The 109,458-nt window shown below is 46.0% G+C and overlaps 1 protein-coding gene across 1 annotated transcript; it reads left to right on the forward strand.

Annotated features, from left to right (window-relative positions):
* Nucleotides 1-8,114: 8,114 nt before the first annotated feature.
* On the forward strand, nt 8,115-70,100 carry PRRG4 (proline rich and Gla domain 4). The gene is made up of 6 exons (XM_063944476.1): nt 8,115-8,322; nt 25,611-25,720; nt 26,861-27,024; nt 39,623-39,668; nt 62,260-62,386; nt 68,209-70,100. Exons 1-6 carry the CDS (start codon nt 8,282-8,284, stop codon nt 68,438-68,440), a joined length of 720 nt encoding a protein of 239 aa, XP_063800546.1. The 5' UTR covers nt 8,115-8,281; the 3' UTR covers nt 68,441-70,100.
* The last annotated feature ends 39,358 nt before the right edge of the window (nt 70,101-109,458 follow it).

Here is a 109,458-nt window from a genome sequence, read left to right on the forward strand (position 1 = left end):
CTGGACAGTGGCGGATCTTGCCACGGGCAAGCAGTACTTTTGCCCGGGGCGCCGCCTTCCGGAGGGCGCCGGCGCCATCCAGAGGGCACCGCACCATGGCAAGATCCGCCACTGTGCCCCCCGCTGTGCCCGCCGCTGGTCCCCCGCTTTGAAGGGAACCAGACGCTACGCGTCTAGTTTCCCTTCATGGAGAGGACCTGTGCTGTGCTGTGCGGTGCGCGATGACGTCATCGCGCACCGCACAGCAAAGGTCCTCTCCATGAAGGGAAACTAGACGCTATGTTTCTCTTCATGGAGAGGACCTTTGCTGTGCGGTGCGCGATGACGTCATCGCGCAATGCACAGCATAGTGGCACAGACACTAGGGGTCATAATTGACCTCTAGTGTCTATGCTGTGCTATGGGAGAGACGTAATGACGTCTCTCCCATAGATCCGAGGACTGGAGAAGAGCGGCGCCGGCGGAGGAGGAGGTCTGGAATCAGGAGCGGGGGTTGTAAGTATACTTTTATTTTATTTTTATTTTTATTCCAGCTGCGCTACAGGGGCACAAATGGGGGCGTAACTGACCACGCCCCCATATGAAGCCACGCCCCTATTTTTGCCCGGGCCGCCACAAGGGCAAGAACCGGCCCTGTGTCTGGACTGTTGTGCCTGCATTGGGACAGTTGAGTGGTACGTGGCGCGAAACAGCTCACAGCATACATACTTAAATCTCATACCTACCATCCATGAGCAGGGCTGCCATCAGAAATGATGGGGCCCGGGACTAACAAAATATACAGGGCCCCTCCCTCCCCAAAAAAAGATTCTGCAGCACAGTTTCAACGCTATGTGATGTCATACATTGTGACGTTACGTATAGGTGGAGTGTTGCGGTCCTACAGGAATAGTTTACAGAGAGCTGATGCACAGAAAAGGCTTGTTTTAAGAAGTCCTCCCTGCGCATCAGACTGCTGTTGATTCACAGACTGGTGCAGGTCTACAGGTATTTTTGATAGTAGCCAAGGGTGGGCCCCCCTCTCTGTAAGGGCCTGGGACACCAGTCCCCACAGTCCCCTCCTGGTGGCTGCCCTGTCCATAAGACACAGAATAGAGGTATAACAAAATAGAGTTGGGTGGGACATGATAGAGACATACATGAAATAGATGGGCAAGGCATAGGATGGTAATTTAGTGATTTCAACCAAGCCTATACAAGGAGTTGCTTAATGATACCATATGCATTGTATCAGCAGCTTGTGAGCAGGGAAGTGCTCTTCTCTGTCTGTTAAATCTCACCCTAATCTGAGACTAGACAACGATGCTATAAAAGTCATCCTGTACCACAATATCTAGTCCCGTCATATAAAATGCAGAAAAAAGAAAAATGCAGGTGCGCACTAAGCACTAAGAATACTGATAATCAAAACAAATCAATACAATTTAACATGGAGTACAATGGCGGTTCTTAGACATAGGATACAAATGAAGTGAGGGAAAACACAGCGCTTCTTTGAGGAAAGAATACACTAACACTACACAAATGAAGTGAAAATGAATTAATATGTATTTATTTGAACCTATTGTATAAAAAGACACACATGTATAATATATAATAAAAGCATCAATTGAAATGTGTATCATGAATTAATTGCACACAAGTGGCAAAAATAAATGGTAAAAAATGTAAATATATGCAGCATGAAAAAAGTGGCAAAAAAGTATAGTCACCCCTTATGCAGGATTCCAAATCCACAGTGCTGTGACAAAGTAAAGGTGACCTGTTCTTTATTATGATCTTAATGTATATGTTCCAATAGAAGGTTGTAGGTGATGGGTCCTGGTAGGTGAAATGGGTCCCAATTATGGACCTGGGGTCCTGTGTCCAGCAGGTTTTACAGAACTGTGTTCAGAGGAGTCCCCAAACAGTGATGTAATTGTAGCTGCACCAAAGGAGGCCCTTAGAGTTCAACATTTGTATTCAACATGCTTTCGAAGGTCTGGTCCAGGTCACACAAAAGCATAGGATTTGGGTGGAAGTCCAAGTGGTATCTGTGCACTCCAGATATCACTTGGACTTCCACCCAAATCCTATGCTTTTGTGTGACTTGGATCAGGGGTGTCAGAACATTTTTAGGTTGGGGGGTAGGCGGAGCCTCTGGCAAGGGGGAGGCAGTACTACGATGACGAAAAAGGAGGTAGCACCATGGTGGGGGAGATATCTCTGGGCAACCACCCCACTTCGACCCCCGCATCCACACATCCCCCCCTGCCACTATCACTACAATTCCTCTTATGGGAGTAGGAAAGAGAGTGAGGGGAGTGAGAGAGAAACAAAGAGGGTGTCAGGTTAAGATAGAGAGGAGAATGAGAGAGAAAGGTATCAGGGAGAAAGAGAGGAATGAGAGAGAAAGGGTTTCATGATAAGAGAGGAGAGAGAAAGAAAGGGAGAGAGAGACAGGGGTGGGTCAGGGAGAGAGAGAGAGGGGGTGTTGGAGCACGAGTGAGAGGGTGTTGGAGCAAGAGAGAGAGAGGGTGTCATGTCAAAAGAGGGAATGATAGAGGAGAGAGAGAGAGGGTGTCAGGGAGAAAGAGAGATAAAGAGATGAGAGAGGGCATCAGGGAGAGAGCAAAAGAGAGAGAAAGTATCAGAGGGAGGGAGGGAGAGAGAAAGATAGAGACAGAGAGGGAAGCAAGAGAGAGTGTCAGGAAAAGAAAGACCAGTGGTGCAAGTAGAAAAAAAAGGCTTAGTGATACTGTGTGCGCATGTCAAAAAATGGGTGTGGCCACATGCCACACAGGGTGTGGTCAATGGAAATAGGGGCGTGATACACATATGGGGGGCCAGATACACATATGACCCAACAGACAAAATAACATAACAGTCTGTATGGTAGTAAAGATAGGGTACATGATATGGGCAAAGAGGTTCTGAAGCTATAACATACGTCACACATTAAGGAGAGAAAACATCAAACTACCATGTTTTTATTGTTTTAAATTAAGATGTATTAACCAGTAACATCTAGTAAGTGCAACAACAGAGAGAAATAAGAAAAAAACTGGGTTGGGTTGAGGAAAAGCAGGGGGAAGAGGGGTGCAGCAGGGACGTGCAGCGCTCCAGCTGTACAGAGTTTGTGATTAGGGGGCTTGTCTCAGCAAGCCTCAGGATTGGCCCTTCCTCCCTTTATCTCACTGACACTCCTGCATCACTTTGCCGATTATAGTCCTCTGTTACTGCAGGAGCCCTTGTCGCTCTGTGTTGTATCCGGATCTTTATCTTATCCAGTAAACCTGGTCTGTCAGTTGTACCCCGCAATACACATTTCGGTTATCCTACAAATTTACATCATAGTCAGTCCTGCAAACTTAATCCGTCAGTCATACCCTGCAATCCATGTTACAGTTATCCTGCAAGTTCACGTCACAGTAAATCCTGCAGACTTGGTCCGTCAGTCATACCCAGTAATCCACGTTACAATTTATCCTGTAAATTTGAGTTACAGTCAATCCTGCAAATTTGGTCCGTCAGTCATACCGAGCAATCCACATTACAGTTTAACCTGCAAGTTCACATTACAGTCAATCCAGCTAACCTGTCCGTCAGTCATACCCTGCAATCCACGTTACAGTTTAGACTGTGAGTACACGTTACAGTCAATTCTGCAAATCTGGTCTATCATTCACACCCTGCAATCCATGCTACAGGTTATCCTGTAAGTCCACATGTTAGTTTATCCTGCAAACCTGGTCTATCATCAAAGCACTCCACAAGATATAATTTTTGTCAGTCCTGTATATCAAGTCAGTTTGCAAACATCCCTCTAGGCCTTGTTCCATCCAGTACACCTGACCTGCCAAGTGACGACCTGCGAGGCCAAGCAACTTCGGCCCTTTATTTCTGGCTAGACTGTTGCTATCCAGTGCTATCCGGGATCACTGGTCTATTGGGTGAGCTCCTACTCCTGGAGGAATTAAGTCCAGGTGGTCCCCTAAGTACCGGTATGCGCAACCAGCACTAAGGGAACAACTGGTGGTAGATAATGGTGAAACGTCACTTGAGGGCTCTAGGAGTTTCACCCTAATAGAGCTGGTGCTTCCCTCAATTAGGGCCAAGGCAGCTACTTTTCCAATTAGTACTGGAGCTCTCTACAGAACCTTTGCAAGTCCAATGATTCATCACTGGAGTTCTCTTCAGCATCTTGCGAGTCCAAAAATCTATTTGTTCATAGCAGTACTATTTACTATTACTTTATCGAAGATGAACAAATTTTAGAGAAGTGATAATTGGGTGGAATAGCCTAGGGGTGAAAGACGATGGTTTGAGAATTTGATGAACACGTCAACATGTTTACTGTTATATGCTGACCATATGATGTCGTTAACAGAGGAGGAGACCTGTGGGCAGCCTCCTGCGTCCGGTGTCTTTCTCTCTAGCTGACAGCCGGGCAGTGCAGTGAAGTCTGACACTAGGGGGCACAAACTCTATTGTGCTTGCGCAGTTCTCTGGGGAAATGGCATGGCAGTTATTTTCCTAGAGATTTCCTTACTGCATATGTGCAAAATGCTAGGAAAATGGCAGCCGCGCCATTTTTCTGGTGATTTGTAGAGAGATGCTGCCATTGGCGTGGAACTCTGGAGAGGTGAGTATTAAAAAAAAATGGGTGCAGGGTGCAGAGAGGTAAGTAGAGATCATGAGGAGGTTGGTGGCCTGTAATGACAAGGTGTGTTTGCAATGGTTGTTTTGCCAATTATTCATTACGGCCCGGTGGCTCCAATAGGGATGGGGGGGTCACAAATTACCTGGGCCCGCGGGCTGCTGTAGGAGCCCGGATCCCCCCACCGCCCCCGCCAAGGAAACCTGTTGCTGACATCGGCGGTGCCATCTTCCCAGTGATCTTTTCGGGAAGATGGTGCTGCACATAGAAAGCAAAGACTCTGGTACTGTGCCAGAGTCCTTATCTAGTGGCCAGCGTCATCTTCCCAAATATCACTGGAAAGATGGTGCTGGCTGTGGCAGAGGGACCCACTTCCCGTTCAGGTAAGGTGGAAAGCAAGTGCCCTCCACCGTGCCCCCCTGCATTAAAATTGCACCCCCCCTATGGAGTGTAAAGTGGCCCCACAATTACTGTATATTTTTATATTAATTAGTATAGTATAGGGCATCACCACGCCCTTTTTAAGCCATGCCCCTTTACCGGGGCTCGGCGTGTGGTTCTCTACGTCCAAGCTAACACCCATAAAACAGTCAAATCATCCAATAATTTGGCAAAAGAAGACCCATTCCCTTCTGAAATAATAAACTTACCCAAAAGGAATTTTCCTAGTTAGTTTTATAGATAAATGAAATGGGTGGTCTTCAGGTTGCCGGCGGCCGGCCTTCCAGCGACCACCATACCGGCGCCGGAATCCCGACCGCTGGCATACCGACATCTTTTCCATGACCCCCCTTGAGGGAGAATAGATAGCGCGCCACCGTGCCCGCAGCGTGGCGAGCACAGCGAGCCTGCAAGGGACTCCTTTGCGCTCATCCAGCTGTCAGTATGCCAGCAGTCGGGATTCCGGCACCGGTATGCTGGTCGCCGGGACCCCGACCACCGGCAATCCATACTACACCCAATGAAAGGGTTAGTTAGCAAAGCCAAACAGAAAAAAATGATTTCTCCATTAAGGTACAAATTCCCTCCAGTTGAGAAGGGGTTAAGGTGGATGCGATTCCATAGTGTACAAAACATAATGATGATTGACAGCTCTCCTCCCAGGACATTCTCAAGGAGTTAAATGTTACTGATAAATCACCTTTCATGTTTACACAAAACTCCGATTTCATAATAGCTATTGCTCAACTTTACTTATATGTACAGTATATACTTTCTACATTTGTTACCAGTTATTTATAGAGGGCACACATATTCCACGGCACTTTAATTACTGTCATGACACATTTATGGGGAAAATATGTTACCTCTAACTTAGAAAATTTTGGGATAGATTTATAAAAGCTTACAGACAGCTAAAGTAGGAGAGATAAAGAATCAACCAATCAGCTTCTAACTGTCATTTTTCAAACACAGCCTTTAAAATGACAGTAACTGATTGGTTGATACTTTAGCTCTCTCCACCTTTCTCCAAGCTTTGATAAATCACCACCTAATTTTGAATACGCAGTGCTTCTTTATTTACACAATATAAATAATGATGGATTCCCAATAGGTGGCGCAATAAGCTGCCCTAAGCCGTGTCCCGCCCAGAAACGTCACCACATTTCAAAATTCAGGTATAGAAATATAAAAAGGGATAGACTGAGTCTAAGGTGCTAAATACAAGACAATAATCATTAAAATAATAATTATGCAATACGTTCCTTCTTTGAAGACCTGATTCAAAAGAAACCTTTACATGCACTGTACTGCACATTAGAGTGTGAGCAGCGTATACTTTCCTTTCCATCACCACTCCACCACACCATTGATATCATGGGGTGGAAATTTGCACTTTTTTCATATGGAAAGATATCACTACACACATTGGTACTTTCTCTTGTCTCTTCCCATATTATATACTGCGAGGAAAAGAACACTGGGATATACTGATACCCCTTTCAGACCGCATTAGCCGGTCACACCCAGGACTTGTACTTAGGGGGTCATTCCAACCCGATCGCACGCTGCAGTTGCTCGCAGCGCAGCGTTCGGGTCGGAACTGCGCATGCGCCGGCGCCGCAGTGCGCCGGTGCATGCCAGACGACCGATATCATGCCTGATTGACAGGCAGAGGCGGTCGCTGGGTGGGAGGGGGCGGCACGGCGGCGTTTGGCCGCCGTTTTTGGGGCGCGGTCCGGCCAGCGCAGGCATGGCTGGACCGTGTTGTGGAGGGCGGGCCGCAGCTGCTGCGTGACATCACACGCAGCCGCTGCGACCCGGGGCAGCGACGAGTAACTCCCGGCCAGCCGCAGGAGCTGCGCTGGTAGGGAGCTACTCTTCAAGTACAAAAGCATCGTCGCTGTGCGATGCTTTTGTACTCGTGCGGGGGGGGGGGGGGGGGGGGCAGACTGACGTGGGACGGACTAGCCCTGTGCTGTCTGAGAAGATGATCGTAGCTGTGCTAAATTTATCTCAGCTACGATCAACTTGGAATGACCCCCTTAGCTCATACTTGCCTACCTGACCCTCTCCATGAGGGAGAAAATGCTCTGTTCCTGGACTTTCCTGGTAATGTATGATTGCCATCACCTGTGGTGAGCGAGTTAATTGATAAGAAAGGTGTCTCACCACAGGTGATGGCAATCATACATTACCAGGAAAGTCCAGGAACAGAGCATTTTCTCCCTCATGGAGAGGGTCAGGTAGGCAAGTATGCCTTAGCTCCTTCCCTGGTGTAACCCGCTTGAGGCCCCTTTCAGACTGCAGCACCAACCCGGCATATTGGCGGGTTGGTGACGTCAGCGGTGACGCGTGCTGAGGAGGTGCTTGTAGATCAGATGATTTCCAAGCGCCGCCTCTTCTTATAGTGTGAACGGGTGCCAGGTCACCTCGATCCGGCTTACCCGTTCACACCGCACAGCAATCCGAGTTGTATGTGCTCAACCGTGGTCGATACCGGAGTTGAAATACCAGGTAGCTCAACTCTGATTATTTCTACTGGCCCCTTTCAGACTGCGCTGCAACCTATCGGGGAGTTCTATCGTGGAGAACTGTCTTTTGTGATACTAATTGCATTTCTTAGTACATATGTGATTACTATTAATGCAGTAAATGGCGGGATGTACCGCAAAGGCTCGGTACATCCCGCCCAATCTGTGTTCAAATCTTCAAAGTTGGACTCTTTTGTTATAACCGGAACAGCATAATAAATAAATAATTTATTAATTGGTTTTGTTTTTCCAATATTATTAGATTATTCTTAATATAGTCATCACTAGTAATAATTCCTTCAAACCAGAAGTGCCTGTCCTGATTGTATTAGATAAATAGCTTCCCTGTGACTCAGGTGTAGTTCACGTTCAAGACAAGACAGGTGCCTAGCCCTGTACTAGTTTATGTCATCCATACCCACCTATTGCAGGAGGAGCTACCTGCCTGCATTAGGACTTCCTGGTGTAAATGTAAATAGGACTCTTCCTACCCCCAATAGCACAGGCTCTATAACAGCGTTACATATACAGACTCTAACAGGCTAGCCCTGAACATACACTGCTGCTACAGTCTCATTATAGTACAGTGTTCTGCTAGGACCTCTTTACTGCTCAGGAACTGTATCATTAGAACAAACTCAGTAGACCACAAGATTCTTGGGTACTGATGAATCTATTCAACAATGGTTATCTGGCTCCAGCATTAAGGTAAGTTCTTTATATATTGTAAGATATTGGAATATCCAGCACTGGTGCCCAAACCGACTGAATCCACGTGTATCTCTATCCAAAAAGTTACTAAAAGTTTTTTATTAGTTCATTATCGTCTTTATAGAATGCATATGGGGTATTTTATGTTATTTGTTATCATGTTTTAGATAGACGGACAGACAGATAGATAGATAGATAGATAGATAGATAGATAGATAGATAGATAGATATGTTAATATCTTTGAATGTATCCACTTGTAGTATCTGTAATGGTAAGATTTCAGGCTTGATTATAGGATTTTGAACTGCTATTAATATCCTAGATGGTGAGCAGAAGATATTGTGTTACTGCTATCCCTGACGTAGGCAACCGTTAGCTCTGCCGCTTATATGGGACAACAGTTACCAGCATGCCCTCTGAATGCCTGGACATGTCTGTACCTGTGATACCACAGCTGGAGAGCAGCAGTCCAGCTACCTGTGGGAACAGACATGCCTCACCTTATCAATAAAGACACTTGCCACGTACATTGTGTGAATGCACTTATTACTACACCTCAGTGTAGTCACTTCTGTGCAGGACACCAGAGTAGAATACAGTACATGTAGCACACAGTGTTACACTAGAGTCTGTACAGTGAATGACATGGGTGTGTGGCACAATTGTTGGTTCTTTTCCAGTATGATTTGGAGTATTGCTCAATTTTCCCTTGCTTACCCATAATGCATTGCTACAAGGTGTGTTTCTTGAGTAAAAATTCCCATTAATGAGTGGTAATGTTACACGGCCTCCCTGGGCTCAGACAGAACATGTCTGTTGAGCTATGTTTGGCTTCTCTAAACTCATGTGTGTGAGAAACTAGTGATGCTGGGAAATGCAGAAAGTCACCGCCCCCCCAGACAAATAAATGTGATTTATTAATATACTGTATTCCAGTTCTGTCCTTCCGTCCTGACAGCACATGGACAGTGCATGTTAGTGAGGTGGTTGCTTGCTTTATCTAAACTCATATTAAATAGGTAATGTGGAAAACAGTGGGTGGTTATTTAGATCCGCACCTAAGGGACGGCGTCAATAATACCCTGTCTGTGTGTATATATAGTGTATACACATTCATAGTAATCGGCATATGATTAGAGAGCGCTGTTAATGCATGTAGTAGACATTAGACATATAGACAAACAAGGTACAGTGGCCACCACAGTAAGCTTTAAGAATGACAGACGGCGCTGTCAACAAAAGGAACACAATGCGATTCAGATTCAGATCAGGTATATCATTCAGAAAATGCAGCAGAAGTAACACTGGAGCAGATGTATTAAGCCTGGAGAAGTGATAAGTGCAAGGTGATAACACACCAGCCAATCAGCTCCTTACTGTCATTTTTCAAATCCGTAATGATTGGCCTATGCGTTATCACCTTGCGCTTATCACTTCTCCAGGTTAATACATCTGCCTCTGTGTTCTGAACACCACCATATGTGGGTATCAATGGATGTATCAAGGCTTGGAAAGATTTAGGGGCCTATTTATCACCATCCGTATCCAGGATGCGTAAGACAGGTGATAAAATCGCCCAAACTCGCACTGTGATAATTGATTACATCGCAGGGATGTATCAATTATCGCATGCAGGGACAGAGCTTGCGGTCAAGCTCTGTCCCTGCGACGATACTCCGCAGCATCATCAGGGTATTTTTCGTAAAAAATACCCCGATGTCTTGCTGCGCATGCTCTGCCCCGGCCAATATTGCCGCTACCGCCGCCGCCTGGTCGACTCCCCCGTCGCCACTACCCCCGCGTGCCGCGGACCACCCCTCCCTCCTAAAAAGATCAATATACTTACCAGTCCAGGGTGCCGGTCCGCGCTGCTTCTGCTGGGCTGGATCCTGTGCTCTGCGGTGACCCCCGGTGCTGTAAAGTGCGCTGCCGCTTTGCAGGATCACTTTACTGCACCGGGATCACCTCATTGCAGCACATGGGGGACCCGGCGCCCGGCAGCGCTCACCGGAGCAGCAGACACCTGCTCCCTGGACAGGTGAGCATGGTTTTTATTTTGGTCTATTTTTTACTTTTTACACTGATCAGCTTGTGTGTCGTCCATTGGACACACGTAGCTGATCACTGGAACTGGGTCCCGCTCAGCTGTCTCTGCCAGGGGCAGAGAAAGCTGGTCAAATGCCTCCCTATCGCAGTGCTGCCCTGTGATCTCGCCAGCCTGAGCTGGCCTGATTATCACAGGGCACACTGCGGTATTTTTTCACATTTATTTTTTAGTAAATTTGGCCACATCACATTTCCCATTATAGGTATGGGGAATGTGATGTGGGTTACTAAAAAAAAGTGAATCAAAGGGTTTGGAGCAGTTTTTCATGAAAGCTGCTCCAAATGCCCTTTAATACGTTCAGGTGATACTAAAATAATGTGAAAAGGGTGTGAAAACACCACCCTTTTTCACATTATTTTTGTAAAAATAATGTTAATAAATAGACCCATTAAAGAGTACTATGGTTATGCTTTGGAGAGAGATAAAGTGACCAGAGATAAAGTACCAGACAATTTGCTTCTAACTGCCATGTTACAGACTGTGTTTGAAAAAAAAAATGACTGTTAGGAGCTGATTGGCTGGTACTTTATCGCCTTCTACTATATCTTTTTCCAGGGCTAAGTACATAGACCCCTATGTACAAACCAATCAGCTTCTAACTGTCATTTTACAGTCTGTGCTTGAAAAATGACAGAAGATGAACGGTTGGTACTTTATCATCCTCCACTTTATCTCTCTCCAAGCTTAAAACGTCTCCTCGAATGTTTTAAACATGACGGCATACGATATTATGCAACAATAAGATGGTAAATCGTTGTAGCATTGGTTAAAAACAGCAGACGGAGCTGGCAGCGTGTTCAGCACACAGCACTGTCACGAATGAAAAAATTATATAGCTCAACAACAGTAGTGTGTTAAATATGCGCATCCAATCACAAAGCAGGATACAAAAATGCATGACAAAAATAAACATAATTAAATAAAGCAGCCAAGCTTGAAGTCTTCATTTCCTGGAGGAAGAGACGCACACTCCTAGCACTAAGAACATCACTGATAGTAAAAATAATTTAAATAAACCCTCACAATTAACATGGGGGGTTATTCCGAGTTGTTCGCTCGCTAGCTGATTTTAGCAGCATTGCACACGCTAGGCCACCGCCCTCTGGGAGTGTATCTTAGCTTAGCAGAATTGGGAACGAAAGATTAGCAGAATTGCGATTAAATAATTCTTAGCAGTTTCTGAGTAGCTCGAGACTTACTCCTACACTGCGATCAGCTCAGCCCGTTTCGTTCCTGGTTTGACGTCACAAACACACCCAGCGTTCGGCCGGCCACTCCCGCGTTTCTCCAGACACTCCCGCGTTTTATCCTGGCACGCCTGCGTTTTTCCGCACACTCCCAGAAAACGGTCAGTTTCCGCCCAGAAACACCCACTTCTTGTCAATCACACTCCGATCACTTCAACGATGGAAATTCTTCGTTCGGACGTGAGTAAATCTACTAAGTTTTGTGCTAAAATACTTAGCGTATGCGCACTGCGTACATTGCGCATGCGCATTTTCACCTTGATCGCTCCGTTGCGAAAATCGCCAACGAGCGAACAACTCGGAATGACCCCCATGGAGTATAATTGAAGTTCTTAGCACACATTTGTGCAAATATGCGGGCCCATGTACCGCGACCAGGTGACTTTATCACATGGGTCCCTAACATCCCTAATAATATCACATTATATAAATGTATCCAGTACTTATCTCTAAATAGTACCCTTATGATCTAGAGTGACTATATTATCCCTTTTACCTGGAATGCTCATGGATTACACATGTTCTGTGGTTGGCTGACTTCAAGCCCACATTTCAGCTGGTTTTAATCAGCCACAGAACCTGTGTAATATATGAGCGTCCCATCTGAAAGGATAATATGGTTACTCTATCTCAGGGGTAGCCAACCCTGGTCCCCGAGAGCTACCAACAGGTCATGTTTTCCATGTCTCCTCACAGAAAAACAAGTGAAATAATTAGAGATGAGCGGGTTCGGTTCCTCGGAATCCGAACCCCCCCGAACTTCACGCTTTTTACACGGGTCCGAGGCAGACTCGGATCTTCCCGCCTTGCTCGGCTAACCCGAGCGCGCCCGAACGTCATCATCCCGCTGTCGGATTCTCGCGAGGCTCGTATTCTATCGCGAGACTCGGATTCTATATAAGGAGCCGCGCGTCGCCGCCATTTTCACACGTGCATTGAGATTGATAGGGAGAGGACGTGGCTGGCGTCCTCTCCGTTTAGATAGAGAGTGAGACACTTGATTTACTGGAGCATTAGGAATTTAGGAGTACTCAGAGAGTGCAGAGTTTTGCTGATAGTTATACTAGTGGTGACCACCAGTTTTATTTATTATTTAATATAATCCGTTCTCTGCCTGAAAAAAAAACGATACACAGTCACATACCATATCTGTGCTCAGCCTCAGTGTGCTGCATGATAATATCATCTATGTATATCTGACTGTGCTGAGTAGTGCTCACTGCTCACACAGCTTAATTGTGGGGGAGACTGGGGAGCAGTTATAGCAGGAGTACATATTTAACAGTGCACACTTTTGCTGCCAGAGTGCCAGTGTGACTGACCAGCAGTGACCACCAGTATATTGTCTGCCTGAAAAAGTTAAACACTCGTGTGGTGTTTTTTTTTTTTATTCTATAAACGCATTCTGCTGACAGTGTCCAGCAGGTCCGTCATTCATTATATTTCTATCTTCTTCATACTAGTAGTTTAGGAGTCTGCAGTGCTGACAGTGTCCAGCAGGTCCGTCATTATACAATATATACCTGTCCTGCAGTAGTGATATATATATATTTTTTATATCATTATCATCCAGTCTATACTAGCAGACGCGCAGTACGGTAGTCCACGGCTGTAGCTACCTCTGTGTCGGCAGTCGCTCGTCCATAATTGTAAACCTACCTGTGGTGGGTTTTTTTTTTTCCATCTTCTTCATACTAGTAGTTTAGGAGTCTGCAGTGCTGACAGTGTCCAGCAGGTCCGTCATTATACAATATATACCTGTCCTGCAGTAGTGATATATATATATTTTTTATATCATTATCATCCAGTCTATACTAGCAGACGCGCAGTACGGTAGTCCACAGCTGTAGCTACCTCTGTGTCGGCAGTCGCTCGTCCATAATTGTATACCTACCTGTGGTGGTTTTTTTTTTTTCCATCTTCTTCATACTAGTAGTTTAGGAGTCTGCAGTGCTGACAGTGTCCAGCAGGTCCGTCATTATACAATATATACCTGTCCTGCAGTAGTGATATATATATATTTTTTATATCATTATCATCCAGTCTATACTAGCAGACGCGCAGTACGGTAGTCCACGGCTGTAGCTACCTCTGTGTCGGCAGTCGCTCGTCCATAATTGTATACCTACCTGTGGTGGTTTTTTTTTTTTTCTATCTTCTTCATACTAGTAGTTTAGGAGTCTGCAGTGCTGACAGTGTCCAGCAGGTCCGTCATTATACAATATATACCTGTCCTGCAGTAGTGATATATATATATTTTTTATATCATTATCATCCAGTCTATACTAGCAGACGCGCAGTACGGTAGTCCACGGCTGTAGCTACCTCTGTGTCGGCAGTCGCTCGTCCATAATTGTATACCTACCTGTGGTGGGTTTTTTATTTTCTATCTTATTCATACTAGTAGTTTAGGAGTCTGCAGTGCTGACAGTGTCCAGCAGGTCCGTCATTATACAATATATACCTGTCCTGCAGTAGTGATATATATATATTTTTTATATCATTATCATCCAGTCTATACTAGCAGACGCGCAGTACGGTAGTCCACGGCTGTAGCTACCTCTGTGTCGGCAGTCGCTCGTCATCCATAAGTATACTAGTATCCATCCATCTCCATTGTTTACCTGAGGTGCCTTTTAGTTGTGCCTATTAAAATATGGAGAACAAAAATGTTGAGGTTCCAAAAATAGGGAAAGATCAAGATCCACTTCCACCTCGTGCTGAAGCTGCTGCCACTAGTCATGGCCGAGACGATGAAATGCCATCAACGTCGTCTGCCAAGGCCGATGCCCAATGTCATAGTACAGAGCATGTAAAATCCAAAACACAAAATATCAGTAAAAAAAGGACTCAAAAATCTAAAATAAAATCGTTGGAGGAGCAGTGTAAACTTGCCAATATGCCATTTACCACACGGAGTGGCAAGGAACGGCTGAGGCCCTGGCCTATGTTCATGGCTAGTGGTTCAGCTTCACATGAGGATGGAAGCACTCAGCCTCTCGCTAGAAAAATGAAAAGACTTAAGCTGGCAAAAGCACAGCAAAGAACTGTGCGTTCTTCGAAATCACAAATCCACAAGGAGAGTCCAATTGTGTCGGTTGCGATGCCTGACCTTCCCAACACTGGACGGGAAGAGCATGCGCCTTCCACCATTTGCACGCCCCCTGCAAGTGCTGGAAGGAGCACCCGCAGTCCAGTTCCTGATAGTCAGATTGAAGATGTCAGTGTTGAAGTACACCAGGATGAGGAGGATATGGGTGTTGCTGGCGCTGGGGAGGAAATTGACCAGGAGGATTCTGATGGTGAGGTGGTTTGTTTAAGTCAGGCACCCGGGGAGACACCTGTTGTCCGTGGGAGGAATATGGCCATTGACATGCCTGGTGAAAATACCAAAAAAATCAGCTCTTCAGTGTGGAAGTATTTCAACAGAAATGCGGACAACATTTGTCAAGCCGTGTGTTGCCTTTGTCAAGCTGTAATAAGTAGGGGTAAGGACGTTAACCACCTCGGAACATCCTCCCTTATACGTCACCTGCAGCGCATTCATCATAAGTCAGTGACAAGTTCAAAAACTTTGGGCGACAGCAGAAGCAGTCCACTGACCAGTAAATCCCTTCCTCTTGTAACCAAGCTCACGCAAACCACCCCACCAACTCCCTCAGTGTCAATTTCCTCCTTCCCCAGGAATGCCAATAGTCCTGCAGGCCATGTCACTGGCAATTCTGACGAGTCCTCTCCTGCCTGGGATTCCTCCGATGCATCCTTGCGTGTAACGCCTACTGCTGCTGGCGCTGCTGTTGTTGCTGCTGGGAGTCGATGGTCATCCCAGAGGGGAAGTCGTAAGACCACTTTTACTACTTCCACCAAGCAATTGACTGTCCAACAGTCCTTTGCGAGGAAGATGAAATATCACAGCAGTCATCCTGCTGCAAAGCGGATAACTGAGGCCTTGGCATCCTAGGCGGTGAGAAACGTGGTTCCGGTATCCATCATTACTGCAGAGGCAACTAGAGACTTGTTGGAGGTACTGTGTCCCCGGTACCAAATACCATCTAGGTTCCATTTCTCTAGGCAGGCGATACCGAAAATGTACACAGACCTCAGAAAAAGACTCACCAGTGTCCTAAAAAATGCAGTTGTACCCAATGTCCACTTAACCACGGACATGTGGACAAGTGGAGCAGGGCAGACTCAGGACTATATGACTGTGACAGCCCACTGGGTAGATGTATGGACTCCCGCCGCAAGAACAGCAGCGGCGGCACCAGTAGCAGCATCTCGCAAACGCCAACTCTTTCCTAGGCAGGCTACGCTTTGTATCACCGCTTTCCAGAATACGCACACAGCTAAAAACCTCTTACGGCAACTGAGGAAGATCATCGCAGAATGGCTTACCCCAATTGGACTCTCCTGTGGATTTGTGGCATCGGACAACGCCAGCAATATTGTGTGTGCATTAAATATGGGCAAATTCCAGCACGTCCCATGTTTTGCACATACCTTGAATTTGGTGGTGCAGAATTATTTAAAAAACGAGAGGGGCGTGCAAGAGATGCTGTCGGTGGCCAGAAGAATTGCGGGACACTTTCGGCGTACAGGCACCACGTACAGAAGACTGGAGCAACACCAAAAACGCCTGAACCTGCCCTGCCATCATCTGAAGCAAGAAGTGGTAACGAGGTGGAATTCAACCCTCTATATGCTTCAGAGGTTGGAGGAGCAGCAAAAGGCCATTCAAGCCTATACAACTGAGCACGATATAGGAGGTGGAATGCACCTGTCTCAAGCGCAGTGGAAAATGATTTCAACGTTGTGCAAGGTTCTGCAACCTTTTGAACTTGCCACACGTGAAGTCAGTTCAGACACTGCCAGCCTGAGTCAGGTCATTCCCCTCATCAGGCTTTTGCAGAAGAAGCTGGAGACATTGAAGGAGGAGCTAACACAGAGCGATTCCGCTAGGCATGTGGGACTTGTGGATGGAGCCCTTCATTCGCTTAACAAGGATTCACGGGGGGTCAATCTGTTGAAATCAGAGCACTACATTTTGGCCACCGTGCTCGATCCTAGATTTAAAACCTACCTTGGATCTCTCTTTCCGGCAGACACAAGTCTGCAGGGGTTCAAAGACCTGCTGGTGAGAAAATTGTCAAGTCAAGCGGAACGCGACCTGTCAACATCTCCTCCTTCACATTCTCCCGCAACTGGGGGTGCGAGGAAAAGGCTCAGAATTCCGAGCCCACCCGCTGGCGGTGATGCAGGGCAGTCTGGAGCGACTGCTGATGCTGACATCTGGTCCGGACTGAAGGACCTGCCAACGATTACGGACATGTCGTCTACTGTCACTGCATATGATTCTCTCCCCATTGAAAGAATGGTTTAGGATTATATGAGTGACCGCATCCAAGTAGGCACGTCAGACAGTCCGTACGTATACTGGCAGGAAAAAGAGGCAATTTGGAGGCCCTTGCACAAATTGGCTTTATTCTACCTAAGTTGCCCTCCCACAAGTGTGTACTCCGAAAGAGTGTTTAGTGCCGCCGCTCACCTTGTCAGCAATCGGCGTACGAGGTTACTTCCAGAAAATGTGGAGAAGATGATGTTCATTAAAATGAATTATAATCAATTCCTCCATGGAGACATTCACCAGCAGCAATTGCCTCCACAAAGTACACAGGGAGCTGTGATGGTGGATTCCAGTGGGGACGAATTGATAATCTGTGAGGAGGGGGATGTACACGGTGATGAATCGGAGGATGATGATGAGGTGGACATCTTGCCTCTGTAGAGCCAGTTTGTGCAAGGAGAGATTAATTGCTTCTTTTTTGGTGGGGGTCCAAACCAACCCGTCATTTCAGTCACAGTCGTGTGGCAGACCCTGTCACTGAAATGATGGGTTGGTTAAAGTGTGCATGTCCTGTTTATACAACATAAGGGTGGGTGGGAGGGCCCAAGGACAATTCCATCTTGCACCTCTTTTTTCTTTCATTTTACTTTGCGTCATGTGCTGTTTGGGGAGTGTTTTTTGGAAGGGCCATCCTGCCTGACACTGCAGTGCCACTCCTAGATGGGCCAGGTGTTTGTGTCGGCCACTTGGGTCGCTGAGCTTAGTCACACAGCTACCTTATTGCGCCTCTTTTTTTCTTTGCGTCATGTGCTGTTTGGGGAGTGTTTTTTTGAAGGGCCATCCTGCGTGACACTGCAGTAACACTCCTAGATGGGCCAGGTGTTTGTGTCGGCCATTAGGGTCGCTTAGCTTACTCACACAGCTACCTCATTGCGCCTCTTTTTTTTCTTCTTTGCGTCATGTGCTGTTTGGGGAGTATTTTTTGGAAGGGCCATCCTGCCTGACACTGCAGTGCCACTCCTAGATGGGCCAGGTGTTTGTGTCGGCCACTTGGGTCGCTGAGCTTAGTCACACAGCTACCTCATTGCGCCTCTTTTTTTTCTTCTTTGCGTCATGTGCTGTTTGGGGAGTGTTTTTTGGAAGGGCCATCCTGCGTGACACTGCAGTGCCACTCCTAGATGGGCCAGGTGTTTGTGTCGGCCACTAGGGTCACTTATCTTAGTCACACAGCTACCTCATTGCGCCTCTTTTTTTTCTTCTTTGCGTCATGTGCTGTTTGGGGAGTGTTTTTTGGAAGGGCCATCCTGCGTGACACTGCAGTGCCACTCCTAGATGGGCCAGGTGTTTGTGTCGGCCACTAGGGTCACTTATCTTAGTCACACAGCTACCTCATTGCGCCTCTTTTTTTTCTTCTTTGCGTCATGTGCTGTTTGGGGAGTATTTTTTGGAAGGGCCATCCGGCCTGACACTGCAGTGCCACTCCTAGATGGGCCAGGTGTTTGTGTCGGCCACTAGGGTCGCTTAGCTTACTCACACAGCTACCTCATTGCGCCTCTTTTTTTCTTTGCGTCATGTGCTGTTTGGGGAGTGTTTTTTGGAAGGGCCATCCTGCGTGACACTGCAGTGCCACTCCTAGATGGGCCAGGTGTTTGTGTCGGCCACTTGGGTCGCTGAGCTTAGTCACACAGCTACCTCATTGCGCCTCTTTTTTTCTTTGCGTCATGTGCTGTTTGGGGAGTGTTTTTTGGAAGGGCCATCCTGCGTGACACTGCAGTGCCACTCCTAGATGGGCCAGGTGTTTGTGTCGGCCACTTGGGTCGCTGAGCTTAGTCATCCAGCGACCTCGGTGCAAATTTTAGGACTAAAAATAATATTGTGAGGTGTGAGGTGTTCAGAATAGACTGAAAATGAGTGTAAATTATGGTTATTGAGGTTAATAATACTTTGGGATCAAAATGACCCCCAAATTCTATGATTTAAGCAGTTTTTTAGGGTTTTTTGAAAAAAACACCCGAATCCAAAACACACCCGAATCCGCCAAAAAAAAATTCGGTGAGGTTTTGCCAAAACGCGTTCGAACCCAAAACACGGCCACGGAACCGAACCCAAAACCAAAACACAAAACCCGAAAAATTTCCGGTGCACATCTCTAGAAATAATTAGTTCCACCTGTGGATCTTTTAAAATGTGTCAGTGAGTAACGAATACACCTGTGCACCAGCTAGGTGGTCTGGAAAATGTGAACTGTTGGTAGCTCTCGAGGACCAGGGTTGGCTACCACTGCTCTACCTTATCAATGTGTGATCTGAAATGCAGGAACCTAGCTAATTCAAACACCTGAGGGTAAATGGGAGGGGTGCCAATACCAGAGGAAGTCTTCATTTTCTGCAAGGGAATTCATTTTTTTATTCCATATTACTTCAAGTTGTCAGAGTATCTTGTCTCTGTCTCCCACATGTATTAGCCAGGGGCAGGGTTGGACTGGCCTACAAGAGGAACTCCCGGTGGGCCCCACTTCTTGGGGGCCCACCTCATCTTCTAGAGATCAGGTTCCAGACTATGCACTTGAATTATACATTATACATATGTTACCTTATACTGTACAGGACTATGGTGTATTTTCTACAGTGCATTGCTGTTATTAATCTAGTACATTGTCATGCATGGACAAGCAGTATATACTATATATTTAAGAGGCCCAGACCATGCACTCTTCAATGGTTAGTCAAACCTCTGTAGTGACTGGCCACACACCCCTGTGAAGACTGGCCACACCTCTAAACATGGGCCCCTACCACTGCATTCATTCCCCAGTCCGACACTGGCCAGGGGTATATGGTAAACTATTGCACATTTCAGGTCCTGGATGGAATGTTCCTTTAACATCCTGGAGGTCTTCCCAACATAAATTAGATGACACGGACAGGATAGCACATGGACCACTGTCACAGTTTAGCTTGAATTTCATTGTGTACTTGATCTGTGTGATAAGATGAGTCTTCTGATAACATTTGTTGAGGTAATATACTGTAAGTGGTGACAACATGAATTTATCTGCATTACTTGGAGTTTCCCTGGCATTAAAGGTTCATATAGACGGGCCGATGTGGGAGAGATGTGTGCTGAGCGAACCGCTCAGCAGACATCTCTCCCGCCGCTCAGCACAGCGTGATCTGTGCTGGGGGAGACTGGGGGGCCGCTCATTTCACCCAGCGGGTGAAGTGAGCGACACGCTAGATTGGCCTGCATGCAGGCCAATCTAGCACCAGCGATAGCGATGAACGGGGCTGCGCATCGCTATCGCTGTAGGGGGTACACACGGAGAGATAATGCTCGAATTCTAAGCAATCTAGTCAGATTGCTTAGAATATCGCTTCTTGAGTACCCCCCTTAAGAGTGAAGGGGGAATACAATTGCTAATTGATACCCCAAGGACTATAGAATTAGCCCCGAAGGCAGCCCGACCCCGGAACTTATCGTGGATTTTTTTTCAGGACCCGCTGAGGCCCCAAATAAAATCCCTGATATGTGCCCTATTTTTGCGGACGCGGCCAGGAAAATGGGTACTTTTTCATGCAGAAAAAATGTTGTATTTCCCAAAAATATATATTTTTTAATTGCGGTAGGGGTGAGAGCTGTCATGTGTTCCTTTTGTTGACAGCGCCGTCTGTCATTTTTACAACTTTCTATGGCGGCCGCTGTGCCTTGTTGGTCTATATGCATACCCATGATGTCTATTGTCTACAAGTGCGCAGATGTAATCATCTGCCAATTACTATGAACGTGTCCTACATGATCCGTAACGTACTGGGGCAGATGTATTAAGCCTGGAGAAGTGATAAACCAGTGATAAGTGCAAGATGGTAATGCACCAGCCAATCACCTCCTAACTGTCATTTTTCAAATCCTTAATGATTGGCTGGTGCATTATCACCTTGCGCTTATCACTGCTTTATTACTTCTTTATCCCTTCTCCAGGTTAATACTTCTTCCCCATGCTTTATCCTCCTGTCTGTCGGTTTTAATTTTTTATGGTATATTAAGGTACTTCTATGTAGATTTCATCATATGTTGAGCTGTCAGGGATATCAATGAGCACTAAGTCTTCAGGTCTGATTTACATTGCTGCTCCTTCTCTGGGGCGTGTTATTTTGTGCATGCCAGTCACAGAGGAGTCACTTGGTTTTTTTTTCTTTTCCCTTTTTCCTAATTTGTCCATCATGACCTTTCCATATCATTGCTTTAGTTTTGTAATTTGTGTTATATCTTCCACCATGTACAACAGCTATACAATGGACATACCAGATCCAGCCAGGAACATATGGGGATTATTATTTATTTATTTATTTATTTATTAGCAGTTTCTTATATAGTGCAGCATATTCCGTTGCGCTTTACAATTAGAACAACAGTTATAGAACAAAACTGGGCAAAGACAGACAGACATAGAGGGTGGAAGGCCATGCTCGCAAGTCTACAATCTATAGGGAAATAGGCATTGATACACAAGGATAGATGCTACCTGTTACATAACCAGATTGCTAGGTTCTTAATGGGTTGTATGATATGATCACCCAGCAATGTTGAAAGACAAAATGTGAGGTTATGTGGACTGCACAGAGAGGATATAATTAGATAGGGAAGCATTGAAGGTTATGTGGGTGGGTAAAGAATTTGGTAGGTTTGTCTGAAGAGATGAGTTTTCAGGGAACGTTTAAAGGTTTAAAGACTAGAGGAGAGTCTTTTTATGCGTGGGAGGGCATTCCACAGAGTGGGTGAAGCCTGGATAAAGTCCTGTAATTTTGAGTGGGAACAAGTAATTCATGTGGATGAGAGACGCAGATCTTGTGCAGAGCGGAGAGGTCAGGTAGGGAGATATTTTGAGATGAGTGAGGAGATGTATGATGGTGCAGTTTGGTTAATAGCCTTGTATGTAAGTAAAAGTATTTTATATTGAATACGGTAGAATACCGGTAACCAATGGAAGGTCTGACAGAGCGGATCAGCAGACGAAGAACGTCTAGCGAGGAAGATTAGCCTCGCAGCTGCATTTAAAATGGATTGTAGTGGTCAGAGCCTATGTTTGGGAAGACCAGTAAGGAGACTATTACAATAATCAATGCGGGAGATGATGAGTGCATGTGTCTTGTGTAAGATAAGGGCGTATTTTGGATATGTTTTTAAGGTGCATGTAACATGATTTAGAGACAGATTGAATGTGTGGAACAAACGACAGTTCAGAGTCAAGGATGACACCTAGGCAGCGAGCTTGTGGGGTAGGGTGGATAGTCGCATTGTCAACAGTTATGGAGATATCAGTTTGGTAACTACTCTTAGCTGGTGGGAAAATAATTAATTCTGTTTTGGAAATGTTGAGTTTAAGGTGGCAAGATGACATCCAAGATGAAATGGCAGACAGGCATCCAGTGACACGAGCCAATACAGATGGTGATAAATCTGGGGAGGATAGGTAGATTTGAGTATCATCAGCGTACAAATGATACTGAAATCCGAAGGAACTGATTAGTTTACAAAGAGATGCGGTATAGATTGAGAACAGCATAGGACCCAAGACTGAGCCTTGCGGTACTCCAACTGATGGTAGAGAAGAGAAGAAGAGGTAGAATCAGAGAAGTGAACACTAAAAGAGCGATTAGATAGGTAGGATGAGAACCAAGTAAGGGCTGTGTCCTGAAGACCTAGGGATTGTACTGTTTGTATGAGAAGAGAGTGGTCAACAGTGTCAAAAGCAGCAGGGAGATCTAGAAGAATAAGTAGTGTGTAATGGCCTTTTGATCTAGCAGTGACTAGATCGTTCATTACTTTGGTCAGTGCCGTCTCTGTGGAGTGTTGGGCATGAAAGCCTGACTGAAGTGGGTCCAGTAAGTTGTGGGAGTTAAGAAAGGTGATGTGCAGACAAATGGGAGCATATACCTGTGTGTATACATACAGTGGTGGCAGTGGAGTATGCAGACACTGTCATATGTAGTGGTATAGTGGTGGTAATACAATGGAACATGCAAAGTCACTGGCCTGAGAAGGACTGTATCCCCTCAAGGGAATGTCCTTCCTCTAGGAGGACGTAGCTGAAGATGAGTAGTATGGCCGCTCATGTGTAGTGGCGCATAGGGGTCTAAAGTTGCACCGCACCTCCGGCAGTCTGGTGTCCTAGAGCTGCTGGGTAAGAAGACGATCCGGCAGTCTGGTGTCCTAGAGCTGCTGGGTAAGAAGACAGCGCATTGTGCTCTCCCTTAACAAGGAGCAGAGCAGTGAGACTAGTAAGAGAGAGACTGTTCATGACTGTGCCACTCTAAATATCCTCAAGTGCCACCATCCACTTGCACCAAGTGTGGCCTCCTTCTGGTGTTTACCACAGAGGTTTGTAGTGCCATGCAGAAAAAAGGAAAATGTACATTCTAAGACTAAGGGGCCTATTTATCACCATCCGCATCCAAGATGCAGATGACAGCTGATAAAATCGCCCAAACTCGCAGGGATGTATCAATTATCGCATGCAGGGACAGAGTTTGCGGTCAAGCTCTGTCCCTGCGATGACACTCCGCAGCATCATTGGGGTATTTTTCGGAAAAAATACCCCGATATCCTGCTGCGCATGTGCCGCCCCCGCCGTCATCGACGCTACCCGCCGCCACCCGGTCGACACCCCCTGTTGCAACTACCCCCACGCGTTCGCAGATAATATACTCACCTGTCCAGGGAGCCGGTCCGCGCTGCTCCTGCTGGGCTGACGGGCGCCGCGGTGACCCCCTGTGCTGTAAAGTGCGCTGCCGCTTTGCAGCATCACTTCACTGCATCGTGGTCACATTGCAGCACATGGGGAACCCGGCGCCCGGCAGCGCTCAGCGGAGCAGCGGACACCGGCTGCTACTGGTGAGTATGGTTTTTGGGATTTTTTTACTTTTTTTTTGTACTTTTTACACTGTGATCAGCTTGTGTGTCCATTGGACACACATAGCTGATCACTGGAGCCGTGTCCCGCTCAGCTTTCTCTGCCAGGGGCAGAGAAAGCTGGGCAAATGCCTCCCTATCGCAGTGCTGCCCTGTGATCTTGCCAGCCTGAGCTGGCGAGATTATCACAGGGCACACTGCGGTATTTTTTAACATTTGTTTTCATTAAATTTGTCCACATGGCATTTCCCATTATAAGTATGGGGAATGCAATGGGGCTTACTAAAAAAAGTGAATTAAAGGGTTTGGAGCAGTTTTTCATGAAAACTGCTCCAAATGCCCTTTAATACATTCAGGAGATACTAAAATAATGTGAAAAGGGTGTGAAAACACCCGTTTTCACATTATTTCAGTAAAAATAATGTAATAAATAGACCCCTAAGAATACGGATAAGCAGAACAAATAATAATATACTCTACAGTTCAACATGATAACCTCTACAATTTAACATGGAGTTCAAATAAGTTTCTTAGCTCATGTTTGGCCAAAAATGCATGCTCACCTACCACGTCACAGTGAACCTCATTAGGTGGGTCCCTAACATCCTCGCATTTTTTGTCTACTTATTAGAATGGGCAATATTATAGGTTAGTCCTGGATAAATTTATATAATGTGTCAGTATTATGGCTGTTAGGCACACACTGAAGAGGATCGGCACAGGGCACAGAAAAATGGGTGGTTTTCAGTATGCTGACTATCGGGATCCCGGCGCACATTATACCGGCGCCGGAATCCCGAAAGCCAGCATACCGACAGACTTTCTCCCTCGTGGTGGTCCACGACCCCCCTGGAGAGAGAATAAATAGCGTGGCGCGCGTAGCGCGCCATCGTACCCGCAGCGTGGCGAGCGCAGCGAGCCCGCAAGGGGCTCATTTGCGCTCGCCACGTTGTCGGTATGCCGGCGGTCGGGCTCCCGGCGCCGGTATGCTGGTCACCATGAGCCCGGTCGCCGGCATACCATACTACACCCCAGAAAAACTATATACTGGTTACTAAGGTACTGGAAATTACCAGATGTCTATAAAAGTATAAAAACAAATCAGTGGAAGCACAATTTTTTATTATAAGCATGTATTTGATTCTATTTTTTACTTTTTTGTGGGGTGTTGTTTTAATACTTTTTTGACTTTTTCACGTGGTAGCAAAGATTATGTATTTTTTCTAATTTATTATTATTACCACCTCAAAAAGGTCTGTATGCACCGGACCATTCTTAATTTCCATTCTTCATATGTAGTCCAGGGAAGTTAAGAAGTTCGAGGATTTGGCAAGCTGGTCTAAGAGATGTGTTTAAGGGAACGGTTAGGGGTTTGTATAAAGGTCTTGCTGAACGAGGGAGGGTATCCCACAGATTGGGTGCATTCTATCTCCCCCTTTCTTCTCCACTTAATTTGTTCTCACTTGCAGACTTTTAGTTATCTCACCTTGCTTCAGGACCTCATCCACTTAAATTGTCCTGAATTTAAAAATGACTTAACCTGTAAATTATTGTGATAATTTCCCTTTCATGAGATTTTAACACACAGGCAGAAATAAGACACTTACCCCTGTGCAGATTTACAAGTATTAACTTTAATAAAATAGCAATTAATACCCTGTAAAATGTGTTTTGCAGATACCAAACATTTGTTCCACATTTGCTCCTGGTCTGCCAGCTGATAACTGCAGTGTTTGGCTATCCACATTGTGTAAGACATTTACTGGGATCCAAGCAGCATAAAGAAGGTATTATACGGTTTTATTTGTATGTCTTTACACACACACACACACACACACACACACACACACACACACACACACACACACACACACACACACACACACACACACACACACACACACACACAGTTATGCTTATGCTATAGTATAGAACTCTGTGAAAGTGGAGTTTCCTTCTTTGGAAAGCCCATCTGGAGGTCCAGGGAAGGTCCCACCTGTGGGATATCTCCCCTTAGCCTTCAATAATTCCTGTTTGGAAGGCAAGAGTAGCCATGCATGTACTGGAGATGTGGAAAACCAGGTTGATTCAAAGGTTGTCAACAGGGAGTTTGGACTGAAAGCTACAGAGATCATTATTTTGTTCTAAGCATGCAGGTATGTGACCTGTACTCAGGTTTACACATTCCTTACAATGGGATCAGTATAAGATCTCGGCATATGGTATCCTGGCGTTCGAAATACCGACGCTGGGATAACTAATTTGAAAATACAGACAGGGGTGAGTAAAGGGTGTTCTACACTCTATCCACCCCCATAACCTTAACCCTCCCTACCCGCAGCCTAAACCTAACCACCGCTCCTTGTGCCTAACCCAAACCACCTCCCAGAGGTGCCTAAACCTAACCCCCCATCCCCGCTGCCTAAACCTAACCCTCCCACCCCTTAGCCTAACCCTAACCCTCCAACGACGCAGCCTAACCCTAACCCCCCGGGACGATGCTTAAGCCTAACCCCACCACCACCGCCTCTGCAGCGCTTCCTCATTTGGGATCCAGGGGGTCGGGATCCCGGCGCCGGGATGTTGCTCCCTTTCTGGATAGCGGTGTCGGCATTCAGACTAGTGTCGGGTTCCCGGCGTTGGTATTCTGACTGACGATTTCCCGACAGCCGGGATCCTGACTGCTTCCCCTTACAATAATAATAATAAAAATAATAATAGGAAGACATAGTCAATCTCTGCCATATAGCCAGCCGCACTGCTTATCTCCTATAATATCTAAGCAATCTGTATTAGAAAATAATGTAACCTATCTAAAAGCAAATCTGTTCACTGTAGCCAGCTTTGAGATATTTGTCATTCACAACATTACATGGCTTGCATTGAAAAAAGGGAACTCCATGCTCAAATCTAACTCTTCATTTTAGTTTTTAGGAATGGAGAAGCTGCCAGCAGCTTCTTGGGACGTCGGCTTCTGTACAACCAGTTTGATTTTGAGATGTTCGTCCCTGGGAACCTGGAGAGAGAGTGCTATGAGGAACGGTGCAACTATGAGGAAGCAAGGGAAATATTCGAAGATCATGATGCAACGGTATTATCATCATAGAGGTTTCTGTGCAGAATTCCTCTAGGAACTTTTTGTTATTCTTTATCTACTCTTGAAACTATCTATTCATGTTGCACTATGGGGGTCATTACGAGTTGATCGCTCGCTGCCGATTTTCGCACCGCAGCGATCAGGTGAAAAAACGGCTTTATGCGCATGCGTATGCCCCGCAATGCACACGCGCGACGTACGGGTACAAAGCTCTTTGTGGTTGTGCTCAGGTTCTAGCAAAGTTTTCCTTCGCACTGATGGCCGCAAGAAGATTGACAGGAAGGGTGCGTTTCTGGGTGTCAACTGACTGTTTTTAGGGAGTGTTTGCTAAAACGCAGGCGTGTCTGAAAAAACGCAGGCGTGTCTGGGCGTTCGCTGGGCGGGTGTATGACGTCAAATCCGTACAGGAATAGGCTGAAGTGATCGCAAGCACTAAGTAGGTTCAGAGCTACTCTGAAACTGCACAAACTGTTTTTGCAGAGCTCGGCTGCACATGCGTTCGCACTTCTGCTAAACTAAAATACACTCCCCAGTGGGCGGCGGCATAACATTTGCACGGCTGCTAAAAACTGCTAGCGAGCGATCAACTCGGAATGACACCCTATATGCATATAGCCTAGTGATAGTTTTCCAGTAACAAAAAAAGTTGAAAGTTATTGTATGTATGAAAGCTACAACCTAACTATGACTGCAGGCATCTCATCCTCCGGGAAAACGTATCTATTCCCCCAGTGCCGTAACTAGGCATTTTAGCGCTGTATGCAAGAAACGACAGTGGCGCCCCCCCCCCATGTAAGATAGGGGCAGTGCGCGCCGTAGGCGTGCGAACAATATATAGGGGCGTGGCTTCATGGGGAAGGGGCGTGGCCACAAAATAATAGCAATTCATACTACGGTGCACAGTAGTCTACATTATTCAAGTTACGCTGCACAGTAGCGCCACTACACCAGGTAGAGCCCCTTTTATACATTACAGCAGACAGCGTCCCCCTTTTTACACATTACAGCAGACAGTCTCCCTTTTAACACATTGCGGCAGCCAGTCCCCCTTTTTACACATTGCGGCAGACAGCGTCCCCTTTTTTACACATTACAGCAGACAGCGTCCCCTTTTTTACACATTACAGCAGACAGTGTCCCCTTTTTTAACATTACGGCAGACAGCTTCCCCTTTTTACACATTACAGCAGACAGCGTCCCCGTTTTTACACATTACGGCAGACGGTGTCCCCCTTTATACACATTGCGGCAGCCAGTCCCACTTTATACACATTGCGGCAGCCAGTCCCCCTTTTTACACATTGCGGCAGCCAGTCCCCCTTTTTACACATTGCGGCAGCCAGTCCCCCTTTTTACACATTGCGGCAGCTAGGCCCCCTTTTTACACATTGCGGCAGCCAGGCCCCCTTTTTACACATTATGGCAGACGGTGTCCCCCAGAGAGAGAGAGAGAGAGAGAGAGATACATACTTACCATCTCCCCGCTGGCAGTCAGGCTCCTCGTGCAGCTCCCTCGGTGCAGGCAGGTGAGAAGGAGGAGAAGGGAGAGGGACTGGAGCCGCAGCAGCGCTATTTCATTGGTAGTAAGCGCCGCTGCAGCATCCCCCTCTCTTTCCGTATTGGCTGCCCGGCGCTGCTGTGGATGCTGGGATGGAGGAACCGCATCCCAGCATCCACCGCAGCGCCGGGCAGCCAATACGGAAGGAGAGGGGGATGCTGCAGCGGCGCTTACTACCAATGAAATAGCGCTGCTGCGGCTCCAGTCCCCCTCCCTCCTCCTCCTCCTCCTTCTCCGCTGCCCGGTGCTGCTGACTTCTCCCTCCACAGCGAGGCGCACGGCGCAGACTTCAGAGGCGGCATGTAATGAGTCAATTTGACTCATTACATGCCGCTGGCCGTGCGCCCTCAGGGCAACTGCGCTGTGTGCCAAGCCCACTTGGCACACACGTAGTTACGGCCCTGTATTCCCCGCAGACATAGAGGGCCATAGTCAGATGGGGAAACTGCACCTGTCATAGAGCTATTGCATGTTTAGATGGCGTAGTCTAAGGACACACCAATCGGTATTACTGTGTCTACGGATGCTGAAAGCGGGCCTCTCAGTCCTTGCACATTCAGACACACGGTTGTACAAAAAGGCAGGAGTGGAGGAGTGGACCAGTGGAGAAGTTGCCCATGGCAACCAATCAGTGTTGAGGTAACATTTATAAAATGCATTCTAGAAAATTATTCGCAGCAGCTGTTTGGTTGCCATGGGCAACTTCTCCACACTTTTCACTGCTTCATGAAAAGACCTAAAAGTCACCGACGAACCACTGCCAATAGATGCTGCTGCTTGTGCTTCTGTGTCCACCTGTGAATCGGACCCTTTGTCACATGGATGCCGTCTGAGCACAAGTATTGTGGCCTGGAAAGGTCCTGAGAAGGTCAGGGGTTATATATTCTGTATATATGCGCACAGGGGGCAAGGCCAATGAAGACAAAAACACAAACAGAACCCAAGGTGCTGAGCAAATTGTTTCACTCTAGCAGGTGCTCCTTAGAAAAAGGAACTACAAAGACAGGAACTATAGCAGTGTTTGGAGCAAACCAACAAACAAACATTTGAGTCATGAATATAATTCTGATTAGGTAAAAATTTCATAAAACAACTTCCTTATTATCTTGTTTATATAGTATGACTATATACAGTGGCGTCACAAGGCGGGTGAGGGGGGTGTGGCCCGCACCTGGGGTTGACACCAAAGTGTCGGCTCCTCCGCTGTGACAGGAGCCAGGTGCTGCAGTGTGAAAGTCTCCTACAGCACCCGGCTCCTGTCATATAAGAGGAGTCGACAGCGCAGGGAGACTGTCTCCGGGGGGCAGCCCAGTACAGCCCAGCATCTCCGAAGATGTTGGGCACGCCCCCGGAGTGACAATCCCCACAAGGCTACGCCCCTTCTATATACGGCCACGCCCTTTATGCCGCGAGCGTGGCGGGAGATCTAGAATGCGCACCAGGTGTCACCGCACCCGGTGACGCCTCTGACTATATAGATGTAATAACTCGTGCATTGTATACAAATTAACCAGATAATCAAAAAAGCACTATACAGGCAATACTTCTCCAATAATATGCAATCAAACTTATGACTGTTCAATTATAAATCAATCATAGGGAAGTATATTTAGTAAAAGTTGATTTGGGTCAATTTTGAACGATTTTTGGTCAATGTTTCGTCAATTTTTGATCGATTTTATGTTTCAGGGTCTAAATCACACATTTACTAACATGATTTTTAATATCCTTTTCAAAAAAATATGTCAAAAATCATCTGTTAGTAAATGTGGGATGTAGGGGCATATTTATTAACCCTTTTGTTTTACTAAAATAATGTGAAAAAGGGTTTTCACACCCTTTTTACATTATTTTAGTTGCACTTGAATGTATTAAAGGGCTTTGGGAGCAGTTTTCGTGACAAAAACTGCTCCAAACCCTTTAATTCTCCTTTTTTTTAGTAACCACACTGCATTTCCCTTATAAAGGGAAATGCAATATGGCCGAATTTACAAAAACAAATAATTGTCAAAAAACACAGCAGTGAGGTGCGACCGGGGGTCGACCCAGCAGCAGTGGTAGCGGTGATGTCGGCGGCGCATGCTCGCCACACACTCAGAGTAGTACTGCAGAGTGTCATCGCAGGGATAGAGCTGTTATGCACACCAGTGCCTGCAGGAATGTACTGGTGTTTGAACTGTTATGCACACCAGTGCCTGCAGGAATGTACTGGTGCCTGAACAGAGAGGGATGCAAAACAAATGAACTCACAGACAGACTGGGAAATATGACATAACGTACACAGAAGGTGATAGGGTAACAAAACCAACACAGAGTGAACAGAGAAGCCCAGAGGCTAAGAAACTGGGTGTCTCCCTAGTATTAGAAATGCTCAGATGGAAAAAGCAAGATGTTGTGTTTTAATACGTAGACAACCCGAAATGCTGTTGCTAAGGGCAACAGCAAAACCCTAAAGGGTTACCAACGGGTGTGGCAGTAAACTCCTTGGTCAGAGATGGAATAATAGACACAAGGAGAGTCTCCACAATCCTAATTCTCACTTGCAGGGCCCAGGTTCAGCTTACTGCCACTAAACTGACACATGGACGCCCTGCACAGTGAGAGAGGATTATGCAGGCAGGTCTGAAAGTACAGCCACAAACCTGCTGGGTTCACAGAATAGCAATAGAACCTCAGCAGGCTAAACGACTGACTCCAGTCTTACTGCTAGGTCTGGATTGGCAGAGTGTAGTACCAAATCCCCAGGCCTATTTGCAGTAAGCAACAACAAATACAAAGCTACACAGTACTGGCTAACTTTCAGGAAATGACTAACCAACAAAGATTCAGCAGCATCTGCTTAACCTGAGAAGAGGCCTTATAAAGCAGGTGCTGTCCACGCCCCCCTCAGACCTCACAGACTGTGAGCACAAAAACCAGCACCGGATCCCCTGCCTGTAACCACTGCACAGCAAAAGACCCGAACCGGAGTATCAGCTGCGCTCAGGTTACTCCGCTAGCACTTGTCTCCCGGTTGCCATGACGACGTGGCAGCACAGGGCAGGAGACCCTAACAAGAGCTTTATAACAATCTCTGCATGCAATTATTGATACATTCATGCGATGTAATCTATAATTACATTGCGGATTGGGTCGATTTTATCACCTCACTTATGCATTCTTAGATGCGGATGGTGATAAATCGGTCCCTTAGACCTTTAAACACAAAATCAATCAAAAATCAACCAAACATCGACCAAAATTGACTTTTAGTAAATATACCCTGTGGCGCCCTTAGTAACAAGCTTGAACATACAGAAGTCATGGTGTAGCTAAGTGCCGTGGTGCCCGGAGCAAGAGTATGTTTTGGCACCCCCTCCCCTGCATGTTACATTTGAAAATAAAAAATATTAATTAAAAATTGGTGACAGGGCTGGTTCTAGACCTTGTGAAGCTCAGGGCGAAAGTTTCCTTTGGGCACCCCCATGTTTAAAATAGGGACAGTGCGCGCAAAAGCAGCGCAACAAATATATAGGTGCGTGGCTTCATTGGGAAGGGGCGTGGCCACAAAATAGTACCAATTCAGATTACACCGCACAGTATTGTCCATTATTCACATTACACCGCACAGTAGTGCCTGTTATTCACATAACACCACACGAAAGAGCCGCTTATACACGAAACACCACAGTAGTGATGCTTATATACGTTACACCACAGTAGAGCCACTTATACACGTTACACCACCGTAGAGTCGCTTATACATATTTTGCCACAGTAATAATAATAAATAACAATAATTTTATTTATATAGCGTTCTTTCTCCAACAGGACTCAAGGTGCTTTACAGATATCAAAAACAATGCACATGATACAGAGGATTTGAGTAATACAACAATAGATAAGCCACACAGACATAAAAGAAAACCTTAAGCACACAGAAAGCATAATGCATGAATTGGTGGAGGCATTTTGGATAATAACTTCCAAGGGTTGTATATTCCACCCTCACAAGGTACCAAGTGCGGCAGCCATCATGGGCGCACAGCGTAGGATTACCCAGGGTGGAATAGTCCACCCCTAGAAGAGATGACACAAAATGGGGGTGATTTCAGAGTCCTACAGTTCATAGTAGGGTTCCATCAAAACCATCAGGCCTATGTATGTTTCATCCCATCCACAAGTGTACCATATGGGGCAGCCATATTGGGCGCACTTTGAAGGTTACACTGTGGGAGGTGAGCCATACAAGGGCCAAGTTCATATATGGGAAAACTGATGCTTATGTAATAGTATGATGTACCCTGTATGTAGGGCACAATGGAAAGGTGTGCAATCAGTGGAGGTAAACATTACAGGACAAACACACGGTGGGGTGGAAGAGAGGAATGGGAAAAAAACAACACAATAGCAGGCAACTAGTGGCAGAAGTAGGATTGGGATAACATTATTTTGATCAGATCTTAGTACGGGTGGGTAGGAGAATGTGGGTGGGGGGGCACACTCAGAAGCAATGGGGATGTCCCTGCTGAGCCTGGTCCTGGTGCTCTGCCCCCACAGTTCCCTGTTCATCTTGAGGGTTAGACCCAGGGGCAGACTTGATGTTCTCAGCCATAGAGGTGGTAATCCTGGTCCTGGTGTTCTCATGGTAGAGGTGAGGAGAGGCCACATAAAGATCCTGAGTTTTGTGGTTGTAATGCAGTCCTTCTGTTATCTTGTTGGTTTGTTTGCCTTCTGTTTTCCTTCAGTTTAACACAGGTATAACACTGCTATTGATTTTAGCTGCCACTTGATAACTAGCCACTACATATAGTAGGCACTGCAGCGTCCTATAGGACTGGCGTCCTGATCTATACTGAATAAATAAGTCTACAGACACATGTTCGTCCTGATTACAACCCCTCCCCCACACAGCAAAAGGTGTTGATCAAATCTAACAAAATGTAAGGTCAGTAAAACCCCACTCAATCACTATAAGTTTTTGCAGATTACAGATATTAATCCATTTAGAACAACTTTCTAAACTTTTAACATACAATGTAATGTGCAATAGTCTGCAGTATTTACCAAATAGATGTTTAGCAAGAAAGTAGCAATGGTTTGCAGTAATTACCAAATAGATCTTTAGCAAGAAAGTAGCAATGGTCTGCAGCAATTAATTACCTGTTGACGAAAAGGTAGAGCCTCTTAACTACGTTACACCACAGTAGAGCTGCTTATACACGTTACACCACAGTAGAGCTGCTTATACACGTTACACCACAGTAGAGCTGCTTATACACGTTACACCACAGTAAACCCACTTATACATGTTACATTACAGTAGAGCCACTTATACACGTTACACCACAGTAGAGCTGCTTATGCACGTTACACCACAGTAGAGCTGCTTATACACGTTACACCACAGTAAACCCACTTATACATGTTACATTACAGTAGAGCCACTTATACACGTTACACCACAGTAGAGCCATGTATACATGTTATGCCACAGTAGACTCATTTATACATGTTATGCCACAGTAGAGCCGCTTATACACATTATATAACAGTGGAGCCGCTTATAGACGTTTCACCACAATAGAGCCGTTTATACACGTTATGCCACAGTAGAGCCGCTTATACATGTTACTCTGGAGCTTCTAAGAGAGAGGTGCTGAAGCAGCCAGGGCAGAGAGAGGTTCTGCAGCAGCCATGGCAGAGAGAGGTACTGCAACAGCTGGGGCAGAAATAGGTGCTGCAGCAGCTGGGACAGGGAGAGGTGCTGCAACAGCTGGGACAGGGAGAGGTGCTGCAACAGCTGGGACAGAGAAAGGTGCTGCAGCAGCCAGGGCAGAAAGAGGTGCTGCTGCAGCAGCAGGGACAGAGAGTTATGTAGCAGGACAGACTAACCCTGTTGCACACAGCTACAGGCAGACAGTGAGACATAAAGAGGGCGTCAGAATTCCGGCATGTGCCGACTGTCAGTGTCTCCTGCTGTTGCCTGTGGCCTGCCCTGTTCCCTACCTAGTCTCCAAGTCTGAGTCAATGTGCGCCTCTCTGCTTCTCCTCCTCCTGCTCGGCGGCCCGCGGTATGACTGTTGGAGGGTGGGGAGGGACAGGCGGCGGCATGTCCTCTGACTTTTCGCACACCGTCAGAGCTACCTGCGTGACACCCCTGTATATGAGATCAGTCAAGTAAATATTACTGCTCGATGGGAGCACTGACACCACTGTCTGCATAGCATAGCATAGAGTAGCGTGTGAATAGATGCCGCATCGCACCGCATGTATTCACAGTGTAGGTAGAGCCTGGGGAACACCCAGTAGCTTGGAGAGCTCCAAGGTTTAAAAACGGGGAAACGCTGCTAGGCCCTGCCCCTTTGCTGTTAGGCCCCACCCCTTTACAGGCGTGCATGCCTTTGAGGTCCCAATTAAGTATACATCAAAGTTGGGAGGTATGTAGGTATATATTCGGGTGTATGCGTGTGTGTGGGGGGCTTTTTTTTTTTTAAAGACTGGGTGGTGCATATTCATTTATTTATTTATTAACAGTTTCTTATATAGCGCAGCAAATTCCGTTGCGCTTTACAATTGGAAATAACAATGATATAGCAAAACAATGATATAACAAAACTGAGCAATAACAAACAATCATAGAGGTAGGAAGGCCCTGCTCGCAAGCTTACAATCTATAGGGAAATGGGCATGGATACACAAGCATAGGTGCTATCTATTGCATAGTTGTCCACCAGATTGCAAAGGTTCTTGGTGGGCTGTATGATACGGTCATACAGCAATGATTAACTGGGGTCGAGAGGAAGGATGAGAACACATGTGAGGATATGTGTGGACTGTACAGAGTGGATGCAATTTGATAGGAAGGTTTATGAAAGTTATGTGAGCGGTTCTGGAATTTGATACGCTTGCCTGAAGAGGTGAGTTTTCAGGGAACGCTTGAAGGTTTGGAGACTAGAGGAGAGTCTTATTGTACGTGATAGGGCATTCCACAGAGTGGGTGCAGCCCGATGAAAGTCCTGCAATCGTGAGTGGGAGCGAGTAATGAGTGTGGATGAGAGACGCAGATCTTGTGAAGAGCGAAGAGGTTGGGTTGGGAGATATTTTGAGATAAGCGAAGTGCTGTACATTGGTGTAGTTTGGTTAATGGCCTCGTGGGAGTAAAAGTATTTTATATTGAATACGGTAGAGTACAGGTAACCAATGGAGGGACTGACAGAGTGGATCTGCAGACGATGAACGTCTAGCGAGGAAGATTAGCCTCGCAGCTGCATTCAGAATGGATTGTAGTGGTGAGAGTCTCGTATTGGGAAGACCCAGAGGCGGAACTAGCGCCAGTGCAGGCAGTGCCTTGCACTGGGGCCCGCAACTGTCAAGGGGCCCGCAGCCAGAACGGCATGTAATGAGTCAAACTGACTCATTACATGCCGCCTGGCTGCCGCTGTGTTCCGCCGCCGCCGAAGAGATGATGCGCGCACCGGCTACAGGGGGGGAGGAGAAGGAGGGGGGATGGAGGAGGGAGCCGCAGCAGAACTGTGTAATTGGTAGAAGCGCTGCTGCTGCTGGCCCTCTCCTTTACCATAGGCTGCCCTCCGCCGCTGTGAATGCTGGGATGCGCATCGCATCTATCTATCGATCTATCTATCTATCTATCTATCTATCTATCTATCTATCTATCTATCCTGTTTGCCGTAATGTGCAAAACATGGGACGCTGTCTACCGTAATGTATAATAAATGGGACGCTGTCTGCCGTAATATGCAAAAAATGGGACGCTGTCTGCCGTAATGTGTAATAAATGGGACGCTGTCTGCCATAATGTGCAAAACATGGGACGCTGTCTGCCGTAATGTGCAAAACATGGGACGCTGTCTGCCGTAATGTATAATAAATGGGACGCTGTCTGCCGTAATATGCAAAAAATGGGACGCTGTCTGCCGTAATGTGTAATAATTGGGACGCTGTCTGCCGTAATGTGTAATAAATGGGACGCTGTCTGCCGTAATGTGCAAAAAATGGAACGCTGTCTGCCGTAATGTGTAATAAATGGGACGCTGTCTGCCGTAATGTGCAAAACATGGGACGCTGTCTGCCGTAATGTATAATAAATGGGATGCTGTCTGCCGTAATGTGTAATAATTGGGACGCTGTCTGCCGTAATGTGTAATAATTGGGACGCTGTCTGCCGTAATGTGTAATAAATGGGACGCTGTCTGCCGTAATGTGCAAAAAATGGGACGCTGTCTGCCGTAATGTGTAAAAATGGGACGCTGTCTGTTGTAATGTGTAAAAAAGGGACGCTGTGCGCCGTAATGTGTAAAAAGGGGACGCTGTCTGCCGTAATGTGTAAAAAATGGGACGCTGTCTGCCGTAATGTGTAATAAATGGGACGCTGTCTGCCGTAAAATGCAAAAAATGGGACGCTGTCTGCCGCAATGTGTAAAAATGGGACGCTGTCTGTTGTAATGTGTAAAAAAGGGACGCTGTGTGCCGTAATGTGTAAAAAGGGGACACTGTCTGCCGTAATGTGTAAAAAATGGGACGCTGTCTGCCGTAATGTGTAATAAATGGGACGCTGTCTGCCGTAATATGCAAAAAATGGGACGCTGTCTGCCGTAATGTGTAATAAATGGGACGCTGTCTGCCGTAATGTGCAAAAAATGGGACGCTGTCTGCCATAATGTGTAAAAAGGGGACGCTGTCTGCTGTAATGTGTAAAAAAGGGACGCTGTCTGCCGTAATGTGTAAAAAAGGGGACGCTGCCTGTCGTAAAGTGTAAAAAGGGGACGCTGTCTGCCGTAATGTGTAAAAAAGGGACGCTGTCTGCCGTAATGTGTAAAAAAGGGACGCTGTCTGCCGTAATGTGTAAAAAAGGGGACGCTGTCTGTCGTAATGTGTAAAAAGGGCACACTGTCTGTCGTAATTTGTAAAAAGGGGGACGCTGTCTGCCGTAATGTGTAAAAAAGGGGAAGCTGTCCGCCATAATGTGTAAAAGGGTCTCTACCTGGTGTAGTGGTACTACCGTGCGGCGTAATTTGAATAATGGAGACTACTGTGCACCGTTATATGAATTGGTATTATTTTGTGGCCACACCCCTTCCCCACGAAGCCACTCCCCTATTTTGTTGCGCGCGCCTGCGGCGCGCACTGCCCCTGTTTTACATAGAGGGGCGGGGCTCCGATGCCATTTCTTGCACACAGCACTAAAATGATTAATTACGGTACTGTCAGAGCCGGCCCTAATCAATATGATGCCCTAGGCAAGATTTTGGCTGGTGCCCCCTAGCACCACCACTAGTTCCGCCTCTGACCCTGCACCCCTTTCCCAGCACCATCACCCCCCACCCATAGCAGTCCTTTTTTTTGTTTTCCCACCCCTGTAATTTAAATAAGAACAGTGTGCACATTCGGCGCACAGTCCAAAAAGGTATGTGTTTTTGTTGGCAAAGGGCATGGCCAAACAATAGTACCCCCAATTCAAATTATGCCTCACAGTAGTGCAACTTTATTTACAATTTATCATGCGATAGTGTCCCTTATTCACATTACATCACACAATAGTACCAATTTACCTTATATATGTTACTCCTCACAGTAGTGCCCCTCATTCACATAACATCATACTGAATTGCTCCTTATTCACATTACACCACACCATATTGCTCTTTTTTTTCATTACACCACACCATATTGCTCATTATTCACATTACACCACAATACCATCATAATACCACACATTGGTAATGCATTTAGACACATAATACCACACAGTAATGCCCCTTACACATATGACACACATTATTAATGTCCTTATAAACATAATGCGCCTTACACATTATGCCAACCCTTATTAATGCCCTTATACACATAATTTCCCTGACACATATGCCGCACATTGTTAATGCCCTTATACATATAATGACACATATAATGTCCCTTACACATATGCCGCACATTATTTGATCCCTTATACACATAATGACACACATAGTGCCCCTTACACATATATTACACATTATTAATGCCCTTATACACATAATGACACATATAGTTCCTGGCGTGAGTCAACTGGAAGCTCTGCTAATGTCGGGTACCTATTTTTTATGAAAATGCATCTTATTTGCATTGCTATATGGCTAGGATGCACAAGCAGCTACTGCTGATTAAAATGATATGCGGCATGCCTATATACTGTGTGCGACTGTGGCTGTATCTGCATACGAAATCCTACACACAGAATATAGGCATGCCGCATATCATTTTAATCAGCAGAAGCTGCTTGTGCCCCTAGGCATACCAGATGCCCTAGGCAATTGCCTAGTTTGCCTATGCCTAGGGCCGGCTCTGGGTACTGTTGCCAGGTATCCATTTCTCTGGCCCTGAGCAAGTCCCCCTCACCAGATCCTCTCCAGGGGTGAGGCGGTGGACTTAGATGGGGGGGGCCCAAAGCATTTTGTCGCACATGGGCCCACCGCTTGCTAGTTCCGCCACTGGGAAGACCAGTTAGGAGACTATTGCAATAATCAATGCGGGAGATAATGAGAGCATAGATTAGAGTTTTAGCAGTGTCTTGTGTAAGGTATGGTCGTATTTTGGATATGTTTTTTAGATGCATGTAACATGATATTGAGACAGATTGAATGTGGAGAGCAAAGGACAGATCAGAGTCAAGGATGACACCTAGGCAGCGAGCTTGTGGGGTAGGGTAGATTGTCAAGTTTTCAACAGTGATAGAGATATCAGGTTGGTACCATATTATAGAAATAGGTTTGTTCTGTATCTTATACTCAGTTCTTGTTACTCAGTAAAACAGAGTGGGTTACTAGGGGCAGAAACAGGTCTGACAAACACAAGTGACAAGACAGAGTAAAGGGCAGGACGTACATACTACTAAGTATGCTTATAAGGTGTACGGGGGGATAATAGACCAGACCTACTGTATACCTGTAGTAGACATACTGTAATTAAGAAAACATTTGATGACTGAGTGCATTTAAGGAGACTATTTTGGAAATTCCTTATTCATTAAAACTACTTTTCTTTTATGTTCTGAAGTTGGCATTCTGGAAAGAATATTCAAAGGATACAACCTCAAGTCAAGGTAAATAATCAAGTAAATGTTTATATCGCAGAATCTCTGTCATGATATTAGTAATGTAACAGAATATATTGTTTATGGCGCTGAGCTCATTAGTTAGAGACTATCAAGTATAATGATCATCATACGTCAACAAATAATTGTATGAATCTCTTTTCGCCTTCTCTCCGAATTGTCCCAATCATATTTGTGGAAGCCATAGGGGTTTATTTACAAACTGGTTATTTGTACATGCACCACATATGCATCCTGATTTTATATGCACAGACTTGCAGTACAGATTCGGACGCATGGTAGCAGTACTGTAATTACACATTCGGACGCACAGATCTACACCAGGGAAGGTATATGCAGTGACATTTACAAGACGCAGCATCTGATTCAGAATCTGCCCCTATCAGTCCCTTACACACAAGGCCCGCCCTGCCTCCCTGTGGTAAGGAGCTGGTCTGGGCCATTCATCCTACATTGCTTAAAATGATCTGCAGGGGTGAGGGGTGACGGGGTCAGGGGGATAACTTATTGCTCATCTGGGCATCAGTTGGCACCTGCTGCACCAATGGTAGTTCTGCCTCTGAAAGTGTCTCTTTCACAACTGTACAGGAAATTCTTGAAAACAAGCAAATTTGTTTTTCCCCAACCCTGCTGGATATTGGGGGTCATTCCGAGTTGATAGCTTGCTAGCAGTTTTTAGCAGCCGTGCAAACGCATAGTCGCCGCCCACGGGGGGAGTGTATTTTTTGCTTTGCAGGAGTGTGAACGCCTGTGCAGCAGTGCGCCTGCAAATACATTTTGTGCAAAACCAGCCCTGTGGTTACTTATCCTGTGCGATGATTGCTGCGACGAGTGACGCGGTAATGACATCAGATACCCGCCCAGCAAACGCCCAGCCACTCCTGCGTTTTTCCAAACACTCCCATAAAACGGTCAGTTGACACCCAGAAACGCCCTCTTCCTGTCAATCTCCTGGCGATCGGCTGTGCGACTGTAAGCTTCGCTAGAACCTGTGCAAAACCACAATGCTCTTTGTACCCGTACGTTGCGCGTGCGCATTGCGGTGCATACGCATGCGCAGATTAGCCATTTTTTTCACTGATCGCTACGCAGCGAACAACGGCAGCTAGCGATTAACTCGGAATGACCCCCCATTATACACAGAGATACGAGAATACACTGTGGAGGAAATTTCAAAGAAAGTGCTTGTCCACAAAAGTCTTGGTCATTTCACACTATGGGGAGTATTCAATTAGTGTCGGATCCTCTCGGACAGTGAGGATCTGACACTTCAGTATTCTATTACGGACAGTTTCCGCCTGTTTCCCCTCTCATTCTGACCATTTATTTTCGCCCTCTGTATGGTCGAGAACAGACCCATTTTCGACCACAGTGGGGTCAAAAACACATGGCTAAGCAGAGATTCCCCTCATACGTGTGTTTTTCGACATTTCAGAGTTTTCGACAGGGCGGAAAAACAGCGCTTCAATTGAATATTGAAATGTCGAAAAGTGACGACTATTATACTCCTCTATACCTTCTTAGGACGTTCCCAGGGTCGGATTAACAATGGGGCTGATGGAGCTGCAGCTCCAGGCCCACCATCAAAATAGGCCCACTGCTGTAAACAGGGGAGGGGGGACCTGCTACACTACAGCATTCCTGCCAGCGGCAACCCGAGGCTCCGTCCACTTAAACCCCAGCGGCAGTTTAACTTCAAACACCACCAGATACATGGCCGCACGGTAGGCTGCAGCTGCACCAGCCCCCCTGTACTGCATAGTGTCTCAGCGCCCCGCGTGACAGCACACCGCATGATGTCCTATGTGCCGACCTCACCACCTCAATCTTATGCAGCCGAGTGTGAACTCATCTCCATGAGGGCTGCCCAGACAGCCGAGTGACTGATCCTGCAGTGCTGCTGACTGGTGATCGGGATGTCAGGTCCTGCTGGCTGCTACTGATCACCGAGCCTCAGGTAGTGCTCCCATAAAAGGTACAGCATGCAAGCACTAGCAGAAATATATATTTTGGTCAAGATTCATATATATTTATATGTGTGAATACTGTGGTTCGTATAATATATATATGTATTATATGTGTGAATACTGTGGTTCGTATAATATATGTATGTATTATATGTGTGAATACTGTGGTGTGTATAATATATGTATGTATTATATGTGTGAATACTGTGGTTTGTATAATATATATATATATATATATATATATATATATATATGTATTATATGTGTGAATACTGTGGTTTGTATAATATATATATATATGTATTATATGTGTGAATACTGTGGTTTGTATAATATATATATATGTATTATATGTGTGAATACTGTGGTTTGTATAATATATATATATATATATATGTATGTATGTATGTATGTGTGTATATGTATATATATATATATATATACTCACCCCACTTTGCTCTGCCCCCTCTCTGGCCTTCACACCATCACAGCTTTGTTCCGCCCCCCTTTGCGGCTCCATATGCACAACACTCACACACACACACACACACACACACACACACACACACACACACACACACACACGTGTGCATATATACAGTACTTGTGTGTGTGTGTGTGTGTGTGTGTGTGTGTGTGTGTGTGTGTGTGTGTATGGATAGATAGATAGACAGACAGATAGTCAGAGCGCTAGAGAGACAGATAGATAGATAGATAGATAGATAGATAGATAGATAGATAGATAGATAGATAGATAGATAGAATCCCCTTGCGTGCTCTATTCCCACTTTAGTGCACACCCACGAGTGGGAATAGCCCCTGTTTGCCAGGATTCCGGCTGGCGGCGTTGTCAGCGGTCGGGATTCCAGCGTAGGTATCCTGACCGCCGGCAACGTAACTGCAGCCCCCGGCAAGGGACTCCACTATGCTGCAGGTCCTACTCTATTGCTCTAAATAATTATCATGAAAATATCTATCACATTAGTGTTAAACTTTGGTCATGCTATCTGGTCTAAAGCTCACAGCAACTTTGCTTATAAACCGTTACCAACACACCTGTTGTTAAGCACCTAGGAAAACAACTGATACAAGCTATAATTAAGTTAAACAGGGTGCATGAGGAAATGTGATCACAAAAAGATGAATTTAAAAATGAATCTAATAAACAGAAAGCACTATTCCACGGCACTCACCTACTGTATTCCTATATTTGGGGTGCTACACAGTCTGTGACCACAGTGTTTAAATATAAATCCCAGGGGCTCTGCACTCACTATATTATCTAACAAACAGTGGCGTTTTAGTTCATGTATTGATCAATGCATTTAAGCCTACAGCCCCCGGCAATATTGTTAGTTAATGGACAATGACCTTGTCCTCTTGCATGTGATCTACACTTCATTGTGATGTCAGCACAATTGTGATGTCACTGGCTCATGGCCCCTGTAGCTAGAAAAGCTCTCCTCCAGGCAGTTTACTGCCATATCTGCCGTGAGAAGCGACAACGTTGCCTCCTGTAGCCATGCCACCACCGCGCAGCATCGACCAGAAACCACCGGGCAGCATTCTCCTGCCACCACCATCCAGCATGAAGCTGGAACAATTGCGTAAATTGGACATGGCACACCATCGCCGCATGCTCCTGACACCACAGCACCACATGAACCTGCCACCACCGTGCAGCATGAACCTGCCACCGCCGTGCAGCATGAACCTGCCACCACCGTGCAGCATGAACCTGCCATCTCCGTGCAGCATGATCCTGCCACCTCCGTGCAGCATGAACCTGCCACCACCATGCAGCATGAACCTGCCACCAGTGTGCAACATGAACTTGCAACAATCGTGCTACGTGGACCTGCCACCTCATCTCAGCATGGACCTGCCACCACATCGCAGTGTGGACCTGCCACCACTGTGCAGGATGGACCGGCCACCATCGAGCAGCGTGGACCTGCCCCCACTTCTCTGCCTGGACCTGACGATACATTGCCGCATGGTCCTGTCCTTACCATGTATGTAATAGTGAGAAGATGAAAGCTCAGGGGGATATTTAATAAGCAATTATCTCATAAAAGCTGGAAAATTTGACATTTATGTTTTCTGGAGATGTTAGTTTAAATTGAGAGAAGTATTTCTTCTTCAGATGTGGGAGGGTACGGAGAATAGATATTTATCTCTTTTTTTAAACAAACATCTCTACAATTTCCAGTGTTTATGAGATAATTGTTTATTAAATACCCCCCACAGTCTCCTGCATACAATAACATCAAATAAAAATAAATGCAATTAAACCATAAAACTGAGTTGTGTTTTATTTTATTGATAGCAAACTGTCAGGGTATTGAAAAAGTTGTGAATACAGGAGGTCTCTTTATATACTGGGACTTAGCGTTCTGGTAGTTAGGTCCTTTCTAAAGATCTAGGTTTTGGCTTTGAGTTTTAAGTTTATAATACTGGGGAAAAAAGGAAACAGAAGAGTGGAAATATGGTACACTATACAGTATAGGGAAATGTATAATCTTAAGCTAAGTACACACAATGCAATTATTGGGCAGATGTTCCAATAACTGGGAGATCAGCCTGAATTATTCTATAGTGGTGCCGATGCCCACTCCACAATACCAAGTACTGCCAGTCAGAATAATTATAATAAGCTCTGCAATCTAACATAGAGCAAATTCAAGGTTCTTGGTATACTTTTTGGCCAAAAGATACCAGCCCACCAAACAGTGTCTAGGTGACCTCGTCTCTGGTGGATCCCTAACACTAAGTTTGATTCTGGGACCCCAACAAGACTATTTAACCCTTGCAAAACTACGGCTACTTACTCAAAATGGTAAAATATGGTTTGTGTCCACTTTGGCAATCTATTGCATGCCAAAAACCTTGTTGACACAGGAAAAATACAATGGAAGCTTGTGTAAGGGATATGCATTGTCAGTGTTAACTGAGTGATCCAACTTGATTTAACTGTTTTAATACAACATGTTGTGAATAAGAAGCTGGAGCTGGAATAAGAAGTGAATAAGAAGCTGGAGCTGGAATAAGAAGTGAATAAGAAGCTGGCCAAGCAGAAGGGTGGTCTTCAGTATGCCGAATGTCGGGATCCCGGCACACCCTATACCGGCGCCGGAATCCCGACACCCAGCATACCGACAGCTATTCTCCCTTGTGTGGGTCCACGACCCCCCTGGAGGGAGAATAAAAAAGTGTGGCGCGCGTAGCGCGCCACCGTGCCCGCACGCCACGCAGCGTGGCGAGCGCAGCGAGCCCGCAAGGGGCTCCTTTGCGCTCGCCACACTGTCGGTATGCCGGCGGTCGGGCTCCTGGCGCCGGTATGCTGGTCGCCGGGAGCCCGAGCGCTGGCATACCGTACTACACCCCAAGCAGAAGGTACTACATAGAACGCTGACACCTGACAAAAACTAAACAATAATAAATAAATGTACGCACTATTCAGTAAAATTATATTCGTACACTTCAACAATTTTATGTAATGTAAAGAAACAACACAGAAACCAGTGCACAACTTTCCAGCCAGCAACAGACGGAAGGCGAATGGGACAGCACTCTGCAGCTACCCGCAGAAAAGGAGGCACATACCCGGAGGCACAGCTCTCCTGCATCTATATACTTACACAATCACCTGTAAACTACTGTATTAAAAGTCTTTATTCATATTTTGCTAGAACAACTCTGTAATAGTTACATATGCACACCCCACATGGTAATAATGTGTACACACCGCACCTATGGGAACAGAAGCCATAGGCACAGCCCAGGGCACACACACAGGAGGAATAATAATATAACCTCACTTACTCGGCTGCCGATGATGTAACTCGGTGACCACTACCATCAGCAGAAGCCGCCGCCGGGTGAACAAAAATGGCAGCTCTCCCTGTGACGCCCTCTTCTCCGCCCCTCCTGCCATGACATGACGTAAGGGAACTGCGTTGGACTTGACGGTGGGGAGTTCGGCTGGTGTGTGTGTGTTTCTGGTGCAGCTGCTTGGTACCACATAGCATCAGGATGGGTGTCCTCAAGTACTACCGCTGGTGAGAGAGCATCGGGTACATTGCCAGCGTGATATCATCTGGTGACGTCCTGTCCTGTCAGGGCATTTGTCTCCCCTCCCGGGTGATGCTGCCAGCCTGACTCTTCTCATTATACAAGAATCAGTAAGGCGCTCACTGTATGAGTCTCAGGGCTATAATGTGACACTGTGCCCTGGTACAGAGCTAGCAGACTCCAGAACCATCCACTTACCTCCCTAAGCTACTCTAATTATCTCCACACAGTTCAAACAAAATATACATGTGTTCTTTCTGTTCTCGTCTCGCTGTGTCTAGATATTTGTGCTTTGTAACGAAATCTTACAGCTCACTACTAAGCACTTTTATATGTACAGTAGCACTAATCCGCATGTATTAAGTTCCTACTGTATTTTCCTATAGTCCTTTGACCTCTCTGTTTGTCAATACCCAGTCTTGTTTTATTACTGTGTACCAAATTGTAAAGCGCACAGAATATGCTAGCCCTATATAGATAAACTAGGATATTAGATCCAGGTTGAGGGGTTCCCCTACACTTACCCCAGCTGCAATTTCCTGTAGTCCCTTCTCTCCATCCCCTGCAGTGAGAGCCATTAGCAGGGGACATGAGTATGTCCAGAGTCTTATGCTGGCCATACATCAGCTAGATGACATCGATGATTAGCAATCAGTAAGAGAATTGGTAAAAAAAAATAAAAAAAATAGCATGTTATGCAGTGCATCCAGAAAATATTCACAGCGCTTCACTTTTTCCACATTTTGTTATGTTACAGCCTTATTTCAAAATGGAATATATAATTTTTTGTCCTCAAAATTCTACACACAATACCCCATAATGAATATGATGCCACGAGCTTGGCACACCTATCTTTGGGCAGTTTCGCCCATTCCTCTTTGCAGCACCTCTCAAGCTCCATCAGGTTGGATGGGAAGCGTCGGTGCACAGCCATTTTGAGATCTCTCCAGAGATGTTTAATCAAATTCAAGTCTGGGCTCTGTCTGGGCCACTCAAGGACATTCACAGAGTTGTCCTGAAGCCACTCCTTTGATATCTTGGCTGTGTGCTTAGGGTCGTTGTCCTGCTGAAAGATGAACCATCACCCCAGTCTGAGGTTAAGAGCATTCTGGTGCAGGTTTTCCTACAGGAGGTCTCTGTTCATTGCTGCATTTATCTTTCCCTCTATTCTGACTAGTCTCCCAGGTCCTGCAGCTGAAAAATATCCCCACAGTATGATCAGAGATGAGCGGATTCGGTTTTACTCGGTTTTACTCGGTTCTCAAAACCGAATCTTATTGGCTATCCAAAACACGTGACATCCGTGAGCCAATTAGATGCCGTTTTGAGAACCGAGTAAAACCGAGTAAAACCGAACCCGCTCATCTCTAGCATGATGCTGCCACCACCATGCTTCACTGTAGGGATGGTATTGGCCTGGTGATGTCACGATCCGGGTATCTGGACGCCATTACTTACCCTTCAGATGCCTCCTAAGGCTGGCTCAGCGTTCCAGGACCGGATCCCGCTGTTCCTGAGTTTCCACATGCAGAATGTCAGAGTGGTGATTTCATCAGCCGCGGCCTCCGCTGTGCCCGCGTGGTTAAATGTGCGCTTGTCAGTCTGGCGTCTCCTGTCTCCTGTGGCCGGCGTCGCCATTACTGTTTCAATTCTCACATGGATTACAAACCAAACTTCCCTCCAAGTGTCTGCATGGGCGCAGCCATCTCGGATTTTGTCATCTGATCATTTCCACCAATCTGCTGTCTGTATTGTTGATTTGCATAATTGCCTAGCCAACCCCTTCCTTGCTGCAGGTATAAGTAAGCTGTGCCTGAGCAAGGAAGGCGTCAGTGCTTTGGTTGTCTAACCTAGTTCCAGTTTGTCTCTCTCCTGTGGTTGTCTTCCAGGTTCCAGCTCCTGTCTCCAGACTTCTGCTATAGAGACCCGCACCAGCATTCCATCTGCGGTGTAGCCTGACTCTCCGATCCATTCTGGACTCACCTGTTTCCAGCTACAACAATCACCTGCTTCCAGCCCAGCTTCCAGCAGTGTACAGCTTCTCTTAAAGGGCCGGTGTCCTTTTCTGCAGTTTACCACTCTCCACCGGTATTATTATTTCACCGCTCTCAAACAATCACCTGCTTCCAGCCTAGCTTCCAGCAGTGTACAGCTTCTCTTAAAGGGCCGGTGTCCTTTTCTGCAGTTTACCACTCTCCACCGGTATTATTATTTCACCGCTCTCAAACTCCAAACTTCATTATTATTTCATCGCTCTCAAGTTCATTTATTATTTAACTGGTTCCAGCCAGTATCCACTCCGTACCAACAACAGTCTGGTTCCAGCCAGTATCCACAGCAGCCGTTTTACCTTCAGCAGCCCAGCCTTTCCTGGAACATCAGCTGGTACGATCCTGGGTTCTCTCCATTGCTACAGTCAGGCCTGGTAAGGACTTTCCAACTAGAAGATTATAAGAACTGTCTCACACTACCAGTGCCTGTGGCCCTTGCCACCCTGTAGTACCCAGGAATTGTATTTATCCTCTGTTGACTTTTATGTTTCCTTTTACTGCTGCTGTGTTACAGAGTTTGTCATAATAAACATCATTGACTTTTATCCTGGTTGTCGTGGTCACGCCTTCGGGCAGTTATTCTACATGTTACTTACATGTCTAGGGGTCTGATACAACCTCCCAGGTTCCGTTACATCTCAGCCCCTACAACTGAGGCTGCCTCCCGTCAGCTCAGGCCCTCAGTTGTGACAGTAAGCACTGACCTAATGAATCCAGCCGGAGACCAGGATCAAGCGGCCAGGCCGATGCAAGAACTGGCAGCCCGACTTGAACATCAGGAGGCTGCACAGGGCCACATCATCCGCTGTCTCCAGGATCTCTCTACACGGCTGGATGGGATTCAAACGACCCTCCGTGGACCTGGCACGTCCGGTGCGTCCACTACAGTGACACCAGCTGTAACCCCACCCACCTTACCCATTTCCAGTCCACATCTTCATCTTCCAACGCCAGCAAAATTTGATGGATCTCCAAGGTTCTGCAGGGGATTTCTCAATCAATGTGAAATCCACTTTGAGCTTCTACCTGGCAATTTCTTCAGTGACCGTACCAAAATTGCCTATATCATCTCCCTTCTCAGTGGCTCAGCCCTTGACTGGGCATCACCTTTATGGGAGAAGTCTGATCCCCTGCTATCCTCCTATACTGACTTTGTAGCTACATTCAGGCGCATCTTCGACGAGCCAGGCCGGATAACATCTTCTTCATCTGAGATTCTCCGTTTACGCCAGGGAACACGTACTGTGGGACAGTATCTTATACAGTTTAAAATCCTGGCATCCGAACTGGCATGGAACGACGAGGCCCTGTATGCTGCATTCTGGCATGGCTTATCAGAACGCATCAAGGATGAGTTAGCTACCAGAGACTTGCCCTCTAAGTTGGATGAGCTAATTTCTCTTTGCACGAAGGTTGATCTACGTTTCAGAGAGAGAGCAACCGAGCGAGGAAGATCATCTACTCCTAAATCTTCTGCTCCTCCTCCTCGTCAACCATCTCCATCCAAGGATGAGCCTATGCAAATTAGTCGTTCCCGTCTATCTCCCGCTGAGCGCCGAAGACGTCTCTCTGAGTCTCTCTGTCTCTACTGTGCAGCTCCGTCGCACACTATCAATGCCTGTCCCAAACGTCCGGGAAACTCCAGATCCTAGCTCGCCAAGGAGAGGGCCGGCTAGGAGTAATGATCTCCTCTCCATCTCCTCATGACTGTAACCTCCCAGTGTCGCTCCAAATTGCTCAACGTTACAGGAACGTCATTGCCCTCCTTGATTCCGGAGCAGCTGGGAATTTCATAACCGAAGCTTATGTTAAACGGTGGTCCCTACCCACCGAGAGACTGTCCTCGTCCATCTCTTTGACTGCCGTGGATGGCAGCAAGATTTTTGACGCAGTCATTTCCTTAAGGACTCTTCCAGTTCGTCTGAGTGGGAGTTCTTCATTCTGAGTATATTTCTTTTTTAGTGATTCCAAGAGCCACACATCCAGTGGTTTTAGGCCTTCCATGGCTCCGTCTCCACAACCCATCAATTGACTGGACGACTACGCAAATACTGGCATGGGGTCCCTCCTGTGCTGAGACTTGTTTAGCCAAAGTTCTTCCTGTTTGTTCTTCCTTCCCCAGGTCATCTGATGTTCCGCCTCCTCCATATCAAGACTTCACGGACGTGTTCAGTAAAGCCTCTGCTGATATCCTTCCTCCTCATAGAGAATGGGACTGCCCAATCGACCTCATTCCAGGGAAGGTTCCACCGCGAGGCCGAACTTATCCGTTGTCTCTGCCTGAGACACACTCCATGGAAGAGTACATCAAAGAGAACCTGGCGAAGGGTTTCATCCGACCATCTTCTTCTCCAGCCGGCACAGGCTTCTTCTTCGTTAAGAAGAAAGACGGTGGTCTGCGTCCGTGCATCGACTACAGAGGTCTGAACGACATTACCGTCAAGAACCGATACCCTTTACCCCTGATTACCGAGCTCTTTGATAGAGTTAGTGGTGCAACTATTTTCACAAAGCTGGACTTGAGGGGTGCCTACAATCTCATCCGAATCCGTGAGGGTGACGAGTGGAAGACCGCCTTTAACACCCGTGACGGACATTATGAGTACCTCGTCATGCCCTTCGGATTGAGCAACGCTCCAGCAGTCTTCCAGCACTTCGTGAATGAGATTTTCAGGGACATCTTGTACCGCCATGTCGTGGTTTATCTAGACGACATCCTCATCTTTGCTAATAATCTCGAAGATCATCGTTTCTAGGTAAAAGAGGTTCTTTCCCGTCTCCGTGTCAATCACCTCTATTGTAAATTGGAGAAGTGTGTGTTTGAAGTTAAAACCATTCCGTTTCTAGGTTACATTGTGTCCGGTTCCGGACTAGAGATGGATCCTGAGAAACTCCAAGCAATCCAGAATTGGCCTATACCCTTAAGCCTCAAAGGGGTCCAGAGGTTCTTAGGGTTCGCCAATTATTATAGAAAATTTATACGAGACTTTTCCACCATTGTGGCGCCTATCACTGCATTAACCAAGAAAGGTGCTAATCCGTCCAAGTGGTCCGAGGAAGCTACACAGGCCTTTCACCTTCTGAAGCAACGGTTCATCTCTGCACCAGTTCTGAAACAGCCCGACACCGACTCTCCTTTTATCTTAGAGGTAGATGCCTCCTCCGTTGGAGTAGGAGCAGTGTTATCCCAGAGGGCCAAAGATGGACATCTACATCCTTGCAGTTTCTTCTCCCGGAAGTTCTCCCCAGCTGAGCGCAACTATGCCATTGGCGATCAGGAGTTGCTAGCCATCAAGCTCGCTCTGGAGGAGTGGAGATACCTGTTGGAGGGAGCTTCCCACTCAATCACCATACTTACCGACCACAAAAATCTTTTATATCTCAAAGGCGCACGTCTGAATCCTCGTCAGGCCAGATGGGCACTTTTCTTCTCTAGGTTTGACTTTAAACTCCAGTTCTGTCCGGGTTCTCAGAATCGTAAGGCCGATGCCCTTTCCCGCTCATGGGAGCAAGAAAATGAGTCCGAGTCTGCAGACAAGCATCCTATTATTAATCCGTTGGCATTCTCCACGGTAGGGATGGACTCTACGCCTCCACCAGGGAAAAGTTTTGTTAAGCCAGTTCTAAGGAAGAAGCTCATGCATTGGGCCCATGCTTCCCGTTTTTCTGGACATACAGGCATTCAGAAAACCCTTGAATTTATTTCTAGGTCCTACTGGTGGCCAACTCTGAAGAAGGACGTTATGGAATTTATTGCCTCCTGCCCAAAGTGTGCCCAACACAAAGTCTCCCGCCAGTCGCCTGCGGGGCAACTGGTTCCATTATCTGTTCCCCGTCAACCTTGGACCCATTTGTCGATGGACTTTGTTTCTGATCTACCTATCTGCAACAAGTTTAATACCATCTGGGTGGTAGTTGACCGGTTCACCAAGATGGCACATTTCATCCCTCTCACCGGTCTTCCGTCAGCTTCCAAGTTGGCTCAAGTGTTTATACAAGAGATCTTCCGACTTCACGGTCTTCCTGAAGAGATCATCTCGGATCGTGGAGTACAATTTGTAGCCAAATTTTGGCGAAGTTTGTGTCAAGCCCTCCAAGTCAAGTTAAAGTTTTCCACGGCTTACCATCCTCAGACCAATGGTCAAACCGAGAGGGTGAATCAGGACTTGGAGGCCTTCCTCCGTATATATGTGTCTTCCTCTCAAGATGACTGGGTTCAACTCCTTCCTTGGGCCGAGTTCAGCCACAACAATCAATACCATTCCTCATCTTCTTCTACACCATTCTTCATTAATTATGGATTCCACCCTAAAGTCCCAGAATTCCAACCGCTTCCCGCAACTTCTGTTCCAGCAGTGGATGTCACCTTGCGTCAGTTTTCAAATAACTGGAGGAACGTCCGCGCAGCCCTGCTTAAAGCCTCATTCAGGTATAAGAAGTTTGCCGATAGGAAGCGTAGAGCGGTTCCTGCTCTCAAGGTGGGTGATCGTGTGTGGCTGTCCACGAAGAATTTGAGGTTGAGAGTTCCCAGCATGAAATTTGCACCTCGCTACATCGGACCCTTCAAGATTGAACAAGTCATCAATCCTGTTGCCTACAGGTTACAGTTACCATCCTTCTTGAAAATACCCGGGACATTTCATGTTTCTTTGTTGAAACCGCTGATCCTGAATCGGTTTCATTCCGCACTTCCTCCAGCTCCCAAAGTTCAGACTCAACGGGGAGTCGAGTACGAGGTGGCCAAGATTTTGGACTCACGTTTCCGTTACGGTCAGTTACAATACCTCATTGACTGGAAGGGCTATGGTCCTGAAGAACGCTCTTGGACCAATGCCTCAGACGTCCATGCTCCTGCCTTGGTCCGAAATTTCCACGCAAAGTTTCCTTTAAAGCCTAAGAAGTGTCCTGGGGCCACTCCTAAAGGGGGGGGGTGCTGTCACGATCCGGGTATCTGGACGCCATTACTTACCCTTCAGATGCCTCCTAAGGCTGGCTCAGCGTTCCAGGACCGGATCCCGCTGTTCCTGAGTTTCCACATGCAGAATGTCAGAGTGGTGATTTCATCAGCCGCGGCCTCCGCTGTGCCCGCGTGGTTAAATGTGCGCTTGTCAGTCTGGCGTCTCCTGTCTCCTGTGGCCGGCGTCGCCATTACTGTTTCAATTCTCACATGGATTACAAACCAAACTTCCCTCCAAGTGTCTGCATGGGCGCAGCCATCTTGGATTTTGTCATCTGATCATTTCCACCAATCTGCTGTCTGTATTGTTGATTTGCATAATTGCCTAGCCAACCCCTTCCTTGCTGCAGGTATAAGTAAGCTGTGCCTGAGCAAGGAAGGCGTCAGTGCTTTGGTTGTCTAACCTAGTTCCAGTTTGTCTCTCTCCTGTGGTTGTCTTCCAGGTTCCAGCTCCTGTCTCCAGACTTCTGCTATAGAGACCCGCACCAGCATTCCATCTGCGGTGTAGCCTGACTCTCCGATCCATTCTGGACTCACCTGTTTCCAGCTACAACAATCACCTGCTTCCAGCCCAGCTTCCAGCAGTGTACAGCTTCTCTTAAAGGGCCGGTGTCCTTTTCTGCAGTTTACCACTCTCCACCGGTATTATTATTTCACCGCTCTCAAACAATCACCTGCTTCCAGCCTAGCTTCCAGCAGTGTACAGCTTCTCTTAAAGGGCCGGTGTCCTTTTCTGCAGTTTACCACTCTCCACCGGTATTATTATTTCACCGCTCTCAAACTCCAAACTTCATTATTATTTCATCGCTCTCAAGTTCGTTTATTATTTAACTGGTTCCAGCCAGTATCCACTCCGTACCAACAACAGTCTGGTTCCAGCCAGTATCCACAGCAGCCGTTTTACCTTCAGCAGCCCAGCCTTTCCTGGAACATCAGCTGGTACGATCCTGGGTTCTCTCCATTGCTACAGTCAGGCCTGGTAAGGACTTTCCAACTAGAAGATTATAAGAACTGTCTCACACTACCAGTGCCTGTGGCCCTTGCCACCCTGTAGTACCCAGGAATTGTATTTATCCTCTGTTGACTTTTATGTTTCCTTTTACTGCTGCTGTGTTACGGAGTTTGTCATAATAAACATCATTGACTTTTATCCTGGTTGTCGTGGTCACGCCTTCGGGCAGTTATTCTACATGTTACTTACATGTCTAGGGGTCTGATACAACCTCCCAGGTTCCGTTACATCTCAGCCCCTACAACTGAGGCTGCCTCCCGTCAGCTCAGGCCCTCAGTTGTGACAGGTGATGAGCGGCGCCTGGTTTCCTCCAATGCCTGGCATTCATGACAAAGTGTTCAATCTTTGTCTTATCAGACCTCTGATCGCTCAGTTTAGACGGCCGGCCAGCTCTAGGAAGAGTCCTGGTGGTTCCGAACTTCTTCCATTTACAGATGATGGAGGGCACTGTGCTCATTGGGACCTTCAAAGCAGCAGATATTTCTCTATACCTGTCCCCAGATTTTTGCCTCAAGATAATCCTGTCTCGGAGGTCTACAGACAATTCCTTTGACTTCATGCTTGGTTTTTGCTCAGACATGCACTGTCAAGTGCAGTACCTTATATAGAGTAGACAGGTGTGTGCCTTTCCAAATCATGTCCAATCAACTGAATTTACCACAGATGGAGTCCAATTAAGCTGTAGGAACATCTCAAGGATGATCAGTGAAAACGGGATGCATCTGAGCTCAATTTTAAGCTTCATGGCAAAGGCTGTGAATACTTATGTACATGTGATTTTTTATTTTTTTATTTTTAATAAATTTGCAAAAATCTCAAAAAAACATTTTCACGTTGTCATTATGGGGTATTGTGTGTAGAATTTTGAGGACAAAAAAGAATTTATTCCATTTTGGAATAAGGCTGTAACATAACAAGATGTGGAGAAAGTGAAACGCTGTGAATACTTTCCGCGTGCACTGTAATCTTTGGCTCACTGATCCCAGTAATTTTTTTGGTTGGAACCTGCTAATCGATGATTTTGCAGATCCCCTGACCCAGGCACCGGGATAATGGGGAATTGCCCCGACGCTTCGCTGATGTATGTCCCCTTTTCCTGTTCCCACTGTACGTCAGACTCAGGATAGACTTTATAGAAGTTATTATCACTGATATTAATAAATAAGTTGCCTTTATCCAGCTGACTTGGTATGCTGGTATTTGTAGTTCCATAATACATAACAAGCCTTTTGTGCAGAAAAGATACGTGAGCATAAGGGCCATCTTAACAGCTGTGTAGGCCCCTTGGCAAAGCAATGCACTGGGGCCGCTACCCATCCTCCAGCGGTAAGGGCGGGGGGTGCTATCAGCGACAGCTTTGATGTCCCGCGTGCTGTAGGGGGTGTTCTATCTTCCGCTCGGCATGTAGGACCTGGAGCAGTAATTTCTGCTAATTATTCCTTTACTGCACAGATGGAGGGAGATGGGCAGGAAGGAGAACACTAAACTGTAGCAGGGGGCATTGGGCTGAATGAAGGGGCCCTGGTACATGACATACAGGGTGGTAGGGGGTGTTTAATACATTGGGGATGGGTGGATAGTGGAGTGGGCTTAATATTCTTCATTTTCTGGTGGGAGAGAAGCTTGCTTGACTGCAGATATCTCCAGTTTCTGGAAATAGATTTCTTAGCTTTCAATGGGGAAACACTAGAGAGCCCTACCTTTCAGGAGGTACTGGGGACTTGGGGATTAGAGTTCAGAATCCAAAGCAATCTGTTGAGTAAAATATAAAACTGCATAACAGGTGTGTGGAGCTGGAGCAGGAACCAGCAGCTGGAAGGCTGATATCTCTGGTTCTGGACACAGTAGAGACATGCTGTCATTGTCCACCGAAAGGGGAGAGTTCCAGCTTTGGGGCAATATCCTCAGAAAAACTCTAAGTCAGACAGAACCCGAGATATGTGGCTGGGAAGAGCAATTAACAGCCTCAGATGGGGACCACTGCTTTGAAGTCGTATATCTCCAGTTCCCCAGGGCCGATTTAAAAAAAATCTGGTACCCCTGGAAAGAGCACATCAGCACATGGCCCTTATACTCCTGGGGCCCTTGGGCAACTGCCCATTTAGTCCATACGGAAAGATGGCCCTAGTGACCGTAAGTGTGTAGTGGATGATAAAGCACTGTGCATAAGACACTCGGCGAGTGCATTATATTATGCATATATACAATACTGACCTATTATGCTGTACTTTGGAGAGAATCATTACGCAGACAAATTCCATACAGCAACATGAACCAGAAGGTAATAATAGGTAACATAGGGGTAGATATATGAAAAAGCATACATCATTCTTTAAATGTTCACATCTGCTTCACTGCTTAATCACTGTGAAGCCGGTACAGACTTCAACAGCATGTATTACCATGTTTGTGTTACCTCACCTCACGCGTCCTCCCACACCCCGTCACACTGTCCTCCACAACCAGCTCACTGGGCATGCACGAGATCTCGCTATTATTGTGAGATCTCACATGCAGCGTGTAGCTGGCGGCCGCTGCAGCCAGTGACAGTGCTTTCCCTGGCTGTAGTGTATGGGCAACAATACCAGTAGCTGTCAAAATCGATAGCTGCAAGCGTCGGAATGGTCACTGAAACATACATTCAAAAAAACACACGTTGTTGTCCTCGGTGCAGGGCGCTTTAAAAACTGCAGCTGTTTCCTTTACTTGTGGCAGGTCAGCTCACACTGCCCAAATGATATACGTCCAAGAAAAAGTTCAAATAAAGGCAAAACACAGCGCTGTTTTTAAAATCTCATGTGGATGTCCTCCAGACTTCCTCAATTGTATAAAGGACACTTTACCACATAGGCATTAATAAAACAATCCATACTTTATTCCAAAAGGATCCAAATTTAAAACGTCTTTTTGTGCAGACACGGGATAATCACAGCATGAGAAGCGGCACAGATGTTAATTGTGGGATGTAAATTAGGAGCTCACCAGACCCTCAGGACGCAGTTCATACACGCGGTGCTATCTATAGCAGGGAATTTTCACCCGCAGTTGTAGTGTGAAGCACCCGCTAGCTGTCCTTCGATCACGGACTCCCCAGGCGCTGCAGTCGCCTCCACAATCCTCCGCTCTCCTCCGCTAGACGTTCCCGGCTGTGCACAGTTTCCAATCAGGTTCACCTACGGCTGCCGACGCGTTTCTACCCTCCGTGGGTCTTTGTCGATGCCTCGACAAAGACCCACGGAGGGTAGAAACGCGTCGGCAGCCGTAGGTGAACCTGATTGGAAACTGTGCACAGCCGGGAACGTCTAGCGGAGGAGAGCGGAGGAGAGCGGAGGATTGTGGAGGCGACTGCAGCGCCTGGGGAGTCCGTGATCGAAGGACAGCTAGCGGGTGCTTCACACTACAACTGCGGGTGAAAATTCCCTGCTATAGATAGCACCGCGTGTATGAACTGCGTCCTGAGGGTCTGGTGAGCTCCTAATTTACATCCCACAATTAACATCTGTGCCGCTTCTCATGCTGTGATTATCCCGTGTCTGCACAAAAAGACGTTTTAAATTTGGATCCTTTTGGAATAAAGTATGGATTGTTTTATTAATGCCTATGTGGTAAAGTGTCCTTTATACAATTGAGGAAGTCTGGAGGACATCCACATGAGATTTTAAAAACAGCGCTGTGTTTTGCCTTTATTTGAACTTTTTCTTGGACTGAAACATACATTGCCCCCAGCCCCCCGCATATCGGCTTTACTATCTTACAGCATGATATGGGTGCACCTCTGTCACTGAGCAGACTTCCCCGCACATAACGGCGCTGATACCGCTTCTCCCCCATATCGATCCTTCTTACATCTACCCCATAATGCAAAAAAAATTGTAGTTGCTGCTGGGGAAAGCGTATGTTTTTGTACGTGTTGCGGACTTCTTTCTATATCAACCTATATAGCATTTTTTATTAGTCGCATTGATAAATCTCAACTAAAGCGAAGTATCAATGTGCAGCCCCTCAGTATTGTACAACAGGAACATTCTTACTTTGTTTTGATAACACGGAACTATCCTTTCTTCTTAAAGACAGATGGCAACTGTGCTGCCCTAAGGCACCCCAGGAGGCAACGACACCCAGTTTGGGAACCACTGGAATATAGTGTGATATTGGGCCTTATTCAGTAAGGATTGCAAATTCTGCTAATTAGCAGAATTTGCAATCCTTTTGCTAGCATGCTGGGGGCCGCCCATCGCTGACTCCTGCTTCCCCCCCCTTCCTTGATGAAGCAGAAATTGTGATCGCATCATTGTAGAAGTTACTGATGCCTCCTGCCCCCGACTGCATTTTTTTGCTCACCCCCCACAGAAAGTGCGGGCGCATGCGCCTGCAGGGCGATCGTAATAATTCTGGTTGGATCGTGATTTGCGATACAACCTGAATTAGCCCCATTATCACAGATGCAGTTTATTAAGTAACATCAGTCAGCTTTCGATACAATGTAGTGAACGGGTGTAGTATGGCTGACCGGCGGTCAGGAGACCGCCGGTCAGCTTACCGACGCCGGGATTTCGGCAGCATACCGACGCCGGGATCCCGACGGGGAGGGGCAAGTGCAAGTCCCTTGCGGGCTCGCTGCGCTCGCCACGCTGCAGGCTCGGTGGCGACCTACGGTCGCCACGGGTTCTATTCCCACTCTATGGGTGTCGTGGACACCCACGAGTGGAAATAGTCCCTGTTGGTCGGCATGCCGACCATCGGGATAGTGAGGGGTCGGGATGCTGGAGGAGGTCATGTGACTGTCGGTCTCCTGACCTCCGGTCACATGAATACCACCCGTAGTGAACATATGACTCCATGTTGGAGTGAAAAATACAATTAAATCAATCAGCAGTAAAAGGTAACCAGTCAATGGTTAGAAAGCCTCCATCCCTGAGGTAGGTAAAAGTCCTGCATTGATTTGCAATGAGGGTAATCCAGATATTGCCCCCAGTTTATGGGTTCGGTATGATTAACCGCTGCACGGGATGCTGAATGTCAGTATACCGACATCGGCATCCTGAGCAGTAGATTGGCGGCAGGGGGGTGAGCGCAACAAAGCACGCTGCCGGATTGCTCCGCTCACCATTCGCTATTCTCCCTCTGTGAGTGTCGTGGACACCCATAGAAGGGGAATCACCTACGGTATACCAGCAGCGGTATAGTGCCCCCGTCAGGATCCCAGCTAACCGCATACCCTGTTAACTGCATGATATAAATTGCATCCCCTTCTAGCTATACATTATTACTATATTTATTTAGAGATGAGCGGGTTCGGTTCGTCGAGATCCGAACCCCCCCGAACTTCACCTATTTTACACGGTTCCGAGGCAGCCTCGGATCTTCCCGCCTTGCTCGGTTAACCCAAACGTGGCCGAACGTCATCATCCCGCTGTCGGATTCTCGCGAGATTCGTATTCTATATAAAGAGCCGCGCGTCGCCGCCATTTTCTCTCGTGCATTGGAGATTGACGTGGCTACGTTCTCTCCCTGAAAAGCTCCATATCTGTGCTCAGTGTGCTGCAAATATCTGTGCTCAGTGTGCTGCAAATATCTACGTTCTCTGCCTGAAAAGCTCCATATCTGTGCTCAGTGTGCTGCAAATATCTGATCAGTGTGCTGCATTGTGGGGACCACAAGTATATAATTATTGTACAGTACAGTCGGCCATTGCTGTATCTTGCAGCTCCGTGTCAGACTCAGTTCTAGACAGTATCCTGATCATCAGTGCTCAATATCTGCTGCATTGTTGTGTGACCAGTATATATATATTATATATAGTAGTACAGTGCAGCATTTTGGTGACCACCAGTATATAGTAGTACAGTACAGTAGTCCATTGCTGTATCTTGCAGCTCCGTGTCACTGCAAGTATCCATCCATATCTGTGCTGCATTATTGTGAGCAGTATATATAGTAGTACAGTGCAGCATTTTGGTGACCAACAGTATATACTTGTACAGTACAGTAGTCCATTGCTGTATCTTGCAGCTCCGTGTCACTTCAAGTATCCATATATGTGCTGCATTGTTGTGAGAAGTATATATATAGTAGTACAGTGCAGCATTGTGGTGACCAGTATACTACAGTACAATAGTCCAGTGCTGTTCTCGCTGCTCAGTGTCAGTTCTCCGTAGTATCATCAGTGCTCAGTAAAATCAGTGTTCAGTATAATCAGTGATTGATCAGTATAATCAGTTCTCAGTATAATCAGTGCACTGTTAGACGTGTGCCCGTTTTCCTCCATTAGTGCATTGGGATTTAGACAACTGATGAAGTTATTGTGTCCCCGGTACAAAATCCCATCTAGATTCCACTTCACTAGGCAGGCGATAGCGAGATTTTACCAATTAATATCAGTGATTTATAATTAATTATTAATTACAGTGATCTTGCCAAATGATTCCTGTGATTTTGTCATTTTCTTCCAGTGATTTGGACCAATAATACCATTGATTAGAACGAATAATTCCTGTGATTTTGTCATTTTCTTCCAGTGATTTGGACCAATAATACCATTGATTAGAACGAATAATTCCTGTGATATTGAGGTGTTTGTGTTGCTTAGCTTAGCAGTCCAGCGACCTTGGTGCACCTCTTTTTCTCTTTTCTTTGCATCATGTGCTGTTTGGGGACTATTTGTTTAAGTGCCATCCTGTCTGCCACTGCAGTGCCACTCCTAGATGGGCCAGGTGTTTGTGCCGCCCTCTTGGGTCGCTTAGCTTAGTCATCCAGCAACCTCGGTGCAAATTTTAGGACTATAAATAATATTGTGAGGTGTGAGGTGTTCAGAATAGACTGGAAATGAGTGGAAGTGATGGTTATTGAGGTTAATAATACTATAGGATCAAAATTAGCCCCAAATTCTATGATTTAAGCTGTTTTTGAGGGTTTTTTGAAAAAAAACACCCGAATCCGACAAAAAAATTTCAGGGAGGTTTTGCCAAATCGCGGCCGAATCCAAAACACGGCAGCGGAACCGAATCCAAAACCAAAACACAAAACCCGAAAAATTTCCGGTGCACATCTCTATATTTATTACATGTCAGTCACTCTCTTCTTGACACCGTTCACACATTTGGCATTGGTGACACTGTTTGCTGCTGGTTTACCTCCTACTTTTTAGGTCTCTCCATCAGTGTCTCTACTTCCGACTCCCGTCCTCCTCCTCCTCCTCAGTCTTACTATTCTTAGCTCTTCACTACCTTATCTCTCTCAGCAAAAACTTATATGATGCTTTGACCTCCACCTCTACCTCTATTAAGATGCCACCCAAATCTACTTTTCTTCACCCGTCCTCTCTCCCTTCTTCTTATGCTGTGTGTCCGGTTGTTTCTTCATCCAGATGACCCAAATCTCCCCAGGTATTACACTGAGCTAAACATCTGTCTGCTAAGTAAATGATTGCCACTTTAAAAAAAAAAAAAAACAGGAGAATTCTCCTAAAATCTCTCACTTCCTGATTTTTACACCCTATTACATTCCCCCACCTTGTTAGTTGCAAGTGTTCCAGGCTCCTGTCTATTTTTGCTCTTTTTACATTACATCGAAATTGTCACAGGACCTTATTATTATTTTATTATTATTATTATTATTATTATTATTATTTATGTTGGGTCAGTGCCTGTTTTAAATGTTTTCTATATGTATATTTGTGGCACTAGTGGCTCTTTTTTTTTTTTTTTTTTCTTCCTTTTCTCCCTTTATTTATTTAGAGAAAATTCACATTCATGACATCACTAAGTGACCCCTGTGCTCTTTAGTAAAGAGGTTTCACATTTACATCATTACTAAGTGCCATTTGCTGTTTTGTCATATTCCGTTCACGTTAACAAGGGGTATTTCCCTTTGCTCAAATACTCTCACATTACACTAGTAATATATCCCCAGTGCAGACCATACCCCCACAACACTGGACACAACGCCCTCATCACTAGTCACACCTATGCAGCGCTGGTCGTACTCCCTGCCGGTGGCACAGAAAAGGCCCTTCATAAAGTGTCAGCTCCCGGCCCACATGGACGTTCCACCATACTCCCTGGAGGGCACTGGCTGAAACAAAGGCTTGTCCATTTCACACTAGGTCAGGATAATTACCATATCACTTATTGCGCAAAAATGTCTCAGCAATTTGTTTCCAAATGGAAAATCTTTCTAAAACAAAATGCCTTCTACATTTCTATGTTACAGTCATTATAAATACATAGTCTAACCATACAATTCTACAATCAGGCATAGAACGGTAAATATAACATGTTAAAAAAACACATTATTACCTATACAATTACAGTACATGGCACCTAGCACTGATTCATCCATTTAAAAAAAATGGCAAGTGCCCCATGAGTTTATTATGTGTGCCGGGTCTCTGACCACACAGCTATATATACAAGTTGTGCTTGATTTAACTTTAAGTAATCAATAATCATTCTTAGCATAGTGCTGTATGTTTGGTTCTGACCTCAAAGTATTCATGATTCTTCTCTCCCTGATACAGGTCATAGAGTTGACGTGGTCGGACTGCTCACTGGTCTAATTTCTGCTGGGACGTTTTTGGTTATATTTGGACTCCTTGGTTACTATTGGTACATAGTCCATTGTGATCCAAGAAGACACAGCCAAATGTATGTATCATGCCAACAGTATGTTATCATTATCACCTGGGAGACATAACATAGGTGATGGCCTATTGGCAGGGCCAGCTCCAGGCATGTTCCAATAGAGCGGCCGCGCAGGGTGCCACCCTTAATGGGTACCGCACGCTGGTGCAGCCATATTGGAGCCTGGTCCTGTGTGCGCCTCCAGCAGCGTCCGCCCGTCCCTGCCCTATGGTCTATGGTAAACTACTCAGTTCGCGTTATGCGCGCTGTGCGGCGCCGGAGACTGACAGGAAAAAGAAGTTGGGCAAAAGGGTGCTCATCGCAGTGCTGCCCCATGATCCCAACAGCCTCAGCTGGCGAAATTATCACAGGGCATACTGCAGTATTTTTTACATTTTTTTTTTTTAGTAAATTCGGGCCAGATCACATTTCCCATTATAAGTATGGGGAATGTCATCTGGGTTCCTAAAAAAATGACAACTAAAGGGTTTAGAGCAGATTTTCATGAAAACTGCTCCAAAAGCCCTTTAATACATTAAAGTGATACTAAAATAATGTGAATATGGGAAAACTGGACTGTCCCGCTGAATGTAGGACAGTTGGGAGGTATGGCTTTATACCATCTTCACATGGTGTGACTGTGAACTCCTTTAAGCTTATGGAGGCATGGTAGCAGGAGAGAGATGTTTCAATCCCCCTCTTGCAGCTTGCGCCAGCTGTGATCCCGGAAACTTTTACTGAGCACATGCCCACTGCCAGATTCCCTCAGAGGTGTTTTCACAAATGATTATCACTACCACTTTCCCCGGAGAGTTCCCCTATGTACATAGTGGGAATATTTTCATTAAAAATTAAAGTAGCCACCACGAAACAGTGTTAATAATTGCGGCAGGACATAGGCCCCTAAGCACTCAACTTCTTCACTATCATTTGTAGTTCCTTGGGGCTCATTTATTATTAAATATTTGCGACTTGCTCTCCAAAATCACCTTAATGAATGACAGAGGGACACCCCGTAACCCTCCCCAGTCATGGCTGCCACTCATGTGACAATGCTAAATTCCTTTGTCGTATAAACAACCCTTTATGAAGCTAAGAACACTGTACGCTGTTTACTTAAGAAGTACCGTAATGGTACGCTATCTTCGTAGCGATCGCTCAGCCGTAGGCGAGACGCTCAAGCGTCACGTTCGCTCACGGCCCAGTGATCACAGGACACGTTATTGGTTATGTCTAGGGGAATGATTCGCTGTAGCGTAGCATACGCTCGAGACCACGAGGAGGTCACCAGCGATGCAGACGCTTACAACACTATACCTTTATGTTAAAAACCTTATACCAATGAAATACACTGAATACCTTAATGTGAGTACAGGGTGTAAGTGCAACCTTGTGTAACCTGACTATCTACAAAGCTGCTTGAGCGTCACCGACGCTCAAATGAACACTTATCACTATAGAAAATACACAGATGCTGGTTTAGGTTCCAAGGCCTATTAACTGTATTATATCTAATATACTTGTAAAAGGGGATAACAGTACAAATGATACACTACAATATAACAAAGACTTCCTAACCACAGAACTAAACAATAAATACAAAAAGACAATACTACACTGACCTAAATGCAATACAATACAATACTATAATACTATGAGAGATATAAGAGAAAAGAGGAGAGAGAGAGAGAGAGAGAGAGAGAGAGAGAGAGAGAGAGAGAGAGAGAGACGGAGAGAGATGAGAGAAATTGGCTCACAGTAAGACAATGATAACATTAAATAAGAGACAACATGGTTGCAGATAAAACTACACATGTGAGAGACAATCGCTGCGCAGTTAGTCAATGCTGAATACAGCATGGGATGGAAGCTAGACTCCATTTTGAGAAACCTCCCATAATTCTAAAGACTGCACCACATGCCTGAAAGGGGGAGGGGAAGACATCCAGCAGCAGCCATTTTAGATTTGCAGGTCCAAACACATGGCACTCTATACTAAACCACAATCACATAGCAGAAAACACAAGACTCCATTTTCTTCCAAAATGTCCAAGCCTCAAAACAATGCATATGTTCTGATTTTACAATTCCAAACCATCTAAAACACCTTTCACAATGTAATCCAACTTCCTAGAACCATCTCATAATTTCACATCCCAAACAACTTCAGTATCTCAATAACCAGAGCATATTCATCACAAGACCAGATCACAATGTAATTAACACAAACGTAACTGCATGGTGGTATTTATGATTAACAGGATATATATATTATAACTAACCAGCACAATCTATTTTAAATCTCCATAGGCAAACAAATACCACAAATACTATACTACAGATTGTATACTGTTCCAATTCATCACGGACTTCACAGAGTATCCACAAACACCCAACAATCACACAACCAAGTTACAATATCCTATTTAAACCAGAAAGCAATCTGTCTGTTTCCTTATCTAGCCATGTGAGGTTCAATACTTAGCCTTTAGTTTGGAGGATGTCCTGGGGATTCAGCCGCCATGCTGCTTGGTGCCAGGTAGCTGTGTGTGTGTCTGTGAGTGTAGCTACATTACATCTGTTCTCTGAGGCCACACCTGACCACTACCTTCCTGTTTGACCAGTACCTGGGGGAGGGGTCTTTCTTTCTCCTTTGTATTGAGTCACCATTCTCTTTGTATATGCTAATCAGGTTCAGCCCTGAAAACTTAGTAAAAGGTTGTCTTGAGCATCCATTGTTCTAACAATATGATCTTAGCTTTTATTCATATAATCATATCTATCCGCTGCAATGTCCCACAACAACACAACAGGCCTCAAACTAACCCACACCTCATTCTGCTTGCTTCAATACCAAACATGATGTGTTTATCTGGTTCGGTTCGAATGATACACATCCATGACATTAATTCATTAGCCAATTCTAAATCTCCATGATGTCTGGTGCTGTTCATTATTATAACCATGTACTGTATGAAACAAGTGCCGAATCCATCTCAGTGCCATGTCCGAGCAAATGCGTGTGTTTCCATATATTGCTGTGCTCGCTGCGCATATTTGCAAGTATAGCGACTTATATGTGTGCAGTTTATATGGTCTCTCTATGTAATATTTTTGACTTTGACACATGTAAGGTCAGCAGGAGTCCAGCTTCCACTTCTTATTACATCCTGTCAGTATAATCGTATACTGCAATGCTAGCGTCGCGCCCAGATCGCACTAGAGTATGTGATTAATGATAAATAGACCCCTTACATTATAGCAAATTTCACATTCATCTATTTATGTTTAGGAGGTGCTTCTCTTCTTGGTGATATGCAGAGTCACTCATTTTTCAATATTGATATATTTTTTATAAAGTATTTTTCCTAATCATGGAAATTATGCTTTAGGAATAAGGGGGTCATTCCGAGTTGACCGCTAGCTGAAATGTTTGCTGCGCAGCGATGAAGCAATGCGCACGCGCGACGTACTTTCACAACAGCCGATGTAGTTTCACACAAGGTCTAGCGATGCATTTCAGTCGCACTGGCAGCCGCAGAGTGATTGACATGAAGTGGGCGTTTCTGGGTGTCAACTGACCGTTTTCAGGGAGTGTTCGAAAAAACGCAGGCGTGCCAGGAAAAACGCAAGCGTGGCTGGGCAAACGCAGGGCGTGTTTATGACGTCAAATCCGGAACTGAATGGTCTGAAGTGATCGCAAGCGCTGAGTAGGTCTGAAGCTACTCTGAAACTGCACAAAATTAATTCGTAGCCGCTCTGCGATCCTTTCGTTCGCACTTCTGCTAAGATACACTCCCAGTGGGAGGCGGCATAACATTTGCACGGCTGCTAAAAACTGCTAACGAGCGAACAACTCGGAATGACCCCCTAAGTACAGTCAGCTTGCTACGTTGCGCTCGTTTCTATTCTGTCCTATCACGTGCGAGTATGCAATATGAGCAGTTTGGGGAATTTTCAGCGCCCCTATTAGTCAACCTTTGTTGATAAGCTTTTATTCTTACTCGACTAACGAGTCATACAAAAGGTTAGGAGAGTTTATTGTTAGTCGGGGACATTTGAGCTGGACACATACCCAAATGACCGAGAGATGTGCAGCAGATTAGGTTTCTTTTTCATATTCACTAACGTTCTTTGCCGTTTACCAAAGGCATTCCTGTTTTTTAAAGCTCTTGTAATAAGACAGTTCAGGGCTATGTAATTATAGCAGAATAATAGCTTTGCCTGTATGACAAAACATATAAAGCATGCAATTATCCCCTGTAATTATAGAGCCTGGAACATCTTACTGCATATCTAATATTTTTCTCCCAATACGATTTTGCTGGATGACTTAGGGTTAGAGGCTTGTTTATTTAATTCACTGACACAAAGAATGAATATAAATACATAAATGCAAAGCAGGCAGAAAAAAGTACTATAAATATATATATATATATATATGTATATATATATATGTATATATATTGTGTGCTGTGGTGCCCGGCACTCCTGGCCCGCCGCGGCACTAACTGTGGCTCCCTGCTTCCCCCTCCTATTTCTCCCCGAGTAACCCGCTCGGTGGGCGGAGTTTCACGGAATGACGCGGTTGCGTCGTTACGGCACGACGCAACCCCGTCACTCCGCGAAACTCCCCCCCCCCCCCCCACCGAGTGGAGTACAGAGGGGGATCCAAGTTAGGAAGAGGGAAAGGCCGGCGCGAGGAGCGACTGGTGAGGCGGGTCAAAGAGCGGTAATCGCCTCTGTAAGTATTCTCTCTCTCTCTCTCAATGTGTAAAATGGGGACACCTGCCGTAATGTGTGAAATGGGGACTCTGGCCTGCCGTAGTGTGGGGATTTAATGTATCAAGGGCATTGCGGTGTGTGGCATAATATGGTGCAGGGGGCATTACTGTGTGGGGCTTAATATGGTAGAATTTTTTTTTCCTGTGGTGGTCGTGATCTGTTGGAGCAGGGTCAAAAACTGGATTGTGAGGTAGTCTTTTCAGACGAGGCCATGCCCATTTAAATGAGGCCACACCCATTTGGATGAGGCCATGCTCCCTTCCCGGGTGCGCGCACAAGTTTTTTTTTAAATCTAGGTGTGTGTGTGTGGGGGGCACTTTTTTATGTCATGGAGGGGGGGGGGGGGGGGGCGCATTTTTAAATCTCGCACTGGGAGCCAAATTGGCTAGAAACAGCCCTGAGGGTAACTAGCCTGGGTGCCCTCCGCAGCGGATTAAGTATAGTAAACAAAAAGACGGCGTCACTCCAGGTCTTGTATCGTGGTAATAGAAAAAGTGTATTGAGCAAAATCACATATCCAACGTTTCCCGCAGCTCCTTTGTCAAGGTGTCACACCTTGACAAAGGGGCTGCGGGCCCCGAAACGTTGGACATGTGATTTTGCTCAATACACTTTTTCTATTACCACGATACAAGACCTGGAGTGAGGCCGTCTTTTTGTTTACTATGTATATATGTATATTTATTGATTCAAAGGACAGTATTCAATTCTTTTCACCCCTTTCCACAGCCGTTCTGTTTCTGCTGAGAGGCGTGGTATAATCATTTCCGTTTGCTACCCCGGGGTAGTGAGAGTGCTCAACCCTTTACGCAGCTAAACCTAATTACTATGGGAGCGATATGCGCGATAACGGGGATCACTTTAGAAAGGAGATTGGGCGTGATATATCGAATCGAATTGAATACCACCCACAGTATATTACATACAGCAACTTGAAATTCAGAAATTCACTGGGAATCGTGCCAGTTTTGCACAATCAGCAGCGATAACATTCACCCTATGTGTCTGTTCTATGTGCTTCAATCTTTTTTCTTACATCATTTTTATTTCCCTTCATGTAGTCCAGAAGAAGACCACGAGTGCAGGAGTACCTCTGTCAGATCTAGAAGAGAAGAGCTTCTCCCGATGGAGCCACTTGCTCCACCACCTGCAGAAATCGGACCACCCACCTATGAGCAGGCCGTGGCAATGAATGTCGATCATGAGGTTCCTCCACCCCCTTATCCTGAGGCTGTGGTAGACTCAAAACTCTACAGAAAGTCTTTATCTATTCCCGCTTCACAAGTTTTTTGAATTGGTATCCTGCTCCTTGAAAAGTTGGTGATATATAATCAACGCTATAGAACTCAGTGCCCTAGAAGGGCTGGAAAGGGCTGGACAGGTGTACGTTGGCTCTTTACACGCAAGATAAACGTTGGTGCTCCAACCACAGGCACCAAGTTAAACCACCGAAACAAATGTGGGTTCATGGTCAGTAGTGAAAGTCGCCATTTCTATAGACCGCCTGGAAAATCGGATGGGAAGGCAAAAATGTAGGATTATTTACATTACGAGCAGAACAGGATCTGTGCACTAATTTTATAAACTGACATTTATCATTTTGAGACTGGAAAAAAAAAAAAAAAGAAAAAATATGTAAGTGGCTCTAAATGAATAATATGCACAACTACCGGCATAAATCCTGGAATGGGAAAAATTACGCGTCAGTAGGCAGAGTCATTACAGTGAGTACAGTACTCCATGACAGATGGGGGCACTTATTGTACAGCGCTACAGAGAAGCATGGCGCTATAGCAATAAATTATTACAGCATACTGCAAACAGGAGTGTCTTGCTTTCCTCAAATGTTTATTTTCTTTGTTTGCAGGTAAGTATAGAAGCAAAACCAAGGTAAACACTATAATTTCTTGTAGATTTTTCCTTTAAAAAAGCAGCAAACATAACTAAGAAGATTGTGTATTGATTTAGCATTTGCTGCTTGACAACTGGAAAATTGGATGGCAGCCTTTCTTGTTATTTAGGATAAGAAATAGAACTTGTAGTGCTAGATTTTGTTTTAGCCTTTTTCCAACTAGAGTCTAGACTGGGATCTCTCTGCATGTTGTGGTTTTATCTGCATTTATCTTGTTTACCTTGTATGTCCCTGTTTTATATACAGTATGTCAGGTATATCCCACTGTCTGGGGCTGTGTAGCACTGCAGCACCTTACAATGAAATAACAACAACAGTAATGAAACTTATAGAGAAGGGCATTAGCATTGTCCAGTGGGAGGAATTGAGTGGATTGGGTGACATTCCTTGCCGGGTATAGATTAGGAGCACTAATGTCTAATTTTGTAATTAAGTGGAAAATCAGTATTCATTTTGTGGGGTGGGATTATTAACACCTTCACTTTTCTAATGCCTGTGTTGAGCCCATTTTGTATGCTTGTGCTTCTCACATTCCAATATCAGTAACTCATTTTTCATGCTCTCCCCAAACAAATGACATTTTTTTTCCTCAGAAAACATGGATTATTTTTTTTGTTCCATTTTATCCTCTCCCGGTAATTTTATGGATGAGTAGCCCAAGGCTACAATGGCTAATGCAGTGGTTTCCAAACTTTTTTGAATCACGGCACCCTAGAATATCAGAATTTTTTTCACGGTACCCCTAGGCCAAAAATTACTTATTGAGAAATTTAGAAAGAAAATACGATTTTAAACCTACCGGTAAATCTTTTTCTCCTAGTCCGTAGAGGACGCTGGGGACTCCGTAAGGACCATGGGGATAGACAGGCTCCGCAGGAGACATGGGCACTAAAAAGAACTTTAGATATTGGTGTGCACTGGCTCCTCCCTCTATGCCCCTCCTCCAGACAGGGCCGGTTCAAGGGCGCAGAGCGCCCCGGGCAGGAAAGGGGCGTGGTCTAATACAGGGGGCGTGGTGAGTCACGCCCCCTGTACATTGAAAGCGCCGCTTGAATGCTGAGCGGTGCGCGATGACGTCATCGCGCACCGCACAGCAAAAGGTCCTCTCCACGAAGAGAAACTAGACGCTATGCGTCTAGTTCCCTTCGTGGAGAGGACCTTTGCTGTGCGGTGCGCGATGACGTCATCGCGCACCGCTCAGCAGTTACTCTCCACGAAGGGAAACTAGACGCATAGCGTCTAGTTCCCTTTACAGGAGGCGCCGAGGACGGGGACGGCAGCGGGCAGCGGAGGCGGACGGGGGACACAGCGGGCAGCAGTGGCGGATCTTGCCACGGTGCGGCGCCCTCCGGATGGCGCCAGCGCCCTCCGGAAGGCGGCGCCCCGGGCAAAAGTCCTGCTTGCCCGTGGCAAGAACCGCCACTGCCTCCAGACCTCAGTTAGAGTAGGAGACGGACAGTACGAGGAAAGGATTTTGTTAGTCTAAGGCTGGGGTGGCCAACCAGGCAGAGACAAAGAGCCAAAAAATCTTGTTAGGTACGTCAAAGAGCCGACATTGAGCCAAAGGCGCGTGTGCAAAAATGGGGTGTGGCTTTATGCCAGCTAGGACACACCCCTTGTATAAAATACATTGAAAAAGACAGATCCAGCATAAAATACATTGAAATAGTCACTTTCACATAAAATAATTGAAAAAGCCAAATCCATATAAAATATATTGAAAAAGCCAGATTCACATAATACACTTCAGCTCCCCCATGTGTCACTCCAACCAGCTCCAACATATGTCACTCCAGCCAGCACCCTCCTACAGTATGTCACTAGTCAGCCCCCCCCCCCATTGTGTCTCTCCTGCCAGAACACTCCTGTGTCACTCCAGCCAGCCTCGACTTGTCACTCCAACCCACACTCATATGTCACTGCAGTCCCCCCAACTTGTGCCCAGGAGCTGGCTGGGAAGGGGGGCAAGGTGCCATCTGACCCCTGGGCCAGTGCAATATAAGTGTTCCAGGGCCACTTGACTGCAAATTTCCTAAAAAAAATGGGTCCGCTTGCTTGAGTCTGCCCACCAGGCTAAAGGTTGCTAAGCTCGTGATTGCAGCAGCCCCTTATGTGTCCTCTATTTGCAGTGGATGTCTCTCCTATAGTATTTGGCTCCCTCAGTTTTCAGTCCCTGTAGTGTTGCTATGTGTGTCTTTGAGTAAAGAAAGAGCCACATGTGGCTCAAGAGCCACAGGTTGGCCACCGCTGGTCTAAGGGCAAGATTCATAACAGCCTACACCATCCACACCGTATAACATGGAATATACGAATCAGTTAACAGTATGAAACAAAACAGCATCAGCCCGAGACTGATCAAAACTGTATCATAACCCTTATGCAAGTAAACAACTATATACAAGTCTTGCAGAATGTTGTCCGCACTGGGACGGGAGCCCAGCATCCTCTACGGACTAGGAGAAAAAGATTTACCGGTAGGTTTAAAATCTTATTTTCTCTTACGTCCTAGAGGATGCTGGGGACTCCGTAAGGACCATAGGGATTATACCAAAGCTCCAAAACGGGCAGGAGAGTGCGGATGACTCTGCAGCACCGATTGAGCAAACATGAGGTCCTCATCAGCCAGGGTATCAAACTTGTAAAACTTTGCAAAGGTGTTTGAACCCGACTAAGTCGCCGCTCGGCAAAGCTGTAATGCCGAGACACCTCGGGCAGCCGCCCAAGAAGAGCCCACCTTCCTAGTGGAATGGGCCTTTACCGAATTTGGCAACGGCAATCCAGCCGTAGAATGAGCCTGCTGAATCGTGTTACAGATCCAGCGAGCAATAGTCTGCTTAGAAGCAGGAGCGCAAACCTTGTTGGCTGCATACAGGACAAACAGTGCCTCTGTTTTCCTAACCCGAGCCGTTCTGGCTACATAAATTTTCAATGCCCTGACCACATCAAGGAACTCGGAATCCTCCAAGTCCCGCGTAGCCACAGGCACCACAATAGGTTGGTTCATATGATAAGAGGAAACCACCTTAGGCAAAAATTGAGGACGAGTCCTCAACTCAGCTCTGTCTACATGGAAGATCAGATAGGGGCTTTTGTGAGACAAAGCCGCTAACTCAGATACTCTCCTAGCAGATGCCAAGGCCAACAACATGACCACCTTCCAAGTGAGATACTTTAATTCCACAGTTTGAAGCGGCTCAAAACAGTGAGACTTAAGGAACCTTAACACCACGTTAAGGTCCCATGGTGCCACTAGAGGCACAAAAGGAGGCTGGATATGCAGCACTCCCTTCACAAAAGTCTGGACTTCTGGGAGAGAAGCCAATTCCTTCTGAAAGAAAATGGATAGGGCCGAAATCTGAACTTTAATGGAGCCTAATTTTAGGCCCAAATTCACTCCAGTCTGGAGGAAGTGAAGAAAACGGCCCAGATGGAATTCTTCCGGAGGAGCATTCTTGGACTCACACCAAGACACATACTTCCTCCAAATACGGTGATAATGTTTCGCCGTCACCTCCTTCCTAGCCTTTATCAGAGTAGGAATGACCTCATCCAGAATGCCCTTTTCAGCTAGGATTTGGCGTTCAACCGCCAAGCCGTCAAACGCAGCTGCGGTAAGTCTTGGAATAGACAGGGCCCCTGTTGCAACATGTCCTCTCTGAGAGGAAGAGGCCACGGATCTTCTGTGAGCATTTCCTGCAGATCCGGATACCAGGCCCTTCGAGGCCAATCTGGAACAATGAGAATTGTCTGTACTCCTCTTCGTCTTATGATTCTCAATATCTTTGAGATGAGAGGAAGAGGAGGGAACACATAGACCGACTGGAACACCCACGGTGTGACCAAGGCGTCCACTGCTATCGCCTGAGGGTCCCTTGATCTGGCGCAATATCTCGGAAGCTTCTTGTTGAGGCGTGACGCCATCATGTCTATTTGAGGCAGCCCCCACTGACTTGTAATCTCTGCAAAGACTTCCGGATGAAGTCCCCACACTCCGGGATGTAGATCGTGTCTGCTGAGGAAGTCTGCTTCCCAGTTGTCCACTCCCGGAATGAAGACTGCTGTCAGAGAGCTTACATGATTTTCCGCCCAGCGAAGAATCCTGGTGGCTTCTGTCATTGCCACTCTGCTCTTTGTTCCGCCTTAGCGGTTTACATGAGCCACTGCGGTGATGTTGTCTGACTGAATCAGGACCGGTAGGTCGCGAAGCAAATTCTCCGCTTGACAAAGGCCGTTGTATATGGCCCTTAATTCCAGTACGTTGATGTGTAGACAAGCCTCCTGGCTTGACCACAGACCTTGGAAGTTTCTTCCCTGTGTGACTGCTCCCCATCCTCGGAGGCTCGCATCCGTGGTTTCCAGAACCCAGTCCTGAATGCCGAACCTGCGACCCTCTAGAAGGTGAGTACTCTGCAGCCACCACAGGAGAGATACCCTGGCCCTTTGGGACAGGCTGATCATCTGATGTATATGTAGATGTGACCCGGACCACTTGTCCAGAAGGTCCCACTGAAAGGTCCTCGCATGGAACCTGCCGAATGGAATGGCCTCGTAAGACGCCACCATCTTTCCCAGAACTCGAGTGCATTGATGCACCGACACCCTTTTCGGCTTCAACAGGTCTCTGACCAAGTTCTGGAGTTCCTGGGCCTTTTCCATCTGGAGAAAAATCCTTTTCTGTTCTGTATCCAGAATCATGCCTAAGAAAGGCAATCGGTTCGTCGGAACCAACTGTGACTTTGGTAGATTGAGAATCCAGCCGTGCTGCTGCAACACCCTCAGGGAGAGAGACACGCTGTTCAGCAACAGCTCTCTTGATCTCGCTTTTATTAGGAGATCATCCAAGTACGGGATAATTGTGACTCCCTGCCTGCGCAGGAGCACCATCATTTCCACCATTACCTTGGTGAAAACCCTCGGGGCCGTGGAAGCCCAAACGGCAACTTCTGAAATTGGTGATGAGGAGGATATATGGGGACATGAAGGTATGCATCCTTTATGTCCAGGGACACCATATAATCCCCCCCTCCAGGCTGGCGATGACCGCTCTGAGCGATTCCATCTTGAATTTTAACCTCTTTAAGTATAGGTTTAAGGATTTTAAATTCAGAATGGGTCTGACCGAACCGTCCGGTTTCGGGACCACAAACAGGGTTGAGTAATACCCCATCCCCTGCTGAAGCAGGGGAACTTTGACCATCACTTGTTGAAGACACAATTTTTGAATCGCATTTAAAACTACCTCCCTCTCTGGGGAAGAGGCCGGTAGGGCCGAATTGAAAAACCGGCGAGGAGGCACCTCTTCCAATTCCAGCCTGTAACCCTGGGAAACAATGTCTATTGCCCAGGGATCCACCTGTGACTGAACCCAGACGTGGCTGAAAAGTCGAAAGATGTGCCCCCACTGGGGCGGACTCCCTCAGCGGAGCCCCAGCGTCATGCGGTGGATTTTGTAGAAGCCGGGGAGGACTTCTGCTCCTGGGAACTAGCTGTAGTTGGCAGCTTTTTCCCCTTGCCCTTACCTCTGGCAAGAAAGGAAGATCCCCGTACTCTCTTGGATTTATGCGCCCGAAAGGACTGCATCTGATAATGTGGCGTTTTCTTAGGCTGTGAGGAAACATAAGGCAAAAAAATTGATTTACCTGCCGTAGCTGTGGAAACCAGGTCCGTGAGACCTTCACCAAACAATTCCTCACCCTTGTAAGGCAAAACCTCCGTATGCCTCTTCGAGTCGGCATCACTCATCCATTGTCGGGTCCATAGGGCTCGCCTAGCAGAAATCGCCATAGCGTTGGCTCTGGAACCCAGTAGGCCCACGTCTCTCTGAGCATCCCTCATATATACGACCGCATCCTTTATATGACCCAAGGTCAATAAAATGGTTTCCTTATCCAGCGTATCAATATCAGTAGATAAGGTATCTGTCCACGCTGCTACAGCGCTACAAACCCAAGCCGACGCTATCGCCGGTCTGAGTAATGTACCAGTATGTGTGTAAATTTACTTCAAGGTAGTCTCCTGACTGCAATCAGCAGGATCTTTGAGGGTTGCGGTATCTTGAGATGGCAGCGCTACCTTTTTGGATAAGTGTGTCAACGCTTTGTCCACCCTTGGGGAGGATTCCCACCGTATCCTATCCTTAGCCGGGAAAGGATACGCCATAAGAATCCTTTTGGGAATCTGCAGTTTCTTGTCTGGAGTTTCCCAAGCCCTTTCAAACAACTCCTTTAGCTCATGTGAAGGGGCAAAAGTAACCTCAGGTTTCTTTTCCTTATACATGCGCACCCTCGTGTCCGGGACCAAGGGGTCATCTGTGATATGCAACACATCTTTTATTGCAATGATCATATAATTAATACTTTCAGCCAATTTTGGCTGCAACTTCGCATCATCGTAGTTGACACTGGAGTCAGAATCCGTGTCGGTATCAGTGTCTACTACTTGGGATAGTGGGCACTTTTGAGACCCAGAAGGTCCTTGCGACATAGTGAAAGGCAGGGCTTGACTCAATGTACATTCCCTGGACTCTGCTTTGTCCAACCTTTTGTGTAATAAATTCACATTTGCATTGAAAACATTCCACATATCCAACCAGTCAGGTGTCGGCGTTGCCGACGGAGACACTATACTCATTTGCTCCACCTCCTTCCTAGAAGAGCCTTCCGCTTCAGACATGCCGACACACGCGTACCGACACCCCACAAACTCGGGGAAATCTCTAATCTGGAGACAGTTCCCCAACAAGGCCCTTTGGAGAGGCAGCGAGAGAGTATGCCAGCACACACCCAGCGCCAATGACCCTGTAAAAAATTCCCAGATAGATATAGCGCTTTAGTATATATATATTCACTGCGCCAAATTATGTGCCCCCCCCCTTCTTTAAAACCCTCTGTCACCGTGTTCAGCAGGGGAGAGTCTGGGGTGCCAGCTTCTCAGCAGTGTGCTGTGGAGAAAATGGCTCTGGTGAGTGCTGAGGGATCAAGCTCCGCCCCCTCAGTGGCGGGCTTTGGTCCCGCTCGATTTCTTTAAAAACTGGCGGGGGTTTCCTATATACAGCCCGCAGAGCCTATATATATATTTGTGCCAGTCCTAGAGGTTTAAAATTGCTGTGCCTGCCATGTGTGTTGTGTGTGGGAGCAATGGCGTGCAGCGTTACCGCTGCGCGTTACCTCAGAGAAGATCTGAAGTCTTCTGCTGCCTCTGAAGTCTTCTATCTTCTCATACTCACCCGGCTTCTATCTTCCGGCTCTGTGAGGAGGACGGCGGCGCGGCTCCGGGACGAACTGCGAGGGGAGACCTGCGTTCCGACTCCCTCTTGAGCTAATGGTGTCCAGTACCCTAAGAAGCAGAGCCTAGCATTTAAGTAGGTCTGCTTCTCTCTCCTCAGTCCAACGATGCAGGGAGCCTGTTGCCAGCAGGGCTCCCTGAAAATAAAAAAACCTAACAAAATTCTTTCTTTCTTTCAGAGAAACTCAGGAGAGCTCCCTGTAATGCACCCAGTCTCCTCTGGGCACAGTATCAAACTGAGGTCTGGAGGAGGGGCATAGAGGGAGGAGCCAGTGCACACCCATATCTAAAGTTCTTTTTAGTGCCCATGTCTCCTGCGGAGCCCGTCTATCCCCATGGTCCTTACGGAGTCCCCAGCATCCTCTAGGACGTAAGAGAAATATTACATTAAGTAGATTGCATTTATATGTCATCCTTAGGGTCAGTTGTGTGGTGAGGGACAAGATTTGCTTCTGTTTGGCCACATATTTTTCGACTGGCAGCCACCAACACTGGTTTTGCCTATTATATTGACCATGAATAATTTGAATTGGTCCTGGACCACCAACCCAGGGCACCCCTGCAAGTGTCCCGAGGCACCCCAGGGAGCCATGGCACACAGTTTGGGAACCTCTTGGCTAATGTCATCTGAAGATGACATTAGCTGCCAGGGCCAAGCTTCTGGAGCTTGGTAAATACTTGGGAATAAGGCAGCCCCCGGCTAAACTTATGGGGGTTGATGAAACTCATTGCGTATGATAAATGGTGCTACAGCCAACAAGCTCCCAGCTGTCAATTTTCAAACACATGACAGGAGCTGAATGCATGTCAGTTAGGAGCTGATTGGCTGGAGCACCATTTTTCATACACAACGAATTTTATCATTCACAACCAGTTTTATCACTTGTTGATAAATGAGCTCCTTAATGTTTGTGGGCACCCTATGAAAATGGGTGTTTTCAGGGGATCTCCGCAAATATTAATTGATACACATGCCCCATTGTCCTTGTGGATATCAGCAGAAATAGGTATTTGTCATTGAGGTCCATGCAAAGGATTGAACCTTCATTACAAGTTTACACTTAACTACCCCACATACTGTATACTCCGGTTAATAAATATTCAGTCTGTGCTGTAAGTAACAGCAATTCCATTCAATACATTTATTTGCAACTTTATGATTACAAACAGCAGGTTTGTATTTATTTGGACATTTATTCCCGCAATAGATGATTGTTCACCTAATTTCTCCTACCCCCCTTTGGATGGTAATTGAACTATTTCTCTATACTGTTCTTAAGGTGCTCGCTTTCTGAGGAGTTGTTACAATTGCCTTCAAAGACCATTCATATACCATGTTTATTTCAGGGTTTAAAAAACAAACAAAAAAAAAACACTTTTTTTTAATTCATATTTTAATGACAAAAATTGAATACTGCTTATCATATTAATACTGTGAAACATTGCTATGTATTAGAAACCTTGATCAACCATGTTTTAATGCTTTCTAACATTAACAATCCAAAGTTATTAGGCTTTGATATGATTCATTTTACATCTTCAATAAAAAACTATTTTTTACTGCTTATTATTCCTATTACATCTGAATATATGTAGATAGACTAAACATATTAAAAAATACAAAGCAAATTCAGAGACATCTCAATAGGACTGAAGGTTTTGAATTGAAATAAACATGAAAGAGAATAAACCATGAGGTGTTTCTCTGTGTATTCCCTCATTAATGTGTTGGTGTTCACTGGCGTTTCTATAATGGGTGCAGTGTGAGTACATAGGGGGCCCCTGAGTACATAGGGGGCCCCCACCCTCACACTGCACCCATTTTTAAAATACTCACCCCTCCGAAGTCCAGCGCCAGCATCCGCAGCGCTATTAGAACTCCGTGAAAATGGCTCAGCGGCCATTTTCACAGAGTTCTGTGCATGCGCAGTAGAGAAATCTCTGGGAAAATGGCCACCACGCCATTTTCACGGAGATCTGCGCATGCGCAGTAGAGTCTGAGTCCTCTAGAGCTCAGACTCTACAGCGCTCCGGGCAGAGAGGAGGGGGCCCGAACGGAGGAGGCTGAACACGGGCCTCCTCCTCTCAAAACGCCCCTGTTAGAGTTGTTTACCCTTTAAGATTGAGACTGTTAGTTGTGGTTTTCTCCTGTACTATAGAATTGTTAGGGGAGGAATTTGTGGAGTCTTAGCTGATACTAGGCCGACTTAGAACCTCTCTGATCTGGTTCAGCCCATCTCCCACCCTATATCTCTTTTGCGTATGTGAATGTACTACATTGGTTCAGCTCACTCAAATTAAGACCACAAGCAACAAGAATATGGAATAATATTAGGGGAATTCCCTTATCAGGATGCAGTCAGCATCCTGGCGGTCAGCATGCTGGCGGTCATGTGACTAACGCAAGAATCCCGACACCACTCAGAATCCCAGCACCGGAACACCGACTGCTGACATCCCAAAGGTCAATATCGGGGTGACGGTTAGGGCCCAGAGGTGGGGTTAGGGTTAGCCATTAGAAGGTGGGTTAGCCATATACGCCCCCCTTTCCTCTAGTCTTAGACCTAGACCACCCCTGGTGACTTAGATCTAGCAGATACCACCCGGTAACTTAGCCGTCAACCCCAGTTGGGTTAGGGTAGGGGACAGGGGAGGGGTAAAATAATGACCCCATCTCCTGTCGGCATTCTAATTGTCGGGATGCCGGGGTTGGTCATGTGACTGCAGGCACCCTGCCCGCCGGGATCCTCTATCACACACAGGAAAAAAATATACTTTGCTTACTCCAGGTCAGACCCGGTATACAACACTTTACCATTCTATGGACATTTATAAAAGTTGCCTGAGCAATGTTAATAAGTGTAGGTTATTTTTGTGCATTACTTTCCTACTGCATACTAAAATCTTCCCCCGATAAGATGATAGTACATATTTGGGTAGTATCCATTGCCGAATGTATATTGTAACACAGAAATCGTGTTAATCCATCTCCCTTTATATTAGGGGTGTGCGTCGGGCCATTTTTCGGGTTTGGGTTTTGATTTTGGATCTGTATCTCCTTCATGTTTTGGATCTGTATTGGACTTGCCAAAACTGTACTTGCGGGTTTTGGTTTTGGATCTGGATTTTTTTTTAAGAATTCATAAAAACAGTTAAAATAACAAAATGTTGGGATGTTTTTGTTCCTACAGTATTATTAACCTCAATGACATTCATTTACACTCATTCCCAGTCTATTCTGAACACCTCACATCTCACAGTATTGTTTTATCCAGTTTAGGCAAAAATGTTGCACCGAGGTAGCTGGATGACTAAACTAAGCGACAGCAGTGGGCAGCAAACAAGTGGCAGTTCACAATATATTTTTAATGCTGTAATCATCTGTTACATTTATTTTAAAATTAAGACCAAGTTCTTCTGTTCCTGAAAGATATCTTCGACATGGAGAAGGTTTGCTAATCATCTGTTAAAAAATATTTTCAAATTAGGATTAAGTTCTTCTGTTCCTCAAAAAATATATTTGACATGAAGAAGGCTCGCTAGTAACCTGTTAAAATATTTTCAAATTAGGATTAAATTCTTCTGTTCCTCAAAGATCTATTCGACATAGAGAAGGTTTGCTAATCATCCGTTAAAAATTATTTTCAAATTAGGATTAAGTTCTTCTGTTCCTGAAAGATATATTCGACATGGAGAAGGTTCACTAATCATTCATTAAAAATTATTTTTAAATTAAGATTAAGTTTTTCTGTTCCTCAAAGATATATTAGACATAGAGAAGGTTCACTAATCATCCATTAAGAAAGGTTTTTGAAATTAGGATTAAGTTCTCCTGTTCCTCAAAGATATATTCGCTAATCATCTGTAAAAATTATTTTCAAATTAGGATCAACTTCTTCTGTTGCTAAAGGAAATCTATGAAATGTAGAAGGTTCGCTAGTCAAGTGTGTAGAGGTTAGTTATATTAATTTAATTTAAATGTAGTTTACAATTATTATTAATAATATTAATTTGAATGAATCACAATGTTGTGATAAGAAGAATTATGAAAATAGGACAATAAGTTATAACATAAGAATATGAGCTACGGACTCAGCACCCTGAAATGGATGGAGCACGATTAGATGTATACTGGGAAGATGCAGCACAAAATATAAAAAAAATGTCTTTTATTTTGGGTGGACTGACAGAACACCCCTAGATGGACGGAGCAGCTACAGTTCCTGGATGTATACTGGGATGACACAGCACAAAATATAAATTTAAATCAAAATATATACATGTTGAGTATCCCATATAAAAATATTCTGAAATACGGAATATTCCGAAATACAGAATTTTTTGAGTGAGAGTGAGATAGTGAAATCTTTGTTTTCTGATGGCACAATGTAAACAAACTTTGTTTAATACACAAAGTTATTAAAAATATTGTATTAAATGACCTTCAGGCTGTGTGTATAAGGTGTATATAAAACATAAATGAATTGTGTGAATGTACACACACTTTGTTTAATGCACAAAGTTATTAAAAATATTTGCTAAAATTACCTTCAGGCTGTGTGTATAAGGTGTATATGTAACATAAATGCATTCTGTGCTTAGACTTGGGTCCCATCACCATGATATCTCATTATGGCATGCAATTATTCCAAAATACAGAAAAATCCGATATCCAAAATACTTCTGGTCCCAAGCATTTTGGATAAGGGATACTCAACCTGTATATTGTTTTTTTATATCACACCCTCCAGTTACAGTGTTGCACAAATGAGTCAAAAATATGTTTTATTCTTTTTTATATCACACACCGGCGGTTAGTGTCCACAAATGAGTCAGAAAAACATTTTATTACATACTGCGGTTTAGCTTCATTGAAAGTGTCGCACAACAATACGTGTATAAGTTACAGAGAATGGTGCACTGCAGTTAACTTTCACAGACAGCGTCACACAAAAATACGTGTATAAGTCACAGAAATTATGCACTGCGGTTCACTTTCACCTACGGTGTTTTGCTTTATCAGTTTACTTTCAAATTTTTTTTAACACTGGGACGGACAGCAAAACACCCCTAGGACCTAGATGGATTCACACAGCAGCAGTCCCTGGATGTGTACTGGCCTGGGATAATGAGACAGCACAAAATATTAATTTAAAATATATTATTTTTGGGGGACAGCAAACAGAGCCACCTGATAGATCAGCACTGAGCCACTAAATCACCCCTAAAACACAGCAGGCATATGGAGGACAAAGCACAAATTAGAGGAAAGCACAATATATATATATATATATATACACTGCTCAAAAAAATAAAGGGAACACTTAAACAACACATCCTAGATCTGAATGAATGAAATATTCTTATTAAATACTTTGTTCTTTACATAGTTGAATGTGCTGACAACTAAATCACACAAAAATTATCAATGGAAATCAAATTTATTAACCCGTGGAGGTCTGGATTTGGAGTCACACTCAAAATTAAAGTGGAAAAACACACTACAGGCTGATCCAACTTTGATGTAATGTCCTTAAAACAAGTCAAAATGAGGCTTAGTAGTGTGTGTGGCCTCCACGTGCCTGTATGTCCTCCCTACAATGCCTGGGCATGCTCCTGATGAGGTGGCGGGTGGTCTCCTGAGGGATCTCCTCCCAGACCTGGACTAAAGCATCCGCCAACTCCTGGACAGTCTGTGGTGCAACGTGGCGTTGGTGGATGGAGTGAGACATGATGTCCCAGATGTGCTCAATTGGATTCAGGTCTGGGGAACGGGCGGGCCAGTCCATAGCATCAATGCCTTCGTCTTGCAGGAACTGCTGACACACTCCAGCCACATGAGGGCTAGCATTGTCTTGCATTAGGAGGAACCCAGGGCCAACCGCACCAGCATATGGTCTCACAAGGGGTCTGAGGATCTCATCTCAGTACCTAATGGCAGTCAGGCTACCTCTGGCGAGCACATGGAGGGCTGTGCGGCTCCCCAAAGAAATGCCACCCCACACCATTACTGACCCACTGCCAAACCGGTCATGCTGGAGGATGTTGCAGGCAGCAGAACGTTCTCCTTGGCATCTCCAGACTCTGTCACATGTGCTCAGTGAGAACCTGCTTTCATCTGTGAAGAGCACAGGGCGCCAGTGGCGAATTTGCCAATCTTGGTGTTCTCTGGCAAATGCCAAACATCCTGCACGGTGTTGGGCTGCAAACAAGTGGCGAATTTGCCAATCTTGGTGTTCTCTGGCAAATGCCAAACATCCTGCACGGTGAATTGTGTGAATGTACACACACTTTGTTTAATGCACAAAGTTATTAAAAATAATCAGGCTGTGTGCACGGTGTTGGTCTGTAAGCACAACCCCCACCTGTGGACGTCGGGCCCTCATACCACCCTCATGGAGTCTGTTTCTGATCATTTGAGTAGACACATGCACATTTGTGGCTTGCTGGAGGTCATTTTGCAGGGCTCTGGCAGTGCTCCTCCTGTTCCTCCTTGCACAAAGGCGGAGGTAGCGGTCCTGCTGCTGGGTTGTTGCCCTCCTACGGCCTCCTCCACATTTCCTGATGTACTGGCCTGTCTCCTGGTAGCGCCTCCATGCTCTGGACACTACGCTGACAGACACGGCAAACCTTCTTGCCACAGCTCGCATTGATGTGCCATCCTGGATGAGCTGCATTACCTGAGCCACTTGTGTGGGTTGTAGACTCCATCTCATGCTACCACTAGAGTGAAAGCACCGCCAGCTTTCAAAAGTGACCAAAACATCAGCCAGAAAGCATAGGAGCTGAGAAGTGGTCTGTGGTCACCACCTGCAGAACAACTCCTTTATTGGGGGTGTCTTGCTAATTGCCTATAATTTCCACCTGTTGTCTATTCCATTTGCACAACACCATGTGAAATTGATTGTCAATCAGTGTTGCTTCCTAAGTGGACAGTTTGATTTCACAGAAGTGTGATTGACTTGGAGTTACATTGTGTTGTTTAAGTGTTCCCTTTATTTTTTTGAGCAGTGTATATTTTTAAATATATGATTTTTGGGGGCAGCGAGCAGAGGCCCTTGATAGATCAGCAGAGCCCCTGAATCCCCCCTAAACAGCAGGACTATGGAGGACACAGAGCACATGGGAGGACACAGAGCACAAGCCAGCATGGACACGTCCGTGCAGTACACTCTCCAATGCCGGAGTGAAGATGGCGCCGATGCACGGGGACTTATATAGAATCCAAAACCCGCGATAATCCGACAGCGGGATGATGACGTTTTGCCTCGCTTTCAGATCCGAGGCTGGCTGGAATACCCGAGCCGGGCTCGTATCTCAATGTTCGGGTGGGTTCGGTTCTCCGAGAACCGAGCCCGCTCATCTCTACTTTATATACAGTATTTGTTCATCTGGAGCATAAAACTTCAAGTCCATCTGGGTTCTCTGGCTGCTACATTATAACACTCTGGTAACTGTTATAGGGGGAGATGTATCAAACCTTGTAGAGAGATAAAGCACCAACCAATCAGCTCCTTACTGTCATTTTTCAAACATAGACTGTAAACTCACTGTTATAAACTGATTGGTTAGTACTTTAGCTTTCTAAGGTTTGATAAATCTCTCCAACAATGTTTTTATGCATTCATATCTTAGTATTTAGATGAGACATATTCACAGGGCAAACAGGGGTAGCGGTTCTTCAAAAATCTGCTTTTTTATGTTTGTTTACTTTTATTTTTTAGGATGCTCTTTTCATTGCATAGTTCATTTGGAATGTCAAAGTGGACAGCTAAAGAGCCTTTAGTAAAGTACTTATGACATGACAGTCATTTGGAGGCGCTCATCGCCTAATGACCTATATTCAGAGCTTTATATAAAAAGATTAGATCTATTTCTAAATACACATTACTTAGTAACATATTCCGGGCACACATTTGACCTATATTTCTTGTTATGAAGTCTTAATTAAGCTGAGAAAAAAAAAAATTGGACAAATAAAAAGATTGTGGTTTCATGACAAGTTGGCGTCATACAGATTCTATGTCCTCCATACTTTTTTATTTGACTGTGCAGCTCAGCCTGCATACGTATTCCTCCATGACATTAGAGTCTAATTCCGAATAGCACGCAACTGTGTGGAAATTCTGGACACGTCTGCGAACTGAAATCTATTGCATATGTGCTGACTTTTAAAAAAAGAAACGCTGAGATTCCCCGAGGGGGCAACATAGTCCAAGGTGCTAGGTGTGTGGCAACGATAACTTGTCACTGTGACTCCGCCCCCAGTGTTCAATGCTGTGATTCGCTGCATTTTACAGCAAAGCGGGGCCACCATGAGTGAGAATTGCATCATAAAACCCACCAGCCGCCTACTTCATTTGTGAAGTTGACGGAATGCGGGAGACTGGCCCACCCAGTTAAGAGTCTGGGAAAAGCCCCCCGGAAATCGGGACTATCCCGGACATTCCAGATTCCAGATGTGCTGTGAAGCATGGTTTATTCTACGCCCACAAGAGTAGCTGTTACCACTATTATTGTCACTTACACCAACCCCATGCTAGGTGCCAGAGAAAAGACTGAAATAGACATCCCCTCGGCATACACATGACTCAGAATATGGCTACATGCCCACAACATGCCCAGGAGACGGTTCTGTTATTAGAAAGCAGAACGCAGCAGTAAACTGCAGCAACTAATTACAGTTTTTATTCTGCTACCTTTATGTGTCAAGTGTTCTCCACACCTATTAGATTGTAAGCTCAGGGGGGTTCTGCTTGACACAAAGATGTCCTTAAAAAATACAAATAAAGCATAAACACAAATAAAATAAATTTCTCTTACGTCTTAGAGGATACTGGGGTCCATTTACTACCTTGGGGTATAGACAGGTCCACTAGGAGCCATGGGCATTTTAAGAATTTGATAGTGTGGGCTGGCTCCTCCCTCTATGCCCCTCCTACTAGACTCCGTTTAGAAAATGTGCCCGGAGGAGCCGGTCATGCTGAAGGAAGCTCCTGAAGAGCTTTCTGCATTTATTTTCTATGTTTGTTATTTTCAGGCAGGGCTGGTTGGCACCAGCCTGCCTGCTTCGTGGGACTTAGAGGGGGGAACGGCACAACCTCTTGAATGGTTAATGGTCCCGTTCCCTGCTGACAGGACACTGAGCTCCTGAGGGAACTATTCGCAAGCCCCACCACGGTGAGCATACATAACCGCAGCACGTCACCACCCCTGACAGAGCCAGAAGAATGAAGAGTGGTGAGTACTGAGCCGGTGTCGCGGATAGCAGGGCAACGCCCATTATGGCGACATGAAGGTACGGAAACACACGGCTTCTAAACAGGGCAGAATGCGTCTCCAGACACAGTACACATCTGCGTCTCAGTACACTGTACACAGTACCCTAACTGGCAAACACAGCCTTAAAATGGTTTTGCTCCATTTTAAGCACAAAAATGACCTCAGCCAGTATAAAAAAAAGTGGGAAGACCACGCGCCATTAAAGGGGTGGGACTTCACTATGAGAGGATCCAGCAGCTCACCAGTGCCATTTTCCCTCTGCAGTGGACACTGACTGATAGGGACGCACAGCTCCTCCGGTGTGACTCCAAATTACCTCAGCGGTACCAGGGGGTCATAGCAGGGGGGGGGGGCGCGACTATTTGTGTACTAAGGGGGTCATTACGTGTTCGCTAGCTGCCGTTGTTCACAGCGCAGCGATCAGGCTAAAAATCTGCATTTCTGCGCATGCGTATGCACTGCAATGTGCACACGTGGCGTACGGGTACAAAGGCATTTGTTGTTTTGCACAGGTTGTAGCAAAGTTTTCAGTCGCACTGACGGCCGCAACAAGATTGACAGGTAGGGGGCGTTTCTGGGTGTCAACTGACCGTTTTCAGGGAGTGTTCGCAAAAACGCAGGCATGTCTGAAAAAACTCAGGTGTGGCTGGGCATTCGCTGGGCGGGTGTATGACGTCAAATCCGGACATGAATAGGCTGAAGTGATCGCAAGCGATGAGTAGGTTCAGAGCTACTCAGAAACTGCACAAACTGTTTTTGCAGAGCTCGGCTGCACATGCGTTCGCACTTCTGCTAAGCTAAAATACACTCCCCAGTGGGCAGCGGCATAACATTTGCACGGCTGCTAAAACTAGCTAGCGAGCGATCAACTCGGAATGATCCCCTAAGTCCCCTATCAGGGTACTTAGTCTGCGACCCGGCTAAGCTTGGCATTAGCGGTAAGGGCGCGGTGGGGGCTGGCTCCAAACAACTCTGTGTCTCCATGAAGGGCTTTTTGTGGGTTAATTGTGCTTAACCTTTTCCTGTGTGTGTGTGTGTGTGTGTGTGTACTGTCACATTTACATTGTCGAAGTCGAAAATATTATACCCCCATGCATCACGTACAAACACCACACAGAGTTGCCTCCGTGTGTGTGCTTGTTCTGCCGTGCGTGCGCTTACCCGCACACTGCGTACATTGGCTGGCGGGCCTTGCATATTAGCGCATGGTATGTGTAAATACGGTAGCATACGCATATGCATGGAAATGCCACAAAGACATATTCTATATTTTATACACATAGTGCATTATTTACACATAGTCTACACGCACCACACCAGCAACATACACTTGATTAGAATGTATAGCAACGGAGGTATTCAACTTTACAGGATGTGAGGGGACAGAAATAGGTCAGAACATAGTGTTTGGTATCCACATGTACAGTAATTCAAGGGCAATATTCCGATCACAGTTTGCAGATAATCACATGCTCCTGCGCATAGTTATGCACAGGAATACAATATTCATATCTCACTGTATGTACTGTACTCCTGATATTCGGCGGGAACCCAGTGGCGGACACTAGCAAGTACAAATGGACCAAGCATCGCCCACCTGTTCAAACCAACCTATGACCCCTCCCGTACTATAAATGACCTGCCCCTTGACCTATGGATGAAGAGATTACAGTTTCCTTTGTTTCATGCTTTGGACTATTGTATAAAAGCTAAGCCTCCTGGCCAGCCTCAATCTATTCTCTGAAGGTCATCTTTCCAGATTTACTGGGGACCAGAACCGGGTGGCTCAGGCGAACAAACGTATGTATCCATTGGTTGTAGCTTCTTCTCTGTAATAGTGTTGTATATTCTGTGCTTACCCCTTTTAAGTAAATATTTGTTGCTGCATTGGACCACAACATAACATATAACTACTGGTGTCGCAAGTACGGGCCTGTGTACGCAAAGTGTGTAAACAGTACAGAGGTTACGGATTGCATTCAGCGGCCGCAGCGGCCCGAACCACTGGCAATAAGGTATTGGTTTTTCCTGAAAATGAATCAAACGTAACAGCATTATGTCAGGCAAAGAGTGTGTTTCTTGTACAGCGGAGTGTTCCTCTTCACCAGGGGGCTCACTACTGGGTACTCAGGGTTCACAGAATAGAAGGGCTAAACCAGAGTGGGTTAATTCTCTAAAAGGAATGATCTCCACTCTTTCTACAAAATTGTCCCGCAATGAGAAAGAGACGCAATACTTAAAACAGACTGTGGATGAGTTTATGAGCAGAGACTCAGTCCCCAAAACAGCGTCTCAATCCCCTCCCATTTGTCCGCAAAAGCGATCTCTGGTCCATATCCTGCAGTATGACTCTGACAGGTCAGACATGGAGGAGGGGGAGGTGGACTCAGGGGGGGGGGGGGGGGGAGTGCAGCTCTGTCACAGGGAATAGAGGCTCTTATAGAGGCTATCAGAGATGTTCTGCATATTCCTGATAAGGTGTCAGAAGAGTGTGAGGAATCTCATCTTAATGTAAAAAAGAAGTCCTCAGTCATTTTTCCAGCGCCAAAGGAATTGAATACCCTGTTTGAAGAACCATTTGTTAATCCTGATAAGACATTTCGGATCCCTAAAAGGTTGCTCTCATCTTTTCCTTTTCCCCTGGAGGATAGCAAAAAATGGGAAAATCCACCGATAGTGGATGCATCAGTCTCTAGGCTGGCACGTAAAATTGTATTGCCTGTTCCTGGTGCAGTCTCCCTGAAAGATACGGCTGATCGTAAAATTGAGACTACACTCAAATCATTGTACATTGCAAAATGGTCAGGTATCCTAATTGAGGGGTTAGAGTCCTTGTCTAGGGGGAAATGTTGTTTTACTCCTGCAACATATACAGAACTTTGCAAACTTTATGGTGGAAGCCATAAACGAAATAGGCTTGCTTAATGTATGCACCACCGCTATGGCAGCGTCGGCACGCAGGGGCTTGTGGCTACGCCAGTGGACTGCTGACGTGGACTCCAGGAAAGGCGTGGAAGGCCTACCATTCACAGCAGAGGCCTTATTTGGAGATGAACTAGACAAATGGATCTCCACAGCTACTGCGGGTAAGTCTACGTATCTTCCTTCCGCAGCCCCCCAACCAAGAAGACTTATTCAGCTTCTAAGTTGCAGTCCTTTCGGAAGGCCAAGTTTAAATCCAGAGGTGCTTCTACGTCCTCCAGTGGCGCAAGAGGTAAACCACGCAAACCAGCAACTGCCAGTGCTCAGGAACAGAGCTCAGGCTATGCTTTCTCAAATCCTTAAGCATGACGGTGGACTGCAATGCCTGGAAGGCTGTCAGGGGGGAGCCCGACTACAATCTTTCAATCAGATCTGGTCAAGTTCGTGCCAGGATCCCTGGGTCATAGATCTTGTTTCCCAGGGCTACAGACTGGAGTTCCAAGAGCTCCCACCTCACAGATTCTTCAAATCAGGCTTACCAGTTTCACAGGAAGCAAGGATAACCTTACAGGATGCCATTCAAAAACTCAAAAACTGGTACAGACTCATGTCATTGTTCCAGTTCCACTTCATCTGCAAAACAAGGGATATTATTCCAACTTGTTTGTAGTACCGAAACCGGATGGTTCGGTAAGACCGATTTTGAACCTCAAGTCGTTGAATCCGTACTTACGAGTGTTCAAATTCAAGATGGAGTCTCTGAGAGAGGTGATCTCAGGTCTGGAAGAGGGGGAATTCTTAGTGTGTCTGGATATCAAGGATGTGTACCCTCACATTCCGATCTGGCCGCCTCATCAGGCTTATCTATGGTTTGCACTGCAGGACTGCCGCTACCAGTTCCAGGCCCTGCCATTTGGTCTCTCCACAGCACCGAGAGTGTTCACGAAGGTGATGGCAGAGATTATGATTCTACTCTGCAAACAGGGAGTGAACATAATTCCATACCTGGACGATCTTCTGATAAAGACATCATCCAGGGAGCGGTTGTTGGACGGCATTGGCCTCTCAACCAGACTACTCCTGGATCACGGGTGGATTCTGAACTTACCAAAATCTCACCTGGAACCGACGCAGAGGCTTCCTTTCCTGGGAATGATACTGGATACAGAGTCTCAGAGACTGTTCCTTTCCTTGGAGAAGGCTATGGAAATCCAGTCGATGGTTTGGGCTGTCCTGAAGCCAACCCGGATCTCGGTGCATCTGTGCATTCGCCTTCTGGTGAAAATGGTTGCCTCTTACGAGGCGCTTCAGTACGGAAGGTTTCATGCGAGGCCCTTCAAGCTGTATCTGTTGGACAAATGGTCCGGATCACATAGTCAACATGCACCAGAGGGTTTCTCTTTTCGCCGAAAGCCAGAATCTCCCTTCTGTGGTGGCTACAGACTTCTCACCTCGTCGAGGGTTGGAGGTTCGGGATTCAGAATTGGATTCTGCTAACAAAAGACGCAAGTCTCAGAAGTTGGGGAGCAGTCACCCAGGGGGTGCAGTTTCAAGGAAGATGGTCAAGTCGGGAAGTTGTCCTTTCAAGATGGAACTCAGGGCAATCTACAATGCCCTTCTGCACGCCTCATCTCTACTTCGGAATCAGGCCATTCAAGTCCAGTCGGACAATGCAACGGCGGTAACGTACATAAACCGACAGGGCGGAATGAAAAGCAGAGCATCAATGTCAGAGGTGTCAAGAATTCTCCTCTGGGCAGAAAAACATGCTGTGGCGTTGTCGGTGGTCTTCATTCCGGGAGTAGACAACTGGGAAGCAGACTCCCTCAGCAGACATGACATACACCAGGGAGAGTGGGGCCTCCACCCAGAGGTGTTCCGGTGGTTGACACGTCGGTGGGGATATTCACAGATCGACATGATGGCTTCTCAACTGAACAAGAAGCTCAAGCGGTGTTGTTCCAAGTCGAGAGACCCAAGAGCAGTGGCGGTAGACGCTCTGACAACTCCGTGGGTCTACCAGCTGGTGTACATGTTTCCGCCACTTCCTCTGAGCCCAAGAATTCTAAAGAGAATAAAAAGGGAAAAGGTTCAAGCAATCCTCATTGCTCCGGACTGGCCTCGAAGGGCCTGGTACCTGGATCTTCTCGAGATGCTGATAGAAGATCCGTGGCCTCTACCTCTTTGCACGGATATTTTGCAACAGGGCCCGTTTGTCTATCAAGACTTACCGTGGCTACGTTTAACGGCATGGAAGTTGAATGGCTGATTCTAGCCAGAAGAGGGATTCGAAGCCAGGAAGGGGGTAACGTCATACAGGTACAAAGAGGATCGGTGCTGGGTGATGGATTTAACGAAAAATCCATTCGCACAGCCGATCGCAAGGTGATTGACAGAAAGAGGGCATTTGTGGGTGTCAACTGACCGTTTTCTGGGAGTGTATGCAAAAACACAGGTGTGTCCAAGCGTTTGCAGGGCGGGTGTCTGACATCAATTCCGGGACCAAAAAGACTAAAGTGATCGCAGCGGCTGAGTAAGTACAGAGCTACTCAGAAAATGCAAAAAAAAAATTTGTGTCGTCGACTCCAACAGTGTTCGCACACTTGCAAAGCGAAAATACACTCCCCCATAGGCAGCGACTTTCTGATCGCAGCACTGCAAAAAGTTGTTAGCGAGCTATCAACTCGGAATGACCCCCTGAATTAGGCCCTGTACAGCTCACTGTGTGACAGGCTACTACTGAGAAAGCTGAAACTGCGTAATGATCTGGAATGTTTCTGTTCCTAAACAAGTGGCAGGCTCAGACTTGCCGCACAGTCCACTTCACAAAAAGACTGCAGTTTTTTTTTCATTTTTTTACATAAACTATTATTTAGGTGGGAGTCATATGTTAATAATTTCCTTCCATATGTATAAATTATTTCACTCCATGACAACCTGTAAGGACTGATACATCTAGCTGTGTGTGGTTTCTTCTTCTTACGGCTACGTTTTGTTTTCTGTTAGAATATACAGTACGAGATAGTTTTCTTAATCACATTGGGGGGAATTCAGTTGCTGGCGAAGGGTGCGAATTGCCATTGCCGCAGCGTTTAAATGACACCCTTCGCTCAGCCGGCGAATGCCTGATTCACACAAAAGTGCTCGCTACCCTATGGGGTAGCAAACACTTTTGTGCGAGATCCTGCTGCCTTAAAGTGCCTCGGGTGATGCGCAGATTTGGGTGGGTGATGTATTTGCAGGCAACTGAATTTCCCCCCATTGTCACAACTTTACTCCTTCCATGTACTAATACTAATTTTAGAAATAAAGGGCCTAATTCAGACCTGATCGCAGCAGCAAATTTGTTCTCTAATGGGCAAAACCATGTGCACTGCAGGGGGGCAGATATAACATGTGCAGAGAGAGTTAGATTTGGATGAGGTGTGTTCAAACTGAAATCTAAATTTCTGTGTAAAAATAAAGCAGCCAGTATTTACCCTGCACAGAAACAACATAGCCCACCTAAATCTAACTCTCTCTGCAAATGTTACTTCTTCCCCACCTGCAGTGCACATGGTATTGCCCATTAAAGAACAAATTTGCTGCTGCGATCAGGTCTGAATTAGGCCCAAAGGCACAAATCTTTCCTTACCTACTGCTGGGGGGCAGAGAAAGCGGGGCAAAAGGCTGCTTATCGCAGTGCTGCCCATTGATTATGCAGCTGGAGATGACAATATTTTCACAGGGCACAGTGTTTTTTAACAAATGGTTTTTTTTTCCGGCCACATTGCATTTCCTATTACATACTAGAGATGAGCGCCTGAAATTTTTCGGGTTTTGTGTTTTGGTTTTGGGTTCGGTTCCGCGGCCGTGTTTTGGGTTCGAACGCGTTTTGGCAAAACCTCACCGAATTTTTTTTGTCGGATTCGGGTGTGTTTTGGATTCGGGTGTTTTTTTCAAAAAACACTAAAAAACAGCTTAAATCATAGAATTTGGGGGTCATTTTGATCCCAAAGTATTATTAACCTCAAAAACCATAATTTACACTCATTTTCAGTCTATTCTGAATACCTCACACCTCACAATATTATTTTTAGTCCTAAAATTTGCACCGAGGTCGCTGTGTGAGTAAGATAAGCGACCCTAGTGGCCGACACAAACACCGGGCCCATCTAGGAGTGGCACTGCAGTGTCACGCAGGATGTCCCTTCCAAAAAACCCTCCCCAAACAGCACATGACGCAAAGAAAAAAAGAGGCGCAATGAGGTAGCTGTGTGAGTAAGATTAGCGACCCTAGTGGCCGACACAAACACCGGGCCCATCTAGGAGTGGCACTGCAGTGTCACGCAGGATGTCCCTTCCAAAAAACCCTCCCCAAACAGCACATGACGCAAAGAAAAAAAGAGGCGCAATGAGGTAGCTGACTGTGTGAGTAAGATTAGCGACCCTAGTGGCCGACACAAACACCGGGCCCATCTAGGAGTGGCACTGCAGTGTCACGCAGGATGTCCCTTCCAAAAAACCCTCCCCAATCAGCACATGATGCAAAGAAAAAGAAAAGAAAAAAGAGGTGCAAGATGGAATTGTCCTTGGGCCCTCCCACCCACCCTTATGTTGTATAAACAAAACAGGACATGCACACTTTAACCAACCCATCATTTCAGTGACAGGGTCTGCCACACGACTGTGACTGATATGACGGGTTGGTTTGGACCCCCCCCAAAAAAGAAGCAATTAATCTCTCCTTGCACAAACTGGCTCTACAGAGGCAAGATGTCCACCTCATCTTCACCCTCCGATATATCACCGTGTACATCCCCCTCCTCACAGATTATCAATTCGTCCCCACTGGAATCCACCATCTCAGCTCCCTGTGTACTTTGTGGAGGCAATTGCTGCTGGTCAATGTCTCCGCGGAGGAATTGATTATAATTCATTTTAATGAACATCATCTTCTCCACATTTTCTGGATGTAACCTCGTACGCCGATTGCTGACAAGGTGAGCGGCGGCACTAAACACTCTTTCGGAGTACACACTTGTGGGAGGGCAACTTAGGTAGAATAAAGCCAGTTTGTGCAAGGGCCTCCAAATTGCCTCTTTTTCCTGCCAGTATAAGTACGGACTGTGTGACGTGCCTACTTGGATGCGGTCACTCATATAATCCTCCACCATTCTATCAATGTTGAGAGAATCATATGCAGTGACAGTAGACGACATGTCCGTAATCGTTGTCAGGTCCTTCAGTCCGGACCAGATGTCAGCATCAGCAGTCGCTCCAGACTGCCCTGCATCACCGCCAGCGGGTGGGCTCGGAATTCTGAGCCTTTTCCTCGCACCCCCAGTTGCGGGAGAAAGTGAAGGAGGAGATGTTGACAGGTCGCGTTCCGCTTGACTTGACAATTTTGTCACCAGCAGGTCTTTCAACCCCAGCAGACCTGTGTCTGCCGGAAAGAGAGATCCAAGGTAGGCTTTAAATCTAGGATCGAGCACGGTGGCCAAAATGTAGTGCTCTGATTTCAACAGATTGACCACCCGTGAATCCTTGTTAAGCGAATTAAGGGCTGCATCCACAAGTCCCACATGCCTAGCGGAATCGCTCCCTTTTAGCTCCTTCTTCAATGCCTCCAGCTTCTTCTGCAAAAGCCTGATGAGGGGAATGACCTGACTCAGGCTGGCAGTGTCTGAACTGACTTCACGTGTGGCAAGTTCAAAGGGCATCAGAACCTTGCACAACGTTGAAATCATTCTCCACTGCACTTGAGACAGGTGCATTCCACCTACTATATCGTGCTCAATTGTATAGGCTTGAATGGCCTTTTGCTGCTCCTCCAACCTCTGAAGCATATAGAGGGTTGAATTCCACCTCGTTACCACTTCTTGCTTCAGATGATGGCAGGGCAGGTTCAGTAGTTTTTGGTGGTGCTCCAGTCTTCTGTACGTGGTGCCTGTACGCCGAAAGTGTCCCGCAATTTTTCTGGCCACCGACAGCATCTCTTGCACGCCCCTGTCGTTTTTTAAAAAATTCTGCACCACCAAATTCAAGGTATGTGCAAAACATGGGACGTGCTGGAATTTGCCCATATTTAATGCACACACAATATTGCTGGCGTTGTCCGATGCCACAAATCCACAGGAGAGTCCAATTGGGGTAAGCCATTCCGCGATGATCTTCCTCAGTTGCCGTAAGAGGTTTTCAGCTGTGTGCGTATTCTGGAAAGCGGTGATACAAAGCGTAGCCTGCCTAGGAAAGAGTTGGCGTTTGCGAGATGCTGCTACTGGTGCCGCCGCTGCTGTTCTTGCGGCGGGAGTCCATACATCTACCCAGTGGGCTGTCACAGTCATATAGTCCTGACCCTGCCCTGCTCCACTTGTCCACATGTCCGTGGTTAAGTGGACATTGGGTACAACTGCATTTTTTAGGACACTGGTGAGTCTTTTTCTGACGTCCGTGTACATTCTCGGTATCGCCTGCCTAGAGAAGTGGAACCTAGATGGTATTTGGTAACGGGGGCACACTGCCTCAATAAATTGTCTAGTTCCCTGTGAACTAACGGCGGATACCGGACGCACGTCTAACACCAACATAGTTGTCAAGGACTCAGTTATCCGCTTTGCAGTAGGATGACTGCTGTGATATTTCATCTTCCTCGCAAAGGACTGTTGAACAGTCAATTGCTTACTGGAAGTAGTACAAGTGGGCTTACGACTTCCCCTCTGGGATGACCATCGACTCCCAGCGGCAACAACAGCAGCGCCAGCAGCAGTAGGCGTTACACGCAAGGATGCATCGGAGGAATCCCAGGCAGGAGAGGACTCGTCAGAATTGCCAGTGACATGGCCTGCAGGACTATTGGCATTCCTGGGGAAGGAGGAAATTGACACTGAGGGAGTTGGTGGGGTGGTTTGCGTGAGCTTGGTTACAAGAGGAAGGGATTTACTGGTCAGTGGACTGCTTCCGCTGTCACCCAAAGTTTTTGAACTTGTCACTGACTTATTATGAATGCGCTGCAGGTGACGTATAAGGGAGGATGTTCCGAGGTGGTTAACGTCCTTACCCCTACTTATTACAGCTTGACAAAGGGAACACACGGCTTGACACCTGTTGTCCGCATTTCTGGTGAAATACCTCCACACCGAAGAGCTGATTTTTTTGGTATTTTCACCTGGCATGTCAACGGCCATATTCCTCCCACGGACAACAGGTGTCTCCCCGGGTGCCTGACTTAAACAAACCACCTCACCATCAGAATCCTCCTGGTCAATTTCCTCCCCAGCGCCAGCAACACCCATATCCTCCTCATCCTGGTGTACTTCAACACTGACATCTTCAATCTGACTATCAGGAACTGGACTGCGGGTGCTCCTTCCAGCACTTGCAGGGGGCGTGCAAATGGTGGAAGGCGCATGCTCTTCACGTCCAGTGTTGGGAAGGTCAGGCATCGCAACCGACACAATTGGACTCTCCTTGTGGATTTGGGATTTCGAAGAATGCACAGTTCTTTGCTGTGCTGCTTTTGCCAGCTTGAGTCTTTTCATTTTTCTAGCGAGAGGCTGAGTGCTTCCATCCTCATGTGAAGCTGAACCACTAGCCATGAACATAGGCCAGGGCCTCAGCCGTTCCTTGCCACTCCGTGTGGTAAATGGCATATTGGCAAGTTTACGCTTCTCCTCCGACAATTTTATTTTAGGTTTTGGAGTCCTTTTTTTACTGATATTTGGTGTTTTGGATTTGACATGCTCTGTACTATGACATTGGGCATCGGCCTTGGCAGACGACGTTGCTGGCATTTCATCGTCTCGGCCATGACTAGTGGCAGCAGCTTCAGCACGAGGTGGAAGTGGATCTTGATCTTTCCCTAATTTTGGAACCTCAACATTTTTGTTCTCCATATTTTAATAGGCACAACTAAAAGGCACCTCAGGTAAACAATGGAGATGGATGGATTGGATACTAGTATACAATTATGGACGGGCTGCCGAGTGCCGACACAGAGGTAGCCACAGCCGTGAACTACCGCACTGTACTGTGTCTGCTGCTAATATATAGACTGGTTGATAAAGAGATAGTATACTCGTAACTAGTATGTATGTATAAAGAAAGAAAAAAAAACCACGGTTAGGTGGTATATACAATTATGGACGGGCTGCCGAGTGCCGACACAGAGGTAGCCACAGCCGTGAACTACCGCACTGTACTGTGTCTGCTGCTAATATATAGACTGGTTGATAAAGAGATAGTATACTCGTAACTAGTATGTATGTATAAAGAAAGAAAAAAAAACCACGGTTAGGTCACTGGTATATACAATTATGGACGGGCTGCCGAGTGCCGACACAGAGGTAGCCACAGCCGTGAACTACCGCACTGTACTGTGTCTGCTGCTAATATAGACTGGTTGATAAAGAGATAGTATACTCGTAACTAGTATGTATGTATAAAGAAAGAAAAAAAAACCACGGTTAGGTGGTATATACAATTATGGACGGGCTGCCGAGTGCCGACACAGAGGTAGCCACAGCCATGAACTACCGCACTGTACTGTGTCTGCTGCTAATATATAGACTGGTTGATAAAGAGATAGTATACTCGTAACTAGTATGTATGTATAAAGAAAGAAAAAAAAACCACGGTTAGGTGGTATATACAATTATGGACGGGCTGCCGAGTGCCGACACAGAGGTAGCCACAGCCGTGAACTACCGCACTGTACTGTGTCTGCTGCTAATATATAGACTGGTTGATAAAGAGATAGTATACTCGTAACTAGTATGTATGTATAAAGAAAGAAAAAAAAACCACGGTTAGGTGGTATATACAATTATGGACGGGCTGCCGAGTGCGGACACAGAGGTAGCCACAGCCATGAACTACCGCACTGTACTGTGTCTGCTGCTAATATAGACTGGTTGATAAAGAGATAGTATACTCGTAACTAGTATGTATGTATAAAGAAAGAAAAAAAAACCACGGTTAGGTGGTATATACAATTATGGACGGGCTGCCGAGTGCCGACACAGAGGTAGCCACAGCCGTGAACTACCGCACTGTACTGTGTCTGCTGCTAATATATAGACTGGTTGATAAAGAGATAGTATACTCGTAACTAGTATGTATGTATAAAGAAAGAAAAAAAAACCACGGTTAGGTGGTATATACAATTATGGACGGGCTGCCGAGTGCCGACACAGAGGTAGCCACAGCCGTGAACTACCGCACTGTACTGTGTCTGCTGCTAATATAGACTGGTTGATAAAGAGATAGTATACTCGTAACTAGTATGTATGTATAAAGAAAGAAAAAAAAACCACGGTTAGGTGGTATATACAATTATGGACGGGCTGCCGAGTGCCGACACAGAGGTAGCCACAGCCGTGAACTACCGCACTGTACTGTGTCTGCTGCTAATATAGACTGGTTGATAAAGAGATAGTATACTACTAATATTATATATACTGGTGGTCAGGTCACTGGTCACTAGTCACACTGGCAGTGGCACTCCTGCAGCAAAAGTGTGCACTGTTTAATTTTAATATAATATTATGTACTCCTGGCTCCTGCTATAACCTATAACTGGCACTGCAGTAGTGCTCCCCAGTCTCCCCCACAATTATAAGCTGTGTGAGCTGAGCAGTCAGACAGATATATAATATATATAGATGATGCAGCACACTGGCCTGAGCCTGAGCAGTGCACACAGATATGGTATGTGACTGACTGAGTCACTGTGTGTATCGCTTTTTTCAGGCAGAGAACGGATATATTAAATAAACTGCACTGTGTGTCTGGTGGTCACTCACTATATAATATATTATGTACTCCTGGCTCCTGCTATAACCTATAACTGGCACTGCAGTAGTGCTCCCCAGTCTCCCCCACAATTATAAGCTGTGTGAGCTGAGCAGTCAGACAGATATATATAATATTATATATAGATAATAGATGATGCAGCACACTGGCCTGAGCCTGAGCAGTGCACACAGATATGGTATGTGACTGAGTCACTGTGTGCTGTGTATCGCTTTTTTCAGGCAGAGAACGGATTATAAATAAAACTGGTGGTCACTATCAGCAAAACTCTGCACTGTACTGAGTACTCCTAATGCTCCCCAAAATTAGTAAATCAAGTGTCTCTCTAATCTATTCTAAACGGAGAGGACGCCAGCCACGTCCTCTCCCTATCAATCTCAATGCACGTGTGAAAATGGCGGCGACGCGCGGCTCCTTATATAGAATCCGAGTCTCGCGATAGAATCCGAGCCTCGCGAGAATCCGACAGCGTCATGATGACGTTCGGGCGCGCTCGGGTTAACCGAGCAAGGCGGGAAGATCCGAGTCGCTCGGACCCGTGAAAAAAAACATGAAGTTCTGGCGGGTTCGGATTCAGAGAAACCGAACCCGCTCATCTCTATTACATACCCTCCAACATGACCCGCCCCACTAGGTACAAAGTGCTCTGTTTCTGGACTTCCCTCTTAATTTATTATTGCCATCACCTGTGAAGAAACAGCTTTCTTATCATTTAACTAGTTCAACACAGGTGATGGAAATCATAAATTAAGAGGGAAGTCCAGAGACGGAGCATTTTGTACCTAGTGGTGTGGGTCATGTTGGAGGGTATGCTATTATAAGTATGGGGAATGCGATGTGGGTTACTAAAAAAAATTACAATTAAAGGGTTTGGAGCAGTTTTTCACAAACACTGCTCCAAAAGCCCTGTAATACATTGAGTGATAATAAAATAATGTGAAAAGGGTGTGAAAACACCCTTTTTCACATTATTTTAGTAAAAATAATGTTATAAATAGGCCCCTTAATTAGAGAGGGCGGAGCAGATTTGAAAATGAAAGTGGCCCAGGAACGAAATCTGAAAGTTGTCACACATAGGAGGGGCCAAATCGACCGTAGACGGGGACCAGAGCCGGTGCAAGGTTTCTTGGCGCCCTAGAAAAAGCTGCAGGTTACCGCTCCTCTTCCTCACAATAATCACCTGGCAGCAGAGACTGAAAATACTAATTCTTACCTTCTTACCGCTGGCTGACTGGCATGTCTGTAGTCCGCCACGGCTGTCTATTGTAGAACTCTGTTCGGACCCAATCGCTAAACAGGGTTTGCAGAGCTGGAGGGTTCCAAATGTTAGATTTCAAAACACATGTTGTAACCAGCTGGCTGCATTTATTCAAAAGTAGTCTAACATGGCTCTGTGCTTGCACATTGGTGGTCATTCCGAGTTGTTCGCTCGGTAATTTTCTTCGCATCGCAGCGATTTTCCGCTATTTGCGCATGCGCAATGTTCGCACTGCGACTGCGCCAAGTAAATTTGCTATGAAGTTTGGTATTTTACTCACGGCATTACGAGGTTTTTTCTTCGTTCTGGTGATCGTAATGTGATTGACAGGAAGTGGGTGTTTCTGGGCGGAAACTGACCGTTTTATGGGAGTGTGTGAAAAAACGCTACCGTTTCTGGGAAAAACGCGGAAGTGGCTGGAGAAACGGAGGAGTGTCTGGGCGAACGCTGGGTGTGTTTGTGACGTCAAACCAGGAACGACAAGCACTGAACTGATCGCACTGGAAGAGTAAGTCTCGAGCTACTCAGAAACTGCACAGAGAAGTCTTTTCGCAATATTGCAAATCTTTCGTTCGCAATTTTGATAAGCTAAGATTCACTCCCAGTAGGCGGCGGCTTAGCGTGTGCAAAGCTGCTAAAAGCAGCTTGCGAGCGAACAACTCGGAATGAGGGCCATTATATGAAGAGTCTATTCTAAAGGGCCCTACACATTGGACGAGGTGTCCGACGGCAGATAAAGCCGACCCGGCGGCGTGGGGGGGCGAGTGAAGTCACCCGCCCCAATAGCCCTACATGCTAATATGCACGAGATTGTCCATATTGGCTTGCATGTATAAACGAGCCTGCACTAACGATGTACGAGCGCGGGGCCGCTCATCGTTCATTGTTGGTGCCTACACACTGAGCGATATGAACGATATCTTGTTCATTAATGAACAAGATCGTTCATATCGCTTAGTGTAATCGGCCAGTGTGTAGGGCCCTTAAGTTACAGATTTACATTTTTTTTTACAAAAATGCTTTTCCGTCAAATGCCCCCTTGCTGAACAGGTTCTCCCTCAGATGCTCCCCTGTCCATCAACTTTCTCTCACATGCATTCTTTCCCACAGCTTTTCTTCACATCCCATCTGCCCTCCAGCTTCTCCCTCACATGCCCACTCTGCCCTCCAGCTTCTCCCTCACATGCCCACTCTGCCCTCCGGCTTCTCCCTCACATGCCCACTCTGCCCTCCAGCTTCTCCCTCACATGCCCACTCTGCCCTCCAGCTTCTCCATTAAATGTCCCCTCTGCCACTCAGCTTCGTCCTTACATGTCCCCTCTGCCCTCCAGCTTCTCCCTCACATGCCCACTCTGCCCTCCAGCTTCTCCCTTACATGTCCCCTCTGCCCTCCAGCTTCTCCCTCACGTGCCCACTCTGCCCTCCAGATTCTCCCTTACATGTCCCCTCTGCCCTCCAGCTTCTCCCTTACATGTCCCCTCTATCCTCCAGCTTCTCCCTTACATGTCCCCTCTGCCCTCCAGCTTCTCCCTTACATGTCCCCTCTGCCCTCCAGCTTCTCCCTTACATGTCCCCTCTGCCCTCCAGCTTCTCCCTTACATGTACCCTCTGTCACCCAGCTTCTCCCTTACATGTCCCCTCTGCCCTCCACCTTCTCCCTTACATGCCCACTCTGCCCTCCAGCTTCTCCCTTACATGCCCCCTCTGCCCTGCAGATTCTCCTTTACATGCCCACTCTGCTCTCCAGCTTCTCCCTTACATGCCCACTCTGCCCTCCAGCTTCTCCCTTACATGTACCCTCTGCCACCCAGCTTCTACCTTACATGTCCCCTCTGCCCTCCACCTTCTCCCTTACATGCCCACTCTTCCCACCAGCTTCTCCCTTATATGCCCACTCTGCCCCCCAGCTTCTCCCTTACATGCCCACTCTGCCCTCCAGCTTCTCCCTTACATGTCTCCTCTGCCCTCCAGCTTCTCCCTTACATGTCCCCTCTGCCCTCCAGATTCTCCTTTACATGCCCACTCTGCTCTCCAGCTTCTCCCTTACATGCCCACTCTGCCCTCCAGCTTCTCCCTTACATGTCCCCTCTGCCCTCCAGCTTCTCCCTTACATGCCCACTCTTCCCTCCAGCTTCTCCCTTACATGTTTTCCCCTCAAATGTGCTTCTGCCCACCAGTTCTTCCCTCACATACACCTCACCTCCTGCATTTCTCTGTATCATCACCAACTCTGTTATACCCATTTTACACCACAATAAATATCCAGGGTTTTCCTTGTGAAAAAGCAGCATCCCACGATATTGTGCAGTGTAGAGGCACCCTGTTGAAATTACCCAGGTCGAGCGACTCTGCATTTCAACCCGGGAAGCGAGCAGGGTTGAACACAGGTTCAATCTGACTCGCGGTGCAGTTTAAACGGGCTCGCCGGGTTGATGCGACCCGGGACCCGTACACTGCATTGAGAGGAAGCTCTTGGAGATCATCTGCTCTTCAATCACCGCCTCCACACGCATCGGTGGTGACGTCATCAACCCGGCATATTGCTGGGTCGGGCTGCCTGTCTGAAAGGGGCCTCGCCGAGTCGCACCCAGGAAGGACTCATGCACAAATTCCAGGTGCGGCTCGGCATTTTAAAAGACGTGTTATACCGCTTTCACATCGCTAACCCGGTAAAGAACCGGCTTTTGAACACGCTTCCGACCCGGGTCTCTGAACACGCTATACCCCTTTCACATCGCAGTTTGGAGCCGTGTTATTACCGGGTTATTCCCGGGTTGGTGCCTTTCACACTTGATAAAGCTGAATATTTATCTTATATAAAACCCTTATGAGGTCTAAGAACACTGTACGCTATTTACGTATGGAGTACCGTAAGGGTACGCTTGTTGCGTAGCAATCGCTTAGCCGTAGTCGAGACGCTCAAGCGTCACGTTCGCTCACGGCCAAGAGATCACAGGCAGGCACGCTATTGGCTGCCGTCTAACGTAATGATTCGCTATAGCGTAGCGGACGCTCGGGACCACGAGGAGATCACCAGCGGCGCTGACGCTCACAATGTTAAACCTTTATATCTAAACCATAAACAGTATATTATGCAGTAAAACCTTAGTGTAGAAATAGGGTGTAGATGCAACCTAGTGTAACCTTATTAACTCAAATGCTGTTCGAGCGTCACCGACGCTCTGAGAATACTAAACACTATAAGAAATACACAGATACCTGGGCTTAGGGTCCAACGCCTAATATATATATATTATGAATGATATACTTGCAAAAGAATTAACACAATACAAGTCATACACTACAATATAACATAGACTACCTAACCAGATAACTACACAGGAAATACAATACAATACAATTATGTTTTAAGGGAAAATAAGAGAGAAAGAGGAGAAGAGAGAGAGAGAGAGAGAAATGGCCCATAATAACAATAAGAACAATATGGTTGCGGAGAAACACTTACGCACAAGGGGAAACGATCGCATGCGCCTCTGGACATCCAGCTCCCGATTTTCAGCAATGATAACCGTTGAAGAGTGAGAGCTGGATGTGATCGGCTTGTCTATTTATGCCCCACACACAATACAATTCAATGGTCCCTACAATCTCATTGTTCATTGGACACAGGAATTCCTCCTCGCACTATAACAAAAGGTCATAGGTTGATTCATACAGGTGGGCTGTGACTATTTCCAACAGCTCAGGTGGGTGGGATACTGGGTTTCCCGCCGCATGACTAAGTAAGAGCAAATAATAGTAAATGGACATAAACTTCTTATGTCCATAACTATTCGCACGAGCGATTAATCCGCTCCAAACCAACACCGGAATATTGCTATTTAAATACTCTTCCGATGGGTACCAAACACCACTGTATGACCCCTGTTAGACCCTTCGTACAATACAAAGAGGGATCCCTCTGTCCAGGAACATGCTATATTAACTAAACTTTCAGAATCTATCAAAGGGACCATGATCTACAAAATACATTATATAGTGAAAATATGTAACGATTGAGTCGCACGCTACGATCACATAAACTCTACCGTAAATACGCATACCGTGCGCCTGCGGGTGCCCGCGACTGTGAGTATGCGCACGTACGGGAGAGCGTACGCATGCGCAGCACGGACCTGTGTGAGGTGCAAATATGGTAGTGTGCATAGAGATATTTTTCTGACTTTGACAGTCCACCCTTTGGCAGTCAACAATAACTGCCACCTTCTAAAACATTTCAAAAAGAGAAAAATATATGTCAGGGGTTAATACATTTCCATGGTTGGGTAAGGGAGGAGAGTGGAGAAGGTGTGAAGAGGGTATGACCTAGTGAGATAGTAGAAGCATGTGTGTATGAATCCATGTTTGGGGGGGTCATGTATCATCGTGCCGTACGTGTTGTACATCAAGCTTCGAGGCATTGCGAAGTATACATTTGAATTCCTTCTTATCCCGTGGTACGGGTCTGTGGATGGGCTGTCAAACTTTACCGAGCTCTTTTCGGCTTTGGTTGTAACAAAATGGGGGAGCACATTTTAGTTGATGATACATGAATGGGGGAGATATGTGATTGCTGATATCTGTGCCTGTATTCCCTATCGACTATGTGTGTCATTACCTGAGGGTTGTAGAAATGAAGAAAATACATAATTACGGTAAATGCGGTGGTATTCTATGTCAGGTAAATGTACATTCGTCGATTGAGGTCTTGTTTGGTGTCTGTTGAATGCAGTCTTCTTTGTGCTTTTGCCCATAAGGTGCGAGCAAAAGCTGTCAATGTCCATAGATTTACAAAAGTGTTGGGCTAGCGTAATTTTAAAATTTCTAGGGAAACTGGGGTTCTATGGCAAAGTTCATCAAAAATCTGTGCATCAGGTTGTCAAAACTTCTTCTTTAATCCATCTGTTGTCTGTATATCGGCTCATCAAATTCCTCGTCCAAGTGGGTCTTTTTACCTTGGAGGAAACGGAAAAACAGGTGAAAGAAACGGACCGTAGAAATCGCATTTTCATCACATCATTGTTTCTACATTTGGGTCATAAATCAAATCCATTGGAATTACAGTTTCCTCACTCCTTAAACTCATTACCCTAGTACGACGATTGCACTTCATTAAAGCCTGACCGCATCTAAATATCAAACCAATTGATATGACAACACCTAAGATACATAGGAGAAACTTCCCAACATCCATTATGACTCCTTGAGCCCACTCTCCTAAACCAGAGAACCAATTTCGCGGGTTCAACCATGACACCCAACCAGTCAGCTCATTACTCACAGCAGCAAGGGTGAGATTGTGTCTCCTGCGAAATTCCCACTTCAGTTGGAGAATATCGTCCATCTTTTGGTCTATGACCTCGACCGGGTCCTCGGTACTATTTGTAATATATGTGCAACATTTCACGCCGTACTGCGTTGCCAGTGTGACACAATATCCACCTGTTACTGCCGTGAGATAATTGAGAATCATTCTATGCTGAACCAGTTCTGTTTTATAAGCTTGAAGTTCTCTTCCAGTATACCTAAACGTGTCATCATACATTTCTGTGATATTGTCTAACAAATTTGCGAGCGCAGATATGTATTTATAATTCAACACTCCTCTGGCGGTGCGAGTGAAATCTAACGCGATTAGAACCTGAATCCCGGTGGATTCATGGATCATGTCAGAGGCCGGATGCTCTGTTCTTTCTATCAGGTGCCGTTTAACTACGTGCTCGTAATGGGTGTGAGTATAAGGAGCTTGGGCAACACGGTGTATGTCTTTCATTTTGTCATGTGATACAGTCAATACTTCAGGCAGTACTTTTCCAATATAACACAATCCTTCAGAGTTTGGGGCAAGCCACTTATACGCCTTTCTCCCGCATATGAAATATGCATCATCGGGGAGAACATATGGGACGGAGTAGGACATAACCATATTACACACCTTCCATGTGAAATCTCCTAACCCTAATTCTTCCATCTGCTTAGTACACGTATCAGGTTGTACGATATGTGCACAGTATCCTGGTGATACCTCTCCAACTCTCGTAATCCTATTTCCTAAGGTATACCTATATCGGAAAGATTTTCCTCTACTGGCTATGTGGCGTACAAGCTCTGTATCTGTCGGCATGCTATCTGCTCTATATGAAAAGGTCATGGTTTGGTTACTCCATGACACTTCCCAATTTCCCGGCTTTCGGGGATTGGAAATGTTAAAACATATGAGGGATCTATCCACATGATATTGGTGGAGCTTCAAACTAGGAGGACTGGAGATATTAAACCTCCTGTCCACCGGCCTCCCACCACTTAGCTCAAGTACCTCCCCTATCGTTAAAGGAAATGGTACTAGTCCTGATTTGCTATGACCTTGAGGTACTTGAGAGCATACCCAACAATCTGTTTGATTTAGCACACTACCCACTAAGGAGTGATAGTCACTCAAGGGATGCCGGTCCATGTGGATATTAAAACTGGATTGGCATTTCTTGATGCACCCATCCTCAACTACGTTGTCACAGAGCCTACAGATACAGTTTTCTTCAGCTAACAATCCTTCACAATTCCTTCTATGGTCAATGCTATCGGATCGTTTTCTGATACTCGCCTTTGCTTGTTGATTATGTTGTTCTTGGAAAACTACGCCTCCATCTCTGTCATCAGAACCCATTCCAGAACCTCTCTCGACCTCCATGGTACTCTCGCCGGAACAGACTGCTCTGGTCAACATCATGGTCAACAGGAAAATCCGGATCACAGTCTCTTGGGGCAAGTCCATCTTATAGGAGGAAACGAAGAAGAATGAGAAGGGGGAAAAATAATTTGAGGGAGGGGGGATGGGAAGTGGAGAAAAACAATAAAAGGGAACAGGGAATCGACAACTGCTTTTGATCTTGTGATTCTCAATGCTCAGGTGCCGCCTCAGTCCTCCTGGAACAGACACTCCAGTGATACAACTTCCTCTACCGTCTGTTCCTTATCACGGGACCTCTCTGGATCAGCAACCTTCTTACAATGGGACGAATGAACCCAAGTCTCTCTCTCGGCAACTTTCAATGCTGTAGTGCTAGTCAATAAGACTTGGTATGGTCCTTCCCATCTGTCAATAAGGCAACCTGAGCGTAGAAAATTCCGTATCATTACATAATCCCCAGGTTCAATGTCATGACAATTACTATCTGGTAAATCAGGAATCACTAACTTCAGATTATCATTTTGATTCCTTAACTGTTTACTCATGTTAATCAAGTATTTTACAGTCACTTCATTGTTACACTTCAAATCATCCTGAGGGTTAATCATAACATGCGGTTGTCGACCAAACAAGATTTCAAAGGGAGACAGATTAAGAGGGGACCTGGGAGTGGTTCTGATGCTGTACAGTACAATGGGTAAAGCTTCTGGCCATGTCAATCCTGTCTCTGCCATCACTTTACTCAGTTTATTTTTAATAGTGCTGTTCACTCTTTCCACTTTCGCACTCGCCTGTGGACGGTATGGAGTATGCAGCTTGCTATCAATTCCCATCAATTTACACATTCCTTGAAAGACATCACCTGTAAAATGGGTACCCCTATCACTTTCGATAATTCTAGGGATACCATATCTACATACAAATTCCTGCACAATTTTCTTAGCAGTAAACATAGCGGTATTTGTGGCCGCCGGAAATGCTTCGACCCAATTTGAGAAAACATCTATACAAACAAGTACATATTTCAAATTTCGACAAGGGGGTAATTGAATAAAGTCAATCTGTATTACCTGGAAAGGGCCGCCGGCAGGTGGGATATGAGATGGTTCTGTAGGTATTGCCTTTCCGATGTTCTTTCTCAAACAGGTAAGGCATGACATTGCTCTTTTACTCGCATGAGATGAAAATCCTGGGGCACACCAATATGCTCTTACCAACTTGCACATCCCTTCCTTGCCCAGATGAGTCAGCCCGTGAGCTGCCTCAGCTAAACATGGAAGGTATGCTCTGGGGGCCACTGGTTTACCGTGTCCATCCGTCCAGAGTCCTGAGGACTCCTGGCCATATCCTTTTGCCTTCCAGACTGCCTTTTCCTGTGTGGAACACAAATTTTGCATCTCACACAACTTCTGTGTGTTGATGGTATTAAATACCATCAGTTGTGTGGTGTCTGTCTGTCTGGGGGTAGCAGCTGCTAACTTAGCAGCTTCGTCTGCTCGGCTGTTACCAAGTGATACTGGGTCTTGGCTATATGTGTGTGCTTTACATTTGATAACAGCCACTCTGTCGGGTTCCTGTATCGCTGTTAGAAGCCTTTTTATGTGAGCTGCATGCGCTACCGGTGTACCAGCTGCCGTCATGAAATTTCTGAGGCGCCATAGGGCTCCGAAATCATGGACTACCCCGAATGCGTATCTAGAGTCGGTGTAGATATTGGCTGATTTGCCCTTAGCCAATTCACATGCTCTGGTTAGGGCGACCAGTTCAGCAACCTGGGCTGAGTGAGGTGGGCCTAGCGGTTCCGCTTCTATGGTGCCTTGGTCATCTACGACTGCGTATCCAGTACACAAGTCTCCCGAGTCTGACTGTCTATGACAACTACCGTCCGTGTAGAACGTAAGTTCTACATCTTCCAGTGGGTTGTCACTGATGTCAGGCCTTGCGGTAAAATTTTGGGTCAAATATTCCATACAATCATGTGTGTCTTCCTTTGTATTAAATCCTCCTTCCCCACCACTCTCATTCTCCACCCTTTGTGCCTGTCCAGGCACACCTGGGAGATATGTTGCAGGATTTAATGCACTGCATCTCCTTATGGTGATGTTTACGGGGGCCATTAGTGCCAATTCCCATCTTGTAAACCGCGCTGATGAGACGTGCCTGGTTTGGGCAGAATTCAGCAAGGTTGACACTGCATGTGGTGTATGAATTGTGAGGTTGTGACCTAGCACGACATCTTCGCTTTTCGTTACTAGCAATGCTATCGCAGCAACGCTTCGCAAGCATGTGGGGAGGGATCGCGCTACCGTGTCTAGCTGAGCGCTGTAATAGGCTACTGGCCTGCTGGCATCACCGTGCTTTTGGGTTAGTACGCCTGCCGCGCAACCAGCACTTTCTGTTCCGTATAGTTCAAAGGGTTTCCCATAGTCTGGCATACCTAATGCTGGTGCCTGCGTTAGGCACTGTTTAAGTCTCTCAAATGCTGTCTCAGACTCGTCTGTATGCGAAATCCGATCAGGTTTGTTTGAGGAGACCATCTCCTGCAAGGGTAACGCTAGAATGGAAAACCCTGGGATCCAGTTACGGCAATACCCACACATTCCTAAAAACGTTCTGATCTGTTGCTGGGTTTGTGGCAGAGTCATGTCTCTAATTGCTTGAATTCTATCAGCGGTCAGGTGTCTCAGTCCTTGTGTTAGACAGTGTCCCAAATATTTTACCTTAGTTTGGCATAATTGCAACTTGTCTTTGGAAACCTTGTGTCCTGTGTCTGAAAGATGAAACAGGAGCTGTTTCGTATCCTTCAGGGATGCTTCCAATGAATCAGAACACAGTAGTAGATCATCCACGTACTGTATTAATACTGATCCACTCACTGGTTGGAAAGACTGTAAACAATCATGCAAAGCCTGGGAAAATATACTTGGACTATCTATGAATCCTTGTGGTAATCGAGTCCATGTGTATTGGACTCCTCTGTATGTAAATGCAAACAAATATTGGCTGTCAGGGTGCAGAGGTACCGAAAAGAAAGCGGAGCAGAGGTCAATAACAGTGAAAAATTTTGCAGTGGGAGGGATTTGCATTAGGATGACAGCTGGATTTGGCACTACGGGGAACTGACTCTCAACTATTTTGTTAATCCCCCTTAGATCCTGCACTAGCCGGTAACC

The sequence above is a fragment of the Pseudophryne corroboree genome, chromosome 11 (assembly GCF_028390025.1).
Source record: "Pseudophryne corroboree isolate aPseCor3 chromosome 11, aPseCor3.hap2, whole genome shotgun sequence".
NCBI lineage: Eukaryota > Metazoa > Chordata > Amphibia > Anura > Myobatrachidae > Pseudophryne > Pseudophryne corroboree.

Excerpts from the sequence above, each read along its gene's own strand:
- PRRG4 (XM_063944476.1), top strand. The coding sequence starts at position 8,282 with ATGAATCTATTCAACAATGGTTATCTGGCTCCAGCATTAAG. Across the intron at positions 27,025-39,622 it reads TCGAAGATCATGATGCAACG|TTGGCATTCTGGAAAGAATA; the intron begins GTATTATCATCA and ends TATGTTCTGAAG. Across the intron at positions 39,669-62,259 it reads GGATACAACCTCAAGTCAAG|GTCATAGAGTTGACGTGGTC; the intron begins GTAAATAATCAA and ends TCCCTGATACAG.